At 42.0% G+C, this 144,179-nt stretch overlaps 3 protein-coding genes across 4 annotated transcripts; 1 reads left to right on the top strand and 2 right to left on the bottom strand.

Annotated features, from left to right (window-relative positions):
* Positions 1 to 27,090: 27,090 nt before the first annotated feature.
* GCNT3 (glucosaminyl (N-acetyl) transferase 3, mucin type) lies at positions 27,091 to 28,404 on the top strand. The gene has a single exon (XM_065412509.1). It carries the CDS (start codon positions 27,091 to 27,093, stop codon positions 28,402 to 28,404), a length of 1,314 nt encoding a protein of 437 aa, XP_065268581.1.
* Positions 28,405 to 63,047: 34,643 nt separating this feature from the next.
* On the bottom strand, positions 63,048 to 73,160 carry GTF2A2 (general transcription factor IIA subunit 2). The gene is made up of 5 exons (XM_065412272.1): positions 73,054 to 73,160; positions 70,279 to 70,430; positions 68,214 to 68,318; positions 64,861 to 64,987; positions 63,048 to 63,359 (listed from the first exon to the last, which is right to left on the bottom strand). Exons 2-5 carry the CDS (start codon positions 70,348 to 70,350, stop codon positions 63,334 to 63,336), a joined length of 330 nt encoding a protein of 109 aa, XP_065268344.1. The 5' UTR covers positions 70,351 to 70,430; positions 73,054 to 73,160; the 3' UTR covers positions 63,048 to 63,333.
* Positions 73,161 to 86,685: 13,525 nt separating this feature from the next.
* BNIP2 (BCL2 interacting protein 2) lies at positions 86,686 to 115,055 on the bottom strand. 2 transcript variants are annotated; one of them, XM_065411477.1, is made up of 12 exons: positions 113,418 to 113,785; positions 103,958 to 104,091; positions 102,425 to 102,492; positions 100,521 to 100,688; positions 97,993 to 98,169; positions 97,041 to 97,143; positions 96,635 to 96,766; positions 95,307 to 95,393; positions 95,075 to 95,173; positions 93,102 to 93,137; positions 88,237 to 88,281; positions 86,686 to 87,414 (listed from the first exon to the last, which is right to left on the bottom strand). In XM_065411477.1, the coding sequence occupies exons 2-12, from the start codon at positions 104,005 to 104,007 to the stop codon at positions 87,228 to 87,230; spliced, it is 1,152 nt and encodes a 383-aa protein (XP_065267549.1). In that variant the 5' UTR covers positions 104,008 to 104,091; positions 113,418 to 113,785; the 3' UTR covers positions 86,686 to 87,227. The 2 variants fall into 2 exon arrangements, with proteins under 2 accessions (XP_065267549.1, XP_065267550.1); XM_065411478.1 differs by lacking the exon at positions 113,418 to 113,785 and adding an exon at positions 114,979 to 115,055 and having other exon boundaries at positions 87,326 to 88,281.
* Positions 115,056 to 144,179: the final 29,124 nt, after the last annotated feature.

Genomic DNA, 144,179 nt, shown 5'->3' with positions numbered 1-144,179 from the left:
TTGGGGGTTCAGATAGGCCCAGAGCAAAAGAGTTTCATCGGCACTTTTGGCCTTCCACTCTCCCGAGTTACCTAGTAGCTATGCCTAGTGGACCCCAACACCTGTAACAATGTATAGTGTGTATGATTTTTGGGAAAAAATCCTTTATGGTAATGATGCTTTTCAGCTGTTACCTGTGAACAAACTTAAAGCTTAACACAGCAGGAAAGACATTGTAAACTTGGTCTGCTGTAAAGGAAAAACTGAGGTACACCACCTCATGGATTTAACGACTGAACAGTGGGATGATTTCCCCATAACTCTTAAAAGATAGAAGCCATTAAAACCTGGCCTGCCTATAGAACAAAAAACCACAGGAAAATATGGAGGTAATTCCTCTTGTTTTGCCTGCAATCAGCAAGGGTATTTGTGAAAGAAAGGAATATTTTAAGTAATAATGAATGCCACCCCAAAAGGGGTAGAAAAATGTTATTTTTGTCTTTCAGAAAAAGCTGATACCAGCTACAGGACAACCTAATACAGAAACAAATAAAAGTGGGTATGATTATCCATGCCTGTTGCTCCAAAGCCCTGTAGTAAAAACATCTCACTAGGATCCTATATGTGGGATAAAATGAATAATGAGACCAAAGTACTGTATAATGGGCTATGTGTACGTGTTAATTCTTGGGGGAAAAGTGTTTTAAAAGAATGGAAGTGTTAGCAACCTTCCAATAGACAAATGTAAATGTAATGTAAGTAATGTGTTTACAAAAGGTAAAAAGGTAACATAGTTCCTAAAACAAACAAAAAGGCAATGTGGGAAACTGAACCATTCATATTATACATGCAAATGGCAACATGTTAAGAATTGCCACTGCAGAAAGACATAACAGCTTACCATTGGTATAACATATTTTCTGAATGGTCTCCCACAACTAATGGCATACTAATGTTACTATCCCTAATTGTTTTTGGTTTTAAATTGTATGTGGGTTTAATTGGAATGTTTGCAATGTGCTGCTGGATAAAACAAATGTATGCAAAGGTAGAGCCACAGGCGCAAATCACCTCCCAGTATTTTCTATTACGTGGACTAAATAAGAAGTGACACTGGCGATTAATAATCTTAGTGTCAAAAGGGGGATATGTAGGAGCAGGATTTAATAATGTCCCAAGAATTAATTTATTATTTGATTTCATCCCGTCAGCCACCCTTTTTGAATAGCAGAAAGGAATGACAAACCAGAACAATCCTTATGACTGATTATGGTCACCCTTTTGTTTTAGAATAAGTTATAATGTCTACTATGGTTTCCTATATGTATTACAAAGTAGTCACTCTAGTTAAATATACATTTCTTTGTTTTAAGGTTTAGTAAGTAAGAAACAGGATTCTCTATTGTGTCTATGTTAAGTAGATTAGAGGAACATTAAAGGCCTGGGTCTCAATGTAAATTGTCTTGGTTATTGATTGTAAAACTTAGCAAGGTTTTAATTTGCAATGCCTTTTTGCTCGATATAAAATACTACTGTCTGTATTCTCAATCTGTTTGTGTGAATGAGGAATGTATGCATCAGAAAAAGATAAGGTGTGAAGGCCATTGTTATAGCCAGAGTCAAGGAAAAAGAAGTAAAGAAACTTAAAGGACATCAAAGAATCATCAGGTACTGCTTACTATCCAGGCGGCTGTTAAACTGTCTGGCATCACAGCGTGGATACATGCTTCACAGTGTAAGAAGGCACCACCCCCAGCGAACTAATCATCACCTCAGGACCACGCAGAGTCAATTTTGACTCCAGAAGAAGACGTAGAGGAACAGCCTGCAATACCTTACTATCTATGCTCTCATAAGGGTTGCCAGAAGCAGACGACGACCTAAAGCAAGGCCCAAAAAGAAGCAGTAGTGAGCCTAGCGCCTGCTGCCTGGTGGATGTAAAACCGTGACTGCAGTTCCCTCAGTTGAGGTTGTCAGAACCAGAAGGGCCTTGCCTCCAACATGAGCCTCTGGTGGCGCCTGTTCCTCGGCTGCTGGTGTCTTAAGGTCTGGGGAGTCCACAATGACAATTCTTTTATCCAGCAGCAAGTGTGGATAGCTCAGACCCTTAATATTTCTAATTGCTGGGTCTGCAGCCACATCCCAGCCCACTCTCAAGCTGGTGTTCCTGTCCTGGCAATCCCACTCAATTCCCCAGACCTCACTGGAGGACCTCGTCCGTTTAACAAAACATGGAACAATAATGACACTTGGGAAGCAGTGGGAATAAATGTATCTAAATGGATAAGTGTGATGGAGGGAAAAGGTCATTGGTGTTGGGTGTGTAATGGGACAGGGCTGGATCTGGGAAAAAGCCATTGCCTTCAGCATATTGTGGCCAATGGTGTATGGGATTATTCGAACAAAACTAAAAAGTGGCGGGCTGGGTATGGGGATATGAATTTTTTTCTTGACCTGAGGATCAAACAGAAAAATCAATTTCATGTTCCCCCTACAGTAACCTTAGTGAAAACAATAAAATCTTTCAACACCATGCAAAAAGGCTCCTAAGGTTACAAGCAGTAGTTGAAATAATGGCAAATGAAACTGGAGAGAGTTTAAAAAAAAACCCTGGCCAAAGAAACGGGCGATCTGACAGATGGCCCTCCAAAACCATCAGGCATTGGACATAGTGCTGGCAGCCAAAGGAGGGACCTGTGCTATCATTGGAAAAAGAAAAAATATTGTGTGTATATACCTGACAACACCAATAAGGTAATAGATCGCGCTAGTCACTTAGAACAAATCGCATATCTTCCCCATGAAGAGCCAAGTTCTTTATGGAAGTGGCTAAATAACCTGTTAAATTTCTCTGGCATAGGAAACTGGTTGTTTCAGGGAGCCCTGACTATCCTGTTTGAAATCCTAATGATTTTTGTATGCTTTCAGCTAATCTCCTGTTGTATCCAGAATTGTGTAAGGTATGCCACCCAAGTGACTGCCCCAAAACAGAGTGCTAATATGATGATTTTAAAATATCACTGATTAACGAAGAGATAAAGAACGATTAATATGTGGAACCCAGTAATTGTTGGTCTTTGCGTAAGCTTGACCAAAAGGAGGGATTGTGAAAGTGAAATGAATTATATTAAAGAAATAGAATGAATTAAAGAATGCTGTATGTACCTTTAAGTAGAAATGAGAAATGCTGCAATCCATGTGGCAGGAAAGCAGACATTAACTGCTTAATGAATTGCCCCACTTAAGGGCAATTGGTGAAGCATTAGCCTTAGATCGATAAAAGTTAATAAGGAAGCAGGATATGCATATTGTGCCCCATGCAAATTTTACAATTTTGCTCTCTCTGTCCCTTTGTTAAGTTCGCACCCTTTTATCTGTATAAATAAGACTGTTTGAATCTTGCATGGGGGCTCACATTATCTGAATGTATTAGCAGAGCGCTGTGCTAATAAAACAGAGTGGTCTGACAAACTATGAGTCCTGAGTCTAACTTTGACACATGACACTTTTTAGATCGGGATTGTGACCAACATGTGACGTGTAGTAAGTTTGTCAGGCCTGACAAGAGTTGCTGACAGAGCAGTGAATCACCAATGAGCCACAATAAACTTAATAAAAAGTGTCTTTCCGAACTTACTGTGCATCTTGTGTGCCCCTTCTTGCAGTCTAGCACTAGGTGGATTTCACAAAGAATATTTTCAAGAGCATTCACTCAGGGCTCAATCTACAGTGGGCATTAGGTACTAGATTCCTGCCTGCCCACCCAACTGAGCCAGAGGGGGAGAGTAGCAGAGTGAGTGGAATCTTGGCTCTGCTATCTCAATGTGCCAGTCAGCACAGCTGAACCCCAGAGAGGGAAGTAATGTGCACCAGGGCTGGCAGAGCTTACTTCCTCCTGGAGCAAGGGGGAAGGATGACCAAATTATGACTGAGGGGGTCTTCACAGCACAGTTAGCTCAAGTTAAATAGCCCTTTAAGCTCAATCTAGCCTGGAAGGAAGCTTGAGCTAGTACAGTAATGCAGTGAGAACTCAGCTCAAGTTAACTTGAGTGCAAAGTCTCCCCCAAGCATGTGGCCAAAATCCCCACCCTGGAGCACTTGCTGTGCCTAGCTACTCCTACCTGGCACCAGGAACTTTTTCCCCTGCCCAGTACACCTCAACTATTGAGCCCTGTCTTGCACATAGCTCTCTGCCTGTGTTACTATTACACTTGTGTTCAGTCAGATGGCAAGCGGAGGAGACCTTCCTAGTGTGCGGCTGTCTGGCCTGCAACCGGCACCAGACTGCTCACTTAGTTGTGACATGATGTCAGCAGCGTTTATGATTTCAGTTCCAAGACCCAAAACCAGAAGGCTTGCAACAAGGTCTCACAGAAGCTTGTTAGGGAGGGGATTGGTCACCAGTGCTGGGAGAAGATGAAAGCTCAGAAGCTGGGCAAATAAGAACTCCCAATCCAATCATGCCCAACATATATTTCCCCTCTATGAAGAACTCCATTGGGTGCCTGCCAGCAACACGAGTAGGAATCCCCACTTCACTTTAGACAGCTCAAGTGCCTCGGGACGTGTTCTTGAGTGGCCAGCTGAGGATGATGACAAACCTGAGAAGGAGCTGAAGCCCTCAACAGCAACAGCAGTCTTCGGTGATGCTAAACCAATGCCATTCACTGAGAGCCACAACCACCCTGAACAGCTCCAGGGCTCTGTGGAACAGATGGAGAAAAAGGGCAGAGGAACTGTCCCGGCCTGAGCCTGCTAAGAAATGCATTCCTCATGGGTGTTTGGTTTACAAGGGAAATTGCACAGAGGGCCCACCACAACTAGTGTGGGACCAATTGAAACTTGGGGGAATGTTGTGTAGTGTGTCCGGGTAAAGACTGCTTTCACCTCTCCCTTTTGGCCTGGGATTCAGACAGGCAAGCATCGAGAGGGTGGTAATCAGGTAATGATGCTTTTACCACTCCCAGCAATATTCTGCCAATAGCAATTCTCCCCCACCCCAGCCCTCCTCCCACAAGACAAAATGGCAGGGATCATGTTCTTTATCGAACAATGGAGCTCCCATTACAAGGGTGCAGGGTCCCTCCCCAAGGGACTGGGTTTGAAGTAAAGACAAAGAAGAGTGAATTAGCCCAGCCTGTGAATTAATTGTAAGCAGTCCCTGGATGCCCCCACTGTCTGCTGGCAGGAGCTTCATGCCCAGCAATCTATGCATTGTGTGGCTGGTTGTATGCTACCTCTTGCCCCACTCAGCCGGTTACTGATGGGGGAGGGCTTCAGACCCAGGAAGGCTTCACAACCTGTTGCCAGAATGTAAGTGGTGGTCAAGCAATAGCTCCACCTTCTGCTTGTCCTTCTCTGCAATTCTGTCTAGTCCTTATGCCAGCAGCATAAGGAGAATAAGGCTCCTTGTGCCCTATTCCCTAACTGTGCACCCATGTAAGACCTAGGCAGAATCTATCACTATAACAGCGAACAGCTCAGGAAATGGAAAGTAGGCCCTATGACTAACAAGACTAAGTATGCATTACCACCACTGTTGTGTTGTACATAAAGTATCAAATACTTCATGCAAATGGTCTTGGGTGACAAACAGTATTAAAGAACCTAATAATTCTTTGTATAAACTCAGATTTTGAATACATTTGAGGACTGTGGATCTGCTTGAAAAGAGAGGTTATATCCATTGAGTACACTGTTTGCTCTATTCCAAACCCGTTTATGGTCATGCTACACAAACCAGGCACTCACTCTCTTTGCACTCAGTTCTGAAGTCCTCCTGCCCATCTAACAAGACTCCCACTGGAGTAAAGAAAGGACTTGAATAATGAGCACTGGGCCTGCATTGTGAAGCAACTGACCCCAACAGTGCTCAGTCATGATGGGAAGACACTCCTAAAGAAACTAATACTGCACCATTTATAATTTTCACTTAAGTTTGAGGTCCTTGTTGAGGCTCATTGTACCTCCTATTTGGCAGGCTAGGAGGTATTGCACTCCGAGCCTTGATGCCATTTTATATTGAGAACACAGCCACAACCTAGCAGAATTCATATGATGAACTTCAACAGTTCATCCCAGGGTGTCAACCTGGGGGAAATGAGAACCAGGTGCTCTCTTACATGCAAGAGAACACTTCCATTTACAGCAGATGGCAAATGATTCACAAAAATAAAAGTAAATGTTTGTTCTCTGACTATGAATGCAGGGCGAAGCAAGTTGGGAAAAAAAGCCCCAGTGTTTTATAACCAGTACACAGACAGAACTCTTCACACAGGCTCTCTCACTAGTAATAAAATGATCAAACAAGGAAAAATAAAAAAAATTTCTGGATACCTGTTGCATCTGAGATCTGACTTTTTATCTGACAAGAAAGCAGAATGAAAACCACAAAGGTGAGCAGTTTTTTAAAAAAAGTAGGAAGAAAATAGCCATTTATATTTTACTCATTTAGCTACTGCTAAAATAATCTTGTTATGGAAATACACATGCATAGAATCATAGGACTGGAAGGGACCTTGAGAGGTCATCTAGTCCAGACCCCTGCACTCACGGCAGGAAGAAGTATTATCTAGACCAATGTTTCCCAAACTTGGGACGCTGCTTGTGTAGGGAAAGCCCCTGGCGGGCCGGGCCGGTTTGTTTACCTGCCGCGTGCGCAGGTCTGGCCGATCGCGGCTCCCACTGGCCGCGGTTCGCTGCTCCAGGCCAATGGGAGCTGCTGGAAGCAGCGTGGGCCGAGGGACATACTGGTTGCCGCTTCCAGCTGCTCCCATTGGCCTGGAGCAGCGAACCGCGGCCAGTGGGAGCCGCGATCAGCCGGACCTGCGGACGGGGCAGGTAAACAAACCGGCCCGGCCCGCCAGGGGCTTTCCCTACACAAGTGTCGTCCCAAGTTTGGGAAACACTAATCTAGACCATCCCTGACAGGTGTTTGTCCAACCTGCTCTTAAAAATCCCCAAAGATGGAGATTCCACAACCACCCTAGGCAATTTATTCCAGTATTTAACCACTCTGACAGTCAAGAAGTTTTTCCTAACGTCCAACCTAAACCGCCCTTGCTGCAATTTAAGCCCATTGCTTCTTGTCCTATCCTCAGAGGTTAAGAACAACAAGTTTTCTCCCTCCTCCTTGTAAAACCTTTTATGTACTTGAAAACTGTGATGTCCCCTCTCAGTCTTCTTTTCTCCAAACTAAACAGACCCAATTTTTTCAATCTTCCCTCATAGGTCATGCTTTCTAGACCTTTAATCATTTTTGTTGCTCTTCTCTGGACTTTCTCCAATTTGTCCACATGTTTCCTGAAATGTGGTGCCCAGAACTGGACACAATACTCCAGTTGAGGCCTAATCAGTGCAAAGTAGAGCGGAAGAATTACTTCTCGTGTCTTGCTTACAATACTCCTGCTAATAAATCCCAGAATGATGTTTGCTTTTTTTGCAACAGCATTACACTGTTGGCTCATATTTAGCTTGTGATCCACTATGAACTCCAGATCCCTTTCCGCAGTACCTCTTCCTAGGTAGACATTTCCCATTTTGTATGTGTGCAACTGATTGTTCCTTCCTAAGTGAAGTACTTTGCATTTGTCCTTATTGAATTTCATCCTATTTACTTCAGACCATTTCTCCAGATCATTTTGAATTTTAATCCTATCCTCCAAAGCACTTGCAACCCCTCCTAGCTTGATATCATCCGCAAATTTTATAAGTGTACTCTCCATGCCATTATTTAAATCATTGATGAAGATATTGAACAGAACCAGACCCAGAACTGAGCCCTGTGGGACCCCACTCGTTATGCCCTTCCAGTATGACTGTGAACCACTGATGATTACTCTCTGGGAACAATTTTCCAACCAGTTATGCACCCACCTTATAGTAGCTCCATCTAGGTTGTATTTCCCTAGTTTTTTTATGAGAAGGTCATGCGAGACAGTATCAAAAGCCTTACTAAAGTCAAGATATACCACATCTACCACTTCCCCCTATCTACAAGGCTTGTTACCCTGTCAAAGAAAGCTATCAGGTTGGTTTGACACTATTTGTTCTTGACAAATGTTGACTGTTATTTATCACCTTATCTTCTAGGTGTTTTCAAACTGATTGCTTAATTATTTGCTCCATTATCTTTCCGGGTACAGAAATTAAGCTGACTGCTCTGTAATTCCCCAGGTTGTCCTTTCCCCCCTTTTTATAGATGGGCACTATATTTGCCCTTTTCCAGTCTTCTGGAATGTATCCTGCCTTCCATGACTTTTCAAAGATAATTGCTAATGGCTCAGATATCTCCTCGGTCAGTACCTTGAGTATTCTAGGATGCATTTCATCAGGCCCTGGTGATTTGAAGACATCTAACTTGTTTAAGTAATAAAAAATATAAATATAAGACAGGAAACAATACAAATGTGCCATATTCAGATAAGTGATAGGTACATAAAGTATTCTTATGTATAAGCTATATTAAAAGAAACTCTGGTTAACTAATGTTTTTTTTTACCAAAGTAATGTTTTCTTTTTTATCACCTTTTGTGACAAAGTGGGAATTTTCTGTAATATTTTTAGGATTCTTCTGTGTGCCTCAGTTTTCCTCTCTACTTTTCTTTGCTACCCAGTGGCTGCAGAAGGGTTAAAACTGCAAGGGCAGAGCAAGAGACATGAACCGCCTGGGGTGGAATAAATAGGTCCTTAAAAGACTGGCTGAAGCCGACCCATGTCAATGGAGGATCCAGAAGGACAATAGCAGCCCCAAAGATTGAACAATTAACATCTAACAGGAAACTCTGGCAGGTGGAGCATGTGAACTCAGCATGGCTGGGAAGACAGTGAACCGAGAGGTAACAGGAAGGGTATAAGTTGGCTTTTGAGAGAATGAGCAGCTCTCACCTGGGACTGACCAAGACAGAGGGAGAGGGCCAAAAATGGATTCCATGGCAGCTTGGCCAGACGGAAAGCTGGCTTGGCCAGGATGGACTATGCTAACCTCAGGACTTCCCGATGCTGCGATCCAGCTGAACTAAACCCCTACTCTGTTTTGAAAAGGCTGCCTGGTGTCACTGCAAATACTTGCTGAGGTGCATTGGTCCCCGAAAAGAGTCTCTCTCAGTTGGACTTGCTCACGGTGTGAGGCAGTAGTACTGGAGCCCAGAGGCTCAGTCTCAGAGGCATTGTGACCATGTGGCCTACCATTAAGGAAGAGTGGGACCCCTTGGAGGTCTGGCACACTGAAGGGGTTCCTCCAAGGGACTGTTTAAAAGCTGGGACATAGCACAGATCTTGTGGCTCTGTGACACCTCTATGGTTTGAATCCTAGCCAAGAGCAGAACCAGCCTCAGCATTTTTGGGTGGGGCTGCAAAATGATTTTTCCAGTTTCACCCACCAGTATAAACAGCTTCTATTCCCCATCTAACCACTATTCCTGGAGCAGACCTCAGTGTTTTGGGGAGAGTCAGGGAGGTGATTCTTGAGGGTTCCCCATAATTTGTATTTGATTTATAATATGTATCAAAGTGCCTGTCAAAGGGTCTAGGTGCCTTCAGCACCTTAAGCATAGAATCATACTCACATGCCTAATGACAAGAATAAACTCCATCAGCTTCCCCAGAGCAGACAGAACCAGCTGGAGAAAAGCCACCAAACAAAGCCATGGCCCCATGCAAATCCCCACACTCACTACAGCCCTCCCTGCACAAAACCAAGGCAAAAAACAAACACACGTCTTTACAGCATTGCTTAAGGTCAACAGATTTGAGCTATTTTGTACCAAGAGGAAACTTGAATCTGAATGCCCCTTCTGAAGAACATCCTGCCAACAGCTCCCTCTGCTTTAAATTGAAGACTCATATGTGATATGTCTGTACTAGGGTTTGCAGGCAAACCACCACCATCTTATGATCAGCAGCTGAACGAACTACCAGTGTCAGCATGGTCACCTGTTTCAAGGGTACCTTTGCTCATAGTCCCACAATCATTCATGTACCACATGCTGGGTAACAACAACGTAAGACTCCACAGATGTAAAACCAAATTGGATCTTCATAAAGAGAACTACTTACAGCAATGCTGCAACTGCAGAATGACTTCCTGGTGCCACCCCCAGCTCTTCCCTCTGTAACCTGTGCTGCTCTCTCCAGTTCCAAGCAGGCTTCTACAGCTTTCCTTGTAAGAATTATGTCTCTTGTGCAGGCTTCTTCTAGGGCCAAAGATTACCAGTTACCTGGCCCACACTAGGAACAGGACCTCTACTTCCATCCCATTGTGACCTGTTAGGACTCAATCCTTCAAATATGCTGATCTTTGAACAGGTCTCCCACTTCTTGTTTGTGCTGCTGCTGTTTGTGAGGGACTTGCTTCCAACCGATTGATGCCTCATTCTGCAGGGTGCTTCCCTTTTGGTTCTCTGTATTGTACCTATACCTCATTTCTGCTGACTATGTCAGGCAAGACAATGGCTGAGGCCCTATCTGTTCCTGGTCCTCACCTTGGCTCCTTCTGTCTGAATGTGCTGTCTGTACTACTCTGCAGTTGTCTTCAGTTTTGTCTCGACTGGTATTCTGAGTCTATAGCTAGCTCATAGAGTCTGCGTCCCACTGCAGGTTGGACTTTTGCCTTTTGCTTTATGTGTCTATTTGATTGCTGGACCCAGACCTGCTCACCTGTTCTTAGTGGCCTCAGGTTCTCGGCTCCTTTGCTGTAGCTGCTGCCTGCTTTGCTTGGGTATTTTCTTAACTGTTTGTGTGCTGTCCATTCTTCCTCCATTGGGTTGCAGCAGACTCTGGGACTCTTCATGGGAAGCAGAATTTTGGTTTTCCCAACATTTAAGCCCCTATTCTGAGCTATTCTCTAGTCTCTAGGAGGGTGTATTGCAATGGTCCAACCTTTCCAGGTAGGGGTCCCTTCCCATCTGTTTTGCTTTTTCCATTAATCTCTTGGCTGTCTTTATTGCTAGCACCACCTTCCTTTTATTTGTGGGTAGCCGGGGACAAATATGTTCAAATACACACTGGTCACTGCGTTGTTTGATTTCTGCTGCAGTATACTGTGGCCCATTGTCTGAACATAGCATGTCAGGTATGCCAGGCCTTGAAAAATGCACCTTCAGTTTCTTGAGCTCAGATCTTGCTTGGATCCTTCAGATAGTCCACCTTCCAGAGAGTAGAGCAGTAATCTACTGTGACCATGTAGTTCCTGTCATTCAAAGTGAAGAGGTCTGTTCCAATCTTTCATCAGGGTGAGGATTTCATGAGGCTAGAGAGTCTCCTTCTGTTGATCATTTTACTCCTTACACACCTCATACTGTTCCATGTTTGCTCTTAGATGACATTCATGCCTGGCCAATAGATACACTCCTGGCTCATCTCAGGCATGCCTCTATCCCCAGGTATGAAGCATGTATCCATCTCATGATTTCAACTCTTAAATCTGCTGGGGTTACTGCTCAGTTTCCTTTCAACAAAAATCTCATTTTGCAAACATTGCTCATCTCTCACTTGGTAATTGGGGGTAACCTCCTGTCGCTTTTGCTCCTTGCAATCTGACCAGCCCTAGAATATGAATAATTTTCTCCCTCTAGCTTCCCATCCTGTTCAATGCTTTGTGGGATTGCCCAAAATGCTCCATTAGACAAGTAAAGGTAGTCTATCGACATGCTACAATTTATCTTTTTCCACATAGCCATCTGCATTATACTGTGGGAGGTATGCCCTGCTCAGTATACCTCCCACCAGTACCGATTTCCCGGGCAGTACCTTATCCTCATATCATAGCACTGCAGTCTCAATAACATGCATTATATTTGTGTGGGTGCACTCACTGACTTCATGATGCTTTCTAATGGCTTATGATCAGACTACACATCCACCTTGTGCCCAAAGGTGAACTGTTCCATACCAAAGAACACAGCCAGCAGCTCCTTTTCTATCTGAGCATATCACATTTCTATGTCAGTGCTCTACTAGGGAATCCATTGGGCTGCAGAGTTTGAATCAGCACTGCTTGCAGGCCTCCTTGTGAGGAATCACATGATAGCTGTAGCTGCTCCACAAAATTGTAGTACTTTAGGACTGGTGCCTCACATGGTTCTATTTACTCTGAAATGTACCACGGGAATGGTCAGAGAACCCAGGAACAGCAATCGTGCTGTGTTACTGTCTGACAGGATTCTGATAGATGCACGCAGAAGCTGGAAAGCTAGTTGGCCATCCCTATAAGTCAGTGGCCTCCCTTCATATCCTTCAGTGTGGCCATTTCTTTAATGGATCTCAGTTTCTCAAAGGATAGCCGGAGTCCCTCAGAGGTCAGATGTCCAATGTAAAGGAACCTCAGTTCTCATCAGCTTCGTCTGGTCTGCATTCAGCCTAATATTCCACTTCTAGCACCTGTTTAGGAGTTGTTGCAACTTGGTATCATGGCCCTGGATTTCCTCTTCCTTGAGATCTCTTCCTCCTACAATAAGGATGCCATTTTGCTGCCAGGAGCTTCCTCTAATGGCTATTTATACTGGATCACCTCTTGGGCCATGCTAATCCCCATAAGCACTGGTTTCAAACAGTACCTTCCAAAAGGTGTGGGGAAAAGATTATCAGGTGGTTTATCTAGCTCAATGAATCTATTGATTTCACAAACAGTGCACACTTTTGCCTTGGATAAATCGGGCAGTACGTGCTCAACAGCTGGTAATGGGTATTGATTTGACTTTTCATTACTCTGTCAAGGGTTTTGGGTCAATCCAGATTCTCAGTTTACCTGATGGTTCTCCCACCACTATTAGACTGCTGATCCACTGTGCACTAGTTTCAGTGGGTGTAGTAATGCCTCTTTTTAGGCTTGCCAGTTCCTTTCTTCAGTGGCTTCACCAAGGCTAATGGAACCCTTGTGAAACTACCATAACACAGCTGCATGTGGAGGAGGTTTTTCTAACTTCAGCTTGCCCTCTAGGTATCCATGTCCTTGTATTCTGTTGGAGTGCTGGACACTGCCTCCAGGAGCGTGTTCTCTTGTGTCATGTTGAAGATATTCTGCTGTTGTATTATGATTAAATCCATGGCTCGCATGCCCTGCTCCTCAACAATGGGTAGTACTCCTGTGTGTCAACACTATAACTGAGCAACAATCTCTTGTTTAATGGGTTTCTTATCAACAGCCTGTTTTTGCCCACTGGCCTCAGAATGGTTTTATTGAAGAGCTGGAGATATAAATTTCTTCCATCTCATATTGCTGCTTGTCAGAGTCCCTGATTATATTGCAGCTTGCTCCACAATCCATCTGGAATCAAACTGGTTGTTGATTTAATCACATAGTTGCCATAGGCGCCGACTCGGTGATTGCTCCGGGGCTGGAGCACCCACAGGGAAAAATTAGTGGGTGCTCTGCACTCACCAGCAGCCAAGCTCCCCACCCCGCCCCCACCTCACCTCTGCCTCCTCCCCTGAGCGCGCCGTGTCCCCGCTCCTCCGCCTACCTCTCAGCGCTTGCCGCCACCAAACAGCTGTAGCAAGCTCTGGGAGGGAGGGGGGAGGAGCGGGAATGTGGCATGCTCAGGGGAGGACACAGGGAAGAGGCAGGGCCGAGGCAGAGATTTGGGGAAGGAGTTGGAATAGGGGCAGGCAGGGGGCGGGGACTTTGGGGAAGGGGTTGGAATGAGGGCAGGAGGGGGCGGGGCAGGGGTGGAGTCAGGGCAGGGCCTGGGGCAGAGGTGCGGGGTCGAGCACCCACCGGCCCCACAAGAAGTCGGTTCCTATGATAGTTGCTGGCAGTTTTCTTCTGCAGTGATTCTACAGTGAGAGTCTTTGGAGCTGTTAGAAGCACACTGCAGAAATCCTTCTCTTCATTGGAAGTCTACATCCTCAGTCATTGTGTATGGCTGCTTTTTTATTCCAGGGGTGGCTGCAGCATTGGGACATAACCACGTCATGTTTCTCACACCCCTTGCCCATAGGTTGGGGGGTTTTCTTTCTGCCTTTCATTTTGCTTTCCATAGTACAAACACTGGACGATGCCTACATTCTTAGTCAGTCTGTCCTGTTTCCTGGGTTTCTTTAGTTTGAGAACAGGTACTTGTTCTGCATGAGAGGCAGTCACTGTTTTGATCCTTTTCCTGGACAGTTCAGCTGTAGGCATTTCTTTAGGGTTAGATCTGTTTCTCTTACACTCCCTTGTGAACTGGAATCGTATGTTCTACAAATGATCCTGCCTTTAATTAGGGAATCTTTAAATGTCTCTGAAGTGACATGTGGTGCCAGAGTCCTTAGCTCTATAAATTCAAGTATCTGTTGCCTCTTCTGCTTCTTGTTTTCAGGTTAAAAAAAAAATGCTCTCTGGATTTGCATATTGTCTGACGTCACAGTGCTCAAACAGCGTTAGCAGCTGTTCCAATATTTTGGGTTATTTCTGACACTAGTGTCTCACTCACTTCTTGTCCTCCTCTCCTCCCACCATAAAAGATGGAGATAGAGCTTTTTAAAAAAAAATAATTCATCTTTATTCTCCATGATCAGCTCTTTATACAGACTCAGTTCTGGCTTCCACTGCTTACATGCTTGTACAAGGATTTTGTTTGGAAATCCAGCTTTCCTGGTGGTCTGAGTCCTTCCATGCTGCCTGTTTGCTCTGTTTCTAAATGCTGCTTTGTTTGCCTGTTAATCTCACACTTGCTTGTTGGGGGTCTCATTGCCTTCCACTGATGTGAGGTGGAGATGCATTCCTCCCCCATGCCTCTAAGGATTCCTGGACGGTGCTGGAAGTCAAGTCAAGGAAGGGGGCAGTTGCCCCTCTGACCTTGGCTTCCTCCCTCCAAGTTTACATTGCTCCATTATATCTTTGATCATTTGCCCCCACGTTACAGGGTAATATAATCACATATGTTCTATTTACTGACAACTTTGCTCCCCCAGAATTTTTCTGAAATGATGATCCTACAAAGCAAGTAAGCAACCCTTGTTTATTAGATACTGGGAGAAGAGGAAACAGAGCTGCTCAGAACAAAAGTATGCTGTTTTGTTGAAGCCAATAGAGAACAAATTTTGAAACCTTGAAAGTTGCTGCAAAAACAGCCTTGTCTCCTGGCCAGCTCTAGGAAAATATTTCTAAAACTCTCAGCTAGAGCCTTGGAGTCAGAAGACACCATCTGATTAATTTATTTCAATGTTAGTGATGGGGCTTAATTTGGCAAGTTTGTAAATATTGCTCAGAGTAAGAAAAGAAGATAGCAATGCCTGATCTCCTCAGGAAGTGCTCTGGTTTTTTCCTAAGGTCTTGTGTAAATATCACTCTTGCTTTTAGTCAGGATTTTTCCTTTTGTCTGAGTTAAACAAATAAAATGGGGACATCAGTGGCAGGAAAGACCACCAGTTGCTTACCATCCAACAGTGTGCCCAGGTACCACCCAAGCAACAGTCACTGGGACTAGCATTGTACATTCATGCACAGACCTTGCAGGAAAGGGGCAGTTTTTCAGAGGACCAGGTACTACTTTCCCTAATCACAATGGCAAATACCCTTTCCACTCAACAAAATAAGTACTATTCAGTTTCATCCAAACATGCGTTTAGAACTGGGCCCTGTGTAGTTTGAAGGAGAATCTGAGGCAGGTGAATATTAATCGTGAGACTTGAATCATGGAGGAATGCAGCATGGAGTCAGGAATGGGCAAAGAAAGCAAAGGGAGCGGCATTGATTGAGGCTTGGGTTGAACTCAAAGAACATGCAGATTAGAGACATCTTGCATCATCTCATTGTGTGCTTTCCTTTAAAAGAGTAGCAAGTTGTAGCCATTCATACTGATGAAATCATGATTAGGTCACACCTTCAGTAGGGTTATATTTATTCTTTCTACAGGAAGTTTGTAATGTTTTTTAAAGGGTATTTTCTTATGAGCTGACAATTGTAGTGATTTCTTCATTCCTGATTTTTTTTAAAGAAACAATTACAGCCTTGAGATGGTGGATTAGTTTAATCGCAGTTCAAATACAGAAATGTCTCTTGTGTTTTTCCTCTTGGACTCATGCCTCAGTTGCATTTCTTAGTTAGGTTCACTCTAATGTGTACTTTGGCTGTAGATCAAATCCTTTTAGCAGTCATAATACTTTAAAGCAGTCTAAATAAATATTTTAGAATGCTTTAAATTTTACTAGGGAAGAATAAAAATGATAAAGTAGAAATTGAATAGGGGCTTGGGACTGGTAACAGAGCTTGAAGGTTTTATCTCTAGGCCAGTGGTATTGAATCTGGTCCACACAAGTAGCATCTAGCTCTTTTTTCTCTGATGGCTTTTAAAAAACAACCCATATGAAGTAAGTCTCATTACAATTCCCAGTGGACAGGTTTCCACATAAAGAAATCAGATTTGGCAGCCCTGATGAGCACATTGCGAAGTGCATATAAAAAACTATCTCGGACTCCAGGCTGAGAGGGAATAAATTACGAGACTGATCAGTTTCAGAAGTTGGATGGCCCATCCAATACTCAATGAGTATTGAAGTCAATGAGAGTCTTTCCATTCGAGTTCATTGGAGGTTCAACTCTGCCCCAAGTGTAGCAAGTATTATATAGCCTGTTGATACCACACAGGGAGCCAAAGATGACACCATGTTCTTTGGAAGAGGCATCTGGAGGAGAACTCATGCTGAAACAACTCACAGAAAACAGACTTATTTATGTCAATAGGATGTAGCCATAGGTGTTATAGGATTTGGCCCTTTCACAGAAAGGCTGTACAAAGAATAATCAATTTAGAAAGTGATATTTCACACAAATTGTACAAAAATGTTTTGACTTGATGAGAAAATGGAACTGAATAAAATTATGGTAAGAAATGGAAATTCAGTTGTGTATTTCACATCTCTATAACCCCAATTTGCCAAATAGCCACACCTGACTTTAAACTTAAGATAGGATAATCTAGGCATTGCCCAGTATCTAAATAAATACTTTGCCTCAGTCTTTAATGAGGAGCTTAGGGATAATGGTAGGATGACAAATGGGAATGAGGATATGGAGGTAGATATTACCACATCCGATGTAGAAGCCAAACTCAAACAGCTTAATGGGACTAAATCGGGGGGCTCAGATAATCTTCATCCAAGAATATTAAAGGAACTGGCTCATGAAATCGCAAGTCCATTAGCAAGAATTTTTAATGAATCAGTAAACTCAGGGGTTGTACCGTACGACTGGAGAATTGCTAACATAGTTCCTATTTTTAAGAAAGGGGAAAAAAAAGTGATCTGAGTAACTATAGGCCTGTTAGTTTGACATCTGTAGTATTCAAGGTCTTGGAAAAAATTTTGAAGGAGAAAGTAGTTAAGGACATTGAGGTCAATGGTAATTGGGACAAAATACAACATGGTTTTACAAAAGGTAGATCTGCCAAACCAACCTGATCTCCTCCTTTGAGAAGGGAACAGATTTTTTTAGACAAAGGAAACGCTGTGGATCTAATTTACCTCAATTTCAGTAAGGCATTTGATACGGTTCCACATGGGGAATTATTAGCTAAATTGGAAAAGATGGGGATCAATATGAAAATTGAATGGTGGATAAGGAACTGGTTAAAGGGGAGACTACAACGGGTCATACTGAAAGGTGAACTGTCAGGAGGTTACTAGTGGAGTTCCTCAGGGATTGGTTTTGGGACCAATCTTATTTAATCTTTTTATTACTGACCCTGGCACAAAAAGTGGGAATGTGCTTGTGACAGGTTGGATCACAGAACCCCCTTTGGGAGCTGCCACCCGATGTGCCAAGACTACTTCTGTCCCTGCTTTCCCTGCCAGCTCGGGACCCCAGCACCCTGTCTTGCTGAGCCAGACACTCCCATCTGCTCCAACACAGACCCAGGGTCTGAATTATTTGCCCCAAAGCTGCAGGTTTACCTGAAAGCAGCTAACAGAAGTGTTCCTGTCTAACACTCAGATGCCCAACTCCCAATGGGGTCTAAATCCAAATAAATCCGTTTTGCCCTGTATAAAGCTTATAAATTGTTCACTTATAAATTGTTCACCCTCTATAACACTGATAGAGAGATGTGTACAGCTGTTTGCTCCCCCAGGTATTAATACATACTCTGGGTCAATTAATAAGTAAAAAGTGATTTTATTAAATACAGAAAGTAGGATTTAAGTGGTTCCAAGTAGTAACAGACAGAACAAAGTAAGTCACAAAGCAAAATAAAATAAAACGCGCAAATCTATGTCTAATCAAACTGAATACAGATAATCTCACCCTCAGAGATGCTTCAGTAAGTTTTTTCCTCAGACTGGACACCTTCCAGGCCTGGGCACAATTCTTTCCCCTGGTATAGCTCTTGTTCCAGCTCAGGTAGTAGCTAGGGGATTCTTCATGATGGCTCCTCTCTCCCTTTATTCTGTTCCACCCCTTTATATATCTTTTGCATAAGGGGGGAATCCTTTGGCCTTCTCTGGGTTCCCACCCCCTACTTCTCAATGGAAAGACACCAGGTTAAAGATGGATTCCTGTTCAGGTGACATGATCACATGTCACTGCAAGACTTCATTGCTCACTTGCCAGCACACACGTATACAGGAAGACTTACAGGTAAACACAGCCATCTGCAGACAATTGTCCTGGTTAATGGGAGTCATCAAGATTCCAAACCACCATTAATGGCGGAGGGTACCCCGAAACCGTGGGACCTGCGGACCTCCCGCAGGCATGCCTCCGAAGGCTGCCTGACTGCCGTGCTTGGGGCGGCAAAAAAGCTAGATCCACCCCTGCCCTTATTACAGAGCATCATACCTAGAGCTGGTAGGTAATCTTGTTGCAAATAAAGAGCTTGTCAAAATATCCCACATTTTGTTTAAATGAAAGTAGTATGAAGTTGTGCTAATCTCACTGCCCCTCCCCCCCGATTGTTCAGACAACTGTAGAATTGACTAGAATTTCAAATTTTAAACAAGCAATTTGATGACATATTGATGCAAGTGAAAAGGGAATGACAATTTGTGAAATATTTTCCCATTTGTCCAAACAGAATTGAGACTTTTGGCATTTTTTGTACTGAACAATTTGTGAATAAGTTTATTATTCACCAAGTTCAAATTATCACCTAATGAATGGGTATCAGAAAGAACACACCTCTTCTCAAATATCAATGGACTAGTGGACGACTCCAACCAAAGACATGCCATAAAATACCACCCCATATATAGTAAGAGTTATGGTTACAGTGCCACTCTAGGTATATACTCAGTGTCTGGGGATAGCACACTAGGCCTCAGCTGTGTGATTGAAGGAAAGCTGCAGCTAACTGGTGCTCTGGGCTGGGCCTTCTACATTGTCGGATGTCCATCCTGGCTGTAACGGAACCTCCACCGAGGCATGAGTCCTTGGAGAAGGGGAGACAGAAATGGGGACAACTACTGGACAAAGAGGGAGTGACTCCCTACCCACACTACAGAGGGGGACAGAATGGGGGAAGCCAGACAAGGAATGAAGGAAGGAATAGGAGGAGGAAACCTGGCCAAGGCAGGAAGGGGTAGGCAAGTTTTTCCCATTATCAATATGCAACATTGGAAGTTTCAGGGTGACACATTTGAATCCAAGTATTCTGGACAGTTGCTGTCAGTTATGTAAATATACAGCCTAGTTATCAAATAGGCCAATTTGTGTATTGAGTTATTTGCATAAAACCTCCAGATTTCTACACTTTTCCCTTCAGGAGTATGATTCACATTGGACAGACTGGACACCTACCTTCAAAAATAGTACATTTATGTGACCATGGTCACTGGAGGGGCCCCACTGAGAATGCTCAATCAGGGCAAACTGCAAATAATGGGGCACACAATTCCCAAAACTGGTGGTTTATCCTTATAATTAGATTTACCAAGCCAGTAACAAAACAGCTTCTGTAATACCTTATGGTTACCAAGACACCCAAAATACACTTCCCCTTAAGCAATCCAGCCTTGGGCTCCCACCCAGACAGCCAAGTCAAATATATTGAGGATTACTTAAAATCTTACTCACCATATTTAAAGTTCTACCAGTCCCAAGAGATCAGACATGTTACCCACCAGATCAATCAATATTTTAGATTTTACCCTAATACACACTTATGCCCAATTCTTATTAACTAATCTAAGCTTTATTTTAAGAGAAAACAGTTACTGTGGTTAAAAGATCATACATACAGATATGAATAAAGTTTAGACCAGTTTCATAGTAGAGATGGTGAGGATGCTGATTTATAAAAGTCCTTCTGGAAACAATTTAAAAAAAGTTATAGTCCAATAGGCAGTCCATATGTAGAGTTTAAGTTCTTCCATGGGAAATTCCAGCATAGGCCTGGAGACCTCAGTTTTGTGGCTTGAACTTCCCCTGACAAAGTTTAAGCCACTGGATAAACAGGATCAGGCCTGAAGCTTCCTTTATAGTTCTCTAGCAAGCTGATAAAGCTTGTGTCAGCAAACAATCACAGCAGGTATTCCTTGGATGAAGAATAGGTAAGATATATTGTTGCTTTAAAGTAAATCTCGGTTTCCTAGGCACACACACCAGCAACTAGCTGCATTCATTAATATAAGGTAATTAACCATTCAAGCAGTTCATAGACAGTTTACTACAAACTCCAAAGAGAAATATGATATGATATTACACCCCAAGTTTCATCTAAACATTAATATTCCTTTTTTATCTCTGGATTTTCCTCATTTACTGTAACTGAGTGACTTGTCTGTCTAATAGCATATTGCCTTTTGTTTTCTGTGGAATGTTCTGTATGTGAAGGTATATAGATAGCATGTGCAGCTCTAGTTGTCTGGTACCCCATCTTATGGGATGTTTTGGCTTCCCTGAGTTAGAAAACTGATGGACAATGTGCATATTAATGTATTGTCCCTGACCATCAGGAGAATTACGTTCTCCCATCAGACAAATATATGTTTCATGTGTGCTTTTATTTTAAAATTATAAAACATTTAATATTTACTAAAATTGAACTCATTCAGCTTCAGTGAACATCTATTTGCAGAGAAACATTTATGGGTGCTATCAGTGATCTACACATGCAAAATGCATCCACTTACCAGTTCTGTTCATGTAATTATGGGAATTTATTTATACAAATAGGCATGTCATAAAATTTGGGAGTGCAGGTTTGGAGGCCCCTTTGAAAAGGTGTCTGTGTACACACATGTATGCACTGCATTGCATATCCTGCTTTATGATTTAAATTCACGGTTTTCTTTTCAGGTTCAGATGAAATTTCTGAAATGCAAATTAACTGCTGCCACTGGTGACTGCAGGGGAGTGCAATGGTAAGCAATACACTTTCCAGTGTGTCTGACCTACATCTGCTTGGGCAAAGTGAAGTGTTGGGACACAATGCTGGATACACAGCCTTGTCTATACTACCACTTTTATCACCAGCACGTAGTGGTGATGCAATGTGCGAGTGTACATGCAGCCTCTTGCTGTCCTGAGCTACCTGCTAGTTTCCTCTTTGAGTAAGCTGGGTGGTGGGACTCAAAGACCAAGTGAAGTGGCTCAGAGTGGGAAAGCTGGCCAGAGAAGAACTGTTTTTTGTTTGTTTTTTTTTGTCACAAGGAAGGTTGTTTATATAAATTGCCCGATTTGCATTTCAAAACGTTTGCTTACTCCTAGTGTATTTCTGGACCCATAGATGGATTAGTTTAGTAGTTTCATATCATAGGCCCAAAAAAGGCATTGAGCTATATCCATTATGAAATAACCAGCCAGCACATCCAGTTCAACATCTAGCTGATCCTTAGTCTGTTTGACATCTGGCACAGTGTCTAATGGCACTGATAAGCAACACATTGTTCCTGCTGTCCGTGTGATTTCATAGTGTTCATTGGCCTTTACTCACCTACCAGTCTGAAGTCAATGGAACACAGAAGCAATAATTAGCTGTGATTTCACGTGTGTGTCAGTGTGGGGTACTGTTGAAAGGTAAAATAAAACGTTGGCTTTAAGAGACAGTGAGTAAATTAGGTATACTTGCTTATTTCAGCAAGAAATTAAGGTTATTTTCTTCATTAACAAAAATGCAGTAATCAAAATTTCTTTTCCGATTACTGACAATAACGGGAAACATTTTTGATCATTCTAAACATCTCCCTCAAGACATGCCAAAATACAGAGTTGAACTGTTTCTAGCCGAACATGGCTTAAAGTCACAATACCATCTAGAAAAATAAATTGGCAGCTGGCATAGCAACGATAAGCAAATTTAAATTAAGAAGGGTTATTACTAATATGATTAGTACCAGCTGCTAAGGGATTCAGGCAGGTTTTTTCAAAAGGTGAATCATGGAGGACAAGGAAAAATAGAAAATTTGCATGTTGCTCCCGATTCTTTCTAGGATCTGGATGATAGATCCTCCAGATATTTTTCTATAGAAAGGATGACAATGACAAGTGTTAATACTTTTTCAAAGGGTAACTTCACAAAAAAATTATGTTATTTTCCATAGGTCAAAATGGCTACACAACTCCTAAGGAAGTGAAGAATCAGGCCCTCTATTTACTTTGGTAGAATGAAGTGTTTAGCTTCTTAATATGGATAAAGGAATATAAGAATTAAGACAGATGTGCAGTCTGCTGAAGGCATTGGTAATGAGATAGCTAGTAATGGGGCTGAAATACACAAAAACATCACCTAGAGTCAGTACCAGGTTTACCATGGTGCCACTGGTGCCAGGCCCAGAGTCAGAAGGGGTCCCAGCCAGCCCGATCCCCCGGCTGGCTGAGCCAGCCAGGACACCTGCCCCTGCCCTGCCCCGCCCCGCAACAAGCAGGGCCGGCTCTAGCATTTATGCCGCCCAAAGCAAAAACAATTTTGCCCCCCCCCCCCCCGCCCCGCCTCAACTCCGCCCCTTCCCCAAATCCCCAGCCCTGCCTCCTCTCCCCAGGCTCTCAAGCCTAAGAGGGAGGGGGAGAAGCGGCGCCCGCGCCGCGGCCACTCGGAGTCTCCCCCTCCCTCCCAGGTTTGAGAGCCTGGGAGGGAGGGGGAGACTCCGAGTGGCCGCGGCGCGGGCGCCGCTTCTCCCCCTCCCTCTCAGGCTCTCAAGCCTGGGAGGAAGGGGGAGCAGCGGCGCGCGAAACAGCTGTTTTGCGCGCCGCGGCCGCTCGGGATCTCCCCCTCCCTCCCAGGTTTGAGAGCCTGGGAGGGAGGGGGAGACCCCAAGCGGCCGCGGCGCGCGAAACAGCTGTTTCGCGCGCCAGCAGCAGCGGAGGTGAGCTAGGGCGGCCGGGGCACATTTTTAGGGGCGGCATTCTGGCGCCGGCCATGCCGCCCCTAAAAATGTGCCGCCCCAAGCACCAGCTTGTTTTGCTGGTGCCTAGAGCCGGCCCTGGCAACAAGAACGAATGAACCTGTGACCAGGAAGGAAATTGTTTCTACTCCCCTCCCCTCCCACACCTGAATTCCTGTATGAAGTGTACACAAGCAGCTGGGAACTGGTGTCAGGCATCTCATACAGGAAGTCTACATGCCAGAATCACTATGTAAACAAAAGCCATCGGGCTGTAGCCTTTCTTGCCTGCCAAGGAGCATGGGTTGATGATGGGGGTATAATAGGGTGAGCAGATGTCCCGATTTTATAGGGACAGAGCCCGATATAGGCTCCTATTACCCTCCCCCCCCTCATCCCGATTTTTCACATTTGCTGTCTGGACACCCTAGGGTATAAACGTTTTCAAAATGGATCCAATTCTGCTCCCACCTGCTCCAGATTAGTGATCAAACCCTCCTTAGGGAGTAGTTGGCTGTTTGGGGGCATTTATATCCCTGGCGTTTGAAATATTATTATAATGCTGTAGTTCTTAGAAAATTAGGCAGGAATGTATGAAATAGAAGACAAATCTGGAAAGCTTTGCACTTTGAAAAGTTAGTGTACAGACCTACAATTTCTTCTGCATTTTATGCATGCGGGAGCTATTGCAGGGACATTATTTGTATACATTATTGCTGTTAACTGCATGAGTGCTTTATGATTTTCCACACCTACAATGCAGTTTGCAACCTGAACTAGAAAGGACTAAAATTGTGCAATTGCAATCTTATTTTCCTAATGCACAAGGGAAGTCAGTATGGAAGAGAATGCATATTCAAGCCTTTGGATGCTGTAATTTAAGTTAGAGGATCAAGGTGTGGAAGAAGAGAGATGGCATTTAGAAGACTTCTAGCACCTCCATAGAATACTCCAGAACAGCAGCACTACAGGGAGCTCCCGGGAGCTATTAGCATAAATTAGATGCTACCAAACTGAAAGCAGAGTGGTAGTCTCTAATGGAGCTCATATTCTCTCCAATTACAACTAAACCATCTCCACCAGAAACAACTTACCTCCAGGGAGCATAAAACTCTCCTAAAGAGAGAAAATTGCCTGTCTTGGAATATACCAGGTTGCGCCCAGCAACAGATATTTTTCAAAAGAGTGTCTCCGAGTAGGAGAATGCTAGGCCTATATTTCTTCATCCTCCCTTGAAATACAAAAACTGAATGCTCTCCTGCAGTCTAAGTAGTTATCAGAAACAAGTCATAAGTATTTCTGAACAAGTATTCCTTTTACAAGTCTATTTGCCTAGTATCTCCTTCCTCGGCATGGGAAAACATTTTCCTCCAGTGAGAAAAATATTTCCCAATCCCTGTCTGTCTTCTCTCCAGGAATGTTCACTCCAGGTAATTATCAATTGAATTGGGGGGTAGTTTGGGAGGATCCCATGGAGAAGATATTTGCAGCACATTAGTGCTTTCTGCAGTGCCAGGCTGAATTTCTAGGCCTAGTGTCAGAAAGAAATATGGCCACTTATTTATCACTCCGAATAAGCTGACATCAGAATCAGCGGATTTTAATATTTTGAAATGTTAGAAAAAGATAGTAACTAAGGCTCAGCTCCTGCAAAAAGAACTGGGCAGGCAAACCCTACAGTGCCCATACAGAACTAAGTGAAGTCAGGTGCGAAGTTCTGCTTGCCTGGTTCCTTTTGCAGGTTTGGGGACAAAAAACATTAAAATGCAACCAAGAATATGCTAGGAAATAGCTCATCTACATTCTATCCCTTTAAGATTTGTCATTGATAAGTGGAAGGAGAAATGCAAATTGTTCACTTACCTTTTCCAAGTAGCTTTACTGTTTAAAGGGTCCAGTTCCTTCCTGTCCCATCTACATTCAAATTTAGATGTTAAACCAGCCCTGAAAGTACTATGGAAACTGGCACTGCTTTTCAGATATGGGGGCAAGTTCTGCTCTAAGTTAAGGCGTTGTGCACACATCGATTCCAAATCCCCACCTCCCCAAAGGTGAGTTGGCTTTATTTTATCCATCAGAATTAAAGATCCAATTGAAGACAAACAGCAGAGTTCTGAAAGACACTAAAGAAACAAAGGAGCTCCTGCCTTCCCCAAGGAGAAGCTGGTTTTTCTGCAGCAGCAAAGCTGAGAGCTCCAGCCTAGGAGATACTGAAATAAACTGCTATTTGCAGTGAGTCATGGAGTCACTTGTCTTTTATTTAAATAGGTGCAATGCAATTGACACCCTGTGGGCCAAATCCTGGTCCCATTAAAGTCAGTGGGAGCTCTGGTCATTGGCTTCAGTGGGACCAGGATCTGGCTCACAGGGTGCAAATACTATTTGTAAGTGAGGGCAACTTGGCAGTCACAGATGGACTCATCACTCAAACCAAGCCAGGAGAGGGGGACATGGGAAGAGAAGATGCCCGGGAAGTGAAGTGCGCCCCCACCCTTTGCCCCCGTTTTAAGAGTCAGGAGTCCTACTGAAGGTAGCAGTGAAATGTAGGCAAACAAGTCGGGTAGGCAGACAGGGAGGGAGCGGGAGGGAGGGAGACAGTTGGAAAAGCAAGAGGGGAATCTGTATTTGCTGCCTCACTCTTGATCCAGATACAGGCAGAGGTGAAAGTAAGCCGGTATGGTCCGGTAGGGCATACCGGCAAGAGCCAGTACGCCGTGCCAGACTGGACCGGCTTCTGCAGTGGTGATTTAAAGGGCCCAGGGCTCCAGCCCTTTAAAGTGCCGCTGGAGCTCCGGCAGCAGGCTGGGGGGGGGGGGGGGGGGATTTAAATGGCCCTGTGCTCCTGCCCCGGCCCTTTAAATCCCACGCCTCTTCCAGTTGAGGCCACGCCCGGCTCAGGACTCAGGCCTACTGGTAAATCCTTTAAGTTACTTTCACCCCAAGGTACAGGTGAGCAGAGGAGAGAGAAGTTAGGAAAGCCACATTCATGCTTAGCCATGTTGGAAGGGTGCCAAGATTGTCGTCTGACGTAGTGCTCATGCTGATCAAAGGGTTTTAAATCAACCTCACTTCGCTGCTACTGTCAGCTCCACAGGGCAGAGTTACTTTTCGAAGGATTATTTCTTGCTTTATTTTAACGACGCTAACAGCCTAGCTAGCCATACACTTAGCTAGAAACTGAATGCGTTGTTGTCTGTGGATTTACTTCCCTTTCTAGGAAGTCAGACAGAGATGAAGACCCCTTCGATCCTCTGGTCCGTCACCTTGTCAATGCAGGGCTGTTCCTTACTGTGTATTTGCAGCGCTTCCTATAGGTTAGGGGTTTGTAGGCTGTATTACTTTGACCTTTGTAGGAAGTGGGCATCTTGTGGATCATGGGGGTGCGGGTCGCACCTCCGCAGGGAGCTAACAATTGAAGGTAAAGGTTGTGTATTCCTCTGATTTTTTTCCGCAGGAGACAGACAACAACGCAACCAGTCCAACTACTGGATGTACCAGACATTCCAGTACCTAATAAAAATAACGCCACGTAAAGGGGAGTGGGAGGGTAGAAATTTCCGATTTTTATTTCACCTTGCCTTCAGTGCTAAGTATTTCCACACTTCAGGGTGGGAGGGGAAAACAATCAAGCTGGTGACTAAACCTCTGCCCCGCCCTGGCTGAACAGAGCTCAGGTAACTACACGAAAGGAAGACAAGGGTGTGGAACCGCTGCTCTTAATGCACCTGCTACCAGGATTAATTCACTCACGCAGATCGAATTGTCCGTTACCAGCCGGGAGGCAGATGTTGTAACCCCAAATCCTGCTGATTAAGAGGAACTTGATTTAGGAAGTGGATTTATCACTGGGAAGAAACTTTTGCCCCCGCTCCCAAGATGTTTCGGGAGAGAAAGTGTCTGTGTCAGATTCAGCGCCTGTTGTTCATGGGATTTCTGATGCTGTTTGCCACGGTGGTGCTGAAATACTCCTCCTGGGAATGCAACTTCAGTGATCTTGGGAAAGAGACGGTGCATCTGAAGAGCGAGAGTTGCAAGGATCATCTCTACCAGTCTCTGAAGTTGTCTCCCAGCGGCCAGATCAACTGCTCTCGGATCATCAGAGGGGATGTGGAAGCAGTAGAGGAGGCTCTTTTGAGCAGGCTAGAGACGAAAACCAAATCGGAGCCTTTAGCCCCAAAAGATTACGTGAACTTGACTAAGGACTGCACTCACTTTAAAGCGCGCAGGAGGTTTGTTGAGTTCCCACTGAGCAAAGAGGAGGAAGATTTTCCTATTGCATATTCCATGGTAGTGCATGAGAAGATTGAGATGTTCGAAAGATTGTTAAGGTCCATCTACACGCCCCAGAATATATACTGTGTCCACGTAGATCTGAAATCCCCAGACGAATTCAAGGAGGCAGTCCGAGGGATCGCCTCCTGCTTCGAAAATGTCTTTGTGGCCACTAAACTGGAGAGAGTAGTGTACGCATCCTGGTCCCGGGTCCAAGCGGACCTGAACTGCATGGAGGAGCTACTCAAGAGCAACGTGCCCTGGAGGTATCTCTTAAACACTTGCGGCACCGATTTCCCCATCAAAACCAACGCCGAGATTGTCCGAACCCTGAAGTTTCTAAATGGGAGAAACAATATGGAATCTGAGAAACCCTCGTCGATCAAGGCGGCTCGCTGGAAGTACCACCACCACGTGGAGAACTCGGTGATCCGAACCTCCACGGAGAAGAGCCTCCCGCCCCATGGCTCACCCATGTTCACGGGCAATGCCTATGTTGTGGTCACAAGGGACTTTGTTCAAGCCCTCTTTGAAAACCCGACGGCGCAGCAGCTGCTGGAGTGGTCAAAAGATACTTACAGCCCAGATGAATATATCTGGGCCACCCTCCACCGGATGCCAGGCATGCCAGGATCGGTGCCTTATAACGATAAGTATGAGGTCTCTGATGTCAATGCTGTTGCTAGATTGGTGAAGTGGTCCTACCTGGAGGGCGATGTCAGCAAAGGGGCACCCTACCCTCCGTGTACGGGTGCCCACCAACGGGCCGTCTGTGTGTATGGTGTAGGTGATCTTCACTGGATGCTCCAAAACCATCATCTGCTAGCCAACAAGTTTGACCCAAATGTAGATGAAAACGCAATCCAGTGTCTGGAGGAATATCTACGTTACAAGTCAGTGTACGGGAAAGATCTCTGAGAGCACGTCCGGCCCGGCAAGGGGAAAACACAAATCTAGAGAGCGACTTGTAAAGAACTTCACAAAAAATGCTATGCAACATTTACACAGCACTTGGTTTTAACTCGGACTCTAAGCAAGCGGGGGATTGTGCTCTGCATAGAGTACTTGTCACTGAATTGACCGACTTGAGACTATCGACAGTGTTTTTCCTATGGTAAAAATATCTTAATATATGCTGTCTGAATTACAGTGAAAGCTCTCCATAAGATTCTATACAGCCTCCTGTTTTAAGTACTGAGTCAGATTCTGCTCCACCCTGAAAAAGAAAACCTCCAGTAAGTGATCGCCCTGTCCTTGGCGTGATTGCTCAGGATGGATTTCTAATAAAAGCCTTTTCATTTGAAGGAAACAAAGGAATTTGCTAATCACTTGGAATGTCTGTTTAATTTGCTTCCTCCATTCTACCGTTGAGGTTGCATTCTAAAGTAATGGTGCTTTTGTAGTTTATGCTATAAAATAAGGAGACTTCTACTGTAGAGGGGGAAGTGAAGATTCTCTTCTGTGGAAACTGTATTATTCTCACTATGTGGCTTGAGAGAGTAATATTCAGGACCTGCTTATTCTCAAATCCGGTCTGCAGGTAGTTAGTACTCAGTACCAGGACATGCTATCTAGAGTAAGGATTTTCCACAGAAAATGTTAACTGTAGAAATCTATGGATTTAAATGATGCTGTTTGGACCCATAAATGTATATAACGGGAACTGCAGTTCAGGAGTATTCAGATGTGGAGTGCTGGTACAGTCCTCTGTTTCTGTGATAAAGTGATTGATCTGGAAGTTGTACATAAGCGTCACATTTCATCCCCACCGATCTTGGGGAAAGAGCCCAACACTTTTTTTTTTGGGGGGGGGGGGGAGGATTGCAGCAAAAAAAATTGCAGCATAACTTTTTTCTGCTTTGTGGTGAAAGTTTGGAAGAACTACTTTATCTGTAGACATGATTTCCTGGTACATTAGCACACAACAGCAGCCTTAAAGATAAAATCTCTTAAGGAATATTATAAACCTTAATGTTGTTTGAACATAGCATTTGTGCTTTGGTTAAAAAGCAGGCAGTTGGCTTACTATGAATCAACATTTCTTTTGTTCCTGCTTCCCTTTACTTTCTGCTGTTTCCCTCCCTTTTCATTCTATGTTTTACTAATCTTTCACATACACACTTCAAAGATAGAGGTGAATTGGTTTCCTTGTATTTCTTTTTGTATGGTTAACCACAAATGTCAACCCTGTGTGATAATGTAAATTAGTTTTCTAGCTTCTCTTTCCCTCGTTCTGTCTTGTCAGTTGCTTATATTTAAAAATAAGGGATAGGCAAATGAATCTTGAAAACATTGCCAAAGTTTTTTCCTTTGTAGAGTAGAAAGAAAACCAGAGTGGAAGATTAAAGGTTCAGATCAGTTTATACAAGAGCACAAACGACTTTATATAGTTCACTTTCTTTGCCCCATGCTGAGCCTACGTGCCAGAGGTGGCTTTCCAGACACCATCCTTTCTACTACCTAACTCAATTGACCCCGACTGTGTCTTTTACTACCTCAACCAGTTTGGCTTTGTTTGTTTTAAACATGCCACTAACAAAAAGCTAACCAGAAGCTATGGGCTAGTCTACACTGCCGCGCTAGTTCGGCGGCTGGGGATCGAAGTTCCTAGTTCGATTTATCGCGTCTGGTCTGGACGCGATAAATCGAACCAGGAAGTGCTCGCCGTCGACTGCGGTACTCCAGCTCGGCGAGAGGAGTACCGCGGAGTCGACGGGGAGCCTGCCTGCCGCGTGTGGACCGCATCTGAACCGCGGTAAGTTCGAAGTAAGGTATGTCGAATTCAGCTATGTTATTCACGTAGCTGAATTTGCGTACCTTACTTCGACTTGGGGGGCAAGTGTAGACCAAGCCTATGTTTTGTATATTTAATTTTCTTCCTTAGAGTTAAAAAAAATAATGAAAATATAAAAACCCAGCTCCTTGGCTATTTTGTAGCCTTTATGGCTTAATTGTTGAGAATACATAGGACTGGGAGACTGGAGATCCAGGTTATGCTGACCTGCTGTGTGACCAAAGCCATTTAACTTCTGTGCCTCAGTTTTATCATCTGCAAAACTAGGACAATAACCCTTAACTCCAGTGGTATTATGAGGCTAAATTCAGTGAGATTCTTGGATAAAAGGTGCTATAAGTGAAAGTTATGGTCACAAAGAGAACCCCAAGTCCCACTTAGAATTAAGACAGCCAAGATTTCCATGAAAAGCAGGGAGTTTGCCCCCCAATCTTAGTCAAATAACCAACCATTACTCAACTCATCCCTTCGATCTCTACAACTTCTCTTGTAATGGATGGGGGCTTGGGGGGGGGACACACATGTGTTTTTATATTGAACCCACCCCGAGAGCTTTGCTAGCTAATCCAGCTGGCTTCCATGGGCCCAGCTGCTTTTCCCTGTGTGGCACCTTGAACTTTAGCTCATTCTTCTCTGTACTATTATCCTATACGTATATATTTCACTAGTGCAGCACTACAATACTGTGACTGCCGGCTGACAGCCACTATTACCCTACTGATGTCTGAGGCAACTCCATGACAGCAGGCTGGAGGGATATAAATGAGGGTGACTGAAATAATGATTTCAACCACTTGATTGTCTTTTTAAATAATTGATTTAAATCAGGTTGCGATTATGGAAAACTAAATCGAAAATGTAGGCAATTGCAACTTCAGATTAAACCGTATCATGAACTCCATTATAAAATGCTGTTTTTTAAAATGCCACAACTGGTAGGGAATCTGAATGTTACAAAATTGCTATAAGCAACACAAAACATTAAGGCCCTGATCCCACAAACACCTAATCAAGTAGGTGACTTTACTCAGTAGGGTGACCAGACAGCAAGTGTGAAAAATCAGGACAGGGGGTGGAGGGTAATAGGCGCCTACACAAGACAAAGCCCCAAATATCAGGACTGTCCCTATAAAATCAGGACATCTGGTCACCCTATTACTCTCACAACTAAACCCATTCACTTCAATGGGACTACTCATGTGCTTCAAGTTAGGCCTGGGCATAAAGGTTTGCTCCATCAGTGGCTAAAACTGTATTTCTATTAAAAACTTTAGTGGCATAAAATTTGTCACTTACATACAAAATTGCCTCAGTATCAACAATGAAAATTTGTGGATATTTTCAGTGGGTTAGCAAATGTATTGTGAATTTTTCATATTCACAGGGCAAATTTTCAAAATAAGAATCCTAAAGTTAAGTGTCTAAATCTGGTTTTAAAAGCCTAAGAGTGAGATTTTTAAAAAACATCTCGAATGATTATGGGGCACATGCCCTATTGACTTCAGAGTGCAAACTGCCAGACATGCATAGCCTGGTTAAAGCATTTCAGGTTTCTTAACTTGTGAAGGTTCACTGTATCTGAGGGTGGTAAAGGTTGCAAATATAGCAGGGACTTTATTGCCTTATCAATTTCGTAAGTGAGCTTGTGGTGTTCTCACAGAAGGATGCTAATGAGACCCTGGACTCTCTTTTTCAAGACATATGACCATTTTAAACTTGATTTATTTATTTTGGAGAAAAATCTCTACATAAAATCTACTAACAATTAGGAAGCTAGAGAAACACAAGACAAATAGCTGAACTGGATAAGACTGTAAAACAGGCCTGCACAACTCGTAAAGCGGCGAGGGCCATATTACTCCAAAGAAAACAGCTGAGGGCCGAAACCCCCGGCCCCGCGGAACCCCCCCCCCCCCCAGCACCACCCAGCCCCGCGGAAACAAACCCTCCTTCCCCAGCACCGCCCCGCCGAAACAGCTAAGGTTTGGGGGGGGAGGGTGTGTGATACTTTATTAAGAATTTTTCAATTAAATCAAACAATTTTTTAAATTAAAATAATTTTTTTTATTAATCATGGAAAAATTAAAAACATCTGTTCCGTTGAAAGCAAACATTTGTACTTTTCATAATTACCTTGCAAATTTAATGAGAAATATTACATCTCTTTTCGGCAACAAGCTTGTTGCATTCGGGGGTCATATTTGAAGTGGATATTTTCATAATGTCTTCCAAATGGTCGTCAGTCAGAGAAGAACGTTGCTTGTTTTTATTCATGTTCATGATGGAAAATGTTTGTTCACATATGTAAGTGCGTCCAAAAATGCTGAACGTTTTCAGTGCAACTTCATTGTCCAGACTTTTGTAGAAGTCCCGCAAGCTGCTTTCTCTGTGCTTATTTCGGTAAACTGCTGAACACTGAAGTTCAATAACCTCCAACTGCAAATCTAGTGGCACTTCCTGTGGATCCACAGAAAAGGGATCTTCAATCAGCTTCAACTGGACGTCTTCTTCTTTAGACAAAGTAAGTCTTCTGTCAAATTCTTCAATCAAAAGAATGATGTGCTTTGCGTATTTTTCTCCTAACTCGGCGTGTTTGTGCTGAGGGATACGCTGTGCACAAATGGGAAAGTGACACATTTCACCTTTTGACAGCTGACTTCTGAAAAGTTTCAATTTCATTTTGAAAGCTTTCACTGCTGCACACATTTGAAATATAAGTTGATTTTTTCCCTGAAGTTGAATGTTGAGATCATTCAGGTGTGCTGTAATATCACAAAAGAAAAAGAGATCTTGATTCCAGGACTCATTTTCAAGCTCTGGGAATTTTATTGGCCCATTTTCTAGGAATTTTGCTATCTCCTCTTTCAAAGCAACGAAACGCTGGAGCACTCTTCCTCGACTCAACCACCTCACTTCTGTATGGTAGATTAAGTCATTGCACTCGGTGTCTACCCCTTCAAGAAAGGCTCAAAATGTCCTATGTTTTAGTCCTCTAGAACGGATGTAGTTTACAATGGAAACTACCACTGACATTACATGCTCAAATTTTAAGACTTTGCTACACAAAACCTGCTGATGTATAATGCAGTGATGTTTGGTTATTTCTCTCCCGATATATTCTTCAAGAAGAGTAACTGCTCCAACATTTTTTTGGCACATAGCTGGAGCACCATCAGTACAAATGGCCACCAAGTTTGTGAAATCTAATCCCGACTTATCATTCGTGCACTTTATCACTTCACTGGAGATTTCTTTTCCGGTTGTGCGACCCGTCATGGAGCACATGCCAGCAAGTTCTTCAGTAATTTCAAAGTTTTTATCAATACCTCTAATAAAAATAAGAAGTTGGGCGGTGTCTTTTAAATCGGTGCTTTCATCCATAGCTAGGGAGTAAAAGCAGAATTCACTGACTCTCTGCTTTAACTGATCACTTAAATTGGTAGAAATGTCAGCTATTCTTCTCCGTACAGTCATGCATGATAGACTGACATTCTCAAATATTCCCCTCTTTTCTGGACATAACTCAGATACAGCAATCAACATACACTTTTTTAATAACTCGCCTTCTGTGAAGCATTTCCCAGCAGCAGCAATTTCCTTAGAAATTTTAAAGCTTACTTTAGTAACTGTATCGTTCTCAGTGCTCACTTTCTTGAAAATTTGCTGTTCTCTACTAAGGTTTTTCGCTAAACTGGCTGCTTTAATTATTTTTTCATTTGGGCTCAATTTGGCAAGATTGGGATGCTTAGTTTCAAAGTGCCGTCGAAGGTTGTATTCTTTCGGAACGGCTAACGTTTCGCGACACACGAGGCACAGTATTTTGTCTTTGGAAATAGTACATAAGTATTTATTCGTCCATTCAGTGTTGAAAACTCTGTGCTCTGATTCTATTTTTCTCTTTTTCTTTTCACTCATGGTATCCATTATGAAGCTCAAGATTTTGTTGAATAAATTCACACACAAGGGAAACACTCACAGTCACACACAAAGAGAAGAGATATCTCACGGCACTTGGCACACTAGCAAGGCACTGACGGTGTGTGGAAGCCTGTTGGTCCAGGGGTCACTATATTACTGCACACAGCAGTCAATCAATGCAGTTGTAGATAAATCTCTGCATTATGCATTTTTGTATAACTTTTATATGACTTTGTATTGAACCTTGGTACTATGTTATAGCGGGCTCCTAAGATAGTATAATTAAGGTAAAAGAAAAATTTCTTCTGTGCAAATTTTTGAAGCAGAGTTCAAATTTGTGTGCCATGAGGCAAATGCGCCCAAGTGAGTAAAATGCTTATACATTTAAAAAGTTTTAATTTGCAATTTGTGTCAATTTATATGGGTTTTCAGATAGACATCATAAGTAAAAAAAGAAAAACAAAAGTTTGTGTTTTAAATTGAAAATTTTCCTAAAAAAATCAATAAATGATTATCAGCCAAGAATAAGATATGTAATTACAAATGCATTTTAATTTCCTTATTGGTCAAAATGTCAAAGACGGCTTAACTAACCTTACTGTTTTTCCCTGCGATCTTTTTCATTTGCCCATTCAATATAAACTCTGTCCAGATCTATCAGTCCTCAATCCAGCTGGTAACTCTTAATACACATCAGCACCCCACATAGAACCCCCCCACTCGCTAGTTTCCCAATACACAAAGATTTCTCCTGCCTCCCTCCCTCCCTCCCAGTGCTCTTCCCCACAGCCCCACCACCACAACTAAACAATGCCCCACACAGACCCCCAGTGCCCTGACACACACAGATCTCCCTCACTGCCCAGCACCCCCCAACAGGCCTCCACTGCCTAGCACCCCAAAACACAGAAACCTCCCCCACTGCCCAGCGCCCTCCACACCCTCACAGCCCAGCACCCCCCGCACATCTCCCAGACACTCACTCCACCACACCCTTCCCTCTTCCCTGGCCGCACTCACCAGCCCTGCTGGGAGGTCTCTGGCTCCTAGGGTGAGAGCGGCAAGGGGAGTCTCCAGTGGTGAGCGGGAGCCGGTTCGCGGGAACCAGTTGTTAAATTTAGAAGCCCTTTTAGAACCAGTTGTCCTGCGCGGGACAACCGGTTCTAAAAGGGCTTCTAAATTTAACAACCGGTAAGTTGAAGTGACCAGGACCGTAGCTGGGGGGGAGCAGAGGGAGCGGCTGCTCCCCCTGAGCACATTATCCAAAAGGGGTGCCTTAGGAGCCGACCCCATGGGTGCTCCAGCTCTCCGCCCCGCTCCCCGGCCCCAGCTCACCTCCGCTCCGCCTCTGAACACTCTGCCCCGCTTCTCCCCCTCCCCCCCCGCTTCCTGCGAATCAGCTGTTCGCGCGGGAAGCCTGGGAGGGCAGAGAAGCAAGCGGTGGCTTCGCGCTCAAGCCCAGGGAGGTGGAGACGGAGCGGAGGTGAGCTGGGGTGGGGGGAGCCGCCCGCGCCACAGCAGGTAACCCGGGGGGAGGGGCGCAGAGGGGAACCGCTCCCCGCCCCAGCTCACCTCTGCTCCGCCTCCCTGGGCCTGAGCACGAAGCCGCCGCTTGCTTCTCAGCCCTCCCAGGCTTCCTGCGCGAACAGCTGATTCGCGGGAAGCGGGGGGGCTGCAAGCTCAGCCTGACCCGGTGCTCCAGGCACTGCGCGGTGGCGGCGTGGCCCGGCTCCAGCCGAGCGGCGCGGCTGTAGCGCCGCCAGCCACCTCCAGGCAGCGCGGTAAGGGAGCAGGGAGGGGGTGTTGGATAAAGGGCAGGGGAGTTCGGGGGGGGGGGTGGATAGGGGTCGGGGCAGTCAGATGGCAGGGAACAGGGGGATTGAATGGGGGTAAGGGTCCTGGGGGGCAGTCAGGAAGGAGCAGGGGTTGGATGGGGCGGTGGGAGGCAGTCAGGGGCAGGGGTTCCAAGGGTGGTCAGGGGACAGGGAGAAGGGGTGGTTGGATAGGGAATCAGGAGAGGAGTTGGATGGGGCGGCGGAGGGCAGTCAGGGGACAGGGAAGGGGGTGGATGGGGCAGGGGTCCCGGGGGAGGCATCAAGGAACGCGGGGGGTTGGATGGGGCAGGAGTCCCGGGGGGGGGCAAAAAGCGCTCAGGACGGGGGCGGTGGCTGAGCCCCGTGTCCCGCGGGGGGGGGGGGAGGGCTCCGTGCCCGTGTCCCGCTTGGGGCAGTGGGGAGGGGCAGCGGCGCGCGAGGGCTCAGTGTCCTGCTTGAGGCCTGGGGGGTGCGGCGCCGCGCGCGGGCTCCGTATCCCGCTTGGGGCCGGGGGGTGGGGGGGTGGAGGCACGGCGGTGCGCGAGGGCTCCATCCCCGTGTCCCGCTTGGGGACGGGGGGGACGGGACGACGGCAGCGCGCGAGGGCTCCCTGCCCGTGTCCCGCTTGGGGCGGGGGGGGGGGGCCTAGCAGCGCGTGAGGGCTCCCTGCCTGTTTCCCGCTTGGGGTGGGGGGGCTGGCAGCGCGCGAGGGCTCCCTGCCCGTGTCCCGCTTGGGGCGGGGTGGAGGCGCGGCGGCGCACGAGGGCTCCATCCCCATGTCCCGCTTGGGGCGGGGGGGGGCCGGCAGCGCGCGCGGGCTCCCTGCCCGTGTCCCGCTTGGGGCAGGGGGGCCGGTGGCGCGCGACTGCACAAAAATATCCTTGCGCCGGCGCCGGGTCGGGGGGGGGGGGGGGCGCCTGAAAGCCCCGCCCCCGCAACTCTGATTGGGCTGGACTCAGCCGCCCGCATTGCTGGCTCCTGTCGGCGGGTAGGCATGCCACCAGGAGCTGCCCCAGGAAGCGCCGCCACGCCAGCCTCGGGACTTTGTGTGGGGGGGGGTTGGAATCTCCCCGCGGGCTGCACAGTGAGCCCCCGCGGGCCGCATGCGGCCGACGGGCCGTATGTTGTGCAGGCCTGCTGTAAAATAAGTAAAAAGCTAGAAACAAATTTTAAAAATCTGATTTATTTGTTGGACACCTCCCTCTGCTTTCCTGCAGATAGTTTTGGAGGAATCTGGCTGACCACTAGTATCTCACTTATCAATCCGCAGTAGAAACTATGATTATTCAGTTGCCAAGATATTTGCTAATTAAGTTGTCACCTCAACCCTATCCAAAGGATACGCAAGAAATGAGCATCTGTCCCTTCAGGCTTTGGGAAAAGTGGAAATTTAGGGTTCATCTACTCTACAAACTGGAGCCACAAGCGAGCCATGTGTGTTCTCTGACAGTTACGCAGGCAGGCCTGGAATAACTTTATGCAGGTCAGGTCCTCTGAACCAGGTTAGACCAGTCTGTACTCTGCCTCCCGAAGGTGAAGCTTCAAGAGACTTGTTACCTGCCTCATTTCAGTATTGAGGATATGCCTTATCTGCAGGAAGCATTCTTTATCTTACCCCTTTGGCCAGGAATACAATCACTAGGAAGCCCATAAAGATACATATATTAACACGATAGTCTGAATATTCCCTAGTCTCTGTCATATCTCAATACAATAGGCTTTGAGTATTCCATGATTCTATAGCATTCAAGTGTCCCATACACTTCCAGATCTGTTAGAGTAATTTATAATCCATTTGTAATCATTCTATACACATTTCGCCATTGTCACTTTTGCCTCCCCCCTTAAGAGTTATATATATTGTCCCCAGAGAACATTAATTTTTATTGTTTAAGGCACTTGGAAAGGCGTATGTTAGACTTAATCCAGACCAGAATTTTATGGAGTAGTTAGAAGAAATAAGCATACTGGTGTGGAGAAACTAAGAACACACACAAGCTTTTGTCCCAGGTTCAAAGCCAACCTTTTCTGAAGTTTGGGAAAGATCGAATTTGCTTTTGCTCTTGTCCATTGCCACCCCCACCCCTCATCTCTGCCTGTGCTCCTTGCCATTGTTGGTTTCATCTGGAGGCAAAAACACTAAAATACTGTGAAGCTGCTTTTGTCTCATGTCTGTCCTGATTTGTACCAGGAAGTGCTAAAGATCATGTGCGCTCCTGAGCTCTTTTAGGACACAGAAGTTCAGATAAGCCGCCCAACTGACACTGATAAAGTGTAATAATTCTCTACTTTATGTGGGGCATAAAACATTTACAGTGCAATCTTGCTTGAACCCATGCACTTTCTTTGGAGCTTCAGCTGGTCTAGAGTGATTTGGTAGAGGCATTTTTTTCTTCCTCACCCCTTTCTATGCCAGCATAACACAGCCAAAAACTGAGGAAGAGGTTTAGCTTAATCTACCCTGAGGAAATGGATAAATAGACCTCCCACATTAACTCAGTGACATGGTGATTAGCCTTAGTCTTGGTCTTACCAAGGAGCTAGACCATGAAATGTATTAAATGTAGCAATCAGGTATGCTGTAGGATTGGAATATTTAATTATAAACCTAATGAAACATTGAGAATTAAGTCAACTTGGTTAATGCACCAGTCTTTTAACTGCAAGGAAGCAGAAATAGATCCAGGCCTAAACCTCAGGGCTAGACACTTCTGTCAAGGCTGCTTCCCCACTTTGAACTTTAGGGTACAAATGTGGGGGCCTGCATGAAAACTTCTAAGGTTAACTACCAGCTTAGATCTGGTCCGCTGCCACCATCCCAAAGCTAATTCCCTTCCCTGGGTAGCCTTGAGAGACCTTCACCAATTCCCTGGTGAATACAGATCCAACCCCCTTGGATCTAAAAACAAGGAAAAATCAATCAGGTTCTTAAAAAGAAGGCTTTTAATTAAAGAAAAAGGTAAAAATCATCTCTGTAAAATCAGGATGGAAAATAACTTTACAGGGTAATCAAACTTAAAGAGTTCAGAGGACCCCCCTTTAGCCTCAGGTTCAAAGTACTGCAAACAGAGATAAACACTCTAGTAAAAGGTACATTTACAAGTTGAGAAAACAAATTAAAACTAACACGCCTTGCCTGGCTGTTTACTTACAAATTTGAAATATGAGAGACTTGTTTAGAAAGATGTGGAGAACCTGGATTGATGTCTGGTCCCTCTCAGTCCCAAGAGCGAACAACCCCCAAAACAAAAAGCACAAACAAAAGCCTTCCCCCACCCCAAGATTTGAAAGTATCTTGTCCCCTTATTGGTCCTTTGGGTCAGGTGTCAGCCAGGTTACCCGAGCTTCTTAACCCTTTACAGGTAAAAGGATTTTGGAGTCTCTGGCCAGGAGGGATTTTATAGTACTGTACACAGGAGAGCTGTTACCCTTCCCTTTATAGTTATGACACGCCCCCCAAATCACAGATAGTGTTGGACAGCCGGTTCCACACTGGCTGTGATTTCTTCCTGGAGCTCTAGGAGAAAACAGAGTTAATAAGACACATGCACCTTTAGACATACTACTGATTATATAAAAACTAACAATATGTTCCACATTCCAAGAACAATTTTTAACCAGTTGATTCTGGAAAACTTTCCCGGGAGAGTGCATCAGCCACTTTGTTAGAAGCCCTTGAAATGTGTTGTATTTCAAAATCAAAATCTTGGAGAGCTAAACTCCACCGAAGAAGTTTTTTGTTATTCCCCTTGGCGGTATGAAGCCACTGTAGCGCAGCATGGTCTGTTTGTAGTTGGAAACGCCGTCCCCAAACATATGGGCGTAGCTTTTCCAGCGCGTACACAATGGCGTAGCATTCCTTTTCGCTGATTGACCAGTGGCTTTCCCTCTCAGACAGTTTCTTGCTGAGAAACACGACAGGATGGAATTCTTGATCCGGTCCTTCCTGCATTAAAACTGTTCCCACGCCCCGCTCGGACGCATCTGTGGTTACTAGGAACGGTTTGTCAAAGTCTGGGGCCCTTAGCACAGGGTCAGACATGAGCGTCGCCTTAAGCTGGTGAAAGGCCTTTTGACACTCATCAGTCCACTGAACTGCATTTGGCTGTTTCTTTCTGGTTAGGTCTGTCAGCGGGGTGGTGATTTGACTGTAGTGTGGTACAAATCGCCTATAATATCCGGCCAAGCCTAAGAAGGATTGGACCTGTTTCTTTGACTTTGGAACCGGCCACTTTTGGATAGCATCCACTTTGGCCTGTAGGGGATTTATAGTTCCTTGACCCACCTGGTGCCCCAGGTAAGTCACTCTGTTTTGGCCTATTTGACACTTTTTAGCCTTAACAGTTAGTCCTGCCTGCCGGATGCGCTTGAAGACTTTTTCCAGGTGCTCCAGGTGTTCTGTCCATTAATCAGAAAAAATGGCCACATCATCGAGGTAGGCAACTGCAGATTCTCCCAATCCTGCTAGGAGACCATCTACAAGTCTTTGGAAGGTGGCGGGTGCATTTCGCAACCCGAACGGGAGTACATTGAATTCATACACCCCTGCCTGGGTGACGAAGGCTGACCTATCCTTAGCGGGTTCATCTAGTGGTACTTGCCAGTACCCTTTGGTTAAGTCTAAAGTAGAGATGAATTGGGCATGTCCCAATTTCTCCAATAGCTCATCTGTGCGTGGCATTGGATAGTTGTCAGGACGAGTTACAGCATTTAGCTTACGGTAGTCCACGCAAAAGCGTATTTCCCCATCTGGTTTGGGAACTAGAACCACTGGAGATGCCCATGCACTGTTAGAGGGGTGGATTATACCCATCTGTAGCATGTCCTGGATCTCCCTTTGTATATCAGTTTGGGCATGAGGTGACTCCCGGTAGGGTGGGGTTCTAATTGGGTGAACAATACCTGTGTCAGTGGAGTGGTATGCCCGTTCGGTCTGTCCTGGAGTGGCTGAGAAAATCGGTGCAAAGCTTGTGCACAGCTCCTTGATCTGCTGTCGCTGCAGACGTCCAAGGGTTGTGGAGAGGTTCACCTCTTCCACGCCACCATCCTTTTTTCCTTCGTAGTAGACACCTTCAGGCCACTCCGCGTCATCTGTTTCCTGGGCTGTAAACTGGCAAACGTTTAATTCTCTGGAATAAAAGGGCTTAAGAGAATTAACATGGTATACCTTAGATTTTATGTTGGAGGTGGGGGAGGCTATGAGATAGTTAACAGCTCCTAGGCGCTCCTGGACCATGAATGGTCCTTCCCACGATGCTTCCATTTTATGGGCCTGGAGCGCCTTTAAGACCATGACTTGGTCTCCTACTTTGAAGGACTGTTCTCTGGAATGTTTATCATACCAGGCCTTTTGCTCTTCCTGAGCATCCTTTAGGTTTTCTTTAGCAAGGGCTAAAGAGTGTCGGAGGGTGCTTTGTAGGTTGCTTACAAAGTCTAGAATGTTAGTTCCTGGAGAAGGCGTAAACCCCTCCCATTGCTGCTTCACCAACTGTAATGGCCCCTTAACCTCGCGGCCATACACAAGTTCAAATGGTGAAAACCCTAAACTGGGATGTGGTACAGCCCTGTAGGCAAAAAGCAACTGCTGCAACACTAGGTCCCAATCATTGGAGTGTTCATTTACGAATTTACGTAACCTCGCGGCCATACACAAGTTCAAATGGTGAAAACCCTAAACTGGGATGTGGTACAGCCCTGTAGGCAAAAAGCAACTGCTGCAACACTAGGTCCCAATCATTGGAGTGTTCATTTACGAATTTACGTATCATGGCCCCCAAAGTTCCATTAAACCTCTCCACCAGGCCATTGGTTTGATGGTGATAAGGGGTGGCAACCAAGTGATTCACCCCATGAGCTTCCCACAGGGTTTTCATGGTCCCTGCCAGGAAATTAGTTCCCGAATCTGTAAGGATGTCGGAGGGCCACCCTACCCTGGCAAAAATGTCTGCTAATGCCTGGCACACACTTTTAGCCCTGGTGTTGCTTAAGGGTACTGCTTCCGGCCATCGGGTAGCAAAATCCATGAAAGTCAGTATGTACTGCTTTCCTCTGGGTGTCTTCTTTGGGAAAGGACCCAGAATATCCACAGCTATTCGCTGAAATGGGACCTCAATTATGGGTAGTGGCTGGAGAGGGGCTTTAACCTGGTCTTGGGGCTTTCCCACTCGTTGGCACACCTCACAAGACCGGACATAATTAGCAACGTCCTTGCCCATTCCCTCCCAGTGGAAGGACTTCCCCAACCGGTCTTTGGTTCTGTTCACCCCAGAATGGCCACTGGGATGATCATGGGCTAAACTCAAGAGCTTTCCCCGATACTTAGTGGGAACTACCAACTGTCTTTGAGGATGCCAGTCTTCCTGGTGCCCACCAGAAAGTCTCCTTGTATAAAAGTCCTTGTTCTACAACAAACCGGGATCGGTTAGAAGAGCTGAGAGGCGGTGGGGTGCTCCGTGCCGCCGCCCAAGCTTTCTGAAGGCTGTCATCTGCTTCCTGCTCGGCCTGGAACTGTTCCCTTGATGCTGGAGACATCAGTTCCTCCTTGGACTGTGGACTGGGGCTTGGTCCCTCTGGAAGCGATGCAGGTGCTGGGGCTGTTTCCATTGACTGTGAACCGCTGTCCGCTGGTGCACTATGTGGTATTTCAGGCTCTGGCTGAGCCTCTTGGGTAGGGTTATCTGCTGCTTCCGCCAGTTCAGGCTCGCTGGTGCCCTCTGGCGTTGGAGTGGTAGACGGGTTTGCAAGCGCTGGACTCAGTGCTGGCAATGGTTCTGGTGCTGGTTGTGTTGCCAGTTCCGGTTCTGGAACTAGCTTTGGCTGGGTCTCTGGGATTGGATCCACTACGGCTGTTGCAGTCGTTGGCAGGGGATCCGGTTCCACCCCCTTTGTTTGGGTCTCTGGTAACACAGACGGGGCCCTGGTGGATGGCTCAGGAACAGGGATGGGGGTGAAAGCTTGCTTAGCCTGGCTGCGGGTGACTATTCCCACCCTCTTGGCTAGCTTCACATGGTTGGCCAAGTCTTCCCCCAGCAGCATGGGGATGGGATAATTGTCATAGACTGCAAAAGTCCACATTCCTGACCAGCCCTTGTACTGGACATGCAACTTGGCTGTAGGCAAGGTTACAGACTGTGACACGAAGAGTTGAATTGTCACTGGAGCCTCCGGGTTGATGAGTTTGGGGTCCACTAGGGATTGGTGGATAGTTGACACTTCTGTCCCAGTGTCCCTCCAAGCGATAACCTTCTTTCCGCCCACTCTCAAGGTTTCCCTTCGCTCCGAGGGTATGAGAGAGGCATCTGGGTCTGGGGATCTTTGGTGTGATTGTGGTGTAATGAACTGTAATCGGTTGTGGTTCTTGGGGCAGTGAGCCTTTATATGTCCCAGTTCATTACATTTAAAACATCGCCCTGCTAAGGTATCACCGGGGCGATGTTGGTTGGTGGAGACTAGTGTGGTGGGGTGAGAAGGCGTCTGGGGTTTCCCTTGGGATGTGGGTGGGGCCTTGGGTTGTCCCCGGTGGTAAGGTTTGGTTTCGGGTTGCCCCTTCTGATATTCGCTCCAACTGCTACTAGTTTTTTTCTTTTCTGTCACCTCCACCCATTTGGCTCCAATCTTCCCCGCCTCGGTTACAGTTTTGGGCTTCCCATCTAGGATGTACCTTTCTATTTCCTCAGGAACACCCTCTAAAAACTGCTCCATTTGCATTAGGAAGGGCAACTCTTCCGTAGATTTAACATTTGCTCCTGATATCCAGGCATCCCAATTTTTCCCAATGTGGTAGGCATGTCGGGTAAATGACACATCGGGTTTCCACCTTAGGGCTCTGAACCGCCGACGGGCATGCTCAGGTGTTAGCCCCATTCTGATTCTGGCTTTGTTTTTAAAAAGTTCATAACTGTTCATGTGTTCCTTAGGCATTTCAGCCGCCACCTCTGCTAAGGGTCCACTGAGCGGCGGCCTCAGCTCTACCATGTACTGGTCTGCAGTGATGCTGTATCCAAGGCAGGCCCTTTCAAAATTTTCTAAGAAGGCCTCAGTATCATCGCCTGCCTTGTAGGTGGGGAATTTTCTGGGATGGGAAGTGGTACCCGGAGAGGGGTTGTTAGGATTGGCTGTTGTATCCGGCCTAGCCCGTGCTAATTCCAGTTCATGCTTCATCTCTTTTTCTTTCAGCTCCATAGCGCTCTTGTGGGCCTCCTCTTTGGCTTTCTCTTCTCTTTCTCTCAGCTCCATCTCTTTTTCTTTCAGCTCCATAGCTCTCTTGTGGGCCTCCTCTTTGGCTTTTTCTTCTTTGGTAGTCATTTTCCTGTTTTCTTGTGCTGGGCCACACCCCTCTGCAGTTGACTGAAACTGGGATGCACTCAGCTCAGGCTGCTGCTGAGGTAACAGAGACTTTCTAACTAGCTATTTCCGAGGAGGTAGAAAGAAAAAAAACAATTCAGCTTGTAAATTCCTTTTACCAGTTGTTTGCTCAATGATTGAACCCTTCTCTTAACAAAGGCCCTTGTTAAAAAAAACTTAACACCTCTGCCTTCAGGCAAGGAGAGATAAGATATGCATCTACCTTCAGCTCTGCTTTCCAAGCAGCTAGAAGAAAAAAAAAAATCTTACTGGCTTTTGGGTTTAAAATGATTCCCACCACTCTGCCACCATGTCAAGGCTGCTTCCCCACTTTGAACTTTAGGGTACAAATGTGGGGGCCTGCAAGAAAACTTCTAAGCTTAACTACCAGCTTAGATCTGGTCCGCTGCCACCATCCCAAAGCTAATTCCCTTCCCTGGGTAGCCTTGAGAGACCTTCACCAATTCCCTGGTGAATACAGATCCAAACCCCTTGGATCTTAAAACAAGGAGAAATTAACCATCCCCCCTTCTTCCTCCCACCAACTCCTGGTGAATACAGATCCAACCCCCTTGGATCTAAAAACAAGGAAAAATCAATCCGGTTCTTAAAAAGAAGGCTTTTAATTAAAGAAAAAGGTAAAAATCATCTCTGTAAAGTCAGGATGGAAAATAACTTTACAGGGTAATCAAACTTAAAGAGCTCAGAGGACCCCCCTTTAGCCTCAGGTTCAAAGTACAGCAAACAGAGATAAACACTCTAGTAAAAGGTACATTTACAAGTTGAGAAAACAAAGTAAAACTAACACGCCTTGCCTGGCTGTTTACTTACAAGTTTGAAATATGAGAGACTTGTTTAGAAAGATGGGGAGAACCTGGATTGATGTCTGGTCCCTCTCCGTCCCAAGAGCGAACAACCCCCAAAACAAAGAGCACAAACAAAAGCCTTCCCCCCCCCCCGCCAAGATTTGAAAGTATCTTGTCCCCTTATTGGTCCTTTGGGTCAGGTGTCAGCCAGGTTACCCAAGCTTCTTAACCCTTTACAGGTAAAAGGATTTTGGAGTCTCTGGCCAGGAGGGATTTTATAGTACTGTACACAGGAGAGCTATTACCCTTCCCTTTATAGTTATGACAACTTGTGATAAACTGAACTCTTCCCAAAATTACAAACTGACCCTACCTGTGCAAAACCTAGCACTACCGCAGTGGGCTCTGGATCAGCCCTTTGTGCAAAGTATACTGGTCAGTCAGTAGCAGAAGTGGAGATAGAGCTCGGGAGTTCTGGACTCTCCTTCTAGGCCGTGTGGCCTTCAAAGGTACATTTACACTGCAAGGACCAAAATACACCCTGCTGCAGCAAGTCTCAGATCCTGGGTCAACTGACTTGGGCTCACACTATGGGGTTAAAAATAGCAGCATAGATGTTGGGGCTTGGGCTGGAGCCCAGGATCCAGGACAACCCCCCCCCCCCCTTTCTGGGTTTCAGAGCCCAGCCCAGGTAAGAACAGCTACACTACTTTTTTTAGCCCTGGAGTGTGAGCCCAAGTCAGTTGACCTGAGCTCAGAGTCGCTGCCACAGGGGTTTATTTTTGCAGTGTAGATGTACCCTAAGGAGTCTTCTTCAGCCTGGCAGTATTTTTGCTCCTCTTTGAAAATTCACCCTAGTCATCAGACATGATAAAAATTAAGCCTTTATTCATTTCTAAGCTAGGATTCCCATAATCTTATTTTTTAGCATGTTTGGTGAGATTCTAGAGAGATTCACACAGGGTTATCTTCATAACTCAGTCAGGGTTCATCTACTCTACAAACTGGAGCCACAAGCGAGCCATGTAACTAATTGTAACTAATTCAGCCACTCCAATCTCATGCTGTGATAAGTGAAGGGGGTGGGGGGTAACTCCCTTTTATGAGCACCTAGCCAGCCAGCAGCTATAAAATCCCTCTTAGTAGCTTTTCTCTAATTGCTCTACCTGTAAAGAGTTCAAAAGTCTCACTGCTATGCATAGGTAAAAGGAAGTGAGTGGGCACCTGGCCAAAAGAGCCAATGGGAAGGCTAGAACTTTTTACAATTGAAAAATGAGTCCCGTTTTGTCTGTCTGTTGTTGTTCTGCTGGGGAGAGGCGGACAGGGCAGAGCTATGCTGTAAGAAGCTTGGGCCAGGTATGAAAAAAAAAAATCAGTATCATACCTAGAAACTACTAATTTAAAACCTCAGATATGTAAATAGATTAGGAAATGTCTAAGAAGACGCAGTTAGGTTTATCCCTTTTATTTCTTTGTGGCCTGTGGATTTCTCTGTGCTAACCCAGGTGCTTTTGTTTTGCTTATAACCTTTAAGCTGGACCTCAAGAAAGCTATTCTTGATGCTTAATCCTTGTAGTTGCTCTTAAAATCTAGCAATAGCCTGAGTTCCCAGATGTATGTTCTTGCTTTTTTAAAAATAAAAAAAATAACTGTTTAAAACAGAATTGGATTTTTGTGTCTGAAGAGGTTTGTTCACATGTTTAATTAGCTGGTGGCAACAGCTGATTTCCTCCCCCCCGCCTCTCCCCTTCTCAGCGCTTCCCCAGAGGGGGGGCGTGAAAGGGTTTGAGGGTACCCCACCAGAAGGAATTCCCAAGTGCACCTTCCTGGGCTCTCAAAGGAGTTCTGCACTTGGGTGGTGGCAGCATCTACCAATCCAAGGTCAGAGAAAAGCTGCAACCTTGGGAGTTTAATACAAGCCTGGAGTGGCCAGTATTCATTTTTAGAATCCTTGCGGGCCCCCACCTTCTGCACTCAAAGTGCCAAAGTGGGGAATTACCCGTGACGCAGTCCTTTCAGAGTTTTATATCCATTACGTCATATTACAGGACAGCATAAGCAGCACATACCACTTCGCTTCAACGGGCTTTGGATCAGAACCTAGACCCTGAGCTGTTGAAATAGGAAATCTGTTTACTCAGAAGGTCTCAGAGAAATAACTTAAGCCCAGAAGTACTTAATAGCAATGACTAAGAACATAAGAAGAACATAAGAACGGCCGTACCGGGTCAGACCAAAGGTCCATCTAGCCCAGTATACTGTCTACCGACAGTGGCCAATGCCAGGTGCCCCAGAGGGAGTGGACCTAACAGGCAATGATCAAGTGATCTCTCTCCTGCCATCCATCTCCATCCTCTGACAAACAGAGGCTAGGGACACCATTCCTTACCCAGCCTGGCTAATAGCCATTAATGGAGTTAACCACCATGAATTTATCCAGTTCTCTTTTAAATGCTATTATAGTCCTAGCCTTCACAACCTCCTCAGGTAAGGAGTTCCACAAGTTGACTGTGTGCTGCGTGAAGAAGAACTTCCTTGTATTTGTTTTAAACCTGCTGCCTATTAATTTCATTTGGTGACCCCTAGTTCTTGTATTATGGGAATAAGTAAATAACTTTTCCTTATCCATTTTCTCCACATCACTCATGATTTTATATACCTCTATCATATCCCCCCTTAGTCTCCTCTTTTCCAAGCTGAAAAGTCCTAGCCTCTTTAATCTCTTCTCATATGGGACCCGTTCCAAACCCCTAATCATTTTAGTTGCCCTTTTCTGAACCTTTTCTAGTGCCAGTATATCTTTTTTGAGATGAGAAGACCACATCTGTACGCAGTATTCGAGATGTGGGCGTACCATCGATTTATATAAGGGTAATAATATATTCTCAGTCTTATTCTCTATCCCCTTTTTAATGATCCCTAACATCCTGTTTGCTTTTTTGACCGCCTCTGCACACTGCGCGGACATCTTCAGAGAACTATCCACGATGACTCCAAGATCTTTTTCCTGACTTGTTGTAGCTAAATTAGCCCCCATCATATTGGAAAAAATAACCCCAACTATACATACAATGTGCATGACTTTACATTTATCCACATTAAATTTCATTTGCCATTTTGTTGCCCAATCACTTAGTTTTGTGAGATCTTTTTGAAGTTCGTCACAGTCTGCTTTAGTCTTAACTATCTTGAGCAGTTTAGTATCATCTGCAAACTTTGCCACCTCACTGTTTATCCCTTGCTCCAGATCATTTATGAATAAGTTGAATAGGATTGGTCCGAGGACTGACCCTTGTGGAACAGCACTAGTTACCCCTCTCCATTCTGAGAATTTACCATTAATTCCTACCCTTTGTTCCCTGTCTTTTAACCAGTTCTCAATCCATGAAAGGACCTTCCCTTTTATCCCCTGACAGCTTAATTTACGTAAGAGCCTTTGGTGAGGGACCTTGTCAAAGGCTTTCTGGAAATCTAAGTACACTATGTCCACTGGATCCCCCTTGTCCACATGTTTGTTGACCCCTTCAAAGAACTCTAATAGATTAGTAAGACACGATTTCCCTTTACAGAAACCATGTTGACTATTGCTCAACAGTTTGTTTTTCTATGTGTCTGACAATTTTATTCTTAACTATTGTTTCGACTAATTTGCCCGGTACCGACGTTAGACTTACCGGTCTGTAATTGCCGGGATCTAGATCTCTAGAGCCCTTTTAAAATATTGGCGTTACATTAGCTAACTTCCAGTCATTGGGTACAGAAGCCGATTTAAAGGACAGGTTACAAACCTTAGTTAATAGTTCCGCAACTGCACATTTGAGTTATTTCAGAACTCTTGGGTGAATGCCATCTGGTCCCGGTGACTCGTTAATGTTAAGTTTATCAATTCATTCCAAAACCTCCTCTAGTGACACTTCAATCTGTGACAGTTCCTCAGATTTGTCACCTACAAAAGCCAGCTCTGGTTTGGGAATCTCCCTAACATCCTCAGCCATGAAGACTGAAGCAAAGAATCCATTTAGTTTCTCCGCAATGACTGTATCGTCTTTAAGAGCTCCTTTTGTATCTCGATCATCAAGGGGCCCCACTGGTTGTTTAGCAGGCTTCCTGCTTCTGATGTACTTAAACATTTTGTTATTACCTTTGGAGTTTTTGGCTAGCCGTTCTTCAAACTCCTCTTTGGCTTTTCTTATTACATTCTTGCACTTAATCTGGCAGTGTTTATGCTCCTTTCTATTTACCTCACTAGGATTTGACTTCCACTTTTTAAAGGAAGTCTTTATCTCTCACTGCTTCTTTTACATGGTTGTTAAGCCACGGTGGCTCTTTTTTAGTTCTTTTACTGTGTTTCTTAATTTGGGGTATACATTGAAGTTGGGCCTCTATTATGGTGTCTTTAAAAAGTGCCCATGCAGCTTGCAGGGATTTCACTTTAGTCACTGTACTTTTTAACTTCTGTTTAACTAACCCCCTCATTTTTGCATAGTTCCCCCTTTTGAAATTAAATGCCACAGTGTTGGGCTATTGAGATGTTCTTCCCACCACAGGGATGTTGAATGCTATTGTATTATGATCACTATTTCCAAGTGGCCCTGTTACAGTTACCTCTTGGACCAGCTCCTGCACTCCACTCAGGACTAAATCTAGAGTTGCCTCTCCCCTTGTGGGTTCCCATACCAGCTGCTCCATGAAGCAGTCATTTAAAGTATAGAGAAATTTAATCTCTGCATTTCGTCCTGAAGTGAAATGTTCCCAGTCAATATGGGGATAATTGAAATCCCCCATTATTATTGAGTTCTTAATTTTGATAGCCTCTCTAATTTCCCTTAGCATTTCATCATCACTATCACTGTCCTGGTCAGGTGGTCTGTAATAGATCCCTAATGTTATATTCTTATTAGAGCATGAAATTTCTATTCATAGAGATTCTATGGAACATGTGGATTCACCTAAGATTTTTACTTCATTTGAAGTACGACCTGTTCTGTCCTTCCGATATATTTTGTACCCCGGAATGATTGTGTCCCATTGATTGCTCTCAGTCCACCAGGTTTCTGTGATGCCTATTATATCAATATCCTCCTTTATCACAAGGCACTCTAGTTCACCCATCTTATTATTTAGACTTCTAGCATTTGTGTACAAGCACTTTAAAAACTTGTCACTGTTTATTTGTCCGCCCTTTTCTGATGTGTTAGATTCTTTTTTTATGTGAATGTTTATCATCTGATCTGGCCCTTACATTATCCTCTTCCATTCTCTGCTCCTGACTATAACCTGGAGATTCTCTATCATTAGACTCTCCCCTAAGAGAATTCTCTGTCCGATCCACATGCTCCTCTGCAGCAGTCGGCTTTCCCCCATCTCCTAGTTTAAAAACTGCTCTACAACCTTTTTAATGTTTAGTGCCAGCAGTCTGGTTCCACTTTGGTTTAGGTGGAGCCCATCTCTCCTGTATAGGCTCCCCCCATCCCAAAAGTTTCCCCAGTTCCTAATGAATGTAAACCCCTCCTCTTTACACCATCGTCTCATCCACGCATTGAGACTCTGAAGCTCTGCCTGCCTACCTGGCCCTGTGCATGGAACTAGGAGCATTTCTGAGAATGCCACCATAGAGGTCCTGGATTTCAGTCTCTTCCCTAGCAGCCTAAATTTGGCCTCCAGGACATCTCTCCTACCCTTCCCTATGTCATTGGTACCTACATGTACCACGACCACCGGCTCCTCCCCAGCACTACACACAAGTCTGTCTAGATGCCTCTAGAGATCCGCAACCTTCGCACCAGGCAGGCAAGTCACCATACGGTTCTCCCGGTCATCACAAACCCAGCTATCTACGTTTCTAATGATCGAATCTCCCATTACTAACACCTGCCTTTTCCTAGCAGCTGGAGTTCCCTCCCCCGGAGAGGTAACCTCAGTGCGAGAGGCAACCCCAGCACCATCTGGAAGGAAGGTCCCAACTATGGGAAGGTTTCCCTCTGCTCCCGTTGACTGCTCTGCTTCCCTGCTTATTATGTGAATTCCTTATTTAATTGGAGGTCATACTGTCCTTTGCCCCGCTGACTTCTAGGATATTAGATTCTATAGAAGTTGTCTGTCATGTGGAGAAGCACCATATTCAAGGTTCTCATGGAGATACAGGAGGAAAGAGTATCTAGTTCCTGTTTGGCCATTACTCACCATTTAATTCAAAAATATTTGAGTCCAAAAAGAGGAGTATCTTGCTGCTAATTTCTTTTTAGGTCATACACATGCAATCTTTTCAGCGTTGAGTTAGTTTCTTATGGAAGGACAAGAGTTAATGCCAGAGATGAGGAAAGACCAATATTCTGACAGTGTTCTTAACAGCTCCATTCAAAAAACATTAGAATGATCAGATTTATGAACCAAGGCATACATACCAAACCAGCAGTTCCACTCTAGATTAGTTAAGGACAATGATTACAAATAGAATAGTACTCAGCTCTTATCTGGATCCACAGAAGGTCAGAATCATTCTATCCCTTTACACTTGGGAAAAATGAGGCACAAAGACATGCTGTGACTTACCCTAGGTCACCCAGCAAGCCAGTGGCAATGCCAGGACTAGAAACCAGGTCTCCTGAGTCCCAGTCCAGTAGTTTACACATGTAACCTACCCATACCTCCATAAATGGGTTCAAACCTCAGACTGTCCAGAACATTACTGATGGAAATTAAATAGTTTATATATGGAAGTATTAACACCAGAAACCTTGTCAGTTACTCATCCAATCAACAAGCAGTTGATATCTACAAACACTAACAAACACTTTGCATTCTGAATATCACATGCTGGCAATCAACTGCTTACAAAATCTACTGCCCAAGAATGATGTAAATTAACGATCTGGCCAATAATGTGAAACAAATCTGAGGAAGCCAGTTTGTTCTCATTTATCGTCACAAAAGGTACTTGATGTGAACTATAGTCAGTGTAATGAACAGTGACCACAAACACCTGTAGGGAATGGCAAAGCTTCCACAGTCATCCCTTCTTTCTCTACTCAGAGATTGGTCAGCACAGGTGTCTTTGTTTTCCAAGATCCTACTTTTACATGTGCATACATGAGTGAGAGAGAAATATTATAAAGAGAAAAGGAGGGTCAAGTTAAAATATATTAAGAGGAAACTAAATTAACTAAAACCACAAACAGAACCAGGGGCAAGAAACACAATAGACCACTGGGAAAAATCTGTAGAATTAGTGTTGAAGCAAATGTGGGGAGATTGTGTGATTATCTCCTTTCTCATCTAACTTTGGCAGCATTTCCTAGCTGTGAGAGAAGAGCTGGCAAGATTGCTTAAGCAAGCTAGGATCATAGCAGAATACTACGCACTTCCTTTAAACATTTGTAGAATGCAGATGCTTTGAAAACAAGAAGAAAAAGCATAAAATATCTTACCCTTCTAAGACCCTGCCACAAAGAAAAGACACATTTCTGCTACTGTCCCAAAATAAGGGGAGTGGGTTCTTGTCCCACTACAGTAAATTATCCACCTACTCACTATCTAACATCAAGCCAGCATTTTGCCTTCCTGCAGACACATATTCCCCACACCTCTCCAGGGAAACAGCTGCCTGCTGCTAACAAGACTGGCTAGCCTTCTTACAAGGAACACCTGCACAGCCACCCATCAACATTAGCAGACTGCAGAGGTGTTTAGCTCTTCAACAGGGGAATTTTAACCCTTTCCTCACCAGAACCTGTGAGTGGCCTTTTACCCTGTCACACCAATCCTATCAATCACATAATTGACCCGCTATAAATTTCTAAAATACTCATAGCCCTTCTGCCTGGACTTTGCAGAAATCATTGACTTCTTTCAGCAACACAAGGGGAAACCTCCTGTGGGACTCTACTAAAAATAGAGCTTTGGGGGGAAAAAACTCTCCCATATGTGCTGGACACTTGAGTTCACTTATCTGGAGGAGAAATTTCATGAACATGCCCTGCCAGAAATATAAGGGCCCATTAAGTCATGCGGGCTGTATCAGCAGCTATTGTTACATGGGGGTGGGGGTTCAATAATTTAATGTATTGTCATTTGCAGACCCATTTTGATAGAGAAAAATCTAAATAACAGCAAGTGGCATATCCTCAATGGGATGGAGAATGATGGAAGCAAGTTTTGTTTTAATATAAAATGAAGAAAATGACTTTTGCTTTAAAAAAGAATAACAACATCACATTCTCTGTGACAAGCTGGTCCCAGCTTCTGTTTCTTTGCATAATACTAAGTCAGTTTCACTGATGCTGCTTTGAGAATTGTATGTGACAGGCCATCCTTGGATGGAATGTGGTATGAAAATTTAAAGTGTTTGTTATTGTTTCTATAGAATCAATTTACCTGTGCACATGTAATTACCTAAGGCTGCTGGAGCGTAACTGCTAAGTGAAATGATATCGAGATGCAGGATAAATGGCCGACTGTCTAGGACCTCTTATACTTAGTGTAAGTTGCAGATAAGATACACTGATTTTGCACAAGGCACTGAGCTTATTGTTAACTCCACCAAGTATAGCATTTCTTCACATGGGTCTTCATCTCATTCATATCAATGGGGAAATTGCCCACAGGTCCATAGCTCTATCATTGACAAATTTTCTACTTTTCCTGTGCCAGCCAATTTGTCTGTCTTGATCAATAGACTGGCACAGCTTGTATTGTACTGTGTTCCCCATTTGATGGGTGGTAAGTAAAATGCCATTGAGACAAGGGAGGGATACAAAGGGAAGAGAAAGAAAGTCAGAAAGGAAGGCCACAAAAGCAGAGGGAGAAAAAAGAAGAGAAATACTATTGAAAAGCAGCTGTTACTAGGAGATGGATCACCTAAGAATATCCAAGCCATTCCAGGGAAGTTAGGGGTGTGCCTAAGAGTGTTAGAACACCTTAACAGTTTTCATATACAATCAAGACAACAAAGAAACTTAAAGAAAACCCCCTTTTCAAATTTCAGTATCCTGGGGCACAATGCTCCAGTGCCTTGTACTGTGTGTACCCTGAGAGCGAAGGGCTACTTTGGGCTACAGATGGACGCCCTGATCGTCGGAGCCCTGGGCGCCTGGGACCCCTGCAATGAGCGTGTGCTGCGGACTTGCGGGATCGGTCAACGCTACGCACGGCTCATGCGGCGCCTCATGGTCTCAGACACCATCCAATGGTCCAGGGACATCTACATCGAACACATCACCGGCCACTGACAGTACCAAGAGACTTTCTCCGTTGGATCATATGAACTGGAACCATAAACTCCCTGAACGTTAAATCTCACCAAATGAGGGTCAATCCATCCTTATCATCCTATCCACTCATTATACTCCACACCTGAACATAGCCATTATATGAACTTCATACCCTCAAATCTCAATGTCTGTACTTTGAGCCATCAACCTTTTACCCCCAATTGGGGATATTGCAGATTATGTATTCCTTATGCCACCCAATCTTAAACCAAATTTCGCACCCTCGATAATCTGTATGTTATTCCCTGATAACCAGAAACTTCTATGCTTAAACTCTGTACCGTTCACTTTTTTTTTAAACATCATCTTAATAAAATTTTTATACCTGTGCAAAGTGGCTGGCAAACACTGCCTCCACCGGGAATGGAGAATGCTAACTTGGTAGCATTTTACAGTCTCTTAGCACAAGAGCAAATGACTACACAAGCCAGTCCCTCTTCCCCAGAGGGCCCCAAGACATCACCCTTACAGTTTCTTTCACTGTGACACATTGCATCTGGCAGCAACATGAACGCCGTATAGGAACATGCCATTGCAAACCATTTTCTATGACATGCTGGCCTGCTATTGCAGCGCAGTTTGTTAGGACTTGGTACAATATATATGTTCAGCAGAAGTGTTATGTGATGGACAGCTCTGTCCCCATTTGAACAGTGCAGTGGAATGGTATCTGCCATAAATATTATGATATCGACAGTATCTCATAGCTTATGTCTCAAAAATAATCCAGGTGGCAGAGCCTATTAGCGCACACGGGTGACTCAGAGCTAGAAGGGGTTGGCATTTTCAGACACCTGAAAAAAGTATGGGTTTCCCAGGAAACACGGCAGGGAGTGTGCAGGGACCAACAAATCTTTCCGAGTGCTGGATACCTTCTCCTGAATGAGCTTCTGTGGGGATGTAAAGTTCCATGAGAGGGTAGGGGTCACGATGGGACACTTGCCTGGCAATAAATCATGGCCTTATGTAAGGCCCCCTGGTGGTTATATAAGATGAGGCCTTATGTAAGGAACAATTGAACCAATCGGTGTGGGGCTATACATGTGATAAACACATGATTCTCCTTCTTGTCCAATCGGTAGATGTGTAATTATAGCCTAATTGTGTTATGTAATGTTAAGAAAGAATATAAAAGAAAGCTTGTAATAAACAGAGTTGGAGTCAGTTTGAGTCAGCTTGCAACCACATTGGTCGTGTGCTTTATCCACGCCGCATGAGACCCCACAAGCTTCCATTAAAAGCCAAATTAGCTTTAAAAGGAGAGTGGCATGTGCATGTGATTTCATGGGTCTCACAAAATACGCGGGACTAGCTGAGTTTTAAAGTGCTACCACTGTATTTTAACTATGTCATCACATATAAAGTTTTGCCTGTGTTGGCAAAGAGTTCAAAGGTTGAACTAGTTTATTTTACTACAGCACGCAGCAGTCTTCTCTTCGTTCAATTTTAGCTGCCGTGCGTCTGTTTTTAAAGCTCTAGGACGCTGAGGATAAGTAGTCAGTATATCAATTCATTGTCTGTATCACACCTCTGATCACAGCTGGACCCTCAGTCTATGCTCTATGACAGTTCTTCTCTGTCCCAGACTCAGCTTCTACCACCCCAGGCAGGTTCGTAGCCTGAGGGAGTGGCTGGGAATGGGTAGAGAAGAGAGGCAAGTTATGATCTGGAGGAGGTGGGGAGGAGGGTTCCCAGAAAGAGGCAGGCAGAAAGTTTCAGTATTTGTTTCATGCTAGCATCTGGCCCTGGCTCCAGTTCCCAGAGGCCAGAACCACTCCCCCACGTTCCTCATTACAAGGTGCCTAAGAGGACACTCAGTCCCCATGAGAACTATTCTTCCCCAGGTATCATTCACATAGGGATTAGCCAGTTTCCTAAGGATTAAAAGTGCTGTGAGAATAAATCTTAAAAAATAATAATAATAATAATAACAGCGAGAGAATGTTTGGCAGCTGGTGGAAACACAATAAGAAATAGATCATCTGAGGGGGATGAAAGTGAACTGCCAGCCTTAGCCAATTAGAACCAGTTACTTGCCTTCCCATATTGGCAAAAAATCCAGGCAAAAGTAGCCAAGATTAACATCTTTTATGTTGGGTGGTGGAACACTTCCTTGTTTGGCCTGGGAACAGAACCAGAACCTGTTTGTTAATATCTATTGCTTTTGTGTAAGCTCTAAATGTGAAACAAAGCAGGACAGAGTCTAATAATGAAATACTTTTTTTTGGCCACCATAAAGGTCAAAATCTAAAGTCCTGATCCCACAAAGAGCTGTGGGCAGGCAATCGCCTGCCCTTGAATGGAAGTAAGTTCAGAGGAATAGGGTCTCCATTTGCAGCAAACGTAAACAAATTTTAACCCCTTTTCCAATTCCCAAATGATCTGAAAACAGACTTTGATATTTACTGGAAAAAAATAGTAATCTGTAATTATTGTAGGCATAAATTGTGAACATATTTCAGCCTGTGGATATCTTGTCACTACTACTTCCTTAACTAGTTGGCATTTGCTAGTCACACTGTGTCACCAGTCATCTGAGGCATATCCTGCTATCCCCACAAAGAACTGCCACAGTGGCATTGTAAACATTTGTGTAGTTATCCATGCGAGGAGTCACACTTCTTCCTTCCATATGCAAAAGTGCACTCATGAGAGTATTCATGGGAAGCAAACAAATAGGTAAGCAGGCAGAGACCATGGAGGTGAATTCATGATTTTTATTCCAATAGATGTTCAGGAATTTCTCCCCAACCCTTCCAGTATTTGCCCAGCTGTAATGAAAAAAAACTTTATCTACTCACTTTTAATCTGAGCTAATAAATACATCATGATAGCTACTGCAACCAACAAAGATTCGGGGTGGGGAGTTGATATTTCAGAACCACCTGTAACTTGAAACCTGCTCTTTTGGTTTCTGCTAGTTATTTTTTATTCGTCGTTGGCCATTAATTTCTTTCAAAATTGATTATTTTGGTTGAATTGCTTTAGAACAGGCCGAGCAAAAAACAAGGCAGGCAAGCGCTCACTTGATGTTAATTCCTTCTTGTTCTCCTCATTCAGAATTAGTAAGAGAATTTTATGTTTTTAATACCCAGTTAAATAAATGAGACTTGATGGAGTAATAGGTCCAACTCCAGTAAAGCAATAGTGGTTTTATTCAATCTCCACTTAATTTCATTTCATGAAGCTTTTACAGGCACTTCCTTGATATAATTTAATTATTAATATAATTTAACAGCTGGATCTAATTTAATTATTAATGTACCCCTGTACTATTTTTGGTTCCATAAATTGCAAATGCTAAAACTCACTGGGTTTTTCTCCTTTATTTTGTGCAATTTTTCTCCTGTGTACCTGGAAAATCACTAGAGAAGAGGTCACGAAGGCCTTGGGCTCCATGGCTGAATCAGTATCTGATTGCCTGTGAAATTACCTGCTCTTATACCATTGAAGAAATGCCTCCGACCTGCCGTGAGCCATGGCAAAGGGAAATGCTCCTGAGAGGGGTATACGTCCATTCCACCTCCAGAGAAGGACATATCAGGCGTTCCCAGGTGATCATCCCATAAGTGACAAAAGTGCACTTTAGCAGTAGTCACAGCCTTCTTTCTTTGAATTTACGAGTGAATAAAGGGCCTGTGTAACGGGGGCCCACCGCCATGGGCGCTAGGTTTGTATAATTTTTGGTGGTGCCCAGAACGGGTCCAAGCAGAGCCGTCCCGTCCATAGGAATGACCTGGACCCCGCGCTTTGGAGGGGGCCCTGCACTTCAGGGGGATGTGGGGTCCAGGGCAGCCTGGGGGGTTAGCAGGGGACCTGGTGCCGGCAGCGGCAAGTGACCTGCCCCCAGCCCACCCCACTGGCATCGCTCCGGGGAAGGGGCGGAAGCCAGAAAGAGGTGGGGCGGGGGGGGGGGTTTGGGGGAAGGGGAAGAATGGGGGCAGAGCAGGGGCGGGGCAGAGGGGGCAGGCTGGGGCCAGGTCGCTCACTGCTGCTGGCGCCAGGCCCCCTGCTAATCCCCCAGGCTGCCCTGGACCCCACATCCCCCTGAAGCGTGGGGCCCCCCCAAAGCACAGGGCCAAGGGCAGTTGCCCCGGTCCATCCTATGGACAGAACACTCTGATAAAAATATAAGCTCAAACATTGGTGGAGCAAGGGCACCACAGGCCCATATAACTCACTGTCTAGGCCCACCACCACATCCATTCCCTTCCCTGAAGAAACCACAGCGACTCCACCAAGTGTGCTCTCAGTGACACTTTATTTCTCTTTCCCTCCACCAATATCACCACAGTTCCCTGTGCTCCTGCCTCTTTGCCACGCTTTAGGTCCTCTTAGCGGGACCTGAGAGAGAGCAGAAATCTCCCTACTCTCCGCCTTCTGTGTTACTAGTCATGTTCCTCTCTTCTCCCCCTTTGGGCTACCTTCCTGTGCCTCTTTTAGCAGCCCTGGACTGATGGGGGTCAATTGAGTTCTTACCCCCACTAGCCTGAATGGATCATTACCCCCCAATCAGCTTCTCCTGGGGCATGAATTAGCCTCCAAGTGATCAGAGCACAGGCTCCCCTGCTCACTCCCTGCACTTTGTCACAGCCTGATCAAGTGAGTAGCTGATCAAACAGCTTTTCCCTTGTTTGTACTGTCTTATCCCCAAAATTATCTGTTTTGGTATCATTAAAATGAGTTCGTTACCATGAATTCCCCAGGCTGCACAAACAGCTTGGATTGTGCACCTTTCTTATTAATGCAAATATTAAAAACCAGGCAGGGTCTAGACACAGGCTGTCAGAACCCCTTCATCGGGGTTAGTCTTTCTCTCGCTTTCTTCACTTCCTTTTTATTTTCTTCTTGCTTCTTTCTAAATGCACCGGCCCTTGGAGTGCAAGATCTGGGCAACTTGCGCCTTTTGACTTCCTGCCACTGCTGGCTGGGCTGATGCCATAGAAGCTGCAACAATGGCCTTCCAAAAAGCCACCATGCTACAGGAACAGAGGAGCCAAGAGGCAGCTCCCATTACACCTGATGTTGCAGGAACAGGGGTGGCCTGACATGTTTGCAAAGAAAATAACTTATGTCATGACAGCGAATGGTAAAGTAGCTCAAGTCACACTGAAGATGGATGGGACTGGTGGGGTTGGTTGTTTTACCATAACAGCCAGAATATTAGGGTGGCTAAATCAAGTAGTATATTAAAAAATATGATCCTAGTTTGTTATTAACCTGTATTTTAGCATTTTTACCACCACATATTATCTAAAACCATGTTTAATTCATGCTCTTGGCATGTGGGAGTTTGTTTGACATTAATATACTAATCCTACCATCATCTCACAGCACCTAATACAACCGGATAGCACGTGATGTAGAGATTGTTTTAAAACAAATCTCCATTGTGCTGTTCCCCCCCCCCTTGATTTATGAGATGGCATTTTCCTACAACTTCAGCATGCCGGACATGTTCTTTGAAATGGCCCTAGGAATGGAGCCAAAGTTCTCAGACAGGCTCTGATTTTACATACCCAAGGGTGTGTGCAACTGTTTGCATTTGCAAAAAAATGGGTGTATATATCCATTTGAAACATAGGAAAGGCTGTTTTTTATAGGAGTGACCAGGCAGGTATTCACAAATGAGTCTGAAAAAAAATCAAAAGCCAGGGCTGAAAATTTTGCCCACTGAAGGAGGTGGTGGAAAGAGCGTGAGGCCAGTTGTAGTGGCCCTACCAATTCTGCCACTAAGGAGCCTTTCCAGAGAAAGCCCAGTATATTTGCTTTCCCCCATCAATATATAGAGCCTGATTAATGCATTTCTGATTAGAGAAATAAGCAACTAAAGATTAGATGAGAATGACGACATCCCAAAGCGAGGACATGTTTCAGTCCAGGCTGTTCTCATAAATTGATTTCTTTTATTTTCAGTTGGGTGGGAGTTGAGAATGAAAAACGTTTTGTCTTCATGAAATCTTAGGACACAAAGTTATAGTGTAACATTCTTACATTCCTCCATTTAACCTGTGCGCTCAGAAAATCATTGCTAAAACCAGTTATTACACGGATATGAAAAAATATTTATTACTGTGTAAATCAATATTATCTCCTTAACATGCTGTTATTGGGTCTTTCTGCAGTTCCCAGCTAATTGACCTGTGAAATTTATTCTATGGCTGCCACAGTCCACATCACAATATAAGCTTGTCTTGAATACAATATACAGGGGAAAGGGCATTTCAATTTACCAAACGTCAAGTCATTTAAGAACTTCAATCATCTTTCATTTATTTGAAATGACTTAGTTACTTCGGCCTGGAGCTGATGTGTTTTAGAATAAAATCAACACTGTCTGAAAGTTACACAGCAGGTTTCCCAAAACAGAAATGAGCTCATCCTTGTGAATTTAAAAAACAGGAGAAGAAAGTGTCCTTCCTTGTTCATTAGGAACCTACAAGATTCACTGTGGCCAGCTGGGAACTATGATACAAGTCACAAGAGCAAGAACGTTCAATTTTGGTTTTGCTTTTATCCCATTGTGATTGTGGCAAATGTGAACAATATCCCAGTTGACACAGTCCAACCAGCTGTCAATGAGGAGGTCACCAAGCCAGCCATTAATGCTATGTGACATTGGTAATCCAACTCTGGGTTGAAATATCATTCAAATATATATTAAAAAAAAATACAGCTTTTCCTCTTGCTTGAGGCCATTTTTGGCCTCTCTAAATCAAGAGACTGGTGCATTGCTAATAAAATTCCACAGAACTCTTAGATGTTAACCCCAAAAGTTGGCCAAATTCATATTTGTGTAATTACATTCTGCCCACAGATTTCCCCTTACATTTTCAGTTAGATACAGTATTCTTTACTTTCTCTTCCAAATTGTTAATACCATTGTGCACTCTTAAAGGACACAGTCAGGTTAGTTATTTCTCTCTCTCTCTCTATATATATATATATTTTTTTTTTTCCTCCTCTAACACATCAGATTATTCAAACCGAAAGCATTTCTACACTCTAAGTTTACTGTGCACCATGTGTGATCCTTTTCTACTTAATTAAATCTGAATAATTAACTAATCAAGCACATGTTGGCACTTAAGTGAAAATGTTGATTTCTAATGCACCAGTCACAGCACTGCCAGGTTTGGATTGTAAAAAGTGTAGATTTAAATCAAAGTCAGAATGCCCACTTAAAAAAATAAAGCCTAGTTATTTGGTAGAGAGATTCTAATTATTACCTCAACACATAGACAATGCAGGAATTACAGTGTATGTTAATTAAATGTTAAACAGTTTAGATCCATTTAGTTAACTCTGCTGTGAGTTACCATGGCTTTATGGATTTAGAAGGGGAAAGTGATGTATTTGATGTTCTGTGTTTGAAACTGTTTCTTTGATGGATCTTTTGAAAAGTGAATTACCAACAAAAGTACTGCAGATGTGCAATGTGTACATTTTGGTTTCTTCTTGATCTTTGACATGAATTCACTGCATGCAAAGTAGTAAACCACTTTGGCAATGAAATTACATTGCTATGGCAATCAGCATGGTATATCATTTTTACTATGATCACTGTTACAAGTCATTCCACTTTTTATAACTGTCTTCACATGTCCTTTTCTTATATGGCCTAATCCAAAAAGCTACAGCTGATCTCAAGAGGTGAATAAGGAGGGATAGTAATTGTATTATAAATACGAAAAGTATATACTATTAAGCGTAGGCCTAAAAGTAGTTTTGGTTCAAAATTCAACCAAGAATTTTTTAAAATACTGTAGTTGGTTTAATGGGAGATGTGTTCTCTGGAAGTTTTAATGCCTCTAAACAAGGCATAATTACCCAATTCTAAAAATATTTTCCTACAGATCCAGCAGAGTTAGTTAGGAGAGGGAATAAACTTACACAACTATTCCCAGAGCTTTTTCAATTGTGACACTTCAGATTCCGAAAGGACCTGCCTCACGCATAAAAAAATCCCTAGGTTTGTCATATCCAAATCACAGGAAGAGTCATTTTAAAGCTTGCGATGGAGTATTGAACAGGATTTTTTTTAAATTCATAGCTGAACATTAACAGAATTTCAGCAGAGCTCTGTACTGAAGTTTGATAAGTGTTCAGTCAAATATAAAAGACCAGAGCTTGAATAAAAGAAGTGAGAAATTCTATACATGCCGAACATTTGAGAATGTAGAATGTTTTCATGGGACTGGGCTTAATCATTTTCACTTCATTGGTTAAGCCCATGACACTCATTTTCTAATATGTGAGTTAATGCAGGGTTTTTAAAGGGTGCAAAACCGACAATGCTACAAATGGAAAGATTTTACTCCAGAAACAGGCACTGCACAACATATTGCTAATGTGCCTCCACCCCATTTATAGCAATCATTTCTAGTGGTGACAGTACGTCAGACTTCAAGACTATTTAGTCACTAACCACCACCAAGTGTCCCCGTTTGTTTCAGTTATGTGGGCCACATTCGTATTGGTGAGCTAGAGCTGTATGCCTCTACATCGTGTTTCTCATCACGACTCCAAGAGTAGTTTGCCTAAGACTTAGGGTAATTTTGTGAGGGAGGTTGCTTTAACTAAACAACACCTTTCTAATTATCACTCACTTCTCTAGAAAATTTTAAATAAAAGTTTATTAGAGAAATTACTTTGAACAAAAAAAAGGCAACAATATTTGTTTTGTCATTTAAAAAAGTAACATTGTTTTCTTCATGCCCTTTTAGGTGAATTGAAGTAATGCTACAGAAAGATATTTCTTTTCACTGCCTTTCTGTGATGCATTCTAGCATGGATTAACTCATGTCTGCATCACTAGAATAAATTATGAACAGTCCTTTTCCATGCTCCTCTCCAGAAAGTGCTGCATATTAACAGAAAATGTTGCACATTTCTATTTCTATTCATTCTGCAGTATTGGAACCAGTATCTAGAAAAGAAAGAGAAAGTGTATAAATAAATACAGATAAAACATTGCAAAGTTGAGTACGCGTTAACAAAAAATTAACATTCTCTATGTTGGTAAATGTTTCCCTGCCGACCTCAAAATACAACGATTTAGTGTCTGTATTATAAAAGCTGAAACAGCGCCACACCTGGATAATTTTGTTTCCATATGTATCCTCCTTCATTGCCAGGCGTAATTATGTTATTTTACTTGGTTAGCAGTAATGAAAACTTTGAACACAAAAATTCTCTGTCCCCATTTTTAAAAACTGAAGTAAGTTTGCTCTAAATTAGAGTAATACACTTAAACACTTGATTCCAGCCAGCTCACAAGATATGCTCTTGGGGCATGCAAGTGCTAGAAGGCCATGTAGTCTGTTCAAGAGATAGGTCCTCAGATGTCTGATAAGTGACAACGTACAGGCGGCTGACATAGCTATTTCTTATATTTGCTACTATTACCTCTCTCTTGTTCCTGGTGCCATGGGACAAATGAGTAATCTAGTTATTGACTACAAGACAAGATAACAATGGATAGGAAAGTCCTTATTTTAAGAAGCTAACTACTTGCTGAAAAATACTAAAGATATTATCAGCAACTTTATGGTACTGTGGTCTTCAAATCCAGTACTTATTCTGTGATATTATAAATGGAAATTATTCAGACATGGAAAATTAGCTTTTCCTTTAACTGCTACAATAAATACATCTTAAGAAATAAACAGGTGAATCAAGGTGACATGCATGCCCAACATTAAAGACAAGATACATGTATGGAATGACTTATCAATTGTTGAGAATCAGTCAGTCTAAAAACATCACTACAATCGTGCCAAGGCCAGAGAGCCCTAAAGGATCAATTCCATGCACCAAGACTTTTTTTAAAAGATGTACTATAACGGGTTTTCTGTTCTCACTTCCTCCTTTTAATGTATTAAGAAAGGAATCTTAAGCAACTGAAATCCATCAGCTAGAAACTATAAAAGGTTATTCTTTGGTAAAGCATTTCAATAGAACATTTGGCTAAACAAGCCAGACAAGTAGAGAGAACGTATGAGCTAATGACCTTCCATGGACAGCACATACGTGGCAGTCAAGTCATGGAGTGCAAATTACAGGACTTGGTCTGTAATACTAAAAAGACAACATTTCTCAAACCCTGGGATCCCTCAGTCTCCTAAGAACGGAACTGATGTTTCAAAGGCTTCCAACAATGCCCTTATTAGTTACTTATTGCTGCTGAACAAACAGTAGCACTTTTCATCCTTTGGATTAGACCTTTGCTTCAATATTTCTGCATGTGTGCAGGAGGGTTGTGCACTCCTGTTTTAGTCTGAGTTATGTAGGATGTAACCAGAGGTAGAAGATAGCTCCAATCACAGACTATTTAAGAACTCTGGCTGCACAAAGTGTATTTCATAATATCGTTCAAGTCTTATCTCTGTTAACCTAATATTTATACTATGGTTCAGTACTATACTTACTTTTTCCGTCACATGCAACAATTTTCACTTTATCCACTTTCACGAGTTCAGTTACCTCTCTAAATTCAACATCATTCAGTACAAAAGTCCACACATTATCACAGAATCTGTATGTATTCAGAGAGCCCTTTAAAAGAAAGATGTAACACAAAAAACTATTTTCAAAAGATCTCCAGTACAGTAACAGAAATAAAGTTATTCTTGTAGCTATAGCTAAAAAATTCTTAACATTTGAAAAATTGTCATCTTGTCTGCTTCCAAAAATAGTTAAAAAGTTTACTGATATTCATTAATTTAAAGTCGGTGCTTTTGTAGTTATAACCAGACTGGATGTGCTTCTTTTATTAAGCTATGAGCCAGAACATGCAAGCTTATAAAATCTAAGAAACACAGATTTAAGCAAATCTGAGGAAAATTGTGTAGTTTGAGTGCCCCCAAGTGGTAGAAATCCTCAGGTTCATACAAGAACATTATGCAAGTAAGGAAGAATATCGTACAAAACAGCCAACCTTCTGAAACAGTTATGAGTTTTCCAAAGTACATGAAGAATTAGGTCACAGGCTTCATCAGCAAGATTTATGTAAAGAGGAGATTATGGGTCATTTATAAGCCTTTCACTTATTGATTCCTTCAAACAGGATAAAAGTTCTGTGTGATAAAAACAATCACACTATTCTACTGTTGGCTTTCTGAATACCACAGTAGTATAAGTTAGTGGTTTCTACCAGGGGTACACGTATCCCTGGGGGTACGCAGAGGTCTTCCAGGAGGTACAATAACTCATCTAGATATTTGCCTAGTTTTACAACAGGCTACATAAAAAGCACTAGCGAAGTCAGTACAAACTAAAATTTCATACAATTACTTGTTTCTACTGCGCTATATACTATACACTGAAATGTAAATCAATTGGAATATAAATATTGTACTTATTTTAGAATTATATGGTAAAAATGAGAAAGTAAGCAATTTTTCAGTAATTGTGTGCTGTGATCCTTTTGTATTTTTGTGTCTGATTTTGTAAGCAAGTAGTTTTTAAGTGAGGTAACACTTGAGGTACGCAAGACAAATCAGACTCTTGAAAGGGGAACAGTAGTCTGGAAAGGTTGAGAGCCACTGGTAAAAAGCGTTAACACTGATAGGATGAACGATGGGAGGGGGGAAATCACACAGAGAAGTAGAGCTACATGACCCGAGATGGAGATTGATGATTATTTTTGTTTTCTGAATAAATGACAGGGGTTTGTTACTTTTTTGTACATTCCTATATATTTTATATCATTTACTAAGTCAAAAAACACATAATTCACAGCTCATCTCAGATGATTTTTACTTGAGGCTACTTGCTGATTTAGACCCAGTGTGTGAAAGATTTTTATTTTCATTCTTCATTTAAAACACATGCTATCCACGTGTTAATTCAACCAGTGTTTCTGGATTTAAATGGGTTCATTTATGATGCTGGACCTTCTCTGAAAATCAAATTCAGACTGACATTTGAGAAATTGTTTCACTTCTAAAGTCTATTTCAGTAAATATGAACATTTCTTTGCTCCAGAGTATTCAAAACAGAAGAAGAATGAATATCAAAAATATCTCAAAGGCAGAATATGAAAACTAGGAAGTTTTATTAATTTGGCAGACGACAGAAAATTTGTACTATGAGTTTAACATGACCTAATCAAAATGATAAAGTACAGTGGTTGGATAGCTTATGATTTTAGAGTTTTCTGCACTTAAGAGAGCAGGAGTCATGTTATAGTATTATCAGACATTATCTGTCACCCTTATTCCAAGGCTGGATGCACAGGGGCTTGTTGGTAATCGGACTCCGCAGGGGCGACCAGGTAAAGGTGGTTGGGGCTGGGGGAGGGGATGCATCTCTGGGTGTGATAGAGCTGAGCTCAGCAGGGGAGTCTGGGTGTCAGGGGCTCAATGGGGGATTCAGATGTTGGAGGAATGGGGCTCAGTGGGGTGGGGATCCGGGTTGCTCATCGGGATGGTCCAGGTGCAGGGGGAGTGGGGCGGGGATTCAGGTGCAGCTAGTTGGGGCTCAGTGGTATAGGGGTGCAGGTGGCTCGTTGGGGTGGTCCAGGTGCAGGGAGAGTGGGGCTTATCGGGGGAGGGGGTCTCAGTGTAGGGGGATGAGGCTTGGCAGGAGGGTCTGGGGGAGAAATCTGGGGGTAGGTCTGACCCGGCCCTGATGTCATGCAGGGGAAGAGGAAGTACTGTCCTCCCCAGTACTGTCCACACTGATTTACCTCTCTGCCAGCTGCCCTGGGCACCCAAAACGTACTGCTGGGGAGGGTCACATGCTCGCTCGTGGCTTCCCTTTGCTTCCCTGTCAGAAAGACATTTTCTGCAGGGAAGCAAAGAAATCTGCGCCGGGGGGGGGGGGGGAGGAGGAGAGAGAAGGGTAAATTCTGCGTATGCACAGAATTCCCCCAGGAGTAGCATATGCTGCTGCTGCTAACTGGTTTTCTCAGGCAACAGGAGAGTGAAATATTCTTGCAAATTTCACTGCTGAAACACCAGGCTATTCTGGTATTCACTGAATCACTCATGGTTAATGAACTACTTTATTTCACCTCATTTCTGTGCATTGTGTCCAAGGAAGTTACAAACTGCCTGCCTCCCAAATACTGACCTCAACCAGAAATGAAAATGCCCACAATAGAAACTCAAAATCTCTATTTGGCATTCATAATTCAGACCTTGCAGCTGAATTCCTTACCATTACAGGGAACATTAGCTAATTGTTCAAGCCATATGTGCAAAACAATTAAACTAAGCAAGAAGGGATGCATGGAAGAGAGTGACTGAGCACTCCTCTCGGAAGTGTTTAAATGATTAAAATTTTATGCAGTCACCTATCCCATTATGCATATTTTCCTAGCTATTTTTGCCTCTGATTGCAGTTTTACACTAGTGATTTAGGAAGACTGAATTATCTTTAGAGCATTTTGGAATACCAGCAACTAATTTCATGTAGAGCTGGCAGTATCTTACTTTCCACTACCTTTCTTCTAAATCCCTGTCAACTTTCTGGCTGCTGTATTTCTTGGAAGATTCCATGGCAGAATTGTGACAACTACAGGAAACTCAAACAGCCTGCAGGCAGGTAGGCAATCTATTATGACCACGTAAACAAGCAGGAATCTGGTTCAACCTGCTACAGATAGCACATGTGGAGTAACACAACAGTATTATTTTTAGAAATAAAGTGGACCCTTAAAAGACTTGTTTCCATCCATAGCAGACAGAGATAAGAAGCCTTATAGTTCCCAATGCAGTGTCTGAACACTGATGGAGAGTACCAGTTAGATGGGGACTTTAGTATTTAGTGCACTTACCCTGAAATTGACTCTGTTCCTGACCCGTTGTGCCAATGCTGAATTTATAGCCTTGTCAAACTGAAGTAGCACTTGAAGGGCAAGTTGAGGGGTGATCTGCTGAGACTATGGTTTAAAAAAAAAAAAAAAAAAAAAAATGGACTTTATAACGGACTCAAAAATGCATGAAAATGGATTATCAGCGCAAAGCTTTCATGTAACAAACCTCAAGATGTAGACTAGTTTTTCCAGTAGCTTTATTGGAAATATAGATTTATGACTTTATATTTAATGAGGAAAATGGAGTAAGGTGAAATTTGTTAGTTTTTGTAACTTTGTGGGGGAGACAAATGTGACCAACATGCAGAGAGAATTTTCCAGAAAACATGCAGTAATTCCCACATTTGAATTGTCTTTGCATCCATGGCCTGCAGCCTCCTCTACAGACATACAAGACTAGGGATTAACATCGGATTTCAACACATCAAAACTGTCAGTTCACTCTGGACCAGGGGTGCGCAAACTACGGCCCGCGGGCCGGATCTGACCCCTCAGGGCTTTGGATCCAGCCCACGGGATTGCCACCCCCGTGGCACAGCAGGTCCTGCACCGCTCCCAGAAGCAGCTGGCACCATGTCCCTGCAGCTGCCAGAGAGCTCCACGCGCTGCCCTTGCCTGTGGGTACCTCCCCCAAAGCTCCCATTGGCTGGGAACGGGGAAACATGGCCAATGGGAGCTTCGGGAGAGGTACCCACAGGCAAGGGCAGCACGTAGAGCCCTCTGCCCCCCCTCCCCCAGGGGCTGCAGGGACGTGGGGCCAGCTGCTTCCCAGAACGGTGGTGGGGCCGGGGCCAGGGTAGGCAGGCAGCCTGCCCTGGCCCCAGCGCACGCCGCTGCCACCCTGGAGCTGCTCCAGGTAAGCGGGGCCGGGCCAGAGCCTTCACCCCGAACCCCTCCTGCACCCCACAACCCAACCCCCTGCCCTGAGACCCCGCTGGACCCTGCACCCCAACCCCCTGCCTTGAGCTCCCCGCTGCACCTTGCACCCCCTGCCCTGAGCCCCCCCGCACTCCGCACCCCTCCCTGCACTACTGCCCTGAGCCCCCTCCCGCACTGTGCACCCCAACCCCCTTCCCTGAGCCCCCTCATACATCCCTCCTCTGCCCCAACCCCTTGCCCTAAGCCCCTTCCTGCACACTGCACCCCCCCCACACATACCTTGAACTCCCTCCCGCACCCCAACCCTCTGCTCCAGCCCTACATTCATGGCCCTGCATGCAATTTCCCCACCCCGATGTGGCACTTGGGCCAGAAAGTTTGCCAACCCCTTCTCTGTACCCAGGATCTCTTGATTAGTGACTCATCAAGCCAAACTTGACAGAGACAATGTCAGCCTGCAGCACAGTCCAAAGTTACTTGGCAAAATCAATTGCAACTACTGGAAATCTGAGATTTGATGAGACAGATGAGTCTCAGAGTCCAATAATTAAAATGGAAAGAGAAGGAAAAAAAGGTTTTTGGTAGTTAGCTGGCACTCATGAGGAAGCCTAAAAAAGGCATCCTGAAATTGTTTATCACCCCAACTAGGTTTCATACTCTTTATATGAAAGTTATTAACAAAGGTTTCTTTACTTAGGGAAAAGGAACAAGTTGGCTATTTTAGAGGTTTTTGTTACATCAAAGATACTGGGGAAAACCACCTGTGCTAAGTATCCATTATGGATGACTGGAATAGCAACATCAAATAGGTAGTTTCAGGTTGTAGGTCAGACATTCATTTACTAGGATACACAAAAGTTGGTCACTTCATCTGCATAAGATGCTTTTCTTCAACCCAAGTACTCAAGTGAGAAACTTGCGTTCATATTTCAATGAAATGCTAAATGGCAGTTTTAATTTTTATTTTTAACTTCATATGACAGTTTGATTTTTCAAGTAATCAACTACAGAGAAATGAATAACAAACCTGCATTTGAAGTTCAGTGCTTTTAGTACTTAACACTGTCTAGCTGAGTAGTTTGGAAATTTAGTTAAACTATTAGCTCACTGCTCAATCACACTTCACATTAAGCTACTTGTCTCCCACCTGTATGAGCTCATCCAAGCTCTCCTGAAGGCTGTTGCCCAATGTGGTGTTTCTATACAGTTGATACGCCATGGTTTATAAAGACCAGAGAAGTGTTACTGATCATCCACAGCTATGAAACAGCCAATACGACTCACACTTTCATTGAAGGCCTAGAAAATCCAATACGACAATTACTGAACTATGTAGAGGAATTCTCAACAGAAAAAAATAATCAAAAGCAGCAACATAGAGGAAAAAATGACCAGACAATTAATACCAAGCAGAATGCCTTCGATGTCAAATTGGATATAGCTTAATTCTTTGCTATTTAAGAAATATTAGCTATAAGTTGTCAAATTTTGCATTACATGATGGAAGAAAAAACAATATGACTGAACAGACAAATAAGGAATTTAATGCTACTCTATATCTTCCTTTCACAATGTTTTTCAATATTATTAATTCTTACTTTGGGTAAGTACGCCTCTACCCCAATATAACGCGACCCGATATAACACGAATTCGAATATAACGCGGTAAAGCAGTGCTCCGGGGAGGGGCGGGGGCTGCGCACTCCGGTGGATCAAAGCAAGTTCGATATAATGCGGTTTCACCTATAACGCAGTAAGATTTTTTGGCTCCCAAGGACAGCGTTATATCGAGGTAGAGGTGTATTTAATTATATTTCACCAGTTCCTTTGTGCGGATTTTTTCCAATACCTGTTTGCTCAAGTATACAATTCTCACCACCACCTTCAAATTTTCAACAGAACCGATATGGCTGATTTAACATAACAAAAGTTTTTGAGCACCTTGCCTCTACCATGATCACCAGCCCAGCTCTGAGAAAAACGTACGAGTTACCTACAAAGGATATCAAGATGCTGCTTTTTTATTTTAAGAAATACTTTATTTGCTTACTGTTGGAATTAATGATGGGTATTTTTAATACAGAAGACTTTACTCAAAAAAACCAAACAAACAATTGTCTTACAGAATCGGTGAACAGCATCAGACAGACTGAAATCTTATGCCCATTACCCATGAAAAGAGTACTGACCTGGACCAGATTCTTCAGAGGAAAATTTAGCACCCCAATACCAACCATGACAGTCAAAATTCTTCCTAACAGCAAATAGGTAGCTGTTGGGTTATGTTCATCCCATTTTTTAGCCTTATAAACAATATAAAGAGCTAGTCTTTTAACAGCATTAATGTAGGTTACAAAGGTAACAACAAGCACTTGCTACAACCTTAACATATCATGTATATTTTGTTTCTCTCGTTAGGCAAAGCTCAGTGCCCAGGACACTGCACAGGACAAAAGGGAAGAGAAAATCTGGCAAAAGGGACTAATGTCAAGGGATTGTTGCGGTGTTGGAGGCACATTCCTTCCTCTTCACAAGAATCACAGCACTTAGGTCATCAAAATGTGGGGCTAGAAGGGGCTTTGAGAGGTCAGATAATGCAGCCCCTGTGTTGAGGCAGGACCAAGTAAACCTAGCCCATCCTGACAAGTGTTTGTCCAACCTGTTCCCCGATGATGGGGATTCCAGAACCTCTCTTGGAAGCCTGCTCCAGACCTTAAATCAGAGGTGCGCAAACTACTGGCCCGCGGGACCATCCTGCCCGGCCCCCGAGCTCCTGGCCCAGGAGGCTAGCCCCCGGCCCCTCCCCCGCTGTTCCCCCTCCTCCGCAGCCTCAGCTAGCTCGCTCGCTCCGCAGCCGGTGCAATGCTCTGGGCGGCGGGACTGTGAGCTCCTGGGGCAGCGCATCTGCAGAGCCCGGCCTGACCCCGTGCGCTGTGCTGCGTGGTGGCGGCGTGGTGCGACTCCAGCCGGCCGGTGTGGCTGTAGCGCCTGGAGCCACTAGTGCTCAAGGCAACGCAGTAAGGGGGCAGAGAGCGGGGGAAGGGAGGGAGGGGGGGGCTGGATAAAGGGCAGGGAAGTTTGGGATGGTGGTGAGGGGTCGAGGCAGAGAACATGAGGTTGAATGGGGGCAGGGGTCCCGGGGGGGCAGTCAGGAAGGAGAAGGGGTTGCATGGGGCGGCAGGGAGCAGTCAGGGGCAGGGGTTCCAGGGGCAGTCAGAGAACAGGGTGAGGGGATGGTTGGATGGGGCAGGCGTCCCGGGAGGGCCATCAGGAATGAGAGGAGGGGTTGGATTGGATGGCAGGGGTTCGGGGGCGGTCAGGGGACAGGGGTGTGTGGATGGGGCAGGGTCCCAGGATGGGGGGGGGGGCAGATAGGAGGTGGCGGCCGGGCCACGACCCCTTTCCCTAACCGGCCCTCCATATAATTTACAAAACCCGATGCGGCCCTCAGGCCAAAAAGTTTGCCCCTCCCTACCTTAAATACTTTTACCGTCAGAAAGCTTTCCCCTAATACTTAACATAAATCTCCCCTGCTCCAGATTGAGCCCGTTACTTCTTGTCCCACTTTCAGCCGACATGGAGAAGAATTGACCCCATCCTAACATATCTGAAGACTATGAGCCCCCTCGCCTCCCATTGAGACGTCTCTTCCCAAGCCTGGGCAACCTGTCCCGAGACCACATCTGTAAACCCCTTCTCATTTCCCTTGCTCTCCCCTGGACTCTCCGGCTTGGCCACATCTCGCCACAAGCACAGGGCCCCGCCCGGAGCCGGGACAGGGCTGCTCGCGCCCAGGGGACGAGACTCGGCACCGCAGGCCCCCGCCGCCCGCGGAGGACTCAGCAACTGGCGGCGGGGCTCTGCCAAGCCCCATCTCACAGACCCTCCCCTTCGCCGCTTCCTGCCCGGCGGCGGGACGCACCTGCTGGGGGGTGAATCCCTCCCAGGGCGGCGGCTCCCGGCCTCTCCCGCTCTAACCGTCCGCAACAGCTGAAAGACCTCACACCTCTAACCCGGAAAGAGAGGAAGTGAACCGGAACCGGAAGCTTGAGACAGCCGCGGGTCACACGGCCCTAGCAGCCCTTTCCGGAGGCCGCGGCTTGCTGGGGATGGGTCACGGGGCCGTCTCCTTGGGGCGCAGGGAGGGTCCTAGCAGGCGGGGCGGGGCTCGGCCTAAGCCCCAGCGCAGAGGGACGTGCGTGATCCCGAGCCCGGCCCAGGGGTTACCGAGCGTAGGGCCAGCCTGAGTCTGCGGGCAGGGCCGGTTCCTTTCCCATGGGACCCGCGGGGAGGGGGAAGAGGCACAACAGGCCGGGCTGCGCCGCCTGTGACATCCAGCGCCCCCGTTATCTCGTGCCCGCCCCTGCAGGGCAGCGGGGGCGCAGCGCTCCTCCTGTGGGGCCTGCTGGACCAGTGGGAGGGGGCGGGCCGGGGCCCAGCCCAGGGAAGGAGGGAGCGGGGCAAGTAGAACCCGGTTGAAGTTCGCAGGCAAAGAACGGACTGTGCGGCGGCGAACTGTAAATGTTGGTACCGGGCTTTTGCCCTCCTTCCGCCAGCTGCCCGCTTTCCAACTTGAACAGGGTACAAGTGAGCCTTGAAAGTTATAGGGGGGAGGAGAAGAAGGGAGGAACATAGCCCCATAAGGGCAAGAGCTTATCAGACAGACCTGGCCTCTAAAAACAAGTAACAGAGACGGTGGCCCATGGTAGTCCCAGGGCCATAGGAGACTTTATGACATATTTTACACTATATTCTCACTGGCACAGTATCACTAAAACTGAAGGTGTGTCAGCCCCACTCAAGCTGAAGGGTTACTGTTCTATTCGCTTTGCAAAACTGAATACCATAGGGGGGAAAAAAGGGAGGATTTGAAAGTGCAGCTGAAAGATGGAGAAGCCACTTGAATAAATACATATATGCACATTTTCTTTCAATATGATCAATTTCTTGTAAGAAGGCTCAGAGTTCTGCACTTCCCCTGTCCCTGCTAATAATCTCTGTAGTGCATGGTCCTGTCAGTGAGAACCAGTGCACTTTATCTAGGGTTACCATATTTCAGCAAGCAAAAAAGGATGGGAGGAGCCCCACCCTAGCCCCGCCCCTGCCCCTCCCACTTCCCGCCCCCCTCAGAACCCCCAACCCTCCCCCCGCTCCTTGTCCCCTGACTGCCCCCTCCTGGGACCCCTGCCCCTAACTGCCCCCCAGGACTCCACCCCCTACCTAAGCCTCCCTGCCTCTTGTCCCCTGACTGCCCCCTCCTGAGACCCTCCCCGCATCCTAACTGGCCCCCTAGGATCCTACCCCCTACCTGTACCCTGACTGCCCCAACCCTTATCCACACCCCCACCCCCAGACAGACCCCTGGGACTCCCATGCCCCATCCAACCACTCCCCACCCCCTGACAGCCCCCCCCCAGAACTCCTGACCCATCTAAACCCCTCTGCTCCCTGTCCCCTGACTGCTCCGATCCCTCTCCCCACTCCTGCCCCCTGACAGCCCCACCCCCAGAACTCCCAACCCCCCCCCCCGTCCTTGTCCCCTGACTGCCCCCTCCTGGGACCCCTGCTCCTAATTGCCCTCCAGAACCCCACCCCCTATTTATGTACAGGCGTGACTACCTGCCCTTTCCTGGTTATTATACAAGGCCAGTCCGCATCCACATCCAGTAATTAAATAAACTAATAATTTAAATTGGAATTTCATCCATTAATAAGTATTTATTATATAATTAAAACCATTCTATTGAAGGACAGATATTAAATAACACTAAATAAATTAATGTTCAAAACAATATTAAAAATTTGAAAATTTAGAGCATGGAAACCAAAATAGCTAAAATTTAGTTTTGGCAAGATACACGGAATGGAAACTCCGGGATCTTTACCTGTCACTGAATATAGCCATCATACCAATAGTGGAATATAAAACAAGTCTACATATACTCTCCTTAAAATTTTTACTTCTGTCCATTCCCAATAATTGTAACAAATCATTATTACCTTCACTCCACTTGCCACGCGCCCCAAGCACAAAACCAAAGAAGTGAATATTTTTACCTCCCGTTAAGTTTTTAATTTCTTCCTCTAACTCAAGATAATAAGCCACCTTCTCACTGTGGGCTTGTTCCAAACTTCCGGCATTATCCTCCCATCGCACTGTAACATCAACCACCACTGCTGTATCTCCTTTTATAAATATAATATCCGGCTTTCTTAACTCACCCTTACTATTTCTCAAATGGGGCTCTATCATTGCCTTCCACCCTAATTTACCAACCTTATCTACAACTGCAGACACTACTCTATTATGCCTTTTAATCCTAGCATTCTTAGTCTTATAACATTGTCCTGAGATATGGGGAACAGTCTCCCGCACTTTACCGCACCATCTACAAAGAGCATTCATACCTCCTCTTCCTCTTGCTAATGTCTCCCTAGTAGGATAAATATTTGCCCTAAGCTGCAATGCTGCGATATACGCTGACGATTTAACTTTACTAGAGTTTCTAAAAATCGAATTACTAATTAAATCATTTTTAAAATATTTTATCCCTATTCCCTGACATCTCAGTTCCGACCATCTTAAAAATTCCTCTTCCCTCCATTTCTTGGGATGAGATGTTACTGCACTAAATGACAATATTTTATCCACAAGATTTTCTCCTGCATATAGATAAGATAGGTCCATCCAATCATCTCTCGAGACAATATGTCTCCTCCATTTACGAATTAACATATTTGGGATTTGCACACTAAACTTAGTGAGAGCTAAACCACCATCCCTACCTCTAGAATAAAATATCCCATCTGTGGTACACTGAGGTAAATGTAAAATCTCTTTAACTATTTTTCTAACTAACACATCAAGATCGTCTAAAAGATTAAAAGGGGGTTCTATTAAAAGAAGATTATAAAATAGCTTCGGTAAAATATATGTCTGTAAAATTAATATTTTTGGGGCCGGTTTTAATGGGGCCTTAATTAAATTCTCACTCCAATCTTTCAATTTTTCTTTAAGTACCGGTCCCCCTACACCTATCCAGGGATCTATTCTAGCTCCTAAATATTTTTCAAAATCCCCTGGTTGAACATATTCAATCTCCTCTGACCCTATCTGCCAATTATCCTTAGGATTAACTACATAGGTTTTATGTTTAGTTAAAATATGAAAGCCTTTCATTTTCTTCACATTAACAGAGAGATTAGTATTTTTACAAAACTCCTCTAAGATACCCAAATTTTTAATCATTCCTTTATATGAGCTACTTAAAATTGCCACATCATCGGCAAAAGCCAATGACGTGACACCATTGCCCTTAACATAAAAAACACTTCCTTCTACTTCTAATCTAGTTAAAAGGGGATCCATAGCAATATTAAACAAAATTGGGGACAACGGGTCACCCTGCTTGACCCCCCTCCTAATTAAAATAGACTCAGTAACTTCATCACCCACCCATACCCTAGTTGTGCAATTATCATAAAGGTCCCTAATAATATCTATAAAATGTTCATCTATACCAAATCTTCTCAACCCGGCTATTATATGTCCGTGTCCCACAGAATCAAAAGCTTTAGCCAGATCTACGAACACTATTGCAATTTCATTCCCATTTCGTTTAGCCCCTTTAATCAAATTATCTAATATAGCAATATTTTCCTCACACCCAGGGGCGGATATAAACCCTTTTTGTCTACTACATATCTTAACTGTTTCCACCAGTCTTTTTGCTAATATTTTGGTATAGATTCTAATCCAAACTGACCCAATTGTCAATGGTCTCCAAGATGTTAACTTCTTCATTTCCTCCTCATCTTGTGTCTTTGGTATTAAAATCGTTCTATTTTTCTTAAATTCATCTGGTACCTGTCTATTTAGAAACCATATATTAAAAATTTTTGTAAGTATTAAGGAGTCTAAATTAAAAATATCCCACAAATTGCTTACTTTTACTTTATCTGGGCCAGGAGCACTATCTTTTCTTATTTCTCTTAAAGCTATTCTAATCTCATCCACAGAGATCGGACTCATTAATATATCATTATCCGCATTCTCTGTGGATGATGGCCACCCTATCATATTACCATGTCCAATTGTTCCCAAAATATTCACATAGTATTCCTCAATTTCTTTCATAGGGATAGCACACTTAGCCTTATCTGGCTCTCCCATTATAATGCGAGTCAATCTTCTTCTATCCTTATCAAATAATTGTTGATAGAATTTATACTTAGCTTTCTTTGTAGCATATCTCCTAATTGCATTAAATTGCTTCCTTCTCCCCTCCTTTCTCATCTTCCCTTTTCCTTTATTCCTCAACTCTATTTGACTTTCATTTCTAGGGTCCTTTCCCTCTACTAATGAATAACATAATTTTTCCAACATTGCCCATCCGAGAGCTTTTGTTAAATCCTCCTTTAATAATCCTTCAATTTCCCCTAAACTATTTATTATTTCTCTTCCCTCCCTACTTTGTTTTCCCCGTTTACATATTTTCTCCACTATATCCACTTCTGGATGTCCTTTTAGTGGGAAAATCCTCTCTCTTGGGGGCGGAATTTCTAATATATTTACTCTAATGTCCTCTACCTCAGTCACTTCCTCCCTATCTCCTGTTACCACTAACTTCTTCTTTGCTAATTCTCGTCTTTTATCTGATATTTGTTTATTCGTTTTGGTCCTCATCTCACTCTCAATACATTTATTTATATTCCTTTTCCCAATATATTTCCTTTCCAACTGTATAAGCTGCGCAACCTCATCTTTGGTCCATATACGAGATCTAGTCGATCCCTCTTTGATCTTACTTTTAGCAGCCATATCTTCTTTTCTTTGCTCATTCCTCACAGCAGGGTGTCTATGTCTACAGTGTTGGCTCAATCCAGATCTAGTATGAAAACCAAGCCCACAGATCGAGCACGTATGGCTCTTCATTGGGGTATCCTCCTTCTTGGGTATGCACTTGGGGTAGTGGCAAGCTATATTATGATATTGAGAAGATTTTCCACATTTACTACATACAACTCGTATGGCTTTACTTTTATGAACCACATTAATGTGTTTGGCCCATTTACCAAATGTTGGTAATATCTGGGGACATATTGGACAATTAAAACTATCAACGGGATACTCTAAATAAAAAACCCCATCCTTCCACGAACTACTTTCTAATATATTTATATTACTACCAGTACTGTTAAGATCCTTATTACGATCCCTATTAAAATCAGTACTTGGTCTAAAACTATTTAATAAACTAGACCCATTAACTAAATGAGCATTAAGATATCCCGATTCACTAACATATGGATCATCAAATGTACTTAAATACTTAAAATCTGGATTAAAACTTTCCATAGTTAAATCATTAAAAGTGTCCCTTGTAAAAACCATCGGTAAGATAGATAAAATCTCCTCACCATGATCATCACAAACAGTCTCCTCTACCTCCTCTCCATGCTCCACTGGGAGGACTTGATTCTCACTCTCATGCTCATGAGACTTCATTATAGTCCACACCATTTTATCCATTGGTCCAGCGACCCTAATCACACCCCTAATATATTAAGGCTCTCTTAATGGTTCTCCATGCGTCTCTGGACCCTCTCAGCTGTCGGGCTTGGACGGAAACATTGCCTGAGGGTAGTGAGAGAATGGGTTATCGGTGAGGTGGGGGTGGGCGTGAGCCCGGTCAATAGGGGCAACCCCTACCAAGATCTGAGCCTTTTCTCACACGCCCGTTAGAGCTCGACATTATGCTGTTTGGGACCCCTCTTCGAGGAAAGCCTCTGGATTGCAAGTCCAACCGCTACCTCCTCGTGGTGAGAGTCGGTAACTGGCTTGGATAGCCAGGCGGATTGCGGAGGACGAACCCACATCCCACATTCAGTGGGGTGTGGGACGGGGTTGGGCAGCCCCATATGGTGCCACATGGATGCCCCCCTGGTAAGGGTAGCCTCCCCCAGGTACAGGTTGACTCCCCCTGGTAAGGGTTAGATTCCCCCTGGTAAGGGTAGTCTCCCCCAGGCACGGGTTAGTTTCCCCCTGGAAAGGGTAAGTTTCCCCCAGGTACGGGTTAGTTTCCCCCTGGAAAGGGTAAATCTTTTAGCTATGGAAAAAAGTAATTTATATTTTTATACCGGATTGGCGCCTCCCTGTTCCTTGTCCCCTAACTGCCCCCTCCTAAGACCCCCCCACCACCCTATCCCCTACCTGTACCCTGACTGCCTAAAACCTTATCCACCCCCCCAAAAATCCCCCCCCGAACTCCCGACCCCCCCACCCCATCTCTTGACTGCCCCCTCCAAAACCTCCCTGCCCCTTCTCCGCCCCCCTGGCCCCCTTGTTGTTGGCCTTCGCCTAACGTCTCTGTGAACTTGCTCAGGAACGGCCTGAGCCGTTTGTCCCGGCACGCTGGGCAGCAATGAAGGAGGAGTGGGAGAGGAGCTCCAGACTGCCGGAGGCAATCTGCGAATCCAGGGAGGGAGGGAGTGCTCTCAGCTGCAGGGGAGAGGAGGAGGGGCTCTCTCTGGCTGTCGGAGCCTTATGTAAGTGGCACCATCCAGCCGGCTGCCCTGTTAGCCGCACGTGCTCTGCATGGGGGGGTGGGGGGGAGAAGTCCGGACATTTACAAATTCCCTCTGGACACTATTTTTAGCTCAAAAAGCCGGACATGTCCGGGGGAATCCGGACGAATGGTAACCCTACTTTATCATCGCTGCAATCAGACATTTATATTTGTCCCTCACAATGTATTCATGATAACCAGTTCTCAAACTCACACTAAAGTGCACTAACAGGATATTCTAGCCTGATTAAGACTGCTGCAGATTTAAAAAGTGCTCATTTCATTTTAGCTAGTAAAAATTTCAGTGATAAAAGGAATCAATTTAAGGTTAAATATTTTTGACAATGGCAAGCTTTTGCTCTAGGCTTACCCACTCTTCAGTTAGTCTAAAATGCTGCCAAAAAATGCATACTTTGCCTTGTCTGCTACTGCCTCCAACTCTACAACAAAGTCAAGCTCCTTGTCTCGCCTTTAAGGCCCCGCACAGCTTTGCTCCCGTATCCTTCCACCACTTTTGCTCTGCCCAAGACCTGAAACTACCCAAATTCTTAGTTTTATTTCCCTCTTCAAGCCTCTTTTGATATAACCGTAAGCAACCCATTCCATCATATTTCTATCCCTTTCCTCCAAATACCTTTTGAAAAAACACACTTCTCCCAAAAAGGCCAGGCTGAAAATCCTCAAATTATAATCTGATTACAGTGATACTAACAAGATGTCTTCAAAACATTAAAAAGCAGCCCAAGTGAATGTTGATCTCCACCCTCTATACATTGGCTTTAGATCAGGGATACTCAGACCTCAGTGGTTCAGGAGCCAAATTAGCAATTAACATTTCCCAAAAGAGCCACAGTAGTGTGAATTAGTTTTCATTTACTGTACATTCATATGTAAATAGTATGATGGGAAAATATGTAGGGTGTGTGTATGTATGTATACACACACACACAGCAAAATGACTGACCAAGTATTTTATCAAATACAATTGGTTACTGTAGTAAAAGAATCCTGATTGTTTAAATTACACAATATTTTACTATCATGTGCTGCACAAGACACACTGAAGAGCTACTTGCAGCTCGGGAGCCTCAGTCTCGGAATCACTGCTTTAGATAGTGGCTTTTGGTGTAGGGACTTTTGCTTTGCAGACAGATGTGAAAACACCAGGCTAACACTGTTGTTATTCAATCAGGAGCTTAAATCAGGAGAACTTTTAGACATGTATTTTTCAAAAAAGTATTTATTGAATTTTCCACATTTAACCTGTTAGTTTAGCCAATTAAAAATACAAGACTTACATCATTTCCAACAAGTGCTAGGTGACGTTCAGAAATACAAGTATTTCTCACATTACTCCATAACAATGACAACTTGTAAAGTTAAAGAAAATAGGGAAGAACATTGCTTCATTTGAAAAGGAAGGAGCTTAGTACATTCTTCAGAGGTAGGTGAAAAGAGTAATTTCAACTGGTTTGAGGAAAGTAAAGGGGCAGAAGAGAAATAGTACAGTTACTTCTGTGAGGAGCAGTGGTGGTCATTTAAGACTTGTACTCCAGATGAAGGTGTTGCCTTTGTAACTAATTCAGAATCTAGAAAGTTAGGATTAAATATTGGGGACTCGGTACTTCAGGCAACGTTACAGCATCTGAGCAACGCATAAACTTTCAACTGTCAGATGCTTTCCACATATGGTTTTTGGAGAGGTGAATGTTATTTAATGATTATATTGCAGTAGTGCCCAGAGGCTCCAATGAGTACCCCCATTTTACTAAGCATTGTACAGACACATGGTCCCTGCCCTGAAAAGCGTAAAGGCTCAGATGTAACAGATGTTCTGTCCTTTAACAAAATGGATCTCAATGTGAAATGACTCCACACTTCAAAACATATCTAACGTTCAGACCAGTTTAACCCCACTTCTTGGGCTCCTTCATTCAAAAAGGTGCTTTAGAATACAGTAGAAGCTCCTCAGTCATTCCCTTCCCCAATTACCCGCAGAACAGCAATGGCTGAAACATTAAAATTTCTTCTATGAATGCTTACTCTGGATATTTATCCAAAATTTTATGGAAAATAAAGGCCAACCATACAGTATGTAATGGTAAGGCTGTCTGACAAGACAACATTAATGCTGTCTTAGTGCACACTAATAGTTTCAGTACTGAATAATCAGGATGCCTCATAATACTGGTACAAAAAACCCATTAGTACTCTAACTGAATTGTGAGATTTTGAAGTAGAGTTTTATTTCATTGGAGTGGAAGCTATTCCCTTTTTGGCCATAATGCTGTCTCTCAACAATGAGAGAAAAGGAAGCAACTTGACAGAGTATATACTACAAAATACTACACACTCTTTATTTTCTAGGTGCAATTTCTAGAGTTGTGCTAATTAATTTTTCAGCTCACTGGTAGTTCTGAAAAAAAATTCTGGGTAGAACAAAATATTTCATGCAATTCAACCCAATTTTTTTTGTTTTGATTTTGAGTTAAGGTTGTTCTTTTTAAAATAAACTTGAAGGAAATTTCAGACAGTTTTTAGTAAAAAAAAAATGTTTCATTTAAAAAAGCCAAACACCACATTGGCTTCCAGATTTTTTTTTGTTTTTGTTTCCTAGCCAAAGCACTTTGTTGAATTCAACTCAAATTTGCAAAATGTGTTGACCCAAAATTTTGCTCAGCTTTAGCAAGTGTATTGCTGTTTGCTTATGTTGTACTGAGGATTCATGTCAATGGAAACCTTTTAGCACAATCTAGAATTCTTAAGTTTTAAAAAGGGGCAAAATTCCTATCTTGTTATTCATGCTGAGAGAAATTCATCCTTAAATTTGAGTGCTCCTCTGAGGAAAATGGGTTCAGTATCTTTTAAAAACTGTGATATAACAGATGGAAGCATAGTTCTTCAGAAAGCTCCTAGGATCCATTGATAGAACTAAAAACCTCCAGAGAATGACTTGCATCCACATGGATAATTCAGTACTAGAGTTCTCATTGGAACTTTATAAAACATATTAGCTGCCAACTGCTTATTGGCCACCTCTCTAAAGGAGATTAGGAAGTCATATACTTTTAATCTTCAAAGCATTTTACAAATAATAATTTGTGTTCCTGACAGACTGCAGTTAAGCCATTTTCTAACAGCAGAATATAAATGCTGAGGTTCCATCCACAAGGAATGTAGAGATGTTAATCTGAAATTGAAGAAAAGTTACATCTTTGAACAAGAATCTGCTGCTGTGACTTCATAAAGCGTAAATTGACCCGGTTTAAATCACTTCTCTCCCTGCCCCTTTTGCTTCCTAGAAATCCTATTTAAATCTCTTATGCTATTTCACACTAGAGAATTTTCCAGCAAATTGGAGACTAACTGGCCAAAACATTTGGCAAATGAGAGCCTTTATACCTTGTGGAGGTAGTTTTTTGGATAATTATCTAAAAAAGGCTCTATTAATTCCAAATCTGTCTTACTCACCTAGTCTTAATGAAAACTAAACCTTTACAAAAAGTTTAAAAAGTCTAAAGCAAAAAATTTCAAAATTTGTCAACGCATCACTAATCTTATAAAGTCTGTGATGCTCAGTCGGCACAGATAGGTTTGCTGACATTTGTTCAACCGCAGTAAACAAGGGACAGTGATTTATTAATTTACTGTCTAGAATGTAGTCTGCAATAGATAATTCCACAGAAAATACCATCTCTTTCCCTTGATCGCTGAAAACAAAGGCAAGTCACAGACCAGAAAATCTATCAAGAAGGGGTTTAAGGCTGTGAATACAAGTTACAAAATTTTTAAAGTAACACTATAGGTAAGTGTTTGGAAGCCAGTAAATTCCAGATTTAAAAAGGAACATTTAAAAAACCCTGGTGCTTCATGATTGGGGTTTCAAATTGACTAACTTTGGCTGTGTCTCGGTGCTAACTCTGTGTAACCAACATCTTTACACCTAGCCATCATGCAATATTACTACTGTACTTCCAATGGAATATCAGCTACAAACCCTTGCTTACCATACTGGGTAAATTTTTCAGAAGGGCCCAGGAGCCAAAAGCCCATTGATTTTTAACAACACTCAAACTCCTACATTCTTAAGTCACTTTTGAAAATTTTACCTATTGTAAACACAAATCTACAAACATCTTGTATCCTTCACCATGGGCCATCAGCTCAAATAAGATCATCTCCGCTTCAACCATATTGGCAGCAAAATAAAGTTGCTGACATTTTACTACCAACATGCTTTGTATTCCAGAAACTTAGTGAGCATGTCAGCCCAAGTTATAGAATGATTGCAATGCCTCTTTCTTTGCCTCTTGACAGAACTCAGAAACCGCACCATAGAAAAGTATTCCTGCATCTCCTGCTGAAAGTAAAATTCACATTACAAGACAACACAAATCCAAGTCTCCTGTCAGTATAGCATGGGACAGTGTAAAGCAAGTGGGTGGGAATGCTGGTTCAAAATGAAAGTTGAAGTCTTAGCTATAAATCTTTCCTGTTTTTAAATAGAGATTATGACTTTCCAATAGTTTGTCGTTATCTTTTAATTCCATCACTGAGAGATGTCAATTCTTTTCAAATTAAGACTATATAAAAGTTTGAAACCATAAGAATTGGCATCTGCCTGCTGTTATTGATGCTGCTGTCTCAGCATTTTGTTGATACTTAAGACTGATCCAGCTGCTGGGAAATTAGTTGAGACTAGTATTTACAGCTTATCACTGAAATGCATCATCAAGTTTGTTTATTTGTTTGTTTGATTTGAAGTACTGATTGGCAAAGTCTTTGGATTTTAAAAGAAATTTGGCAATTTAAATTTAACAGAAGTTCTTCCTTTGAAACTGCCTTTGTGTTCCAGTGGTGAGCTGCATTTTCTCTACATCAAACGATCATAATGGTAGCTTTAAAGCACTTACTATGTGATGTGATTTATTTTTTTTAAATAGTTAGCTGTTTGTAGATGTAGCCTTTGGAATCTCATTGCAATACAGCAGGATTTGGTTTTGAGTATAATACCCATTTACAATGTTTGAGAAAGTCCCAGAATACATTTAAAATAGCTTTTAAAAAATATGCACATGAATACTTCACCATTAAAAATGTGGGATGGGTGGGGGGTGGGCGGGAGAGACTGACAAACCAGGAGGGAAGTCTCCCCACAGCAACTGCCAACTTGGTTCCCAAGCTGTGTTGCTTTAGAAGGCAGTAGGATTATGAAAATGAACATTTCTATTTATACACAAGCTTATAGAGAGATAACAAGTGACTATGGATCAGTGTGTGTATACATTTTACAATAAATATTAATGCAACATTAAGATAGAGAATCAAGGACTCATTCGTCAGGTAATGCAGAGCTGAAGTTGAAAATTCAACCTTGTTAGGTACCTCATGCAGCTATAATTGAAGTCTAAAATGTAGCCTTCAGAGAAGTGTGTTTATTATCCTTCACTAGTGCCTGGTGCATGAAGTTTAACAAGCAGCATATTTAAAAAAATAAAAAATAAAAATCTGTATCTAGTCTTTGCTTCCCGTTTTTTGCTGGATCCTCAGAGAAGTCCCAGATTGGGAATGCTAAATCCTTAGTGTGTTGGGGCGAGGGAGGTCTGAGCCTTAACAAAAGGCACTCATGCCATTTGTTAGGCATTTGAGTTCAATTGAGGAGAAAATTTTATATGGGTTGCATAGAACTCGTTTTTCAACACCTAATCACATTTTACTTCCTTTGCATCTCTGCTATCATAAACCAATTAATGCTCCAGTTTAGAGACTCGATCAGAAAAATAGCATAGACAAAACTTGATTTTTTTAAACGTGAAAAAACAAGCAGAAAAAAAAAAAAAAGACTCCCACTTCCTTTAATCATACAATAAAGCAGCAGAAAGGTACAAACCTTCCCACCCTTTGGAAGTCGCCTTTAAAATTATTGAACATTTGATCAAGTACAAAATACAGTATAAACTATTTTGTACACAACATATGAACTGTTTGAACTGCTGTTTAAGATTTTTGGCTTGCAACTTTTGTAGGAGGTAAGAGGAAAGGAGAAGCAAGTGTGGGGTTAAAGGAAGCAATGAGGAAGATGGAGAAGGAATGTATATAGCCAGTCGAAATTCTACCAATGTTTTTCCATTTGAAACATCTTTAGCTATTGTGTTCTCCACTACATACAACAATTGACATCTTTCAATAATCTGAGAGATTGATTTAACTGTATCACACTATATCAATGCAAGTCAACTGTCAGACCCTACTTCTAGAAGAACTGCTTTTGGTAGAAGTCATCTTTATCTGAAGAAAAAATTTGAAGTGAGATGGTGACCCCTTCTTATTCTACAGGCTTTTAGAGACCTAAATCTATTCAGCTTTAAGGCCCGAAAAATGAAATAAAAGATTTCCAGATTTGCATGCATGCACACACCTTGCACTTGGTCAGTTTTGGAATTTTATTTGCCAGGCTAGGGAAGGTTTCAGCCAATAAGCTGGAGTTGATATAACTGGATATATAGAACAAGGAATGGAAGTGATAGCACCTAGCACTTATGTAGCGGTTTTCATTTGTAGATCTCAAAATGCTTTACAAAAAGAGGTGAGTATTATTATATCCATTTTACCAGTGGGGAAATGGAGGTATAAGGCGATGAAATGACTTGCTCAAGGTTGTCCATCAGGCCCTAGCTTCAGAAGAAAGTATCTTCATATAGGTTCTTTGCTTTCAGACCAAAATAGAAGCCTTACAAAAATGCATACAGGGAAACTTCAAAATAAGGTTGCCTATTTAGGCAGAAGACACAGCATATTAATCTGCATAAACTGCTGATGGAGACAGATGCTGACCTAACCAAAATATGTATGCCTTGAGACGGATTCCCCTGAAGCATGTGTGTTAACCAGATCTCTTAAGTTCAGATGCAGACTACTGGCCTGATCTGGCATCAGAATTAGCTAGTATTGCATCTATGCATAGTTGATTAGAGACAGCGAGGAGTCTGCAATGATCCAAAGGTTAATAAGTCCTGGTTGTATGATTAGCCTATGAGTGTTACACCTAACTGATAAATAACCATCCAGTTGAAACCTACCTTACTTTTGTAAGTAAGTATACCGGATTTATTTTGATTGTGTGTAAGAACTGTGATACTACTACTATTTCCAAGAATATATTGTTTAGAAGTGTGGAATAATATCAGATGGGGATTTTTGATTTTATGATTAAGACAAAAGTAGTGAGCACTGCAGTAAAAACAGAAGTGAAAATATTTAATGCTTGTTTCAATGTCACTTAAATGTTTAACTTCTGAATGGATTTATTTGCACACACCAATAGGCAAAATAGGCATGACTGACATTTTCATTACATGATTCACCCAGAACATAGTATAATTTAGCTATGCTAACAGAACCTACAAAAGTCAATTTATGTGCCCAAGAACACCAAGTGAAAACTTGTGGATACATCTTGAATAACCACAGCAAAAAAACAAAAAACAAAAAAACAAAAAACAGACTCATTACATTCTTTAAAGTGAATTTAGTGCTTATGAGAAGTGCCAGATAGCACTGGAAATGGAAGATCTCCATCTACAAAGTAAAGGCAGTGCAAGATTTTCCACACCTCCCCTCCAGGGTACTTCAATCTTGACCTGAATGGATAACTTTTATGGTTGAAAGGACAGTTCAGCTCCATGCCCATGCAATTCTTTGTGTGTCTGCTGAGACTGAACAGAGTTTCAGTTAGTGCCAACTGACACTCATCCAAGAGTAACAGGACTGAGCTCATTTCACACCCATCACTGACTAGACAGCTTTTATCTACTAAACACCTGAGCAGAATTTAAACTAGTGACCTAATGGTGAAAAGCTCATTATGCTATTAGTCATTTGAAATATGTAGTCCCCAATATGGCTTAACTAGGCTAAAAGGTGGTAGCCAATAAGCTGAAATTCACAGAGCTACAAATCTGTATTTTGAAGAAAACCAAAGACAAACCAAAGCTCAAGATCATTCTGGCAGTGTAAATGAGTTCAGTGTAAAGGAAATGTATTAGCTATTTACAGCAAAAAACATTCATCATGCACTTTACAAAACAATGACAGCACTCATTTATGGCCTTGTCTACTTGCAAAAGAATTCATTCTGTAGGCAAACATTATAAAATATTGCTCAAAAAGAGTCATAAAAATATATTATCTCTTTCCTTTAACATTTAGGTATATAAATATTTTACTGAAGAACATGCATCATTTAGATAATTGCAAGAATGCCTCCTATAAACATATGGTTCTTTGACATTTAACAATATAAAATGATTACATGGTAAAGTAGCTATTAAAGTCAAGAATTAAACCCAAATTTGCAAACCAATACTGTAGAGAACAGTCCCTTGTGTACAAGTCCAGAGATATATCAAGGCACCTTTTATAACAGGTTACATAATAAAGGCTAATGAATGCATTGTAAATGCAAAAAAACAAAAAACAAAAAAACCCAGATCATTCCCCCTGCACAGTCTTCCATCTTGTCTGGACTCCAAACTTACTGTTCACTTTTCTGTTCTTGTTTCCCATCAAGCTCTTGGTCAATTCTGTTTAATAAAAAAAAAAAGTTAGAATATAAATTACAATTTCAGTAGTCTTACTTTCTATATTAGGCAAAAAAGCTGATCTTAATAGGAGAATTAAAGTTTTTAATATAGAAAAGGTTTTTAGTAAATATCATTCAACTGTTAAAAAAAAACAATCAGTGAAGTAGGTTCAGTTACAGCAAAATGTTAAAGATCCACCTTGTTATTGCCCCTAAAATTATAGATTTTAAAGACGGGTCAAGAAGTGTTTTCAAGCAACAATAGATATGGTATTTGGAAGAAAAGTATTAGGAAAATGAAATATCAAATTTGGCCATGTTGCATGTTCATTTATTAATAAAGTGACTAGGATGTAAGCTCTAAGACATGCAATAAAATGAAAGACAGTTTTAAGACCAGAATGCAGTTTATATTGGAGAACATGAGCCTATCAAAACCGTAAACTATGTTTTTTTTTTTTTTTTTTTTTTTTTTTTTTAAGAACAGCTTTATTAAATATTAAGCTGAAAGAACAGTGTGGTTGTGCCAACACTGTTTCCTTTACTACCTACATTTTTAAAGTTTCACAGAATTGTTTTCTAAACAATTAGTACAAATAACGTGCATTGTATTGATCCCTGCTATTTTGAAATAAGTTGTATTCAATTAGTTACTATATATAGTTAGATTTATTAAAAATATGGAATGCATTCTTTGTATCTAGTCTGTGTGTATGCAGGATATCAGACAGCACTTTAGAGGCACTCAGGTAAACATGTGCGCTATTCAGCTAGGATGCAGTGTGGTCTAGCGCACTGAACATGGTACTGTGTAGACCTGGATTCTATTCCTGGCTCTGAGCACTGACTCTTTGGGGAAGTCATATAATCTCCATTCCTCTTAGCTTTCCCTCTGCAAGATGAGGAAAATGATTGGTTATGGGGTTGGGTTTTTTTTTTTTTTTTTTTCTCCAGGGGAGGAAGACTCTAGGCTTACTATGCATCCTCTTGCTTAATCAACTGGTGAGTGAAGGAATCTACATCAACAATTTCTGCATAATTTAAGTTTTCTTTTAGTGAAGTTTCTGGCTCTTATGGCTGCTAGGAGAACCTCTGAAGTGTGAACTGACATGTGCTGTCCTGCTGAGTGTGCAGCCAGCTTCAGTCCACTGTTTCTCATGACATTCCCAAAAAGCGGAATGAGGTTAACAAGACTCAGGTAAGTTTCTGCCTACAGGATTCTGAACAGCAGTTGTGAAACTGACAAGAACACTGCCAGTTTCACTATGTTGCAGCTAGGGAAAGATATGAACAACAGTGAAAGTACTTACAGAAAAGTGACTAAAAAAGGCTTGGGAAAGGAGTAGAGTAGCAAACACCCTTCTTACTCTCCATCAGCCAAGAGGCTCTGAAGTTGGAGGATGAGAAAAAGCTCCTTCCAAGCAGCTAGAAAGGGACAACAGTTTTTAAATCCATCAGCCAGAGACCCACAAAAGAGAACAAGGTGCTGTCCTTGCTTTTGAATCCCAGTGCCCTCTCTGTTTCCAACAACTGGGGCAGAGTTACTGGCTTCTCACCAGGCCATTGTCCACTGACACGTCTGGTGTGTGTGGGCATTCATCTTTCATGCTACCTAAGCCTACTTCACTTAGTTCTCTGGCTAGTAAATACCTAATAAGTTTTTCAAGCCCAGACAGAGCTTTCCTTTGAGCTTTATGGATTAAAAGTGCCATGTAAGCACTAAATGCTTCAATTACAATTATGACAGGCAGAATTAAAGTCACATACTATGATCAGATATATTCAAAAACTAAATTGAAAGGGAAAAATATTTGGGTTTGTGACAGTATTTATGAGTGCATTTTACCAACATTCCTGGCTAGTCGTTTTAGAGGAACCTACCAATGGATTTAGAATTCTAGACCCAAATACTGCAGACACTTACATGCTTAACTTTACAGATCAGCAGTCAATTCTTCAGTGAGACCACTTCTGTACATCAAGTTATTTTTTTGCAGGACTGCAATCCAATCTGTAGTACCCTGGCATGTAGCCAATTCTGGGACTCAAATTGTTAACCAGGCAAAATTTATCAGGATGTTGACAAACGACAAACAGGGAATAGGTTATAGCCAACTTTGCGTTTCAAATACTCAAATTAATATTTGTGTGCAGAAAGATGGTCACCTAACACTTCTGAGAGATTTGTATTTTTCATCTCTGCACACTTCTAGCTACATCAGGGATCGACAACCTTTGGCACGCGGCCCGTCAGGGTAAGCCCTGGCGTGTTGGGCCGGTTTGTTTACCTGCCGCATCCGCAGGTTTGGCTGATCGCGGCTCCAATGGCCGCAGTTCGCCGTCTCAGGCCAATGGGGGCTGCATGAAGGGTGGCCAGCACATCCCTCGGCCTGCGCCACTTCCCGCAGCCCCCATTGGCCTGGAGCAGCAAACTGCAGTCATTGGGAGCAGCGATCGGCCGAACCTGCAGACGCTGCAGGTAAACAAACTGTCTCAGCCCGCCAGGGGTTTTCCCTCACGGGCCGCATGCCAAAGGTTGCCGATCCCTGAGCTACATAGTACCAAAGACATTGTTGCAATGGAAGTTTCCAAAAAAAGCACCTCTCCAAAGTTCATTTACATATACTAAACTGCATTCTAAAATTAATGCAATAAGGGTAGAGGTTCCATAAATAAACCAACAAAGGAAATGGTGAACATAATGCATTGCCTAAAACACCCAGTGACTTCATTTAAGACTATGATTGTACTTTTGTCATCGAATAACTCTTCTGGCTTAATCTAATGGCTCAACGGCTTCAAATTTTACTTAAAGCAATTACTTTTTCACAAGGGCTTTTACTGTACATGCTTACTGCATATAGCATAATCTGATGAAAGGGGGGAAAAAAGGAGTCCTCTCTCCCTTAGCGATTTGCTCTTTGGCTTTTGCATCAAATAAATGGTTTAATTGACTAAGACTGTTTTCTGATGTTGATATAGTCTTTGGTGAATGCAGTAAAAAAGGATCCACAGCTCCAATGCTATGGTAGTAATACCCGCAATAGCTGAGGCGGCCATATTTTCATGCATTTAATATGTTATTGTTTGGGCTGAATATTCTGCACCAAAAGTGATTGGGGCGGGGGGCGGACTTTGATTAGGCTGTTTCAGATAGTACATAAAACACCGAAATCTGAAGAAATAGGGCTTAGAAACTGCACAGCTGTATCTGAAAGTGTTGCTCTTTACTTGCACAGTATGTTATTCTGCAACACTTCTCAATCCAGTAGCAGAGTAGAGCATGTATTTATGTGATCTCTGATTGTTTCTTTTAAAAGTGAGTTAAGTAATTCCCAAAGGAAATGATGTACATCAAGTGTAACAGGATACTGGCAACTTTAAACCAAAAGAATCCACAATGATATCTGAAGAATTTTTAATTACTGTTATTGCAGTTAACTACCATGATTATTATAACATACTATGGGAGGAAAAGCACTTCTGTTGTCAAATACACAAAGTAAACACTATCTAATTAGTTCCATTTTTACTCCGCTATAATCAGATTTTCACACAGCAACGTAAAAGAAACATTTGGAAAAAAGTGATTGTAGGTGGAATATTGAGGGGAGGGACTCCGAGTATGTTGAACCTGAGACCTGAAATTTAAAGTGGATATCCCTTTTAAGGGCTCAATTCTATACCCATTGCAGTCCATGGCAACCCTTCCCGTGGAGTAGAACTGGGTCTATAGACAGTCAAAATACCAGACATTAACAAGGTGAAGCAAGTTAGAGTTGCTGTGAGAACTGTAACTGAATTTTCTGTAGTTGGTACCTTTATAATCTCAGCTATAATATTGCAGAATTAAAGTTTACAGTTTTTCATACAGACTGACAGTTTTATGCTTTTCCACTAGCTTTTTACTTTGTTTTTTTATGAAAGCTAGTAAAATCCATAGGGAAAAGTTATTTGACAGGTTTAGTTCTTAATACCTTCTCTCTTTTCCATCTTCCTACTTACAATGACACGTTTACAGAAAGTGACTTGTCCCTAAACAGTTTATTGTTATGCACATAGCAGCAGGAGTGCTCAGAATAAAAGTTTAAAGTTAGAAGCAGAGTGTTTTAGTGAGGTTATTGGTAGACATACTGAATGGTGATTACTTATTTGTTTTAAGTATTTTTATCAGATGCAAGAATTGCTTGAATTGTTAGCAGGCCACTTAAGTTTCAGCATACAGAAAATCCAATATTAATTAGCAAGGAATCTAGGCACTGCAAATACAAACAGCACTGAGCAAAATATAAACTAATTTAGGGCCTGTGCAAGTTAGATATCTTGAAAATAACTGAAATTAGTGAATACTGAATAAAGCAAGATAGAAATTCTAATCCTGAAATTTGTAAGAAGTTGTTTTGCAAGTAACTTCTACAATTGTAGCAGTTTGGCATCTAGAAATTAACTAAGCATTCAAACAGTTACCTATTCTGAACAATAACAAATTTAGTTTGTTGAAGCAGGTTCAAATATGCATACGACTTTTTGCCTTTTTGAAGATGCAGCTCAAAGTCAATACATCCCCTTAATAAAAGCATCTCTGAAGTGATAAAATATTGACAGATTACAAACCCATCCATGGTTTACACTTCTATGTGGAGCTCTCTTACAAGTTATATTTACCGTAACTACTTCAAAACTCAAGCTTAGTCATTAGTGCGTGTTTATATTTACAAATGCTTGTTCATGTCTGCAAGCCAACCAATTGGGAAAGAGTTAGTTTGTGCAGTGCAAGTGGTCTTGTCTAGATGCATCCCTAAGTAAGGTGTGCATATATACCTTTTGTGTTTCTTTCTAAACTTTTCTTCTTCATACCTTAGTGGGGAAAAGTTTGATTTCAGTAAGTACAAGCTATGAAGGCCAACCAAACTCAAAAACAACAAGTGTTAAATGTTCTTCATGGAAACACAATATCAAGTCTTGAAACTAGCATAGTTATTTAGAGAATAAAATCATGAATATATACTAGTTTTAAATAAAATGCAGAACTAGTAGAGATTTAGTTGCTGTGTGGTAACAGTAGTAACGTACACTATTTAGTCCATTCTGATCTACCTCAAAATCCAGAGACCGTATGACCTAATTTTGAAGTACAGCTCAAAGTGTCATATTCTCCAACATAGAAGTATGGCAAAATGTTCTGGTATATACCTTGCCCTGTGGACCAGCAAGCTTGGTCTCTGCGGAAGATCAGTGCTTGATGCAACCAGCTGCAATAATGATCAAGGCTGTCTTGTAAACCTTAGGAGGACATAAGTCTGTTCATTTCGTAAATAATCTCTAGCTACAGAAGCGTCCTCCTTCAAATCCTGTGCTTTTGAAGGGAATTTGTTCTAGGCAGTGTCAGATTTACAAGTTTATGTTAATTTTGTGCCTTTTCCACAGAAAGCCACATTCTGCATGTGTTACAAAATGTTCAGTTTTGCAATTTGTACCAGCTAGACATTTATCCCTGGCTATGTCTACACTACCGCAGTAAGTCGACCTAAATTATGCTACTCCAGCTACGTGAATAACGTAGCTGGAGTCGACGTAGCTTAGGTTGACTTACTGACTCCACCGCTCTGGGTTGACGCGAGACCTTACTCTTCTTGTTCGGGGTGGAGTACTGGGGTTGACCAGAGAGCAATCTGCGATTGATTTGGCGGGTCTTCACTAGACCCGCTAAATCAACCCCCGGTGCATCGATCGCCAGAGCGTGGATCCGGCTGTAGTGTAGACATCACCCGTGTCAGCCTTTCAACAGCAACACATGCCTTGTGACCATGAGGTGTGATTATTCTAATACCTTCCTTATGTGACTTTCAGTTCAAAGTAATAAGCAACATTGCCATTACATTTTGAGTGAGCTAAAAGCAAAGGCGCACCCTTACTACCCTAGATTCTTTAGGCCAATTGCCTATGAAGTAGAAGTTCAACTTCAAATTATCACCATAGGCTCTTAGGATCTTAACTGTTGCTCTGGATGCATCAGCTCTACTTTGTGAGCATTGTGCTATTGAGTACCCACACAAAGCCTGGTGCTAAAAAATTCCACCATCATACCTCAAGCTGGCAGGCAGATGTGTTTTTCCTGTGGTGGGCCAACTGGTTTGGAAAGCACCCCTTTGACAGCTCTTATTTCATTGATCTCCACTTCAAAAAAGGCCTTAAAGCTGCCCCTCCTTCCAAGGATTTTTTGAATCATTATTGTAAGGCTTATGTTTATAGTCTTTTCCATCTCCCCTCTCATTGTCAAATGGATTCCTTATTTGTTTGTTATATATTTGATTGCTTAGACTGTTTTGCTTTTATTCTGCTGTGCAACACCTCAAATGCTTTGGCTGAGTACTACATAAAAGGAGCTTATAATGTTAGCACCCGCAAGACCAGCATTTCTCACAATAGCAAGTCAATTTAAATACCAAAGAAAAAGAAGAGTTTCATAGAGGTCTTTTGTGCATTATGATTTTATGATTCCACAAGACTAGTTCATACTCAGTATAATGTAGCAATTATATAAACCATAGAGCTAAGTATTATTTCATTGCCATGCTCTGGGTACCATTATGTTGCTGCATGCAAAGTAGAAATTTAACACCATCACAACTCTAGCACAGAGAGAGACTGTCTCTTGAGAGCAAGGGTCCCACTCTTCTAGATTAATGCCAATTTATAGACATGTTGAAAATCAACATAACACAAATTAATAAGTTTTCACATTTGTGCTCTATACCAAGCACACCTTTGCATGTTTGAATAATAAAACGTACTGTTTTATGCATTCTGGTATGCCAACATATTCCATGGGGATGAGTTCAGCTAGCTCTGCCAGGGTAAAGACATATCTAATTTTTTGGCTGAATTTTGAGCTGTGGAAGAACAAATGTAAAGAACAATTACTAAAATGTTGAGTACATCTTTAATTATTAAGTATTACTTGCTGAAATTTAAGTACTAATACATTTGTACTTTCTTTAAATGAAGTAATTTCCAGAATATTACCTAATAAAAGGTTTTGTGATGGCCAGAAGTGTTCTGATAAACCAAGAAGGATGAACTATTATTAACGATTTCAGGTTTTTCCTTAACCTAAAGAATTCAAGTATTAAGTGTTAAGGAACAAAATGAGTCAAAAAAGCAATGCATATTTAATATAAAAAAGTACAAGTGTTCAGTTATTGTATAATTGCCACTTCTTTGTCCTATGTAATCTAATGAGTAAACTCCTAGCGAACAGACACTCCATTGTCATCTTCTTGTCTACCAAAGTTGAATAAAAACTAGCAAAACCATGTTATGTTGAATTTGTCATGAATAGACAGTTGGAGTATCAGATTGTGATGAGAAAGAACTAAGAAAAAGTTAGCCAGTGAAGAGGTTTTTGACCAAATGTTAGTGGTATGTCTCAAGGACCAATATAGCTAACTCATGCTTCCACACGTTTTAACAACCTTTCTCCAAGACAGGAAAGAGTGAGGTTCACTTGGGAAATGGGTATCTGTATAATGAATGAGATAAAGGGCAATAAGGAGAGGAAAGTGGAAAAGGGCTGCTTTAACGATGATATGCGAGACCAACACCAATGTGTTTTTTGGGGGGAAATGGACTGCTAACAGCAGCTTCTTCAATATTTTGGCATCTTATACCCCATCTAACATTGCAGAGTTGCGTATCCACTTGTCAGATAAGTAGACTCTTCAGCCAATAAGAAATTTCAAATCCAGATTTGGTGTATAAAACTCCGCCCCCCCCCCCCCAATTTGTGCAACCCCCATAGGATAAATGTAACCTAACTGTAAGCTCAGCAAATGGGGTCTGCTTAAGACTTTTACTGTAAACACTCATGGGAAGAGTTCAGCTGGAAAGAAGCATTTTTTGCTGCCTCTTACTACAGCTGTGCAAGAGGTTACAAGTACCTTTTCATTCTAACTAGTCTTTCCTTTTACAGTTGACATTGACCTGTTCAACAGTGACAACTTTCCTGCAAGATTATTCAGGAAGCTCACTTTAAATAAGACTATACAGTACACTGCGAAACCTTTACTCAGTAGTATTTCACAAGGCAATTGTACGATTGATGGAAATACAGTGTTGACAAGCATTTTCATTTGAAATTAAATGAAATTCTCCAGCAGTATTTCTGCCTTGGAGCTTCAATGCCTAAATCATACAAGTGGGAAACAGGACAATTGTTGCAGGGTTCAGCATTATCCAAAGCCTCGCAGACTTAAATTCACAATATGGTAATTAACAATTTTCACAAAATATAGATAATGACAGAAAAGTGATAAAGAGATTTCTACATATTATTGTAATAGAATTTATCTTACCTTCTATCAATTTGCTGGTAACATTTCCTGAGCCAGCCTAAACTTGGCATTTTTCTCCGTGTTGTAGCACCATTTAAGTAAACTATCATATAGTTCTCTGCTACTAACAGTTCTAAAGTGCCAATAACATATCTGTAATAACAAGTAAGGAAAAAGCTTTCAAATGAAAAACTGAGTGACAGTTAATGTGCAAATGAAAGAATTTATATTTTGATAAAGGCTCAAAGGCTACAGAAAAAAAATAATCACAGAATTAAATGTCTTAGCCTACTTTGGTATTTCCCGAATATAAAATTTCATGTAAAAAGCAGAAGAGGCTGGTAGCCCTTTTTGCATTGATGGAACTCTACTAGGAGATCATTTACGTCATTTGTGGACAATTCTTAATGGCAAAAAGACTACTTACTTAAATAGATTATCCATTAGATATCTGTAGTTAGGCTGACTGCTTTCAGGCATATAGCAAACAGCAAACACAACAATGGCATTTAACCCATCGCCATAATAACCTAAAAGGGAAAACAAAAAATTAATAGCAATAAAGTAAAAAACAAAAGTAAAAAGTAATGGAGAAGTCTGACTATACTGATCAAATTCTATAGTAGTAAACACTGCACTTTCGTGCTTTTTCATCATCTATTTCAAAGTGCTTTACAGATGAAATAATGGAGACACAAAAAGGCTAAAAAGACACCATCCATTTTAAAAACGTGTCTGATTTTTAAAAAAATTTACTGTTACTCAGATAGCTAAAGTTTACTATAAATGAAAGATGCTCTAATTTCTATTAGCATGTTTAGTTTATGTATTTTACAGCATTTGCATGTAGTCAATTTCCCTTCTGAATGGATTTTTACATACACCACAGGGGAAGACGGACATTAAACTGGACAGTGATTGTAAAACCATAAAAGCGGTTATGGGGTCTACAAAGGCTGCGATAGCACCCAAACCTATATTTAATTTTTTTAAAAACTGGTTAAATTTGCAATCCACATATTGAAATGCTGATAACTACTCTGTCACTACAGCAAGTGTTCAGTCTGGAAGAGTTAAATATACTCCACACATTCTGTTCTTTTAATTTATTTTAACAGTCACCTCTCTTTTTTTGTCCCATTTTGGTTTTCACTAGTTAAAAAGGTACAATTCTATCTTCATCAAGACTGGGGTAGCTTTCTTTTAAGCCAACATCCCTAATATACTCATATGCCTTGCTACTGCAGCTCATGACATGGAAGATGTGGAAATTCCTCAATACTTACGCCTTAACACCACTTACATCTGTCCCCCCTCCCATTCTGTTGGGTGTCGAAATTTATAGGGGCTACCCCTCAGCCCAGGTCATTAATCCTTACCTCCGTGGCTGATAACTTTTTTATAGGGTTCAATTGCCTTCATGTCCACCCTGTGATCCTGTTCTCCAATCCTGAACATACGCCAGCGTCGCCCATCATCTCTCTCCTCTGCAGCAGTGTATTCAGGAAGCGATCCTTTTCTCATTACTTCAGTAGTTTTTGGTTTTGGAAGATCATCTGTCAACATTAAAATACACCTATTATGCATGATGATCTTTAACATGACAGTACCAATCAGATTGCAAGTTAACCACTTCACTCTGTTTGGATTATTATAACTTTCTATATGACCAGCCAGAAATACCTGACTTAGTTCCATCACTAGAAAATACTGTGTTAGAGGTCTCTCTATACAGTATGCTGATAAATATTGGGCTCTTGGCTGTATTTTATATGAAGCTGTCTGACCACTTAAATTTCTGGATATGTAGAAGGCCTTTTAGGGAAAGTACATATGCTTTTAAACATTCGTTACCATAAATGCTGCCAAATTAGATATGAAGTGGTTAACTTCAATTATTATGTTTTGTTTGATCAGAGATTTACATGGTGAAGCATAATTTAATACATTGATAATAGCTGGTAAGCAGACATGCAAATAAATCTTGTAGAAATTAAAGCTAACTAATACATATGTTCAAAATAATTGAAATTTATGCTAAAAAGAGCAATCTTCAGAAAAGATTTTTCTAATAAAATCATGATTCTTTGAATTTTAGTTGCACAGACCTTACCAAAAGTGAGAAAAACCTACTGCATGTTAGTTGTCTGTTTCCAAGACAAAGCTGTTAATGGAAACTATCCTTCCAGGAAAATGAAGACAGCAGCGTTAAAGAAAGAAAAGACAGAAACCCTTTTCAGCAACTTTTTGTAACAAATTAACTGGAATATTTCCTGAATCATGTTATAAAGTTATCCATTAACACCAAACCATATTCCCTAAGGCAGTAAAATATGGCCAGCCCACCACACACTTACACCCATATATTTCCTACTCTCACTTCCAACAGATTTAACTTAATCTAAGATGCTTAAAAAAATTTAAGCTTTTTTAAAAATTGTTTCCTGGTTCACGTTAGTCTTACCTTCCCTGCCAAAGGATTTTTTCTCCTCTGTCCTGTTATTTTAAATGCAGTAGCATTCCTATTTATGCAAGAATGAATTAATCTCTTACAGTACAATAGATCTATCTAATAGGAACAAGCTTTTAGCAATGTTAAAGAATTATGTATTTAAAATTTCCCTTGACACTTTAATAGGTACATGCTTAAAGCAAGAAGAGAAATTATCAGAACAATAATGAAATATAGATAATTGTCAACTTTTGTATAAATTGTTAAGAGTCCCAATGCCAGACAGAAGGATTCTTGAAAGATGTCCTTTAATTTAACCATATTTTAATAACATAAAATTCACTTAAATTTAGGTCCCAATCCTGCAGTCTGATCCTTACATGTGGATTTCTGCACCCATGTGGAGCCCCATTGAATTAATGGAGATTTGGTACAGGCATAAGAGTTCACATACAGGAATCAGACTGTGGGATCAGGGACTTACTTCCCAATTTTAGAGCAACCATATCCAGTTAAATAGAACTTTAGAAGTCCAACTGGAAATGAATTTCCTATTGTTATCTTAAAGAGTTTAAATGCAAAGTCAGAAGAGTTCCCTGATGATGCACAATGAGGCTGTATGCGTGCCCCTTCCATGACCACTATTCTGAAACTGAAAAACAAACTGTTAATTGAATTCTGTAAAAGCTATTGACCATTTGTCTTGCTTATTAGTGAACCAAGTGATCATGTGTTACGTTAATCAATTTTCAAATGTTGCCCAAATATTTTTTAAATGGTAGTTTACATCTTTTCAGCAATTTTTTATATTGCAAAAAGGGAAAAGTAGCTGCTCCTTTTTTGTCTTATATGAACTAGTGATTGATTTAAAAAATAAAATAATAAAAAAAAAATCATGGCCAACTGAATACTCAAAGAAAGAAAGTGTAGTAGTAATTACCATCCCATAAAACTAATTTCTCTCCTTTGAAAAATAACACGTATTAAAATTATATGGTCCATCTCCTAACCAATTCAGAAGTGTGCCCTACAGTTCATTTTCTAGCATTCTGTTCAGTCCAGTTTTGGAAATACAAAGTCTCCATCAGTGACAATTCTGTAACTTAATATGACTTTCACATAGATTCTTATGATATTCAGCCTAAAAAAAGTATTGGTTTTAATTTCATCCAATCACGCTAAATAAACTTGTCCCTTGTTTGCTATTCTGGCCAACAGTCTTTATAAATCCATACTGCCTATTTTTCATGATTGAGTTTTCCACTAGGTGTCTAATGATTCTTAATAGTTTGCTTTCCATCTCTAAACTTCTGATTCTTGGAACCTGCTAGCTCTCATCATGCACATCTGATTCTTTAAATCTTCTAGCTCTAACCCACATGAAATACGGTGTACCTGAGCATAACCATCAGAAAACATCTACTTAAATACCAGACAGAAGCAATGAACCCTTACCTTCCCATTCAAACTCATTACTGTTCTCAGATGGAGTATCTAAATCATCCAAATCGACCTCTCCACTCTCATCTAAGTCATCAGACAACACCGATTCCTCGCTGTGATCCAGTGTTAAGCTAATATCTGGAGCCATTAGTTTCTTCCTAACTTTGTTTCCATTCACTTCTAATGGGTTTGGAGTAAAAGAAAAGGCAGGTTACTTAATTTGTAGAATACCAAGTATGTAGAAATGTTTATAACAAATCGGAAAAAAAACCACAGTCCAGTGCTTAGAACAAAAAAGTCTCATTAATGCTCATCACCTCACAAACAACAATATTCCAATCACCTCCCCCAAAATACATCAATAGAATTTTAAGGTTGCAAGAATCAGTGCTCGAGAGTCCAGAATTGTCTAGTTAAGGTTGTAGATGGTCCCTTAACTGTGCCCACTGGTGTACACATATGATAGTCTTTCATTATATGCAGTGTTGCTGTAGCTGTGTTGGTCCCAGGATATGAGAGAGACAAGGTAGGTGAGGTAATATCTTTTATTGGAGCAACTCCTGTTGGTAGAAGGTACAAGTTTTCAAGCTACACAGAGCTCTTCTTTACGTCTGGGGAAGGAAGCACACTCAAATTGCTCCGTGTAGCTCGAAAACTTGTACTTTCTACCAACAGGAGTTGCTCCAATAAAAGATTACCTCAGTCTATCTGATTATATAATCACAGTACTTCTCAAATACCACAATACTCTTTTTTTTTTTTAACCACACGCAGCAGAGACAGAAGGGGAGGGGAGGGGAGGGATAGCTCAGTGGTTTGAGCATTGGCCTGCTAAACCCAGGGTTGTGAGTTCAATCCTTGAGGGGGCCACTTGGGGATCTGGGGCAAAATCAGTACTTGGTCCTGCTAGTGAAGGCAGGGGGCTGGACTCGATGACCTTTCAAGGTCCCTTCCAGTTCTAGGAGATGGGATATCTCCATTAATTATTATTATTATTATTATTATTATAGAAAAATATACAGTACTCAACATACTTAACTGGTGAGGGAGTCCAGGATACTTATAAGAATGTATATAGTAAACTGTGCACAACACATGACATAAGTATACAACAGTACTGAAGTTGGGTACGTGTGAAAGACTAGTTTAATGTAACCTATTGTGTTAACTAGCTCCTGCTATTCTCTTCTATTACAGATTAAATAAAATCGTTACTATAGTTAAGAGTTAAATAAGTTATCGCCTTTGAAAAGTCTTCATATGAACATGTTACAATGAGTAATGGCTGACAAACTACAATAAAATGGAAGGTTCGATGTTAGGCAGGTGTATGCTTTACATGCTTTAAAAGGTCAAGGCAGATACCTCCATAACTGACACATCAGTTGAAAGCAGGGAATGAAATAAAGCGACTGATCTCGCACTGGAAATACCAAAACTAAAGCAGACTGTCATAGTCCAGGAAACCCCAAGGTAAAAGCAGGAAAATATTAAGAAATAAACTACATAAGCCAATGTGTGATTTTTAAAGTAGCTGTAATTCCCTCCCTTCTTTGACATCACCTTTAAAATTTAGCATCCAGTGAAGTCAATATTAAAATGAGACTAAGAAGAAACATCTAAATTGTGCAATAGAACCCGATAAGCTCTTAAAATTGACAGAATGGTTCATCTTTATTTGGCTTCTACGAATTTAAGACTGGCCATCATGAAAATCTAATGGAATAGTTCATTTTCAATGGGTATTAATTGAGCTCTGAGTTTACAGCGGAAGTGAAGACAACACCTTCTAGGCCCAATCTGTATTATGGTAAACCCATTTTGTCTGTACTACAAACTCTGATGGTATTCAAACACAAATATACTGATTTGAACACTGCTTACCCAAGACTTTCTAATACTTAAGAGGTTCTTACCATGCTGGCCTTGTTGGCCAGTTGCAGCTAGTATATCTGCTTCAACATGATCATCCTCTGGTAGGGGCCTGGTCCAGAAAAAGAAAGACACTTGTTGAAGGAAACACTTGCAAATTATTTAATGAAAAATCCCATATTCATCTTTAGACCAACACATATACACATTTTTTTTTTAATATATATAAAAACGTGGGTTTAGAATCAGATTAAACATGTTTGTGGTCTAAACCAAGCTATCAGCCAAGCAGAGCATTACCATGGCCGAACAGTGATTTGCAGTTTTCAAGTGAGCCTTACCTACTGATGTTTAAAAAAAAACCAAAACCAAAAACAAACAAAAAAACACACCACACACCCAAACCAGTAGTTACTGCCCGTTATTATTGCAAGCACTGGATTGTTCTATGTTCTTATTAAAAATGTGATGTTTTAGAAGTTAAGCAAGACCAGAAAAGTACCTAACTTGTATTTTATTATGAAGCACAAAGGGGCCTTAGAGGTAAATAATTTAGTTAGATGGTGCTTGAGAAACCCTATGTCCTAGTTTCCATCTAAGCAATCTTAGCACTAAGATGAAGCAAAAAGGCAGAAAGATATATATATAAAAATATTTTAACTGAATAGTTTAATTACAATTATTAAAAAACAACATGCCACACAAAATTGGAGGCTAAAGTGAAGCATAAGGTTTCTTCAAGTCTTGGGCCAAGCCTGTTATGAAGCAATAAGAAAAAGAGCAAGGTTGGATGAAGTTTTAGATGACAATTTATAACAAACAGTATATACATTTTTACTTCATAACAGCTTAAACTATCCACAGTGCACATTTCAGGAAAATTTACTGCCCTATTCTGAAGCACACCTGAAAGCTCCAATTTGAAGTTGTACCATCATATCAAGGATCAAGCTCAAAATTTGATCTGATTTATATTTAAGTCTTTTTCCCTACTTGCACAGTTTATGTAATTTTCTGGGGTGTTTTGGAAGTGTTTTAATGAATTTTCAAAAAGCTTGAAAGTGTAGACAGCCCAGAATTGATTTTCAACTTAATTGCTACCCAATGTATTTGAGCACATGATACTTTTTAGTCTTTGAAAGCATTAATAGGAATATGTAGCACTTCAGAATTATGCAAAGTTACCTTAAAGCTTTAAGGTATAGTTCTCATTGCATGAATGTGGGAAGTTCACAGACTAATATTCCTCCTTGCTTACATGTTGCTAATAATAAGAGCCCTTCCCTACTCATTAAAAGGCAAGTTCATCCATTAAGTTCTGAGACCCTTTAAGCCATACGATATTAGTAGAATTAGTTTTAAAAGAACATGTTGCTAGTAAAGATCATATTAACATTAGGCATAAGGGCAAGTGACCCATACTGCCCAAGGAGCATACAACCACAAATATGCTGTAGAGGCAGGATGAATGCCTAGCTGGTAGACTGCAGTTGACAGCCTTTGTTTCTGAAGAGGAGCGATTTCAGTTTAACAGATTATTGGAAAAGTTTTACAAATAAAAAGAAACCATCTCTCACCTTGGAAAATCTTCATCTTGCCACTCTTCCTTAAATTCAACACCTTCCATCCTCAGCCTTGCCTCAATAGCTAATATGGACTCCTGGTGAGTCAGAACCTCTTGTCTTGGATATAGGGTGTTAGATGAGAAGAGCTGTGGACAAGACATTTTAAAATGTTTAATAACACTGCCATGTTCTCTCAATTCCCACCCACCCCCTCCGAAAACAGCATTTAAGTACTGACAGTGCACTAGACACTCAAATGACAAATAAAGAACAGTCTATCCTAGAAGAGTAAGATAGTAAATGATCAGACAGAAAGGCACTAGGAGGGAGAACAGCCTTATGCTTAAAACACTGGACTACAGTTCAAGAGTTCTGCATTCAGTTTTGCCACAAACTTCCTGTATGATGTTGAGCAAGAACCTACTCTGCCTCAGTGTCCCATTTTTAAAACAGAAATATACTTGTCTATCTCACAGGGATGTTGTGAGGATCTGACGTCTTGGGAGATATACTATGCCATTCCTATCTGAGTAAGTACCTAAATACATCAAATGGAGATTACTTACCATATATACTTGATCATAAGCCGGTTCGTTTATAAACCAACCCCCCCAAGATAGATAAGTAAAAATGGAAAATTTTATAACCCGTTCATAAGCCGACCTTCTAATTCAGGGGTCAGCAAACTTTGGCTCCCGGGCCATCAGGATAAGCCGCTGGTGGTCCAAGATGGTTTGTTTACCTCGAGCGTCCGCAGGCACGGAGGTAAACCTAAGTAAACAGTGTCCCAGCACACCAGCTGCTTACCCTGACAGGCCGGGACAGCAACTGGTGGGGAAATTTTTTTGGCGGGAGAAGCTGGGAGTCAGGGGAGTAACCCCTGTGACCACACCCCACATGACCCCACCCCTAGCCCGGGACCCCCCCACTCTCCCCATCCCATCCCTTCCCACCTTATCTGGGGAGGATGTCTCTGATCTGGCTGGAGCTGCTCCGGCAGGCTGGGCAGCGCAGCTGCAGCCTGCTCCGGTGGGCCAGACCGGGCGGCACAGCCGCAGCATGTTCCAGCAGGCTGGGCCGGGCGGCGTGGTCGCAGCGTGCTCCGGCGCCCAGGCCACAGCCTGCTCTGGGCGGGGAGGGGGGTGGGGCTGAGCGGCACAGCTGCAGCCTGCCAGCCCCGGAGCTGCAGCTGCTTCGGAGGCTGGGGGGGGACAGCAGCGTGGCCAGAAGTGGAGACACTCTGGCCCCGCCTCTTCCCTTCTGTCTCTGCTGGCTGTGCTGCCTCTCCTTGCTCCCTCTGTTGGGGGGAGGGGCTGTGTCCCACCTCTCCCTCTCTGTACCCGTTCATAAGCCGACCCCCATCTCTGGTGCTTCCCTTTTTTACTAAAAAAAATTCTGCTTATGAACAAGTATATATGGTAAGTTTTATTTTATTTTTTTAATTGAGATGAGATGTCATGGGTTAGTGTTTGTGGGCCTTCAGTTTTCAGAAATTAGTTAACTGAAAACAGATATCCTAGCACACTGTTCCTAACATTGTGGGCAACATTATAAGAAATGAAGGAAACAATGAGAATGGCATGAATAGCAAGAGTGTAAAGGGAACAATGGGAAAAGAGACATCAGCAGATGCACAAACTGGGGCAACATTATGCAGAGAACTAAAGAAAGGATGAGGGCATCAAGCTTGATTTGTTAAATGAAGGAAAGCCAGAGAAGAATGATATGAAAAAGGGGGACAACATTTGATCAGGGGACAATTATGTTTTTGATAGATAAAACCAGTTCTCTTCAATGTCCCTGCCCATGATGGTATCTCCCATTCCTGAAAAGTGCACAGTATATCTGAAGAACATACTTAAGTATTTTTTTGGTCTGTCCGTTTTAGTTTCAAGTTGTAAAATATAGCAAGAAATTAGCCTTCTGAAGCACTGTTGGGCGGTGTGTCAGTTTTTGGTGTTCTAAATAAGATCCTATCTGCTGGATTTTGGAAGTTATCCTAGTGTTCAATAATAGTAAAATTCTGCTCTCACAGCCACAATCTAGCTCTCAAATCACACCTTGCCATCTCTACATGGACCTGCCTCACAGATGGGAAAGCAGAGTTTAGCCTACAGAACTGCAGAATGAAGGAATTAAAAGGGATATGAAAGAATGGACTACTTGCAATTGGTCACATCAAATGCTCCTGGGGAAGATGCCTGACACTAGCACCACATGGGAAATCTGGAGGCACGACTTCCTTAATTTTATGTCAGTCCCCTTGCTCTTCCCCCACCCCCTTTTTGAAATTCTATTGGTTTAATTCAGCAAAATGAAAACTGATATTGAATATGTAATGTCCTGTAATGCTGGTGATTTCTTGGAATTAGCTCAGCATAGCCCACTGAAAGTTTTAATATTGCTTCTCTTGTTCCTTCCTCTCCCCCCTTACTGCCATCATTGCAGTTTTATCTCACCATCTTACTTTACAAGATGAACTTTCACCACCTTTTCCCCTATGATGCCCCCCTAAAAAGCAGCAATGGTGTAAAGGAGGGAAGCATTATACAGAAGATTTTAAAACTACTTATTCAACTGTGGGAAACAAAGAACAGAAGATATGATTTTTTCCCCCTGTCTTTGCAGTGCCTTTCGTTTCATCTCTGTTACAGGTGGTACAATCAACTGAAAATCTGTAACTACCGATGGTTTTAAGACTTCTCTAGAATCTTTACCACAATTCCATCTCTGAAAACAGCATTTACTTTCACATGATTCAAGTTTACATGCTATTTCATAAAAAATTACTAATGCAAATATTAAGCTGATACACCTCAGAGTTTAGTGATGAGCTGACAGTTTTAGGGATAATTGCTAAAATGAGAATTGAGGAAAAATGTTACATTGAAAACTTGAGAATTCTGGTAATTTTGCAAAGCCATACAATGTGTTTTGGACCTTCCAGATAATATAGATCAAACTGAACTAAAAGTTCTGGCCCAGTGAATTCATGTACTAATTTCAGTCCTCTTGGTAATATTTCTAAGCTTTTTATGCACCCCCATTAGATCCTCTTAATGATTTTGCTACTGTTTCTTTAGATTCTACAACTGATTGTAAATAAATCATAAGTCATATTTAGAAAACCAAGGGCATTTTTAATGTTGTGTACTTCTTCCCAGATGTTAGTAAGCTGACTGTTGTATAATTTAATGTCAAAGCTAGTTAAGAAAAATAAGAGGTTCTTGTATAGCTGATCTAAGGATTTCTTGCCATTCTGATTTCATAAAGGGAGAGTTCCTAAGTGAATCAAAACAGTAGAGGATTCAGTCCTACCTGAAGAAAACTACTAGTTTTTATTTGTTAGGAAGTAAACTTTCAAGAGATTTTATTCTTGATAGTTAACAAGAAAAGGAGACATCAATACTAAAGCACATTAAGTTTATCAGCTCCTCTCAAAAATGCTGGAGAGAGAGAAAGGAACTAAATGATTATCTTTATTTCTAGGATTTGTGCTCACCTTTGATGTCTGTGACTTTGACAAAGGTGACTTACATATATGACACTGATTGGTGAAGCCTTTAACCTTTATATCTAATACACAATATAATAAAAAACTTTATAAATATTATATGACTATGTTGATGAACTGCAGACTACAGCTGGGAGTTAGGAATAATTTAACAGGTCTGATTCAGAATATTTTCCTGCATCTTTATAACTACGTCTCCTTTTGCATGTTAACTGATCTTGTTTTGTAAGCCGCAACAGGAATGCAAACATTGCTTCAATGTGGAAAAATATCACCTGTATATTTTTAAATTAATATCTGCTCACTGAAGCTTCCATAAGCTCCTAGCATTTTTGTAGGATCAGTCCAGATCAGGTGCCCAATTTGGACAAAAAGTCATTCCACAATTTAGGCCAGAAAGATAAAATACTATCAATACAAAGGTAAAGCACCTGCACAAGAGGCGCTTTAAAAAAGCTCTGCAAAGAACTAAAAGTCTGAAAGGGTCAGATCAGCATCTCCTATAATGTTGCCACTTGCAAATCATCTACTGCTTTGCCACATATCTATATGGCATCTATTCCTTCGATCTGACCCAGATGTTGGCTATTACATAGTTAATTTACTAACAAGTACCAACATGTTTGCTTAAAAACCCCTGAGAGATGCTCTAGCAGGCTGAACCTTTTTGGGAGACACTTTGCTAAGTGTCACAAGTTTGTCAACCCACATTGTCCAGCCAAATACTTTTATGGCAGACAGCACTGAAGTGATTCACCTGAGAATTAGAATATGAACTGAGAATGATTAGTACTAGTAACTGTGAAGATTATTATATCAAATAAATTTCGCTTGCTAGCTGTCTCCTAATTGTTCTGCTGATCATTGGTTAATACTTATGAGGAAACTGTGCACCAGTTAGGTTGTGAAAAAAGATGTCAAGTATTATTGTAAAATATTAATAGCTCTTAGTAAACTGGATTACACCAATCCATTATTGCCACAAACTATCAAACAATAGAAAACTCCCAGTACACCTCTACCCTGATATAACGCGACCCGATATAACACGAATTTGGATATAGTGCGGTAAAGCAGCGCTTCGGGGGGGCAGGGCTGCGCACGCCGGTGGATCAAACCAAGTTCAATATAACGTGGTTTCACCTGTAACGCAGTAAGATTTTTTGGCTCCCGAGGACAGTGTTATGTCGAGGTAGAGGTGTAATTCTGGAAATGGTAATGAAGTTATTCTCTTCTGTCTCAGACAAAATTAAGCAAAGTCTTATGGTCTAGTTCTATTTTGAAGAGTGCCTTAAAGGTTTATTGGAATTCCACAATTGTCTCAAAATCAGAACATTTTTTCAGATAATTAAATTGTTTAAAAGCAAACTCACTCTGGGACTTTAAATCAAGCTGTGTTGTTCTTTCAGGCTCACACATCACCAGTAACAAGGAGTCCCAAATATTTGGGACTTAAACTTAATCCTGGTAATGCACACAAACAGAATCTAGCTCAGAATCTCATAGCTATGTTGATTTTACAGGATTGACAGGAGTATGCAGCAGTAAGAACTTATCACTTAAGAAAGCATGAGATGTACAAGAGTCAAATTTATTGATTAAGAAGGTGCCATTTTCAAAGTCACTTCAGAGATAGACTGCACTTTGAGTTACATTCCACCACAACGGCAAATAAACTTTAAATCTGATCATGCAGCAAAAGCAGTCAGACTAATATAAAGGGCCAAACTGCCAGAAAACTGTTTTGTTAATTCTCATTAAAAGGCACGCAAGAAGTGATGGCCCTCCTACACTGATAACAAGAACCATCTAATTTCTAACAAACTGTACAGTCGTCTCCATTCCTGAATGGCAAACAATAATTGATAGTGCATGAATCACAAACAATCCCCATGACATAAAACCAATTTCTACATCTGCTACAATTATTTTTAAGGGCTACTGATTTTATGTAGCACAGCAATGTCAAGTAGACAAAATTGCAGAGTGAGACCAAAGGATTATTAATATTTATATGATTCCTTTAGCCAATGAGCAAACTCTCAATGGTTACCTTTAGAAGACAGCAGTCCACTTTCATCTGGAAATTCAGCTGTGTTGGCTACAACTTTACCACCACAGTTCAGTTACATCTGAGACACTAGTTTCTTAAACATGTACTCCAGAGGGTTCCCTCTCCATGTCATGACAAACTTCCGACTACAGTTCTAAAAAGTCATGTACTTCATTTAGAATAGCTCCTGGTGCTTGAGTCAAATGATTTTCCTTATGAGGTTTCGTCTCTCTTACATATTGAAACTGGACACTAACAAATCAGTGTCTTCTTGTTAATTAAGTGATCAATGTTTCTAACAGACAGTAAATGTCAAACATTTGAAAGAAAGTTACATGATTGGAACTAGACATTCCTATCAATAAGGGCAGGTAAATTTTGAACATGGCCTTTTCTGTAGAGTATTTCCCTTTTGGAGAACCTAACTCAGTCAAAATCTTTCTCAAAATAGACTGCAGAACAGAAGACTATATACAAAGGGAAAGTTGTGTAAGAGTAACAACCAGCAGGGAATACTTTGTGTGGAGTAAAAGCTACTAAGAACAATCAAGAAGGTAATGAGAGAAAACTGGAAAGATACTGCTTTAAATGTGAAAATAAAAGATTAGAAATTAAAAGGAACACAGGAGATTAGGAAATGAGAAACTCATGTCCACACAGTTCATAATGTGGCACTTTCAGATGGTGCTCTTAAGAGACTGTCTACACTGCATTGACATCTAAAATCCCCAATACCTTGAGCAAGTTTTCCTCTCACTACATGTTTGGAGTATGCTGTGTATCAGCTGACAACTGTTCTTAACCTCAGAGGTTGCTGCATTTCAGTGGCCAAGCAATCCCTGTGTATGTACATTTTATCAGACGTGTGGATAAACTTAAAAGATATTACTTAAGTATGTAACATGAATAGGGTTTGAGTATTTGCTCAAGATGCAGTAAAGTTTAAGTTATTCTATAAAAGAACTTCCCAGATCTATTAACTAGGCAGGAGGAGAGAGATGATTGCAACTGGATTCTTATCAGCAATATTCTATTCACTGATGAACATGTAGCTATATTTAAGAAGCAGGTATTTTTAAGGACTGTATAACACAATTGTAAGTCATTTACAAGAAGAATTTCAAGCCCTGCATAAGAGATTGTCTGCAAAATACATGCTGATTAAAGGAAAGATCAAATTTTGGGTCAACTAAACTTCAGTATCTCTTTAAACATTCATCCAGATTAAATAGTCAAGATAGACAAAACAGTCTAAGTGAAGCTTCATGCATGAAAGCACTATCATCCAGAAGCTACAAGAACATGAAACTAATATAACAGGAGTAATAAGCAGCATCAGTTTGAAGGAAGCCAGAATATTGCTGACCTGTGAATTAGCTATAGAATAATTTGACACATTTTGCTCACAAATGCTTACAAAGCAGAACAACAGAGAGACCACTACTATAATTTCTGCTTACGCAGTTCCTAAACAAAAATCCTCAGTACATGATCCCCAACCTGCTGCTCTAACAGTGTTGGACCCACTATGTTATTTTATCTCCTAATATACTTCCTTAACAAAGCACCTCAACCTATATTTTTATTTCAGTAATAGAAGAACAAACTAAAATTAAACGTAGCTATGTTTAGTATGCCCCGATAATGCAGTTCACTCTCAGTCAGTCGAAGTTCAAGGGAAAGACGGGGGGGGGGGGGGGGAGACACCAACAATTTTTCTCTAGTTCTCACCCACTCCTCCCCCAGCAAAAGAGAGCTTCTTGGAACAGTGAGCTTTATTTTCTTTCAATATCTCTCCATTACTTTACCTGTATAATTAATTGAAGCTTGATCTCTAAGTTCGCTATATAGATGTCTGACCTTCATTACTGTAGCTAACTTCCAAAAGATGAAATTCACATCACATGCCTGGTATACAGTTCTGCTCCCTTACAAGAGCCAAAGTTTGGCTTTTCAGTGATTTCCATATTCCAGGTGTCTCAAAGCACACAAATTTGGATGTCAAAACCAGATTTTCCGCACAGGAAAGTATCATTAAAATCCAATTTTTTACTCTTTGATAGAGGTGCTAGAAGCATTAATGTTTCAAAATTAAATATACAATGTGTTATTAAAACGTCCATTTCCAGAATCCATGGACAAAAATGCTTGGCCACTGACACTGTAAAAATTTATCAGTTTGTTCCATTGTTTGGAGTATCAGCAAATCAGCTATAGATTGAGTCTTCACATCCTATCACTTACCATCTCATTGTTTGAGGCAGGTCCTTTAGATCAGGGTGCAAATACACTAGCAAACCAATATAGTGAAGTTTGCCTTCCTACTGCCCTTACTTAACCTGATTTGTGGTTAAGTAGCTCAAATCAATAGAACTGGAGATCGGACACCTATCCAAGTACTAAAAGACAAAAAAGCTTTGGTACCAAGATTGTGTCCTTCCTCTTTTTGGAATCTATAGCACAATTGGTTCTATAGTTAAAACCAGAGATCATCAGAAGTGATAAGATTCACAAGCAAACAGCAGATATTTGTACAAAATTAAGAGTGTGGTACAAGGAAGAGGACATTATACATTCAGTCCTGGATCAATATAGGATTACTTGGAAGTAGTAGTAGCTTTAAAATACATCTTCTAAACCAATATGGCTAGAACTAAATATTGTATAACAGAAACTAGACAGTCTTATCTTTCCACATATATAGAGCATTCATTTCTAGTCCTAGCAAGCTCTAATGAACTTACTATCTTGTCAACAACTTGATGCTGAAGGATTATGCACCATGTTAGATTGAACTCCATCTTTCAGAGACAGTAAATCCATTCCATTCTAACACTAGCAGTGATTTTAAAGTGACTTCACACCAAGACAGAATGTGTGGTGGATTAACAGTAGTGGCTTCAGGTGTAGTAAGTTTTTCTAAGTACTGGCCCTGGACCAATGATCAAATAAAAAGTTCTATTCTCAGTTTAGAGAAATTGTTAACTTTTCATTCCAATCTCTTTTGATAATTAATGCTATCTAGAAAACACTGCTTTACATTTTTCCACAGCATTTAAGTGAGAACATTAAGTTAGTTTTGATATCTTACCAGTTAAGCATGAAATTCCAGTTCAAGTTGCCTTTTTAAAAACAATACATAGATATAGAAACATTTCGTAATGACAATGACACCATTTTCAGCTTTGGTAACACTTTCATATGAACTGTGACTAGAAAAATAGCATTTCCAAATTCAACCAAGTGGCTAGAGAGTTACTGAGATTAAAATACCATTATATGTTTTACTGCACCTGAGCAAAACCCTGTTTGAATTGCTTGTAAGTTTGTGACATGAGGTTAAAAAAAAAAAAAAAAATGAAACAACAGGTAGTTAGTACTTGATAAAGATGGTTAAGTTTCAAGTCCTGCCCGCCCCTCAGAAAGTAATAAAAATGCCTTGCTTCATAAGCATCTTGCAACTCTAAAAATAGCTTTCACTGATGAGGAAATTGCATTAAATTCCATTTCATAATAGCAATACTGAACTCTAGGTAATGCACTGTACAGCAATTATTGCTTTAAGTTGGTTAAAGCCACTTCGGCTTTGTGCCTCATAATATAGCCCAAGGTGTTATAATCATCTTGAAGCATACCCCCTAGCATGTCTTATTGCTTAATAAACCAATCATTCAACGTGGCTAACAGGAACACAGCTGTGCAATTAACAGACTTGGCACCAAATTAAGCACAGATATGCTGAAAGAGATGGAGTTGTTTATAAATTTTATGCTGAAAATACTGTTAGAAGATTAGTAGTAATCACTTTAGATCAACATAATGATCATTAGTGTTTATTAGACATTAGTGCAAAGAACTTTTACTTGGAAAACAGAGGTAGAGAGTTGCAAGTTATATGTACTCACCTACCCTGGCAGTTTCCACTGAAGAAACTTGTGCATAATTGAAAAACATCTTAAGTGTCTGTTTCAATTATAAAATACATGTGATAATGCAGTCACCCTATATCTATAGCCTGACTGAACACAAACAATGATCATTTAAAGGAAGATTTAGAGTTCAGCCAGCAGTTCCCCAACTGTGATCCTCCAAGACTTGATTGATACATGGTGCTGGCTCCTTCTCGTTTCCAGCTATTAAAATACACTAGAATAAATACACTAGAAGTTAACACTAATTTCCTTCCTCATATTTCATTTGATGTATGCAATTGTTCTAGCTGGGATACAGTTATCTGATCTTCAATGGTAGAGGTAATCCATTAAATCATGAGTGAAGAGAAGGTGGTCCATGAGTCTAGTCTCTGAAAAAATTTGGGAAACCTACATTAATACAAGGCCATTGGAGTTTATAATTTTCAGGTTCTGAGCAACTTCTATTGCTGCTCTGCATAGAGAGCAGGAACGTAAGCATTCAGTTGAAGTTTGAAAAAATGCAAGTGAATTAAGTATTCAAGGTGCCAAATACATTGAACCCAGCTCGCTATTTCCTGTAATTTAATGTGGTGTATCCACCTAAATATTCAGAACCTAAGTTACTATAAAAATTGAAGCAGCCAATATTTACCTATTTTAAACTAGCAATCAACCCAGGATATTTGTGTGTGTGTGTGTGTGTGTGAGAGTTTCGACAAAAAAGGAAGCTCAAGATTAACAAGTTTCCTCTCTGCAGGGTAACCACTAGAAGCGGTTCCTACTCTCAACAGCTACATTTTGGGAATAGGGAGTTGTCTGTCCATATGATAGTAAAATACTGACCACTGACTCCGGACTTTGTGATACTCTTCTGTTCTGCCTGCTGCTATCCGCTGAATTGACAGCAATTTAAAGAACACACTCCACGTTTCAGAGTATGATTTTTGCACGTTTCAATCAAACCTACTCACAAGAACAGAGTAAGACTGAGCAGGATAGCACGACTTCTGAATCTGCAAAGCAAAACACCACCGCGAAACCTAACTAATGTTCTAGTACAGATAACAGCTTTGCTTTTGAGAGTTTGTTAGGTACATTATTACTGCACCTTCATACAGTAGTTTAACGTTTATTACGTTATTGTAAAAGCACATCGAAGGCCAGTGCCTACCTTCAAAACTCTTACCGAGAAGGCGCCCAACAAAGAGCCTGGGCAGCCCAATTGAACCGTGGCCACAGGCTACTGAGCTGCCTGCCAGAGACAGAGCAACACACACCCGGCCCGGCCCCTGTCTCGCCGCGCCCCTGCCCCCTGCTCGGGGGATGACCAAAGAACGCGGCCGCCCTCGAACAATGAGCAACGGGATCTCCAGCGCCCCACGACTCAGTCACACCCCTCCGGGGGGCACCTCGCCCCCTCCCTCCACAGAGCGCCAGCAACTGGCCTCCCCAGCTCCACGGCCCACACCCCCCGCCGCCCAGGCAGCCCCTCCTCAGCCACAGCGGGGTCTCCCAGCCCCTTGGCTTCCACCGCTCCGGCAGCGGGACGTACCTAACGGGGAATAAATCCTTCTAGGCGGCGGCTCCCAGGCGGCCAGGGCAGCGGAGAGACCCCAACGCCTCCCGCCCCCACCACCGCCCTGACCCGGAACCGGATGGGAGGGGCAATGGGAGAAACCAGAAGCAGAGACTAGAGAGCGGCGGGTCATACGACCCCGGGGGGGGGAACGGCCCGGGGCGTTGGAAATTGGGCGCATGCGTAGTGAGTTCCGAAAGAACCACCGCGGGCCGCTGGGAGAGCGGGACAGACACTGCTGTGAAGCGAGGCGCCGAGTACGGGGGAATTGGCCGCCTACCTCCGGGATGGGGCCTATGGGCGGGCGGCGCTGCGTGTTCTACCTGGGCAGGGGCCGGGCAGCTGCCGGAGGAGGAAGGCTGGTCTGCGAGCCTGCCACGCTCAAGGCGCTGCTCTGCCCCAGCCTTCCGGTGCGAGCTGGGCGCGACCCACAGGGCCTGTTTGACAGAGGTTGAGGCACCTAACGCCCCTGGGCTGCACTGGGAGTTAGGTACCAAACTCCTACTGCAGTGCTGGGCCTCAGCCGCTGGAGGGGAGGGTGGGGGGCTGAGATACCCTGGTGCCAGGGGGGCTGGAACCATTTGTATAGTGGGGGTGCTGAGAGCCCTTGAACCAAACTGTAACCCCTGTATATGCTGGAAACCACGTCCAGCCAGGGGGTGCAGCAGCACCCCTAGTTCCAGCACCTCTGCATGGTGAGGGGGCATAGCAGTTCCAAGGGCAAGTAGCTAGGAGTCAGGCTGGCCCCAATCCTCACATGGATGAAGGCACTTATCTCCCATCGAAATCAGGGAGAATGAGGTGCCTAAATACCTTGGAGGATCTGGGCCTTTGTGCTCTACTCTCAGAACCTACCCAAGCCCCAGGGGACTTTGTGACTGAAAAGCAGTAACAAGTCTCAGTGCTTATCATGCCAGTGAGAAATTATTCCCTGTACTGCACATCAATTTAATAATAAAATTATAAACATTTATCAAAACAATAAAAAAAAAAGGCAGTGTATCAGTCCTTCACCTCTAGAAGCTGGAGGTTCATATGAGGTTAGGGCTGTCTACCTTCAAGGCATAGGGCAAGACCCACTTCTTCACAAAAGCATTTTCCAAAGGATGAAGTGTCCCTGCCTCTACTCTCCCCAAAACCAAAAAAACCAGCAACCCACCACTGGAAAAAAGAGTCGTGGTTCATGCTCCAGTCAGGGAATTCACTATTCTAGACAAATCTAAATAAATGCATCCATAAAGCATTTTGATGGGTGCTTTAGAAATGGGTGTAATTAGTCTCAAAAGAGGACGGACTCTTTTCCATGGAAAGGAAAATCATCTCAATAATATGTAGAAACATCAAGGTTATAATTTTTAAAATAGCCACATACTTGGAAAATTAAAAAATTAAGATATTTCAATGGGTTAGCAGCTGCACCCAAAATGTCCTCCTACTGCATGAAATAATGTTATGCTATTGCATTTTGAGGAAAGGAGAAATACAAGTACAGGTGGTTAGCCAAAAGGTCATCTTCATCATTATCACATTCCTTTCTTATGGGGAGGAAAAGGAAAACTGCTGAATTGGCTGGTGGCTAGAACTGGGTCTGAAAATCAGGATATCTGTTCTATTCCACTTCTGATGCTGACTCTGTGTTCTTGGGCAAGTCCGTTCAGCTTTCCCATTTGTAAAATTGAGAGAATACCTGCATCAGAGGGATTATGTAACACATATGCCAAAATTATCAAATTTGGGTCCCAAAAGTTAGGCACCTAAAGCCTGTCTGTAAATAAGTGCCCTAATTTTTTAGAACTGCAGAGCCTCAGTGTATACTTTTGAAGTCAAAGGAACATGAGGGTACTCAGCACTAAGTCATAGCTAATTTAACTTAAAGTTAACTCAATTTAGAAAGTGCTTTGAGACCTTTGGACTTCAACCATTTTAGATGGCTAGCTAAAACACTTATGCCATTGCTATATTAATCATAAACCTTTACAGAAGTTACGTTTTTCTGACCACGCACATAGTTCCCACTAGGACACTGATCTATGATCACATTATCCTCCACCCTTTCAAAAATCTTCCCAGTGAAGTCATGTACCTTGCCCACCAGAGACTTTGAGGTAATCCTCCCACACAGGTCTTGTTTATGCAAGAAAATCATTTTTGTCTGTAGTCTGTTCCAGAACAGGTGCAACTGCAGCATTGCTCTCAACAGGATAAAAATGCTAGTGTAGATGAGCTCCGGCGTTTTTACCACCATGTCATGAAAACCTGACGCGCTAGCTTCATTTCACATAAGCAGGTTTTCATAATGTTGGGTAAAAACTCCTGAGCACTGTTTACACTAACGCATTTATCATGTCTAACAGTGCAGCTGCACTGTTGCTAAAAATGGGTACAAACTTTTCTAGGGCAGGTGCAACCAGAAATTCAGATCAACACAGAATCATTCACTCAGATGATTATACTGTGAGTGGCTAGATTTATAAAGATCTCAGCACATTGCCACCATATTGAGGCAGCTACTAACCCAGGTAGTTTCTCTTCACTCCCCACACCCTAGGTTGCTAAGGCAAGGGTGGAAGGGTGCAAAAAATGAAGTCTGTTTCGGGGTAAGGAGGAGGGTCAATATAGAACTGGGAATAAACAAGTAAGAATGAGGGGAGATATGGAGGAATGAGGAGGGGAGAATGGATTTAAAGGTGTGGAGGAAAAGAGGAGGAATGAGCAGAGAAAAGTGAGAAAAGGAAAAAGAAGACAAAGATGAAGAAAAATATGACAGAGCACAGAGACAAAAGAAGAGCAATTAATAAGGTAAGGTCCTGAGGGTGGTGACCATATTATCTTATGTTTTTGTACAGAGGTTAGCACAAAGGGCCCTAATATATATTGGGGGCTACAGGCACTACCATCATATATATGTTTAGTAATCAAATAATTATAATATAACTCAGGGCACGAGATGGTTTAAATAAGGAAGAACTGGGTGTGCAGATACAGGTTGGAAAATGCAAGAAGAGGCTGAGACTTGAAAAAAAATAGCAAAAGGGACACAGATGGTAAATACTCACCTTTTACCTTGATTGTACATCCCCATTTTTATTTTGGGAAGGTGAGGACATCAAAGAACAAGTTGGATGGGCATTGCTTGGTTGAGAAGTGCACAGGGATACCTTTTTAATTTCTCTGCCTCCATGTCCTTTATACACCTCCTTGAATGCCAGTCAAACCATTGCTGGTGCACCTCACTTTGAAATATCCCCCCATCCATGCCATCCCAATGCTCCACACTTAAGATCTGGTCACCTTAGTTATTTGATCAGTTCCTATTGGCCCAATGCATGAAGCATCTTCAGAACTGAAAAAAAAAAGATTGCCTGTAGGCTGATTTTCCAATGAGTCACTTGTCCAAGTATTGAAGACAGCCAGCCTGGGGCACTGTGAGCTTATTTGGAACAAAAGACTCATTACCATTTATGGAAGGGAAAAGTCCTGCCTAGCACAATATACTCTGCTATAGTAGAATATCCATGAATACTGTTGGAATTATGCCAGTCTCCTGGGGCTGAGCCCTGTAGTTCAAGGAGCTCTATACCTCTTATGCTGGGACATTATACTGAACGGAAGTGGAGTTAAATTCCAAACACTGCTCAAGACCTACTTATAGGTCTAGTAGTTTTATGTTTGAAAATCTTTACTTGTGGGCAAATATAAAAATCAAACCCAAATCTGTTGCAGGTTTCCATGTCACTATTCTTCTACCATGTTTATCTTAGGTAAGGTATAAGATCAGATTAATAACTGATACATTCTCTCATGGAGATTGTTCCCTGCACTTTCATGGATGGATGTGACAACATAAGAAGTTGGGTTTTTTTACCCCATAAATAGGGCCCTACCAAATTCATGGGCCATTTTGGTCAATTTCACAGTCATAAGATTTTAAAAATTGTAAATTTCATGATTTCAGCTATTTAAATCTGAAATTTCACAGTGTTGTAATTGTAGGGGTCCTGACCCAAAAGGGGTTGTATGGAGAGTCACAAGCCTGTTGGGGGGCAGGTTGCGGTACTGCTACCCTTACCTCTGCGCTGCTGCTAGTGGCAGCGCTGCCTTCAGAACTGGGCAGCTGGAGAGCGGTGGTTGCAGGCCGGGAGCCCAGCTCTGAAGGCAGAGCTGCTGCCTGCAGAGCTGGACCCTTAGTCAGCAGCCACTATTCTCTGGCCGCCCTGCTTTGAAGGCAGCAGTGCAGAAGTAAGGGTGGCACGGTATGGTATTGCCACCCTTACTTCTGCACTGTTGCTGGCGGGGCGCTGCCTTCAGAGCTGGGTGCCAGGCCAATAGCCGCTGCTCTCTGGCCACCCAGCTCTAAATACAGCACAGAAGTAAGGTTAGCAATACTGCGACCCCCCTAAAATAACCTTGCAATCCCTCTGCAACTCCCTTTTGGGTCAAGACTCCCAATTTGAGAAACACTGGTTGCCCCTGTGAAATCTGTATAATATAGGGTAAAAGCACACAAAAGACCAGATTTCATGAGGGGAGATCAGATTTCACGGTCCATGATGCATTTTTCATGGCTGTGAATTTGGTAGGGCCGTACCTATAAATGACCACACTGTGATACCATTTGGGGACTCCATTAAGACTAATCAAAACTTTTCTATCAAAACGGTATTTCAATTGAAAATTGGGTGTTTTCTAAACAAATGTTTTCATGAAAAGTGTCTGCTTTCTGCAGAAATTTGAGTCTCCATTGAAAACTTTTCCTTTTTGGGACAAAAGTTTTAATTTTTTGATGAAATGTCAAAATTTTAAGTGGAAAGTTTTGATGAAAATGATTTTTTTCATTTTTGGTGACATTTTCCACAGGAGAAAACATTTTGTTTTCTGACAAGCTCTAGAGTTTGCCATTTATGTCAGGCAGTGTTTCACCTTCTCCACAAGGTGGCAAAAGATAGCTGGAAATCAATCCGGGTGTTCAAATGTACCCTAGAAAAGAATCAAAGAGGGGGTCAGAACCAACTGCATAACAAATGTTGAATACCTCTATTTTTAAACATCAGAAAGTTGCAAATACAAGCATATACTTACATGAAAGGTGTACCAAAGAGAACTGGTTTGTAAGAATAATGCTGTGTCACAAATGTATCCTGCATGTTTGCAAAATCAACTGTTATACAAGTTTGGACGTGGGGTAATTTATAATTAATGTTTAGACTGATAATTGCCATTGAAAGCAACAACTTAGGACAATATGTACATTTGTGTGTTTTTCTTTTAAACATGGCAGTAATCTGTTTTTTAAATACTTCGTTACAAAGAAAAGAAGATAAAAAATGCCTCTGAGATGGTTAGTGTAAATATCTCAGTAACCTAGGAATTTAGGAGTATTCAGTTGAAAGTCTGTGCCTGCTGGGCTGGACACGGAGAAATACTCTTGTTTGTTTCAGAGTTCTTATCTGAATAGGAATAGGACGAGTATTTCAGTTCAAAATACTGAAGAATAGTCTGGTGTTTGAGGCACTGAATTGGTATTCAGGGAATGTGTGTTCAATTCCTGCCTCTGCCAAAAACTTCTTGTATGATCTTGGGCAAGTCACTTTGCATCTCTCTATGCCTCAGTTCCCCATCTGTGAAGTGAGGATACTATTACTGCCTTTCTTCTACCCTGTCTGTTTAGGCTGTCAGTTCTTTGGGGGCACAGATTGCCTCTTAATATATGTACATAGAGCACCTGGCACAAATGGGCTCCAATTTTAGGTGCTATTGTGATATGGAATAAATGTGTAACATACCATACAATAATTTTCAGGTGTGTAAGAGCTGGATAGGGCTTTACAATCGGAACTGCTTGTAGTATTTCTATAGGGCACAGAAGCAGCTTATTGAAGCCCTCTATTTCTGCTACATAATCAGAGTTTCATTGCATTTTATATTAAAGAGAAATCTCACCTAATATTCATTTCCAGAACATACCGATTTAGAGGTACTTGTATTGGAATAGAAAACACAGCTCTAACATCTGTTATTTCTGAATGGGGTTAAATCATCCTTCCCTGCACAACGTTGAAGAAAATGAGCATTGTGCAGCGGAGATCAGATTAGCCCATACTGCAGAGAGTGTCCGAGCTGGCACTTACGTTTTTTAATACTTGGAACCATTTTTTCCATCTGGAGTAGAGGATTATGAAGTGCAGGGTTTAAGAGGAGATCGGAAATTGGGGCCAGGATTTGGAGTACAAGACTTTGAGACGTGGGTTATGGAATACAGAGGCTCAGGCAAGATGGGGTACACATTATGGCATCATGAGTGGGAACTATATCATGGCAGAGCTTGGATTATGGGTGGAGCTCTTGTGATGAGCAAACTTTGGGAGAGTATCACCAGTTTCTCCTTCCTCATTGGGATCCTGCTACATAGACCTTCTCTGCAGGGGGTGAAGGAATGCCATCCGCCCAGCCAGCCAGCAGATTGCTTTGAGTTGCATCCACTTTTTGTGTAGGCAGGGGGAGGGCTGTGCCTAGTCACTGGCCCTTGCTGTGTTTCTACATACCCTAACCTTGTTCCAAACCCCTCTGAGCTATTTTAGATGGAATCACTGAGGAGCATGGTATGCATGGGTTGTGAACATATTCTGTTCTCTGCAGGCCTTTATACTGCACCCATCTCTGTAGTATCTGAGCATTGGACCTCCTCACCACCATTTTGCCCCTTTCTATGCAGTAGGCCTGCACCTGTTCCACCTTTTGGTCATACCTGCAGAGAGGAGGACAGGCAGGAATCAGCCTAAGTAAGGAACAGCATCCTCATCAATGATTGACAGGATCTCATGCTTGACACTAGAGAAGTGAGAATATTAATTACATATAATATATAAAAATGATGAGAGAAAATAATTGAACCTTACCCTGTCAAGGAAATATCTGTTATCCACATCCAGTAGAGAAACTATTCAGCCTGTTCTGTAGGAGGATTTGTAGCCACTGTAACAGATTTTCCCTACTAGAGAAGGTAACAATTTGCTGGCTGCAAAGAGCAAGAGTAGTGTGAGCCAGACTGGGGCCTGTGGTTAGAGTAAGTAACTGGTAGTCAGGAGACCTGTTTCCTATATTCAGCCTCTGTTGCTTCCAGCTGCGTGACTTAAGCAGGCCACTTAACTTTTGCTTCTCCATTTGTGAAATGTTTACCTATTTCACAAAAGTTATTGCAAGCCTTATCATCTGTAAAGCATTTTGAGATTCTCAGGTGAAAGGTGCTAAATGCCTGAGGAAGGAGTAGTGAATAAATTATTAAGAAGAATGCAAAACTGCTATTGACTCTAATTTTTGCCTGAGTAAAAATTAAGGAGTACAGCATGTTGGTAAAACTCTCTGAGGAGTATGTGGAAAATGAAAGATAAAGATCTCTTGCTTGTGTCCCTTCCAGATAAAATTACTGGGCAATTGGGCTGCATCAGTATCATAAAAGGCAAAATTTGGCTCATTGCTATTATATTATACTTTTTAAATATATACCAGCGCTTGTTCCTTTCTCAAAAAAGGAAATGTTTTTCTCTGTTCTTTGAAAATATTTCTGCATAGCAATTCACAACTTGGTAAACATCCTTCTTTTATTTTACTTTACATAGTAAAGATGTCTGATCTCTGCCACTTGCAAAGTCTGTGTACGACCAAGTGTGAATGGTGATAAAATACCCAAGAAGCCTAAATTCAACTGACGTATATGACTGCATCTTTCCATGAACTTTAAAGCCAGCTGCTTTGCTTACATGGACAAGTACAGTGGCATATTAAGAACATCAGAACAGCCATACTGGGTCAGACCAGAGGTCCATCTAGCCCAGTATCCTGTCTTCCGACAGTGGCCAATGCCAGGTGCCCCAGAGGGAATGAACAGAACAGGTAATCATCAAGTGTTCCATCCCCTGTCGCTCATTCCCAGCTTGTGGCAAACAGAGGCTAGGCACACCATCCCTGCCCATCCTGGCTAATAGCCATTGATGGACCTATCCTCCATGAATTTATCTATTTATTTATTTTTGAACCCTGTTATAGTCTTGGCCTTCACAACATCCTCTGGCAAGGAGTTCCACAGATTGACTGTACATTGTGTGAAAAAATTCTTCAAGAAATACAATTATACCCCACCTACACATCTCTGATCAGAATCCAGCATGAAGGGAGGACCTACAGCATTAGGGAAATCTTTGTTCATAGTCAGATTGAAAATGTACACCTCCATCCAATAAAACTGTTGAGCTCTTCTTTCTTGTCTGTTCTAACGGTCAGGCTGTTATTTCTACTTGCATGCATATCAATTCAGTGATGTTTGGTTCAGTTCACTTCTGACAGTTTTTTGAAAAAAACATGAAGCACCCTGTTACTTGGACAGAAGATATCTTTGCTGGTTGAGCTTGAGGGGAAAACTGGATACAATTATATATTCTTTTAATTATTCATAGCGTGAGTCTGAAGTGAGTGTGTATACGTTTTTCACTTATTCACTTTATAAAATTCAAAACTAAGCCCAGCAGCAGTTTTGTTCTTGGCATTGTGACAAGTTTCCTTTCCTCAATGAAGCAGTCAAAGGAATCGTTCCTGGAGAGTCTGTCATTCCCCCACATCCCGGAGAGTTGAGGGTTAGTGTTAGCAGCCACTCATTACACACACACACCACCCCCAAACCCACAACATGTACATCCCAGAGGAACAGTTGCTGAGTTGCAGTTGTGCATCAGTCTGGAAGGCCTTTTGTAACGAGGACTTAAATTACCCTGATTCCTTCTCTGTTCATCCCCTCCCAAAACACATTTTTTAAGAGGGGAGTCAGCCCTGTTTTGCGGAACAGCCAGTGTGAAAGCAGCACAGATGCCAAAGCCCATATAAACACCCATTAGGAAATTATTTTGATCTGGCCTCCAGGTGGCTAGCAACACATTGTGCTTCCATGAGATAAATGTAAATTTATGGGACACAACTTCTCATGATTAAGGCAGAGCATCCAGAGGAGGTGATTGCCTTTTGGCAAAAGAATGACATCTAGAAGAAATGATTCTTTGCAACCCAGGTAGGATCATTGAATTAGGGTCCTCTTGGAGATCCATTACAATTTAGACTCTCATTTTAAAGAACCATTAATTTTTCCAGCCATTCTGACAGTATTATTATTTGTATTGCAATAGCACCGACGGGCTCCATTCAAACAATAGCCTTGAAAGTCTAAATCTGTATCTGCTGATACATAATTGCTTGTTGGGTTTGGAGGGGGGTGGGGAAGACAAAAGCAATGCCACAGGGAAACATCAACTCTGTTCATTCTTAGCAGTGACATTGACCCTCCATGATGACAGAATTGTGGGCAAATCTCATTTACCTGGCTGAGTGGAATCCCATTCATTTTGTGCCACAGTTAATGAGGAATTACTGATTCCTGCTTTGGAATTTGGGGGCTGAGATCTGCTGAATTTAAGATGAAAGATTCTGTGTCATATTACAAGTCCCCTGAGTCAGCCTACCAAATGACCAACTGTAATATCATAATTAGCCATGTGTTAGTAGCAACTCCATCCTCCTTTGCAAGCCTAACACATGGCTAATTACATTAGCTTGGTGCACAAAAGAGCACAAGGGAAGCTGGCAAAAGTGCAGTGGTGGAGCAATTAGGATTCCCACTGTAGTATTTAGCAAAGCAAGTCTCTGATGGCTATGGGTTGATGTTGTGGAATTGGCATCTTTTAATTTAATGCAAATATAATGATAAGGAAAAAACCCCACAACTCTGTCTGATTGAGTACTGCCCTTCCTATCTCCTGCATCCAAGGACAAAGTGTTCACTTTTCACAAAGCAGGTCGTTTGGGCACGCTCTTTTGGTAAAATAAGACCATTGGAAAGACATTTTCAAGTCTGCAACTACAGGAACATTGTGTCTTTCAGGGCTTGTCTATCATTCAAATGCTGCAGCTGTGCAACTGCACTGCTTCAGTGAAGACACCACCTACTCCAACAAGGGGGCTTCTCCCCTTGAGAGGTGGGAGCTAGGTCAAAAGGAGAATTTTCACATTGGCCTACTGCTGTCTACACCAGAGGTTAGGTCAGTTTACTTGGGTCATTCAAGGATGTGGATTTTTCACACCCCTGAACAACATCGTTATATTGACCTAATTTCCTAGTGTCGGTCAGGCCTTACACTTCTATATGTATAGATATAGGGGTAGATTCTGTGACCCATTTCACTTTCTTTATGCTATTTTGGGTCTCTGGTGGGCTTACAGATACTATAGTTGTCCCCAGTGAACCATTCAGTACAGGGTGCATAGAGGAAAAGTGGCTGGAATGGGCTCAGCTGGTAGATGGTCCCTTGGGGATTCTTACCAGCTGGTGCAGATGAAAGCAGCCCTTAGACCATTTCAACCTCTGGCAGAAGAAGGGACCAGACAGAGTATGAGGGAACTTGCACTAGTTCCTTGGTGCAAATCTCCCCTCTGCTTCACAAGCTCAGTGGAGACATGACAAAGCAGAGAAACTGGCCCAGTATCAAAATAATCTTTACTAATCTGATCATGTCTCTCACACATCCTCTAAGCCACTTAACCGGCTCCCCATTACATTGCACACCCGGTATCTCTGGGCTTTCTCCTATGCTGCCCTTTTCGATTGGGACAAAGCCCAATACCCAACAGCTGGAGAGCTGGGTTGCAGCCTGAGCAGGACCTTTTCCTCTTGCACCAAAATCTATAAACTGTGCTCCCTAAACCTCACTCTTAGTAAGTTTGCTTGGGGAGAGAGACTTCTGTGGCCCTCTCCAGCAGCTCAGGGTCTTTAATCTCTAAGTCTTTATCTCGTAGGAATACTTAGTTTTTATTCTATCCATTAATTTTAATTTTCAAACAGTAGTCTGTGTAGATTGGCTAAATTAAATCATTTTTGCAATTAGTGTCAAATGAATCCATTATGGGAGGTAGATAATGGCAGAGATACAGAGGTAGTTACATTTTGACAGATACCCTCATTGGGTTTAATGTTTTGTATAATATCTTCTTAAGCGAACAGAGAACTCACCTTCCTGCCAGCCTTCCCCCCACTTCTACCCATCTCACCAGGTTAAAACAACATCCTGTATTATTGGGGCTATTGAAGGATTTAAAACAAAGCTTTCTTTGGCCCTCTCCATACTGGAGAAAAGCATTGTTAACCTAGGATGATGTTAAACACCATTTTTCCACTAGAGGATCCTATGGTTAACCACAACTAGCTAACATGTTTTTAAACATGACTTGTCCACACTAGGAGCTAAGACATGTTTAATTAACATGTAGTTAATTCATTTTATAACAACATACATTTTCTTAGCATAGACATGGTTCATTTACTCTGGCACTTGGTGCTATCACCTAAATTAAGGCTAAGTAATTGTTTTAGTTATAACCCTTTTTTAATGCCTGATCATGAATTCAATGGCAGTTTTATCTGAATTGGGACTATGCAATCAGCCTACTAAAGGATTATATGAAGAGTGTCTTGGGATGATATTTTGTTTAAAAAAAAAATCAGTTTTGGCATTTCTAGTTTGAGTAAAGTGTTTTGTTTTGTTTTTTACTGGTTTCAGATGCGGTTTTGTCAAGCACCTGTGTGTGTGTGCAACCTCTTTAATACAACAACATTTTGTAAATACTTTGGGCCTGATTCTGCACTCCAACCCTACCAAAATTCCCACAGGCTGCAGTTAGATTTGGTAGGGCTTTTTTTTTTTTAAAAAAAACCTGATTCATGAATATTTTCACAAATGAAAGCACCAAGTTTGGAACTATGTGATTAGAATGATTGGCATGAGAAAAATTTTCAAAAGCACCTAAGTGTCTTAGAATCCTAAGTCCTATTTTCAAAAGCAATTCAGGATCTTAGAAGTCTAAATTTCATTGAAAAAATCAACGGGACTTAGACCCCCAGAGTGCCTAAATCACTTTTGAAAATGTTAATTAGGTGGAAATTGTATAGCATTGGACTAGGACTCAGGAGATCTGGGTTTGATTTTCAGCCCTCCCAGCATGTGAGATACTGGGCAAGAGAGGTGACAGTCTATCTGTGACTCAGTTCCCCGTTTGTAAAATGATAGTACTTTCCCCACACATTAAAGTTCTTGCCTATCTAGACTGCAAGATCTTTAGGGCACAGATTATCTCTTACTATCACAATTAGAACCTGTAAGTGGTATTATACAAATAAAGTAATGGATGAGATCATATTATTCATTCATTGTTTGAGTATTTTGGGGACCACAATCTATGCATGAAAACGTTCACAAATCTTGCAAGTGACACAAAGTTTTGAACAAATATTTATTGGAAAACTCATGCTGAGAATGTGCTCTGCAGTATCCTTTACTATTCACTCTTTGAACCCTTCCAGTGACTGCAGTTGGTGTTGGGTTGGGCCTGAGTACTTTGTGGTGGTAATACTTGAACTCTCTGAGGAAATGGGCTGTCTCCCTGCTTTACTTATAGATTCATAGACTCCAAGGCCAGAAGAGGGACCATTGTGATCATCTAAACTGACCTACTGTATAACATAGGCCAGAGAACTTCGCCAAAATAATTCCTAGATCATATCTTTTAGAAAAACATCCAATCTTGATTTTGAAATGATCAGTGATGGAGAATCCACCATGACCCTTCATAAATTGTTTCAGTGGTTAATTATGCTCACTGTTAAAAAATTTTCACCATATTTCCAGTTTGAATTTTTCTAGCTTCAACTTCCAGCTATTGGGTTGTGTTATACCTTTCTCTGCCACATTGAAGAGCCCATTATTCCCCATATAGGTACTTATAGACTGTAATCAAGTCCCCCCTTAACTTTCTCTTTAGGCTAAATAGATTTTGTTCCTTGAGTTAATCATTAAAAAGCATGTATTCTAATCCTTTAATCATTCTTGTGGCTCTTCTCTGAACCCTCTCCAATTTATCAGTATCCTTCTTGAAATTGTGGACACTAATTACAGAACTAATAACAGTATTCCAGGAGCAGTCGCACCAGTGTCAAATACAGTGGTAATATAACCTCTCTATTCCTTCTTGAGATTCCTCAGTTTATGCGTCCAAGGACCGCATTAGCCCTTTGCCCACAGACTTGCACTTGGAGCTCATGTTCTGCTGATTATCCACGACAACTGCCAAATCTATTTTTAGAGTCACTGCTTCCCAGGATAGAGTCCCTCATCTTATAAGTAAGGCCTATGTTCTTTGTTCCTAGAAATATACATGTACATTTAGCCACATTAAAATGTATACTGTTTGCCTGAACCTAGTTTACCAAGCAATCCAGATTGCTCTGAACCAGTGACCTGTCTTCACTATTCACCACTCCCTTACTGCAAACTTTCAGTGATGATTTTATGTTTTCTTCCAGGTAATTAATAAAAATGTTAAATACTGTAGCATAGGGCCAAGAACCAATCCCTCACTAGAAACACACAAGTACCATGATGAATCCATGTTTACAATTACATTTTGAAACCTATCAGTCAGTTTCTAATCCATTTAAAGTGTGCCATGTTAATTGTATATTCTACTTTTTTAAATAAAAATGTCGTATGGTACCAAGTCAAATGCCTTACAGAATTCTCAGTGTATTACAGCAACACTATTACCTTTTTCAACCAAACTTGTAATCTCATTGAAAAAAGATATCAAGTTAGTTTTCCATAAACCTATTGTGATTGGCATTAATTATATTACCATCTTTTAATTATTAAATCAAATCCTGTATCAGCCACTCCATTATCTTGCCCGGGATTGATGTCAGGCTAACAGGACCGTAATTACCTGGGTCATCTCATTTATCCTTTTTAAATATTGACACAACATTGGCTTTCTTCCAGTCTTCTGGAACTTCACCAGTGTTCCAAGACTTATTGAAAATCAACATTAACGGTCCAGCAAGCTAGTCAGCCAGATCTTTTAGAACTCTTGGATGCAAGTTATATGGATCCGCTGATTTTAAAATGTCTGATATTAGTAGCTGCTGTTTAACATCTTCTGGAGTTACTGTTGGAACGGAAAGTGTTTCATCACATATATGACATGACCATATAACCAGTTTTTTCCCCAAATACAGAACAGAAATATTTAGTGAACACTTCGGTGTTTTCTGCATGATTATTGATAATGCTACCATTTCCATCTAATAATGGACCTATACCATTGTTAGGATTCTTTTTGCTCCTAATATACTTTAAAATACTCCTCCTCATTATCCTAATTCTGCTGGCCATAGATTTCTCCCTGTGTCCCTTTGCTTCTCTTACTAATTTTCTTCAATTCCTAGCTTCTGATTTATTCATTACTATCAACTTTCCCTGTCTTCCATTTGTTATATATTATATTATACATTTATTTTTTATACCTGACTTCCCTTCCCCTCTAAATCAAGTTGTTTTTTTAACCCATACAGCCTTTTCCCTTGATTGTGGCTTTTCGGGCATCTAGTACAGCGTTCTTCAACAATTACCAATTATCATTGACATTTTTCTGATTAAATTCTTCCTTCCAGCTAATTTGGCTCATAATTGTTTTAGCTTTGTGAAATTGGCCCTTTGAAAATATTTATATCTATATATATCACTGGTTTGGATTTTTTGTTCTGTGATCAGTTCCTCTGTGTGTGGCAACTTGAGGTCTAATACAGAATTCTTCCATGTTGGATGTAACACTTTTTGAGTTAGGAAACGGTCATCTATAATATGACCATGAGACCTCCAGTACGTGTCACTCAAATTAGAATGCCCCAGGATATCGCAGGATTTTTTCCCCCTACACATTATAGATAGGCACAGAAGGAGTCAGTTATCCTATTTCCTAGTGTGATTTGGTGGTCTGCAGCAGACCGGTCTTGTGCTTTATCTGTTAAGACACTGACCCATAAGCATTCAAGATCATTTTCTTCTGAGTTATCAGTGACTGTGACACAGGTAATGCCATTTTTGACCAAGTGCCACTCTTCCTCCCCTTTTGCCTATTCGGTCCTTCCTAAATAGGATTTTAACATTCCAGCTGTCAGGGCCGGCTCTACTGTTTTTGCCACCCCAAGCAGCGCGCCGAATTGCCACCGCGGACGGCGGCATTAGGGCGGCACGCGCGTTTCCGTGGCGGCGGCAATTCGGCGGCAGCTTCTGTCTTCAGCCAGAAGACAGAAGCCGCCGAATTGCCACCGCTGCGGAAACGCGCGTGCCGCCCTAAGGGCACACGGACTGCCCCCGCCGTCCGCAGCGGCAATTCGGTGCACTGCTTGGGGCGGCAGAAACACACGGACTGCCGCCCCTTGCAGATTGCCGCCCCAAGCACCTGCTTGGAATGCTGGTGCCTGGAGCCGGCCCTGCCAGCTGTGCAAATCATTCCACCAGGTTTCACTAATACCAGTTAGATCAAATTTATGCTCATAAATGAGTAATTCTGATTCCTCTTGTTTGCTACGCAGGATGAGTTACATAACAGTATTTCCCCTCCTCCTGTTTATAGAGAGCCCTCTGTCTAGTATTCCCCTAAAGCCCTCCACAAACTCACCTATCAATTCTGGATATGTACCCTTCTCTCCCTGAGCCTCAAGGATCTAAAGTTGCCCAGGAGTTTAGGAAAGGTGAGGGATGGAAATTTGTGCACCGAATCTTGCAGCCAGAGGGCCAGAGGTGTACTTGAACCCACCCATCCTGCGCTTATTGCCTGTGGGGCTCTTAGTAGCACAGAGGTTGCAGATCCTTTGTGCCACCGCAGCTCACGCAGGGTAGACTGTCTACTGCTGGCAAAAGCAGATGTTATAACCCGGGACTAAATCTAGCCTGAAAAGCATTAAGGATCAGTATTAGGAAAGAACAAACCACATCAGCACTGGGCCATCCAGTGTAACACTATTAGAAAATGAAATAATACTTACCAAGATGTGCGGAGTGTGCCACAAAGACTTTATAATTAACTTAAAAAAAAAACACCTTCCAGAAGGAAGCAATGTAGTCTACTGCCCTCAATTTCCAGTGCATTTATAAACTGGCAAACTAGCTATTACTGAATATGACTCATCAAGATTAAAAAAAAAAGTTAATTTAGTCAGAGCCGTTGTCAAGTCACTGTTTAATGTTACTTTCTATATTTGCTGTGATAAGCATTAAAATTTGCACACTGGTTGATAAATCATTGTTTAGCAATGTCTAAAGGGTCCAGTAAATGGTTTGAAATTGCCACACTGTAATAAATGGTTATTTGATAATGAATGAAATTGTTTGAAAATACTGTTAAAATGTCAAGTTTTAACACACAGATCATTACTCAAAAGGAATGCAAACATGGAAACCATAGTGACACCATAAATATACTGCCACAAATGCATTTATTTGTACAGGGCAAATAGTAGGTGCTCTATACAAACTAGTATAAATTGATACATGAAGTTAATTTCAATCTGTAAAAGTAATTGCATTGGTTTAACTTATTTAACTCTCCTTACAATAATATTTATTGCAGAGCAAGAAAGTAAAGAAATAAATGATGATGAATAGATAAAATACATAGGAAATGGGAATTGTTTTCCAATTTAATTACACTGTCACATAAAATTATCACACAAATACACCATGCTGACAGGAGGAATGCATTAAAACTCCATTATGCTATGCAGAGCAGTCTAGCTTTTGCTAGTGTTCATTCCATAAACATTTTGTTCATTTAAACTAATCTCCGCTTTTCGACAATTATAAAAAGCTAAAACTCTTTTTACAAAGGATAGCACTAAAAAAGGGCAATACTGAGTGTCTTAGCTTATCAGCCCAGGGTAGGGAGCTGGAGGGCATTAATATGACATATCTTCTCCTTCATAGACATGCTAGACATCTGCCACAAAAAAACCCTGTCTCACATTCAGGATAAGCACTTTCCATTCTGTTATATTTTCTACAAACACGGGGTCTGATCCTGCAGTTCCTACATGGGTGCAACTTCCATAGAAGGAGTTTAGGTACTATGGAGAGGAGTCAGTACTATTGGAATCTGAGCAGACAGGCAGACTGCTTGATTGGATCCAGGCTGTTGTAAAACATTTAAAAGAAAACAGCACCTGTTTTGTTCTTCCCAGAGGTTTGAAGTTTCAAGTTATAATGCCATGTTCATTTTCATAAGATTTCTTAGCTCTATTAATCATGAATAAAGTAACGTTAGCCACTTGGCACTTTCCTGCTTTCTGTGTCCTGGACTTTTAAATCCCTACTGCTGAGGCTGCTGTCATTTTGTGTTCAGGTGTAATCAGATACACAGAGAAGCACTTTATTCTGTTGCAAAGACTTTACTTTTGTTCCTTCTTGTTTTGTTGTTCTCTAAAAACAACTAAAGCTCATTCTGTGTGAAAAGAGATGGTTCCTCTTTGTGTATTGAAAAAAATGTTTTATATTAGTGCCACAGTTAATGTAACCATATATGAAGAAAGCAAATGTGTGACTATGGTGTTTCCAACTCCTGCGACTTTGTCATGAATCTTGCAATATTTTGATTATTTTTTTTAAATTACAGCTTCTGGAGTCATGTGATTATGTGAGAATGTTTACTTTCATTGTAAAAAAAAAAAAAATATCCAGAAAGGCAAAATCCAGAAAGGCAAAATTTTTAACACAAAATTTATTATTTTAAAATAATCTCATTATTTTAAGCCAGGTTCATGACTTTGGGGAGCCTGATTCATGATTTCTGATTAGTTGGCGTAGCAATTCTCTGACTTGAAGAGAAGGACCAGGAGACTAACATGAGTGAAAAGAAAACTTTTTTGGTTGGAAACCAAAAACCAAGGAAATGATAAGGGGCGGGGGAGAATCAACCTTCCGTATAAGATGAGGACAGCTGGACCATCATACTTCTATAAATTAAATGAATGGACTCACTCCAGAATTTTATTCTAATTCTTTAAAATGATCTATACACTGTAAGAATGATTTTTTTTTAAAACTCTATATTGCCCTAACTCAGTGGTTCTCAACTCTCGGCCCAATCAGCACACAGCTGCCGCCCATGTGACATCCTCAAGGTCATACAGGTAGTATATATATTGTGTTATGTGAGCCGCATAACACATAGAGACCTGCATATGTGGCCTACAAACAGGTTGAGAATCACTGCTATAACTAAAATGAGAAATCATTAGAAGTTGGAAGGGATCATTTCTTATATTCCAAAATGGTCTGTTATTTACAGTTCTTATTAAAAATATTTGTCATAGAATGCATTCAAGTTTCAACAAATTGGTAATATTGTTACCTTGACTTTAACTTTTTCTAACAAAGGGAATAATATTTTAGCTTGTATGACTAATTTATGGCCTTTACACTAAAGCATGAACATGTCAAAAAGATGGTAGATTGAAAAGATCTGATTTTGCCTGAGCAAATCAGATGCCAGGATATTCATCCTTTTTGTTGTTGTTTGTCGACCTAACCCTTTATATTTTAACGCTAGCGATCAAACTGTCAAAAATTTTGCATGTTTGCATTACTCCGTCTTCACTATGTCTGCAAGGACTTTAGAACTCTTCATGCATAGGTTAACAACTTCAACTTGTACCCAATTTCATTGTGTCTTTATGATGGGCTGAAGCTAACTGAAAACAGAGGGTTTATTGGAAAGCATGCTGTGACCCTATGTCCCATATTCTTCATAGAGATATTGTTATGATATGAATATGGTATAACTAAGATGTGTTCTATGCAAGATAGGAGATGTGAGATATCATTGGAAAGGTTATGATTTACTGACTGTGATTATCCTATTTGTATTCATGTATCATTTCTGTATCTGAAGTTAGAAATATCGACTATGTAACAATTACAAAAGTGTTTGCACCTGGGGAATGCGCTCCAGACAAAATGCAACCAGTCTGGCTGGTTAGTCAATGGGCCATTAGGGAGAACAATAGGACTTTGAAGATGCTAATCTGCCACCTTCCTGAGAAGCTTCCTGGGATGCTGCTTTAACACTGCAGTTTCATGTGATCATGTCACCTGGTACTGGACCCCATCTTGGCCTACTAGTATTTTTCCACTAATAGGGGGTGGGGACCAAACTGGGAAACAAAGGATTCCCACGATATGTAAATCCTATTTAAGGCAGGGAAGTGAGTTAATCTTGGTTGGTTCTTCACTGAATCCCTGCCCAAGATGACTGCAGAAAACACGTAAGACTGATCTGGGGAAGAAAGGACTGGACTCAGGCTTGACGGTGTCTGGCCTCTGAAAAGAATATCTGGAGTTTTAAGTTGAAAGCAAGTTTTAAGTTGTCTACCAGAAACTCTGCAACCTGCTTAAAACAACATTTAGGGTGAGAAATTACTACTTGTAGGTAGTTTCTTTAGTGTATTATGCTTAGTTTGCGTGTTTGTTTTAGTTGCTCAGTAATCCACTTTGAGCTGTTTGCTATCCCTTATAATCACTTAAAATCTGTCCTTTATAGTTAATAACCTTGTTTTTGTTTTCTATAAACCAGTTTGTGCAATTCATAACTGGAGGGCAAAAAGCTGTGCATATCTTCCTCCACACTGAGGGAGGGGGTGGATTTCATGAGCTTACGCTGTACAGTTTTCTGTGTAGCGCAAGACAAGACAATTTTGGGTTTACACTCCAGAGGGGACATGCACTTGAGTGCTGGGCAATTCCCAAGCTGAGTCTTCCCACACAGAGCTGATCTCAGTGTCAGTGTCTTTCTGCAGCTGGGTGTGTCCCCATCTGTGTGTGTGCTGGAGGAGGCTTGAGGGCCTGGCTCAGCAGGGCAGTGTAAGGGAACCCAGACTGGTGGAACTGGTGGGCTCAGTGGTACCCCAGTACATCAGGTGGCACCCCGGAGGGACGGAGGCAACCCATCACACATGCATTATAGACATGGGAGCATAACAGCCCAGCCTGCAATTTCCATGAATCTTGCTGCATACTAGGTAAGCCCTAACCACGAGCACAGCACTGTAGCTGATCTCAGGCTGTCCTTTGTTCCCACATAACCTTATTTCCTATGCTTGTGCTCTAAGATGTCATTTTCCAGATTGAGTGTGATAACCCCAATCCTCAAAACCATCTCCAAATGCTGTGGGAGTTTCTCTTTTGCCACTATCTCCAAATTCATAGAGAGAGAGAGAGAGAGAAAGGGAAACAGATACAGAGAGAAAGGCAGCCAGATAAACTTCCCTATGATGCACCTTCCCCAGAAAATTACCATTTTTTCCCACAAACCAGCTTTCTACACAAGAACAGCGATATTAGGTCAGACTAATGGTCCATCTAGCCCAGTATCCTGTCTTCCAACAGGGGCTAATGCCAGGTGCTTCAGAGGGAATGAACAGAACAGGGCAATTATTGAGTGATCCATCCCCTGCCATCCTGTCCCAGCTTCTGGCAGTCAAAGGTTTAGGGACACCCAGGGCATGGGGTTGCATCCCTGACCATCTTGGCTACTAGCTATTGACAGACTGATCCTCCATAAATTTATCTAATTCATTTTTTGAACCCAGTTATACTTTTGGCCTTCAGTATTTAGACTTCTTGTATTTGTATACAAGCACTTATAAAGTTTGTCAATATTTAGTTGTCTGCCTTCATGTGATGTAATTGACTATTTCTTTTCAGTTCCAACCTGCACTTTATTAACTTCTATCCTCTCCTCTTTACCAGGCTATAGAGTATCCCTTTTAATAAATCATCCCCTAGGGAATGTGTTTGTCTGAACTGTGCATTCCTCTGCATCTGTAGGCTTTTCCTCAGCCCTTAGTTTTAAAACTCCACCACCACCTTTTTAATCTTACATGTCACAACACCATCTGGACGGAGGGTTCCAGCTATGGGACTGTTTCCCTCCACTCCGGCTTGATGTTCTCCTTGCCCAAGACTTTCACCTTCCTCGACAGCACAGAGGCTGTCAAGACAGGAGATGGATCTCTCTACTGTGTCCCAGAAAGTCTCTTCTATGTACCTCTCTGTATTCCTTATCTTCTCCAGTTCAGCCACTCTGGTCTCAAGAACCCATACTCAGTCTCCGAGGGCCATGAGGTGCTTGCACCAAATGTACACAGAGGCTACCTGTCTACAAGGTGCATTCAGTGCAATAAACTGGCTAGACTTCTGCATGACTGGACTTCTGCTGGACTTCTGCATGATTTTTACTCTTGCAGGGTTTTTTGTTTAATTATTATTTGTGTGTTGTTTGAGAGTAGGGGTGTGTGGGGGGGTGTTAGTGGCCTTAGTTTAGAGAATGTTTGTTAGGTGCATCTGGCTCTTGTGCTCCCTTACAAAACTCCCCTGTTCAGTAGGTCCTTTGGTCCCTTAGGACTGTCTTTTTAAACCCCTGGTTCTCCCTAAGTTAACCCTGCTCCCTTGTCAGGAGATCCTAAAGGGATTAGGGATCAAAAGGATGGCAGGAGAGAGCCCCATTGGGAAGCGCTCAGCCTTGCCTAGTAGGCCACTAGGCTCAGCACACTGCCCCACAGACAGATCACACTATAAACTTCAATCAAGCAGGCACATGGGAAGCAAGCAAGCACACAGCTGCCACCACCACCACCACAAACAAACCCAGACAGCAAACTCAGCCCAATGGTCACACAGTCACTGCTCCTTCACCTGTAGAACTCTCTCATGAAACTCCTGTTTACTGCTTTTGTTCACTAGCTTCCCCTGAAAATTAAAATTTTTTGCCGTAGCCAACTTTCTACCTGCAACATTCAAAGCCATTGAAGACACTCCAATACTCAGAATCCATTTGCCAGGAAATTATGAGATTTCAAAATTGTTTCCTATTCTGAAACGTAATGAACACAACATTTAGAAATTTCGTGCAAAACAAAACTCAGAAAAAATTAGTTTGTGCCAGGGAAAGTATTTTCTTTTGATAAAATTGAAACATTTTTTTCTGATTTTTGACCTTTTTTTAAAAAAAAACCCTTAAAATTTATATAAAAACCAATTTAATTTCAGAGACATCTTGAACTGAAGAATCAAAATATTCCACTCTGAAAATGTTGAAATGAAGCATTTTTACACTGTTGAAATGTTTCATTTTAAACAAAATTTGGTCAAAATCGACAGTGTATTCCAAATGTTTCCAATCAGCTCTACTCATAGTCAAGGAAAGACACTACTGTTCAACAGATCTGAAAATCCATCCAAAGTGTCTCAAAAATCAGGCACCCAAATTCAGTGGTCATTTAAAAAAATGCGTTCATGGTGACTTTCTGTTAAAATATATTGATGGTCCATTAACTGTAATATGGTGATGATATTTTAATAGACCTGTATGAAACTTGCTGGGATCCAGATAGATGAGATTAAGTAGAAATGGTTCTCATGAAGGCTGCCTTTAGGTTTGACCCACATGAATTCTCTCATGACAATTTTTGTTTGGAGATTCAGATTTGAACAAACTCAAAATGAAACTCCACTGAAATGGAAGAATTTCAGCAGTTGTCAGTCAGAAACTTATCCAGTCATAAACTCCATGATTTTGAGGTGAATGCCAAGGTTCTCTTGGGAGTTTGTGTGGTTGCAGGTTTCATTATCAACATTTCATAAAGACTTTATCAGTAACCCAATAGAGACTTAAGCTATGTCTACGCTACGGACCTTACAGTGGCACAGCTGTACTACTACAGCTGTGCCGTTGTAAGGTCTCCCGTGTAGCTGCTCTTTGCTGGCGGGGGAGAGCTCTCCTGCCAGCATAATTAAACCACCCCCAACGAGCAGCGTTAGCTATGTCGGCAGGAGAGCCTCTCCTGCCGACATGGCACTGTCCACACCAGCACTTTTGTCGGTGAAACTTATGTCGGTCGGGGTGGGGGGTGTTTTTTCACACCCCTGAATGACAAAAGTGCTAGTGTAGACAAATCCTAAGTAACACTGAGATACTAAATGATAGCCGAGAATTGAGTGATAGGATGAAAGAATCTCTTTATTTCAGAACATGAAGTCATTTAAAAGTATTGAAATGCTGGAGGAGGGAGAGAGCGATTCTCAGAGCCTTTTTTCATCAATTCTTCCAGGTTGGATAGGCTCCAGGATGATGTAAACTAGTATGTGACTGTGACGGGTTGGATCACAGAAACCCCCTTGGGAGCTGCCACCTAATGTGCAAAGACTACCCCTGCTTCTGTTTTCCCTGCCAGCTCAGGATTCCAGCACCCTGTCTTGCTGAGCCAGACACTCCAGTCTGCTCTAACAAAGACTCAGGGTCTGAATCACTAGTCCCAAAGCTGCAAGTTTACCTGAAAACCAGCTCACAGGAGTGTGCTTGTCTTTAGCACTCAGATGCCCAACTCCCAATGGGGTCTAAACCCAGATAAATCCGTTTTACCCTGCATAAAGTTTATGCAGGGCAAACTCATAAATTGTTCGCCCTCTATAACACTGATAGAGAGATATGCACAGTTGTTTGCTCCCCCAGGTATTAATACATACTCTGAGTAAATTACTAAATAAAAAGTGATTTTATTAAATACAGACAGTAGGATTTAAGTGGTTCAAAGTAGTAACAGACAGAACAAAGTAAGTCACAAGCAAAATAAAATAAAATGCGCAAATCTATGCCTAATCAAACTAAATACAGATAATCTCACCCTCAGAGATGCTTCAGTAAGTTTTTCTCAGACTGGACACCTTCCAGGCCTGGGCACAATTCTTTCCCCTGGTACAGCTTTTGTTCCAGCTCAGGTGTTATCTAGGGGATTCTCCATGATGGCTCCTCTCTCTCTCTCTTCTCTTCCACCCCTTTATATATCTTTTGCATAAGGCGGGAACCCTTTGTTCCTCTGGGTTTCCACCCCCCCTCACTGGAAAAGCACCAGGTTAAAGATGGATTCCAGTTCAGGTGACATGATCACATGTCACTGCAAGACTTCATTACTCACTTGCCAGCACACACATATACAGGGAGACTCACAGGTAAACAGCCATCTGCAGACAATGGGAGTCATCAAGATTCCAAACCATCATTAATGGCCCACACTTTACATAATTACAATAGGCCCTCAGAGTTACATTTTATATTTCTAGTTTTAGATACAAGAGTGGTACATTTCTACAAATAGGATGATCACACTCGGTAGATTATGAGCTTTGTAATGATACCTTACAAGAGACCTTTTGCACAAAGCATATCCCATTTGCATTATAGTCACTTATTATCAAATTTTTTATAAAACTATCCCAGTTACATTATATTCACTTATTATCATGTTTTTATAAAACCATGTAGACTGCACAACGTCACACCCTCCTCCTGAACTTACTGCCAGAGACTTGGACACTGACCATGGCGGAGGCAGTATACCTAAAATTCGTTTTTGGGCTCCCCTATGGGGCAGACACTCCTGTGTCCCCCAAAAGGGAAGGAGACCCTGACCCAGCTGTAGGCTCACAGCTACCAGCTATGAGGGACCTTTCGCTGGCCAGCAAAATCCCCCCCCTTTCACTCAGGTTGGGTTTGCTTCCAGCTAGAGTCCTTGGGGTTTGTTCCCACCGCAGCAGTCACCAGGACCCCAACTTCCAGCTCCAGGATACATGTCTCTGTGCACCTCTTCCACTCCATTACAGCCAGGTCATGCTTCTGGGTCTTACTTGCTTTGTCTCTTAAGTCCAGGCTGGTGGGCAGCCTTTTCTTTTTCCAGGTCAGCCTTTTCCAGGCAAATTGTACATCAATTTCCATTTGTTTTCCCTTGAGACCATCACTTGATGAGCTGGGATACCACAGAGAACACCCTCCTGCCAGAACAGGCACCCCTCCCCTCCTGTCTTGCTAGGTTAGACACTCCAGTCAGCTTCAGCACAGACAGAGGTTGGGCCACACCCATCTGCAGTTCACTGAAACTGAGATGTACTCAGCTCAGGGGCTTCTTAGTTAACAGAGACATTTCCAGCGCCCATTGTTCAGTCTTTCTGGGCAATTTGCAACTTGTGTAGTTTTAGCTTCTTTTGATCTTCATTCTTACTTATTTTGCTTCCTTTTCTGTCCCTAATTTCCTTTCCCGAAATAAGCAAACAGAAAATAACAAACCAGTAACTACTTTGTCTGTTCTCCAGCCACCACACTTAAAACTCACTTAAAATCACTACCAGTATCTCAAAGCAATCAGCTGTGCACAGATCCTGCCGACTACGCCACTGTGACGGGTTGGATCACAGAAACCCCCTTGGGAGCTGCCACCTAATGTGCAAAGACTACCCCTGCTTCTGTTTTCCCTGCCAGCTCAGGATTCCAGCACCCTGTCTTGCTGAGCCAGACACTCCAGTCTGCTCTAACAAAGACTCAGGGTCTGAATCACTAGTCCCAAAGCTGCAAGTTTACCTGAAAACCAGCTCACAGGAGTGTGCTTGTCTTTAGCACTCAGATGCCCAACTCCCAATGGGGTCTAAACCCAGATAAATCCGTTTTACCCTGCATAAAGTTTATGCAGGGCAAACTCATAAATTGTTCGCCCTCTATAACACTGATAGAGAGATATGCACAGTTGTTTGCTCCCCCAGGTATTAATACATACTCTGAGTAAATTACTAAATAAAAAGTGATTTTATTAAATACAGACAGTAGGATTTAAGTGGTTCAAAGTAGTAACAGACAGAACAAAGTAAGTCACAAGCAAAATAAAATAAAATGCGCAAATCTATGCCTAATCAAACTAAATACAGATAATCTCACCCTCAGAGATGCTTCAGTAAGTTTTTCTCAGACTGGACACCTTCCAGGCCTGGGCACAATTCTTTCCCCTGGTACAGCTTTTGTTCCAGCTCAGGTGTTATCTAGGGGATTCTCCATGATGGCTCCTCTCTCTCTCTCTTCTCTTCCACCCCTTTATATATCTTTTGCATAAGGCGGGAACCCTTTGTTCCTCTGGGTTTCCACCCCCCCTCACTGGAAAAGCACCAGGTTAAAGATGGATTCCAGTTCAGGTGACATGATCACATGTCACTGCAAGACTTCATTACTCACTTGCCAGCACACACATATACAGGGAGACTCACAGGTAAACAGCCATCTGCAGACAATGGGAGTCATCAAGATTCCAAACCATCATTAATGGCCCACACTTTACATAATTACAATAGGCCCTCAGAGTTACATTTTATATTTCTAGTTTTAGATACAAGAGTGGTACATTTCTACAAATAGGATGATCACACTCGGTAGATTATGAGCTTTGTAATGATACCTTACAAGAGACCTTTTGCACAAAGCATATCCCATTTGCATTATAGTCACTTATTATCAATTTTTTTATAAAACTATCCCAGTTACATTATATTCACTTATTATCATGTTTTTATAAAACCATGTAGACTGCACAACGTCACAGTGACTCTTCAGAATAAAGAGCTGTTCAGGCTTGTACTTATCCAGACAAAGCTTTCTACAACTCAGATCTAGAAGTAAAAGGATAGTGCTGCAGTTTGCATACATTAATCTTAACACCACAAGCATCAGGGTAACAAAAGAAGTAGCCATATATTATACTCCTCAAGTGAAAGAGGAGTAGCTGCATCAGTTCTTTAGCTTGAGTGATCACTGTCAATATGTGACTCCCTACAGGACTGTCATCACCACAGAAAGTGCAGAAATTCTCCACAGCCATGCTCTAAAATTCAGGCTTATTCAAAGTCTGACCAATTACCTTCCACAAGCTTGTTTATTTTTATGTTTTCTTTCTACTTACTTATCGCTTGGGCTTAGTTTCACTCTCATTGAAGTCAATGGAAGTTTTGCCATTGGCTTCTAAGGAAACAGGATTGGGACCTTAGTTTGTAGGTGGGTTTCTGAATTTTACAGTTTTTTATGTGCAAGGTTAAACAAAGGTCTCCTTTAGAATTCTAGAGACAGCACTTTGTGATTCATCAATCAGATATATGGCTTTACTTTACATATGTATAATTGACATACTTTTCCAAGATGGGCATATCAGTCTTCCAGGGCAGGGCATATAATCATGCTTTCTTTCTCTCATATAGATAGATAGATAGATATGCACATGAACATACAACCTTCCTTCCATAAGAGGAGATGATGAACACAGTCCTCCCCACAAGGACAAGCAGAAGTGCAGAACAAACTTGCTAGTTTTTCCATTTCTAAAAAATTAGATTATAAAGAATCAAGAGAAACTGGGAAAATACAACAGATTCTTTTGTGTCTTGACATGGCAGGAAATTAGACAAAGGGGACTAGATCTCGGGGGATATTGCTAATAGGAGATGGCGCCTTTCACCTCTAGGTGGCCATTTCAAATCCAGCCCACATCAGTAATAACAGAGTTGTTACCTGTAATGGCTAATCAGTGGCCTATGTGAAATCAATTGGTGGTTTCAAGCAGGTTCTTAATGGACAAGTGTCCATATAACAAAAAATGCCACTGCATCACCTCACAAACTTGTTAATCTTAACAGAGGCTAAAGATAGAATTGGCTCTGGAGAATTAACTGTCCTCTCACTCCTAGAAATAATCCCTCCAGAGAACAGTTGAAATACTTTAGTAGGGCACTGTCAGGAAGTTTTCCAGCCACTGAACTATTCAGTCGCCAGGGCTGTCAAGTTTGCGCTTTTCATGAGCCATAAGTCTCTTTTGAGAGAGAGAGAGAGAGAACACACAGTCCTTTTAGTGTAAAAGGTTTTGTTTTCACTTCTGCTGTGCACACGCACATTATAAAGTCTAGTGTGACAGGAGAGGGGGGCATAGAATAGTCCTGCATAAAAGCCCCTGTTCAACACAGAACTTAAGCACATGAGCAGTTCCATTAGCGCCAATAGGAATATTCACTTGCTTAAAGATTAGTGCTTAAAGACCTTGCTGAGTTTGGGCCAAAGCGGTGATGTGAATATACATCTAACCTTATAGTATAATATGTATGCACATCATGTCAATTGTGCTATGACTTCCATTTCCAATCATCTTTTCTTTTTGTGAAATAAATGGCTTTCAGTTGCCACAGGCTGGCATGGCATATTGTGCCTCTGATATCTTGCCCTGGTTTGTCAGCTGTGCATTGATTCAGATACAAATAAGCCATATGTTCGTGAACTAGGCTCTTAAATGACTACTTAGAGAAGTTCAGCTGCAGGAATTTTACAAATATTACAGGTTTCAGATCTTCCTTTGAACTGCATTAGCCATAAATATGAATTATTCTTGTAGGTTCTATATATGGATAATTCAATCTGCTTTAAAGATTCAGCAGCAAAATATAAACATAATTATTTCCCAGCCAGATAAGTGAGTCACTTTAGCTAAGAAAACTTTATTTTTTGAATAGCTCACATGAAGTTGAATATTCCCACCACTGTCTACATGAAACTTTTACTCTAATACATACATAAATGTATGTATACATATACTCTCACTTCCAGATTTTACACAGCTTAACTGGATCAAGTTGTTTGATTAGCAAAGCATTGAACAGCCTGATAAATGAAAGGATAATTCAGTTCCATTGCTAAAAATCAAGTGTAAAGTTATTATGATTGTTTCCTGCTATCTGTGAATAATAGCTCTGTAAAAATATTAATTTATGAATTTTATTGAGTAGGTGACCACCCAGCGCTTAATGGGAACTAGCAATTAGTGTATGTAAATCAGCTGAGCCAGAAGTATCTCAGTTCCTGTTCTGAATAGAGGAAGAGTTAATTTGTAAGAATACATGTCCCAGTCCCATCTGATTTGAAAAAGTCACGTTCTCGACTGCTGAAAATCTGAACACCTACAATATTTGTTGTGCATTTTATGATTACTCCTAATGCCCTTGCAAACACATATAATAAAATGCTAACAAACCATCATCCATTACCTAATTATATTTATCCAGACAGATAAAGTTGGGGGGGGGGGGAGCCTACAGTAAAAATATTGTTTCTCATTTGGCAAACAAAGACTAAATTTACAGCTTAATTATTCCTTGCAGTGCTGTAGAAAGATTTTTCTGTTAATCATACTCAGATCCTGAGATGGTTTTTTTTTTTGTAGTGAGGTTTAAAATGTGTATTGACTCCCAATTAAATCTACTTCCTCTCCAGTAGGGGAGTCACTAATGGGATTTAAATGTTTGTGAGGTTTCATTGGGACCCACAGAGGGAGATTTTCTGACATTGATGGAACACCTTTTATAAGACAAGACAAATACCATGCAAGATAATGTTATAACTGCTTTGCG

This window comes from Emys orbicularis, chromosome 10, assembly GCF_028017835.1.
Source record: "Emys orbicularis isolate rEmyOrb1 chromosome 10, rEmyOrb1.hap1, whole genome shotgun sequence".
NCBI classification, from domain to species: Eukaryota; Metazoa; Chordata; order Testudines; family Emydidae; genus Emys; species Emys orbicularis.
Note: the sequence above shows the minus strand (reverse complement) of the source record. Positions and strands in the feature narration are given on the sequence as shown.

What these genes read in the sequence shown, in the direction of transcription:
- BNIP2 (XM_065411477.1), bottom strand. Translation starts at nt 104,007, where the DNA reads ATGGAAGGTGTTGAATTTAAGGAAGAGTGGCAAGATGAAGATTTTCCA. An exon ending in CAAGATGAAGATTTTCCAAG is followed by an intron (nt 102,493 to 103,957) that starts GTGAGAGATGGT and finishes TTTCTGGACCAG; the next exon opens with GCCCCTACCAGAGGATGATC. An exon ending in ATCACAAAACCTTTTATTAG is followed by an intron (nt 95,174 to 95,306) that starts GTAATATTCTGG and finishes GTTCTTCCACAG; the next exon opens with CTCAAAATTCAGCCAAAAAA.
- GCNT3 (XM_065412509.1), top strand. Translation starts at nt 27,091, where the DNA reads ATGTTTCGGGAGAGAAAGTGTCTGTGTCAGATTCAGCGCCTGTTGTTC.
- GTF2A2 (XM_065412272.1), bottom strand. Translation starts at nt 70,350, where the DNA reads ATGGCGTATCAACTGTATAGAAACACCACATTGGGCAACAGCCTTCAG. An exon ending in GGAACAGAGTCAATTTCAGG is followed by an intron (nt 64,988 to 68,213) that starts GTAAGTGCACTA and finishes TTTCTTTTAAAG; the next exon opens with GGCTCTCTGAATACATACAG. An exon ending in TGTTGCATGTGACGGAAAAA is followed by an intron (nt 63,360 to 64,860) that starts GTAAGTATAGTA and finishes TTTCTTTTCTAG; the next exon opens with ATACTGGTTCCAATACTGCA.